The 144,179-nt window shown below is 35.2% G+C and overlaps 2 protein-coding genes and 1 non-coding gene across 6 annotated transcripts; 1 reads left to right on the top strand and 2 right to left on the bottom strand.

The window, feature by feature from the left end:
* Positions 1-22,842: 22,842 nt before the first annotated feature.
* On the bottom strand, positions 22,843-23,943 carry LOC128235788 (splicing regulatory glutamine/lysine-rich protein 1-like). Its single transcript, XM_052950583.1, has 2 exons — positions 23,904-23,943; positions 22,843-23,237 (listed from the first exon to the last, which is right to left on the bottom strand). The coding sequence occupies exons 1-2, from the start codon at positions 23,941-23,943 to the stop codon at positions 22,843-22,845; spliced, it is 435 nt and encodes a 144-aa protein (XP_052806543.1).
* Positions 23,944-35,627: 11,684 nt separating this feature from the next.
* Positions 35,628-111,407, top strand: LOC128233701 (uncharacterized). Of its 4 annotated transcripts, none has more exons than XM_052947507.1 (7): positions 35,628-35,750; positions 40,206-40,244; positions 57,590-57,883; positions 64,946-65,082; positions 68,525-68,756; positions 103,933-104,035; positions 110,367-110,504. In XM_052947507.1, exons 1-6 carry the CDS (start codon positions 35,723-35,725, stop codon positions 104,025-104,027), a joined length of 825 nt encoding a protein of 274 aa, XP_052803467.1. In that variant the 5' UTR covers positions 35,628-35,722; the 3' UTR covers positions 104,028-104,035; positions 110,367-110,504. The 4 variants fall into 4 exon arrangements, with proteins under 4 accessions (XP_052803467.1, XP_052803469.1, XP_052803466.1 ...); XM_052947509.1 differs by having other exon boundaries at positions 110,179-110,481; XM_052947506.1 differs by lacking the exons at positions 103,933-104,035; positions 110,367-110,504 and adding exons at positions 84,201-84,306; positions 84,759-92,712.
* On the bottom strand, positions 86,232-86,304 carry Trnas-uga (transfer RNA serine (anticodon UGA)). The gene has a single exon. It is a non-coding gene; the product is annotated as a tRNA-Ser (tRNA).
* Positions 111,408-144,179: the final 32,772 nt, after the last annotated feature.

A 144,179-nucleotide genomic window follows, 5' to 3' on the forward strand; every position in this document is an offset into this window, starting at 1 on the left:
GTCTTCTTTGCATTGATACCAAATTTTTTGAGAGTGCTATATAAAACAAAACAGATATTGTAGTTTTTGTACACCGGACAAGACTTTTGGATATTGTAGTTTTTGTAGACCGGACAAGACTTTTGGCCATTAGTATATAAATATCTGGGCCAAATTGACACCAGCACAAATTATTTAGGCCCAAATGGCCATAGCGCAAAAAATTAATTTTGGGCCCACTTGACCCAAAATGAATTTTGAAAAAAATGGTCCGAAAATGTTGACCCAATTAAAGGCCAACTGGTCACCTGCCAAACTTTGGCGTCTTCCATGGCGACCTACCCTAAAGCCTCGGGGTTGAAAATAAGCAATCAATTATTGCTGTGCAATCACTTATTGCAGCAGTTAAACAATACAATTTAGTTCAGCTCAGCAAATATGCAAATCAGTATCAAATATCAATTACAAGTATTCATTCTTTAGCAAATGTAAGTGAATTCCGTCACGGAAAAGCGATGTTCGGAAAGCACTTTAAAATGGTTAATGAAAAATGTGCTTAAGATTTGGATAAAAAGGTGCTGCCGAGCGCTAACCAATAGAAGTATGGCGTATTAATACAACGGGTAATGACGCGGTGTTCAACGTACAAAACCCTTTGAACAAAAGCAAGGTATCATGATAATTTACACATTCTGCTTTGAAGTCACAAAAATACATTTGTTCATATAGTCTATGGGAGCCTCGCCGGATTCGGGGTATTCGTCTTGCGACTACTTATGGCCGTTGCGCACATTGAACTTTCTGCACCGGGTCACCAGCTTCCCCGGTTTTACGTCATTCAATAGAGCGATGGTAATGGCATAACTGAAATATTTGAACAGCACAACAGAAGAGAGCAACTATTTACATCGAAAAATGATAATATAATAAGTTTCATGTATAAAGCGTACAGCTCGGCTGCCGCAGAAGGGTAGGGTGGGTTTTTTTAAATGACGATGAAATTAATTCCATAAATTTTAACACACCTTGTATTGACGATGGCTTGATTCGAAAGAAAGCTTTACCACAAAGGATTCATACTTGTAAAGCGAGAATTTTTCTTGACCAATAGAAATTTAGAAGAGCAATAAACAACTTATGCGAGTTGACCCTACGTTGACCTTCGGTTAATATTTCATTTGTTGATAACCTCGGTTACTCGACATGAGTAACTGGAAATAGTAAGCTTAGTTTATTTTTACTTATCGAATACAAAAGTCGTAAATTCTGTTTGAGAACAGAATAAGAAGGTAAAGAGGATACGAGAGAAGAAAGAGGGTAGTGTTAAATGAATTACTTCCAGTGCCTATTCTTCACTGAGCCCTGATTGGTAGTGTTGAATATCACATGTTTACAGAAAGGATACAATCCTGGGTGGGGTTTGTTATTAGTAGTAGGAAGTGACTGTCACTGGCTATAAAATCTTTATGTCATTTGAATAAAGAGGTGAATTGCATCGAACAGTGTCTTTTTTGTTCTTTTGTAAGGGCAGTGTCACCGTATTATACATTATTTGAAGTACATATTTACGACTCAACAATCAACAAGTTAATCGAAATAAATCACCAAACATACTCGTATGTAAACATTGCGTAAATGCTAATAACATCTTTATTTTAAGAATGTGGCTACACATTGTGACATCAGTATACAACTATTAAGTCAGAATAGTTACAATGTGGTATTTTATTAACATAAACATATCAATACTAGTTGAAAACATTTGCAAATTTGAATTACATGATGTAATGCTGTTAAGCTCCGCCTCTATATGCAAATTAATAACCGCCCTATTAGTAACCAAGGTGGAACTCAGAAGTATCAGAGAGGCAGTATGATTCAGACTATAGATGTACTCACATGTAATACACTTGTAGAATAAATGTAGTAAAACTTTAAGTGTCTTTATTACATACCTACATTGAAACACAACACATATGTATAAGTAAGGCTTACAAACTGTATAATTTCATTTATTCACCGACAGACACCCGATCAATTAAATCATATACTGTAACAGTACATTGTTGTTATGGACATAATATATGCCATAAATATAACTATGTGTAACAGAATAACTGCGATGCAGTATTTAAAAGATAGGTTTTTGGTTTTATATTTATTATTAAAGGTTGTAAATGTTAAGTTTAACTTGAAAAGAAATATATACCATTTTTCGGTGTTGTACATGTTTCAATTAATCCTTAAATGGGATCAAATGGTTTTGCTTGATACACTTCAGTTTATTCGGACATATTTTTAAAAAAAAACATACGTGCACTACGTGTACTTCTCGGAAAACCTTAAACACATTAAACAGTGTCAAAAGATTCAATCGCATTAGAGGAGGAGATATAGAACCAGTATATAACATGATCTTCATTTTACTGAGAAATTCAAATCTGGCCTAATTTGAAATAAATGTTGATTTAACGTAGTTTTTTGCGACGTTCGGTGTAACAGATGGTAGACATTGCTGTGTATTTTTTATGTATTTTTTTTAAAATTCCGTTAGAAATGAATTATGATTAAACTGTTTTATTAACACCTCAACTTCCTTTCCTTAAATGAACAGCCTTTCGGCAAAATTGGATATTTTTCGGTGTATTCTTCGGATAAGTTCGGTTCGCTAATCATCGCGCATTAAGTTAACAACAATCGAAAAGTGTCCATCTTGGTATTGTTTGTATTGTTACAGCTGGCCACGAAATATTATTATTCAAATGTTTAAATATGTTAATTTATGATTTGTTAAATGAATTGTTGTCATTAGCGTTTCAATATTACGTTAAAAAGTGATTTGACATATCAACTATAAAGCGATTATTTTTTTCCGCGGTATTATGACATCGTTTGATAAAATGTTTCCGGTTACAGTCTGGTTGTTATATTTTCTTAAATGATATTTTTTACAATTAGTTTGACTCAACACAACCCCCGATAGTTTACCGGTGGAAAAGTATATCACTGTACTGGTCAAAGTTAGCATATATGGAAGATTACAGGTTTAACAAACGCGCTGCACGCATACAGCAATGCAACTGAACTGTGCAAGAACTAGTTTTATTACGTAAAGTCCTTTCTATTGACAAATGACTTAAATATGTACTTACGTTTAGATGGTCACATATGTGATAGATTTGTACAAATTGTACGTGTATATCATATTTTCAAGAGCATATGGTATAATGGATTGCAGAACATTATTGGGTCTTATGTGCATGGTATTTAATAAGATGTTATTAGCATTTACGCAATGTTTACATACGAGTATGCATGGTCAAAATAAGCTACGACTGTATAGGGCTTTCAAGTCCGAATATGTAACTGAACAATATTGTAAAATAATTTTGCCTCTTGCTCATCGGTCAGCTTTTTGTAAATTTAGACTCGGTGTTGCCCCGATTCGTATTGAAACTGGTCGGTATGAAGGCCTGAATGTTGAAAGTAGAATTTGCCCTTTTTGTGGAAGTAATTCTGTAGAAAGTGAGTTGCACGTTATGTTACACTGTAATGTTTACAATGATCTAAGGGAAGGCTTATATACTAAGGCTTCAAAGAAAAAAACCATATTAAATGATATGCAAGATAGTGATAAATATAATTACTTGTTTTTCAGCACAGATCCAACTATGATAAGGACCTGTGCAAAAACGTGTTACAATATTTTACAAAGACATCGTTCTTTACTTTGTAAATAAAGTTACGCTTTTTAGCCTTTTAACTATGTTTTATTATGTTGTCATGCTTTCAAACATTTTTGCTAAAAAGTTATATTATTGTAGCTCATTTTTGTGGTTTAAAAAAACAATAAAAAAACTATTAATTATGATTTCAACTACTCGATATTATATTTATAATGATAAATTAAGCTAATCTGTTAGCTTTTAGAATACATGTACATGAATATTGTGTAGATATGAAAAACATTGCTGCAAAATGCCATGGACCATCTCTTATAATTCCGAATGGAATGGTATTGCACTGTTTCTTTAATGTTATTTTACATTGTATGTGTTTTATGGTATGTGCAGCGATGACATGTAAATAAAGATACATCCTCAAACACTATATTATTAAAACCAGCCCAACTGCGTTCATACCCTTATAGTGAAATCAATCACGCAATTAATTCCTTAAATATCATTCCGTGTGTATTTGTTTTAATACGCCACGCGTATAACAATATCAGGAAGGAGTTAATTAAAACATTTTAAATTAGAAACCCAAGTATGTACAACATTATTGAATTAAAGAAATCGCAAGACAACGTCATAGCATGAAATATATACCAAGCATTTACTCTGAGAAATTCTATGATATCTTTTTTATTAAGATAACAAAGTAATATGTGATTTCAACCCCTAAAACCGCTATTATTCCGTTATTAGAGGTATGTACATTTTTATTTTATTTTGATAGATATCATTTTTATATTTGAAAAGTTTTTCTCCTCTGTTATTTTTTCGTTTTTTTTTTAGTGTTTCTATATTTTCCTTGTTATATGCCATGTATCATTGTGATTATAGTATCTATGTTCTGATGCACATCATGTTTGGTCAAGTAACTACGACAATGTACAATTATGTATGTTGTCTGTATTATTTCAATCACGATCAATAATCATCACGTAGATATTTCAATGAATAGCGTTTAATTCATCCACACGTTACTTATATCACGTTTAAGCTCCACCTGCTTGTTACCGTTCCGATATTAAAGTTTATGTTTAGCCAAACATAAAGAATAAACTCTCAAACGTGTGTAACGTGCTGGCTGTATGTTTAATCGGTGTCGTAGAGCTTATATTGATCGCTTTTATATATGCCTATGTTAATAAAATTAGTATATGTTTAACAAGAATAAGCGAAAAGAATAATTGCTATAAAATTGCTTCATATGTATGATTAACTAAACTTAATTAATTTAATCACAGATGACATTCTCGTACGTGAGCGTTGGTGCTTAAAGTGACGATGTCAGACAACTGGACCTATATCAAATATATAAACGCTTGTTGTTTCTTCACTGGGTCACAAGCTGCCTCTATGCAAAACACACTTCATCTATTTGCACTTGTAGAGTTTAAGATTTCCTTTTTCAAATGTCAAAATTGGTTAAGGGGAACTATATGGTTAAATGTCAAATTTGTTTTGCGGTGAACTATATTTTTTAAATGTTAAATTTGGTTGAGGAAAACTGTATTGTTGAAATGTCAAGCTTGGTTGGGAAGGAACTATAAGTTCAAATGTCACATGTGGTTGGGGAAACTATATGGTTCAAATGTCGGATGTTGTTGAGAGAATTTAAGGTTCAAATGAGGTGAGGGACGGTATGGTTTAACTGCCAAATGTGGTTGTGTGTGTGGGGGGGGAACTAAATGGTTCAAATGTCAAATGTCTTTCTGAGGGGGCAATTGAATGGTTCAAATGTTAAATGTTGTTTGATGAACTTTATGTTTTAAATGTTTAATTTAGTTAGGATGGGAACTATATGGTTCAAAAGCCAGTTTAAATTTGTTGTGAACAATATGGTTCAAATGTCAAATTTGGCTTAGGAACTAAATGGTTCAAATGTCAAATTTTATTTGGGAACTATATGGTTCAAATGTCAAATTTTATTTGGAAACTATATGGTTCAAATGTCAAATTTGGTTTGGGAACTATATGGTTCAAATGTCAAATTTGGTTTGGGAACTATATGGTTCTAAGGTCAAAATTGGTTTGGGAACTATATGGTTCTTTAGGTCAAATTTGGTTTGGGAACTATATGGTTCAAAGGTCAAATTTGGTTGGGGGAATGTATGCATTAATTATAATGTGTGGTTGTGGAAACAACATGGTTCAATTTTCAAATGTGGTTAAAGGGAACTATATCGTTCAAATGTAAAATGTAGTTCGGGAGACTATACTGTTCGAATGTCAAGATAGAGCGATAAGGAACAATATTGTTCAAACGACAAATTTGTACAAGGTGATTATATGGTTCAAATGTCAAATAGTCCTGGTGAGGAACAATATTGTACTTCAAATTTGGTTGTGGAGGAATTATATCGTTCCAATGTCAAAATTGGCTCGTGAAACTATTTGCTTCAAATATCAAATGTGGTTGTAGAGAACTATATGTTTTAAATATAATTTGGTTGGACTAAATTATACGGTTCAAATGCAAATGTGGTTTAGGGGAACTATATGATTCAAATTCCAAATGAGGTTTGAGGGATCAATATGATTCAAATCTTGTCGAAAGTGGTTGGGCGACATCAGGGTTCAAATGTCAAATGTCTTTTTGGGGAGTATATGGTTAAAGTATCTTATGTGGTTTGTGGAACTATATGGTTCAAATGTAAAGATTAGTTGGTGGAGAACAATGGTGTTCAGATGACAAAGTTGTAGGGGACCAACTATACGGTTCCAAATTCAAAAGTTTTCGGAGAGTATGTGCTTCAAATAACAAACTAGACTGAGGAGAACTATATGTTTTTATTAATATGAGAGGACTATAGTGTCAAAATTCAATTGCCGTTTGAGGGAACTATGTGGTTCAAATTTAAATGCAGTTAGAGGGAACTATATGATTCAATCGCAAAAGTGGTTGAGCGACTGTTTGGTTCAAATGTCACATGTAGTTTACGGAGATTATATGGTTCAAATGTCAAATTTTGTGGTGAACACTGCTTGGTTCAAATGGAAGATATGTTTGGATGGGACTATATGGGTCAAATGTTATATGTAGATGAACAATGTGATTCAATTCACAATGCGCTTTGGGGGAACTATATATTTCAAATGTCATATGTAGATTGGGTAACTATATGGTTCCAACGTCAAATTTGGCTGGTGGTGAACAATATGGTTCAAATGTTAAATGTGGTTGGGGGGAACTTTATGGTTTAACTGGCAAATGAGTTTGTGGGACCTTGGAAAATTTGGTTGTTGGAAAACAATACGGTTCAAATGTCAGATTAAGTCGATGGGATCTATATGGTTCAAATGTCACTTGATGTTACCGAAACTTATGGTTCAAATGTCAAATGTGCTATGAGGGAACTATATATGTTAAATGGCTAATGTAGTTTTATGGTTCAAATGTAAAGTTAGGTTTATGATGGTTCAAAAGTCAAATTTGGTTGGGGACCTATATGGTTCAAAGGTTTAATTAAGGAAAGGGGACTGCATGGTTCAAATTCCTGTGGTGGTTGGGGGTCTATATGACTTATCTGTACCGATTGGATAATGGGGAACAATTTGGTTCAAATGATAAATTTGGATGGGAAAACCCATATGGTTCAAATGTCAAATATTCATATAGAGGTATAATATGGCTTAATGTCATATTTGGTTTGTAAAGAACTATATGGTTACAAAATCTTAATTAGTTCGAGGGAACGTTTTGGTTCAAATGTGACTGTGGAGAACTATTTGATTGAATTATTATTCGGTTGGACTCCATGGATCAAATGTCAAATGTGATTTAAGAAGACTATATGGTTCAAAGATAAAACGTCGTTGGACGGCTGTATGGTTGAAATGTCTGATGTTGTTTAACGCGTCTTTATGATTCAAATGTCATTTGTGGTTAGCGGAAGTATATGGTTTAAATGTCAAATGTGTTTGGAGTGGACTATAGAGATCAAATGTTAAATGTGTTTGGGGGAAATATATGGTGCAAATGAGGTCCGTGGAACAATATGTTTCAAGAGTCAAAAAAAGTTGGTAGGAAGAAATATGGCTCAAATGTCAAGTTTGGTTTGGGGCTTTATATGGTTAAAATGCCAAACATTAAAAATATGGTTGGGGAACAATACTGTTCAAATTGCAAATTTGGCCGGGAGGATCTATTTGGTTTAAATGTCAAATTTTCCTTGAGAGGAATAATTTGGTTCCAAGGTCAAAATTGGTTGGGGTGAAGAATATGGTTCAAATGACAAATGTGGTTGAGGAGAACAATATGTTTCAAATACCATTGGGTTGGAAAATATTATTCAATCGTCATATATAATTGATGGGGACTATATGGTCAAAATAATTATTCCAAATTTAGTTTGTGGTTAGCATTATGAATTTAATGCTAGATTTGGTTTCGCTGGACTGCATGGTTCAAATGTCATTTGTTGTTAGCGGAAATATATGATTCAAATGTCAAACATGCTTTGGGAAAACTATATGATTCAAAAATGGATGAACAATATGGCTCAAATGTCCAATTTGTTTAATGTCAAATTTTCTTGAGGAGAATAAATGCTTTAAATGTATGAAATGGTTGGAGAAACTGTGTCGTTCAACTTTCAAAAGTGGTTCAAGGGAACTTTATGGTTTAAATGTCAAATATGGTTTGGGGGACTAAATTATTCAAATATCAATCGTTGCTATGGAACTATATGGTTCAAATGTCACGATTTATTGAAATGGAACAAAATTGTTCAAATGCATGATTTCGTAAAGGAGAACAATATGGTCTAAATGTCAAATTTTCTTGTGATGAACTGTTTGGATCAAAATCCAAATTTAGTTGGAGAGAAACAATATGACTCCAAGTTAAAAATTGGTTCGGAGAACTATAATCTTTAATTGCCAACTGTGGTTTAGGAGAACTATATTTTTCAAATATTATTTGAGTGGAAACTATGGTTCAAATGTGAAAGTTTTATTTATTCGTGGGACTATATGGTGCAAATGTCAAATGTGGTTGCGTGAACTACATGTTTCAAATGTCAAATGTGGTTTACCTATAAGTTTATTTTTATTTGTTTAATTAGTAAGTTTCCTCAAGTTAACGCATACTTTGATAAGATTTCCCTTTTACGTTTTTTCTTTATTTAGGATTGTTGGGATAAGAGTGAGGTTTGTACACTTAAACTGGTTTAAACTCCAAGTAAATTTACATTTTACTGACCGTTCCAAGGCGGTACCTAACAATCCTTGATAAACATACATATATATATATATATATATATATATATATATATACATGTTAAGTTATTTATTATAAGCCTCGAATTTAAAACTGTATGCTTGTTTTGTGGCAATATTGTATTTGCCGATTTAAAGACCATCTGATGTCTATCCCATTTAAATATGAAGAGGCACTTCATAAGCAAATTATGCAGTGCAAAAAGGTGTAAATAAGCGATAAATCGCCTGTAAATGTCGTTGAATCGACATGTATCGTAATGGATGTCTTCAGTTCCGACTCATTGCTGTCTACATATTCGCTATTGTATCAATAAATCAGCCATTGAAGGTGCTATGAGACTTAGGAAATAATATAGTGGTTGTCGAGACTGATTTGATGACTTAAGCTTTGGTGTTGGTGATGTGAGATGCACATTACAAACTTAACAGTTCTTAGTAAGGACTGTTTATGTTTGTAATGTACATCTCACATCACATAACATAATAACATCAAAACTGAACATGACTTATTTGTAAGAACTTCTTACAAATACGTCATGTTCAGTTTTAATGTTACTATGCCCCCTTCGAAGAAGAGGGGGTATATTGCTTTGCACATGTCGGTCAGAAGGTCGGCAGGTCGGTCGGTTCGTCCATAGACCAAAGCTTGTCCGAGTTATAACTCGCAATTCCTGGATCTATTGTGTCAAACTTGACATGAAGGTTGGGTCTGACCATTAAATGTCCCCTATTGACTTTAGGGATCATCGGGTCAAAGATCAAGGTCAACGTGACCTTTATCTGGAAAAGGTTGTCAAAGTTTGTCCGAGTGATTACTCAACAATGCCTGGACATATGGTCATCAAACTTGACATGGAGGCTAGGCCTGACCAGCAGACGATCCCTTATGTTATTAGGGGTCATCGGGTCAAAGGTCAAGGTCACGGTGACATCGAATGTTAAAAGGTTATACGTTTGATAACTCGACAAAGACTGCATCCATGGCCCTCAAACTTGACTCGGAGCATGGGCTTAACAAGTAGATGACTTCTTATGATTTTAGGGGTCATCGGGTTAAAGGTCAAGGTCACAGTTACCTTTAACTGGAAAATGTTGTCAAAGCTATTCGAGCGATAACTCAACAATGCCTGGACATATGGTCATCAATCTTGACATATAGGCTAGGCATGAGCAGTAGATGACCCGTCTTGTATTAAAGGGTCATCAGGTCAAAGGTCATGGTCACAGTGACGTTGCATGCTAAAAACTTGTCCGAGTGTTAACTCGACAAGGCGTGCAACCATGGCCCTCAAACTTGACATGGAAGCTGGGCCTGACCAGTAGATGACCCCTGATGATTTTAGGTGTCATCGGGTCAAAGGTCAAGGTCAAGTAATCTTGAATGCTAATAGGTTGTCCAAGTAATAACTCGACATTGCCTGCATCAATGGCCCTCAAACTTCACTTAGGGGTTTGGGTTGACCGGTATATGACCCCTAATGATTTCAGGGGTCATCAGCTTAAAAGTCAAGGTCACAGTCACCTTGAAAGCAAAAAGTGTGATAACTCGACAATGCCTGCACTCATTGCCCTCAAACTTGACACTTCGGTTTGGGGTTGCCTGTGGATGACCCTTATGAATTGTGAGGTCGTAGAGTTAAAGGTCAAGGTCACAACTCATATTGGTCATTAAAATTTACGCCATATTTACTTATTCCTTGATGCCGAGAGGATACATGTTTATCTGCAAATATCAGTCATCATCTGAACATGATTAAAACCTGGGCCTACTTTACTCACACTTTGAATGGTCATAATCTTAAAACTGCCTCAACGGCATCCAATGACAATGACAAATTAGCTGTCATTTCCGTCCATGCATATTTCATTCCATTGTCCAAATATTCCTGACAACATGAAAATCTGAAAAATAAATGTCCATTCCCATCAGATGTGCACCAAATATCCGATTAGTGTTGTATGCCAAATATTTCACATCAATGATCGCTGGAGCTCTTTTGGAGATGCAAGATTGGTTAAAATCAAAAACAAACTGAATGTTTACAGACGACGAGGATGGACGATGGCGACGGACGAAAAGTAGTGGAAACAGCTCACTCTGAGTAAGAAAGGATAATGTGTTTTTGGCACAGCACTTCCACTTATTGTCGTAGAGATTTACCATTGTTTGAGTTTGTTTAAAAATAAATGAATACTTCTGAGTTATGTTACGGACATAAGATGACAGATGAACGCATAGACGAATGGAGGCATGGACTAAAATAGACCGTTACCTTATCTTCTCCGCCTGTTTTCCTAGTAACCGGGGATAATTTTACCAACACTGGCTTACATATATTTGATGATTTACACAAACTTTTGTTTTTTTTATTGAAAATATTTATTTTTTCCAATTGCTATATAATCGAAAAACAAAACATATCCCGAGGTAAAATTTGCCCCCTTTGGGCATATTTACCCCAGGGGCAAATGTTTGTCATATAAACGGGGTAATGATTACCCGTTGTATATGAAATTTGGAAGAGAGCTAAGCGAGCACAGGGGACGGGTGCAAACTATGTTTTAAGATTTCCTATAGCCAATATATACTATATACAACCAAACAATCGGTTGTATTGCAGACCTTATGAGACCGCCTCACTTTGACTATCTTAAAACCTACAGGATTTTACGCAATGATGGTGTCTAAATATCCCGTGGGTATCAGCCAAACACAATACACCCCGACCCTGACCCGGTGTCAAAATGACGATATGTGCATTAAACTCACTTAATAATATGTTTTTCGTTTACGAATCGAGTAAGGGTTTTGATAACTATACTTGCGTCATAATGCTTCTCATATTGCACTTTTGAGAGTAAATTCACCAAAATCTCTCAGTTTTGCAACTGGCATTAGATCGCATGTTCATTGTTCTTTATCTTATATACACGTTGTTTACAGTGTATATTTAAGGCATTGGTTCCATTGCGATGAGAAAAAAAACTACTGACGAACGGTAAAACCATAACATAAAACTTGATATATATAACTGAAAGTATGCATTTGTATCAGTATACAAATAAATCAATACAACTGATGAATGTGATTTTCCTGAAATATAATGTAAATCATGATAATATTATATCATGCATGTGTAACTAAACCCTAAGCAGAAACAAATCAGCATAAGCGACTTAAGAACATTTAATATTCGTTTGACCATGCTATAAGTTCCAAAAATGTGCCTGTGAAACTACAGAATAATTTTCCTTGGCCTATTGAAGAATTTTGCCTCGAGGAAATCCTGTTTTAGTTGTAGTACAGATACTTCCGATGGTAATAGAAAACTTGTATTTGAGAAATGGAAAAATAGCAATACCGATAATACCGATTGGTTTGATAAGAGTGAGTTTGATCTAAAGTATAAATAGACTAGGAAACCTAGAAAATAGTTTGCTTCTGTCCCCTGTCCTATCGAGCAGTAAAGTTTCATGTATAATGGCTACGAATGACCTGGTGTTTCAAAAAATGTTGTGCTTTTCCACTAGTCTGCCTAATATTGTCACATTTTTTTAAACTACTTTATTTCACCCCTTGTATAAGAACATGCGCGCACTTTCTAAATCAAAATGTACTAATCTCAGTAAAACTCATATGTATAAAGAACAATATTTTTTGAATGTTATAGAAGTTGACGTGAACACTACTTCCAGTCCTATAATCATACTCGTACACACATACTTGGTTGAATTAGTTGTGAGGACTTAGGACATTTCATTTGATTATCCGAGCTGACCGGTTATTTTTTGCTCGATTTAGGCCATTCTTACTATGAGCATTTGTTTGTTATTCTTTATGGAAATGCTCATGGTAAGAATGGCCTAAATCGATAAGTGCGCGCATGTTCTTATACAAGGGGTGAAATATTACCCATATCACTTGATTGACAGATTGTGGTTACTCGAGCAGCACTGCGGTACTTTCTTATAGCTATATAAAACCTGTGCACTCGGACAAGATAACCCGCTTTGAATTGCAGAGATGGTTCGTCAAACTTAGGATTTCTTTCAGCAATAGCTTTTTTTCATATTAAAAAGATAGATTGTTATTCCATTTTGTTTCAAGTGCGAAACAATGTGTTTTTCTTATATAACACTATTGTTATATATATATATATTGACATTGACGTAATTTCGCCCGACTAATTTAGCGTCAAACCCTTTTATCGAAACATGAGTAGAACAAAAGAAATTAAGACAAATGTGTCATGTTATAAAGAAATACAAACAGAATATAGGATTTAGTGGTCATTCAATACGGAACTTATTAATCATACACAAAAGTTTTCTTAGTATATTAAACAAAAGTTTTCTATATTAAATTAAAAAAAAAATATTTTAAACAAAAACGAGCCTTTACTAGATTATTTTCAATTTTAGTGAACGAGTTTTATTAAATTTGGTATAAAAAAAAATGTGATTTCAGACATATATCATAAAATCAGTGAAATGTGTCGGTATCAAGATAATTCTAAGTCCATTTCCTGATTAATAGGCACAAAGGTATTATGCATGTATACATTAAACTCATAGTCTTCTGACAATCGATGCACATGAAATATCAGGTTTTCTCACGCATGTCATCTATTAAATTTGAAATAATTTCACTATTCCCTTTCGAGGAACATGCCAGTGGCGTACTCAGGCATACTCCAGAACGCCCGTGTATACTTATTAATATTTTTATACGAAAATGGCAGGTGCTTAAATTCCGTTTTCAGGAATAAAAATCAAAAGCTAAGATAGTGTGTATTTGAACAACTGCGGAAGGCATCTTGAAAAATAACTCAAAAAGTGTCAGTGAAAATTTTTTGTACTGATACATGCAACGTGTAACTAGTTATTGTGTAATTGTGATATGACCGAAATTTAAGTTGAGTTCAGAATGCTCGAAAATTGTTTATTCGTTAGGCCATCCTGTTCTTAGTTTTCTAAAGCGTCAACCTTAGTTTGCAAAACAAAGCCATTAATAAACGAATTAAAAAGACAACTTTGCTGAGATTATATACAATACATCATTTCAGATGTTTTAAGGGACTGTACACCAGATTGTCACCAAAAAAAGTTTTTTCTGTAACGAACCTCAGGACAATTATTTAATAAAATATTTTACTCTTTGATATCATAATTGTAAAAAAATACCCAAATGTAAAAAAAATCGAGTGTCTGCGGGTTCGAAACGGTGTCGCCAAAATTGCAATCCAGTGTTGTATCCACTGTGCTGCGAAGCCCTTAACGGTTGGAATATTTCAGCTTTTTTACCTAATTTGGTAGTATCACGTGATAACATCGACTAGCCAATCACGCATAAGTAATGAATTCTACTAGGTAGACATACCTAGTCATCTTTTTTAATAGAAAAATACCAAAAAAAGTGCGAAAAATAAATTAATTGTAAACTATGTGGTACTTCAGTTAGTAAGTTTCAATGCATTGTACACATCGATACCAAGTTTATGTCAGTTTACGACAATTTTCATTTTTTCGCTATTTCATCATACGGAGTACAGCCCCTTAATGATCCATTTTTAAAACAAAGTAATCATCCCAATTCGACTTCTTATGACCTAACAACTATCGCACACTTTAAGTATTTGTTTTTTTGTAAAACAATAGGATGATTAAATCTCGTGCAATCAAAGAGTGATGCGAATTTTTCTTTCGAGTCAACTTGCATTAAGCAAACCATTCAAGTACATTTTTATCCCCTTCTTGGACCCTTACTGCTTTTCACAAAAACGCATTACCTGTGTTGAATGCAACTCTTTAAATGGTTGAATTATTGTTAAACTCAAAAAGAAAAATCCAGATGTTAAACCTACGGCATTAAGAATGACTGCTCGGGTCATGTGACGCTTACTTTTTCATTCAGTCATTGGCACCAATCGTCTGTTTGAAATGCGGTATTTGTAAAATATATGCAAATAATTATAATGCCATCGTGTCAAAACCGGAACGTTGCCGTCATTCATAGTCCGGCAGTGGAAGTCGAGTACCTTGCATCGGAGTGTATAGAAAATGTTTTGGGTTTTTTAAGTAGCTTTGACCCTCCAGTTAAGGAATCCGTTTGATGGCCTCACACCACCATTTGGGAAATCAAGATATTCAAGATGGCGTCCAAGATGGCCGCCAAATTCAACCCAAATCAACAATTAACTCGTAATTTTGTTTTAATGATTTAATTCCTGGGCAAAACTATACCATAATGAACTTTTATGCAAACCGACCAATTCTAAAATATTTCCTTCCATGTTTAGGACATCATGGCGTCTAAAATGGCTACCAAACTAAAATAATTTACAATTGAGTGAGGTTTTGTTGCAAATACCATATTTTTTTATACACATGCATCTCGTTTTAACATTACAATGCATTTATGCAATATAGGTATCACAAATTACATTATAAAGACACATATTAACCAAGATGGCGTCCAATATGGCCGACAAGATAAGCATAAATTAACACAGACTAAATAAAACGGCCACAACCGTTTACAAATGTATAAAAACAATGGCATTTTTCTTTATTTAAAATTACAGTGTAGTTTATGGTTTGTATTAATAGCTTTAGAAAATTTCCTACATCAGTTCTAACTTAAATAGAGAAGTAAGCTTGTTCATTCAAAGATTTATATATTCGTTTTGTTTGCTCATTGTAGCAATTTTCTTATGCTAACATGACATATGCGCATTGTTGCATCGGAAGCAAGAGTGTTGCATTGAGTATTTGACTCACATGAACATTTTATCATTTGAAGCACATCATATGAGGCCACTGAAATTTGTTTTGGTAACATTATTGGGCCCAAAGATCCTTTTTTCCCAACCATATTGAAACGGGTCCAGGTTTTCCAAAAAAACGTTTGAAAATGTGCTCGCTTGACATTGACATTAAATATCTCTGTTGTTGGGGGTAGAGAGGCAAGCTTTGCTGCGCTTTCCTAACCTTATAACTCAATACCTCCTGTAGAACCTGTGACATGTCGTCGTCAACAGGTGACATGTTGTAACATTGCGAAATGAAACGAGTTTATCCTGGTTTGACTGTCGAGAAGCTTCAAGTAAATCTGGAACTATACCTTTGTATTTGTTGACTGTGGCTGTTATATCTATCGATAATCTGTCTTTCACAGGTGATTCCATAATAACTTTGTTTGTGATATTTTATTCAAGGTAATGTTGAAGAACAAGTACAAAACATCGGTATCGTCTGAAATTACTAAAATGCCTCCATCGTTTTCCTTTGCTATACCAACAAATTGATTGGCAACAATGTTGTCAGCTTCTTAATGTGTGTTGCGCATATCATGACGCGTAATCATTACAGTTGATGTAACTTCAATTGCTGAATCTTCATCTCCAATAACAATAAGCACTCACATGTCTAGGGAATGAAATGTTGTTACCGACATGATCTCTTTCTTAGGAGGAATTTGCACTGCAGTTGACATCTGATTTACGCGCTAAGTATGTGATCCTCTGTTTTCCCGTGTTTCAGTTTCTCTGCTGTATCTGGCGAGGATAAGTAGCCGTCTATAATTATCGATGTTACTTGCTTTGTTGCAGAACGTGCTGACACCTGAACTTGCAAAGACTTTTTCAGCACTGATTTGGATTTGGCATGTCACATTCAAAACATCGCTGTTGGAACATGGGACAACTCGTCAGCAACCTTTCACATCAAAGTCACGTGAGCTCGCTTGAAGGCCGATCACTCTTGTGAAAATAAATTCTGTCTCAAAGACCTTCGTATCACTATCTCGTGTTTCAGCTTGTGTTCTGGGCCCGTATTCACTTACGTCCTGAGTCTGGGTTAGAGACTCAGGCTCAGAAAAGCGAACATTTAATTTTGTTATTAGAATGCTATTACATGAGCATATATTGTCAAAAGTGCTAAATTGTAAAATCTGTTACAAATAATCTGTTCTACAATCAGGCACACATCTTTTGTCAAAATTAGTTGTATTATAGATATTTTCAAACATTTAAGAATTCAGTTTTTTGAGCATGAGTCTTAAACTCAGACTCAAGACGTTAGTGAATGCGACACCTAATCTTGCAACTTATCTTGACCTTGAAACTCCCTGACAAACCATTTTCAAATTCCTTCATTTGTTCAAATCCATTTTCAACAGCTTGATCAACATTTACAGTTTCTGGTGCTATCTGACCTGTGTTCTACGTCTTTGGCGTCTACCCAGTGCCACTTAACTGGGTTGATGTCTAAACTTTTTACTACTGAGCTTGTTTCTGTAGTTTTTCACATAAGTACTGTAACTAAGTTAATGATTTCATCAGCGTAATTCTACGGGTCCAATGGATTTATACAGTCATTTATCGCTCTCTGCAGTGATCTATGATCGTTGCAGTCACTCAATATTCTTGCCTTCATTTCCTCTTTGGATTTATCAGTAGATGGCTTAATTTGTACACTATTTGCAAGGCTTGAGATATCTGCCTCCAACCTGCTACAAATGTGTAGACCAAGCGACCATATCTTGGGTGTGTCGGATTTCAATGTAATACCAATAATGTCTTGTTTTCCATACCAGTATCTCATTAATATTGTCTCAATGAACATATCACTCGAAATGCCGTTACAAACTCCGAGAATGTGACGCATCACATGCTCCCCTTTCCGAAATATTTCCCTACATGAACCAGGATTTGACTCAATAGATCGTTAATAGGAGCGGTAATACCAAGCGTAATGCACGTGTCCTGCTGCAAAGAAGTAGGGAATCATATATTTAATAGCTACCAAAGGAAAACCCTAGTCAGTTTATTGTATTGCTATGATGTGAAGCATCATGATCAGCACTGGTTTTATAACACAGTTATCCATAGCTTTTATGTTCTACTTCTAGATTACAGCTCTGCAAGAATTTCCATGAGGTCACCCATGTTGTCTATAAATCCACTTACAAATGTTTCTCTCAGTAGTTCTTTAGAAGTAAATTGAAATAAATAAAATGCCATTATTTTTTATTCATATATGTAAACGGTTGTGCTCGTTACATTCAGTCTGTGTTAATAAATGCTTATTTTGGCGGCCATATTGAACGCCATCTTGGTTAATATGTTATTTATATAATGTCATTTATGATACCTATATTGTATATATACATTATAATGTAAAAACGAGATACATGTGTATAATAATTGATGGTATTTGAAACAAAACTTAACTCAATTGTCAATTTTCTTTGTTTTGGTGGCCATTTTGGACGCCATGATGGCATAATTATGATATGAAATATTTTAGAATTGATTGGTTTGCATTAAAAGTACATAATGGTATAATTTTGCACAATAATTAATGCATTAATACAAAATTACTAGTCAATTGTTGATTTTCGTAAAATGTGGCGGCCATCTTGGACGCTATCTTGAATATCTCGATTTCCCCAAGGATGGCGCGCGGCCATCAAACGGATTCCTTAACTAGGGGATCTAAACTACTTAAAAAGCTAAAAACATTTTCAAGGTTCAGCCAAAATATCCTATTTGGCTGCCGGACTATCAAGAGAAATCGACAATCAAAGATAATAATAAATTTATATAAGCTTATCACCAATAGTGTGTGTTTTTTGTTCACAGAGAATGCAAACTATGCAAACGCTTACGCTTAAAAATACAGAATAGCATTGCCTAATGTAGTGGTTCATGACTCATTCAAAAAATAAGCAGACTATGTAACTAGGAAAAACATTTCAGTTGGGAAAAGTGTGATAACAATATCGTATTGTGTACAAAATATGTATATCGTTGTATTGCTTACATAGTCATTATGACATGAATGTAGACAGGAATGAGACACAATGATAAGTCAACTTTATTACTTTTACATGTATCGTGATGGATATATGGTTTCTCTTAGGCACACGTGTTGAATTGATGATGCCAAAGCGGGATAATGCATTTTAGTCTGAACATTTCGATGAAATTAGCGGGTAGTTGGTTCGTCGAGTAACGTGTTTTTTTCCTTTTAGGTTACAATTGAGTTGCATTTATTTTCAGTCAAAGTATACATTTTCTTAAAGATTAGTATTAACTCTACAAGGAAAGCCCAAAGTGTAGAGTTTGGTTGCGATTTGACAAAGTTACGGCCTCTTGAGCAGGGTCACCACAGCAAATGTGGGGAAATACAGGGGCAAATCGTCACCCTTTACAAAAATAATAGAATGAAAATTAAAAAAAAAAAGTTTTTTTGTAATGTCGCGGGGTCAATTTGGCCTGCTCTATATGTTTGTGTTAGTGCCATATGTCTACATGTATGTTTATCCAGTACACGTACTTTCCAAGTCCATCTTTCTTGTGATAATCCATTTTCCTATTCTTCCATTCCTTTCAGTCATCCTATCATTCACTAATTCATATACTAATTTCATTTTCATTTTCGCTTTCACTTTCTAGATTTATTAAAGTAGTTCGCCTCGTGCACAGCTGGTGGCGGTATTTTCCTCGTGCACAGCGCACTCATATTTTGTCGATGGAGACGTAAACATCGTTGGATAAATTTGGAAATTTTATTGTTTCATTTCTTTATAAAAGTGTATTTGGATAATTCCAGGTATGATTTATTACTATAATATACATGTTGGCATTGTGTGAATTTGTCTTTTGTGTAATTTGATGTATTGGCACTCATATTTTGTCGATGGAGGCGTAAACATCGTTAGATAAATTTGGAAATTTTATTGTTTCATTTCTTTATAAAAGTGTATTTGGATAATTCCAGTCGCCCTGAGAGACGAACCATTTTCATTCGCGACAGTAAGTTATCATAACAGTTCCCCCAACATTATTAGTAAATCTGGGATTTTTTTAAATAAAGAAATGGGGGGAGGGGCGTGGTCAAAGGGTTGTATAAAAACAACGCACCCTGCCCCTGTGCTTTGAACTGTTGGCAAGAAAATATTTAAAATATAAAAAATTGTCACACAAGTTAAAATTAAAATATATAAGAACTTTAATAACTTACCGTTTATTAGAAAAATGGTTATCTCGTTTTTTAAACGTTTCCTTGATCTTGAAGCTGAATGTTCGAACATTTGTTTTCATACCAAACATATTACAGCTGAAAACAACTGTTCGAACATAAATATAATGTTATATCATCGTTCAAATGTATTTTGAACTGTTTGGCGTTGTAATACGTAATCGGCTGAAACACAGTTTTGGTGCTGAAAGTAGTCCCACTTACTCGAAAAATTATTTTCTACATACAATATTTCTTTTGTGTAAATTTCAAAGTTTAGACTATGTTCTACGTAAATCAATTTTAGTTTTTAGTAAGCATGCATGCATCACTGTTTTATTGATGTTTTCCATCATATGGTATAACAAAAGTTACAGACACTACACTAGGTGTATAACATACAAGAAAAACAAACAAATACTTCAAAAATTTGATTATTTTCACTGTAACATCAATAACAGATTATAAACATTGAAAGTAAAAAACTTAACTGGAAGTGATAAACATCTTGACCAAAAAATTCTGAACATTAATGAAGCTGGTATCAGACAAAAGAAATATAAGCCAAGAAACTTTTCTTTAACTTTTACAAAAAAACACCAGAAGGTTAGTTAGGCATTTATCTAACACCAAGAACAATATGAACACAAACAAAATCATCAATTCTGTCCTAAAGAATCATAAATTTTTGTAACAGGTAATATTACAGTATACATAGATTTGGTCACAGACACTACTGAAATCTAACATTTCAATGCAGTGGCAGAATCATTTAAAATCATGGCAAATTTCAACACAAAACAAGTCAACATTAACACATAAACTAGAATATATGTTCAAATGAATGTTGACTAGATAGAATTAAAGCGCGAACTTATTTTAACATGAATATGTGGGAACTTCACATTAAAATTATTTCTTTTCTGATGTTTATTTGTTCTGTTCATTTTGCTTGCTCGTCTGTTACTAACTTCCGTGTCTCCCAGGCATTAACATGTTCGCAGAAGTTGCAAACTCCACTACCTTCTATACATCGTTTACATTAACAGCTTAGGTTTCTTGTGCTCAGTTCATAATCCTTGCCTACTGACTTTACAGCATGCAATTTTCTTGTACCTACAAGTGTCTGCACATCTGTTTCATCTCTTTTCCTTTTTGCTCCAGAAAAAAGGATGAATTCTCGTCTTGAAATTGTGCTTGCGTCTTCATCTGTTCTTTCCATTTTCAGTTTCTGTGTACAGAAATCATACACATTTTCTGCACAACCAATTACCTTTCTGTTGCTGACTACAGCTTTGAAGCATTCATTGTTCACGGTTGCACCGAGACCATCACACACATTCCTTCCGTGAGATGTTTCAAAAAAGTTTCGTATTACCGATGGCTTTTTTCTCAGACTTATATCTGCAAAGGCTTTTTTCCCCTTATATTGTGCCGCACATCTATCTGTCCATTCATAAATCTCTTCTATTTTAACACCTTTCATCCCAAGAACTTCTATGGCCTTGTTTTCAAAAGTGATTGCTTAGTCAGCATCATGCTTTGTGTCTTCGCTTATGCCAATAATGGCACGTTTCACCTTAAATTCTTTTTCTTCCTGCTTTTCCCTGTCGTAACACATAATGGAAAGTATCGTTACTTGATTTCGGTCGAAGAATCCTGACTGAACTTCACTTTGGAAGACACACCCATAATTTTCACTAAAGTCCATAACCATAGCAATAGAACCCTCACTGATTTTGTCAATACAAATTCCCATCTGTTGTTGTTGCCATGTGGCCCTAAATACGTGCTCCGGATAATTTTGCATATCGTTCTCTAATCTTGTCATGAATGTTTCAATGTCTGCTTCTTTAGGCACACAGGAGACGCAACGTTTCATTTTACCATCTTTTGCAATTTCCACATTCTCCCATTGATGCCATGACACTACTCCATCTTTACATTTTTCTACTACTGGCTTACGGTAATTTCGTAGACATTTCACTCCACATTGCGGACATTCTCTTCTTAAACATTGAATGCCTGGGTTGGTCTCATACTTACAAAATGTAGCACCACTCAAGCTTTTCTTGTTGAAATGTCATTCAAAGTGTCTTTATCTTTCACTTTCTTCTTCATGTTTGTTAATGCCTCTACTTTTAGAGCCACATTGCAGCATTTCTGACATAAGCATGATCTCCTGCTTGTTTCAGAAACTTTCTTACATTCACTGGTTTCAATTTTGAAAATGAAGTAAGTCCTATTTTGTGAGTAGGATTTCTTGACTTGTACTCATTGTAGTTTCTTCTAGTGTCATTGCCATAACATGTTTTTGTAGTATTTCTTTTTCGCCTTCATTTCTCACTTTCACAGTTTCACGTTTGTTTGGCACCTCTCTATTGATTCCTGCACTCAGAAATTCACAGAATCTTTTATGCATAAGTCAAGTGCATCCCTTCTTCGTTGTCTTTGTTTCTTTTCCCACCATGTTGATCTAGGTTTTCGAGCTTTAACTGATACCTTGAAATACTTATTTAATCTGTGCCTTTTATATTTCCTTAATACTGATTCACAGATAATGTTGTATGCATGTTTCTTCTAACCACTTTTTCTTGTTTTCACTTCTGAAATGCTCTCTGTCAAAGATTCTAAAACTGTATCTATCATTTCAAGTTTTTTCCTGCAGTCTGGTGTCATAACTATCTCTTTCGTACCGAGAACTTTTGATGTTGATGGAGATTCAATAAGTTTAGTAATGATTGCAGCTTTACTCCTTGGTGTTGTATGTAACACTTCCTTCTTTCACTTTGTTTAATTTTCTATACAAAGTTGTTTTAGGTAACACTTTAGGCAATACTTCAGATGACGCAGCATGTCTCTTTTCTTCATTGTCTGAATTACTTCATCCTTGTTTTGTACTATCCTTCAGCTTGATGCGCATTCTCCATGCTTTGGTTCTTTTCACAGCTTCTTTCTTTTTCTCTATCTTTCTCTTATTGATTTCAGCAATTTTGGGATCTGGTAATGAAATGGCTGCTTTTTCTTTCTTTTTCTGACGATACTTTTTCCTCACGCTTTTTCTTTGTAAGTTCTTGTTGAATGATTGGATCAGAGAGAGAGCTTGCTGCCGTTTTCGTAGTCTAGCGTCCTGTCTCCTTTCCCTATCGACTTTTTTCAGCTCATCATATTTTGCTTTGTTTTCTCTCTGCCTTTTCATCCATGCTTGTTCTTTGAGCCTAGTCTTCTCCCTTCTATCTTTCACTTTCTGCTTATCTTTGCTTGTTTGAACTGTGCTTCCTGAAAAAAGAAACAACTGTGTTTTTATTTCCGCAAGCTTATATGTGTTTGTGTATGAACATGCAAATTTAGATATTTTAAAGCATATTGCTCGTGTGTCCTCTTCAATGTATTTATAAGCAAAGAAACTGAAAATCAACTGTTTCTTTAAGTTAGGTGTCTGAGAAAGAAACATGTAGCTTCAGACTGTGTATTTGGTCAATATTTAAGCTTTTAAACTGATTTCACAAGCTCTTCAATGTCATATAGAATAGTCCGTTTAATGCATAGGCTGTGTAGTGTCTCTAACCATTTGAACATAAGAACTAGAAATCCTATATTCAAGACCTCATGAAATTGTCATAATTTTGTTGCCTGAATTTACTGATCTCATAATAGTTATTGCAATACACTCTATTTACAGTGTGTATTTAAAGAGATTATTGGAAATAGTGCCAGTTGTAAGAAATCTTGGAAATATAACACTTTTATCTACATTATTTATTTTAAAAATTAGCCTCGAATGTCCCAGTATTGTGCCTTATACAACAGTATTGTTAAAGGAAACACATTAATTTTTCATTTCATACTCATATGAGGGAAATGGGCATTCCCTAAAAATAAGGAGATATTGGTTACAGACACTACAGATTATAGTGTAGCATTGTCAGAACAATAGGAAAATACCTGAGTCATCACCAGGGCTTTTTTCATGTTTTCTCCCCATTTCCTAGGGTCGTACCATGGTAAGGAACACAAAAATCAAGTGGTAAACGTTTTAGGATAAATATACAGGTTACATTGTGTTTCAGTGAATAACTCTGAAAAACAATGCCACAAGGATGATGCAATGTTTCATTATACAAGAGTCATTGCATCATATTTTTGCACTTAACTCAGTAGTTCAATGTATGATGCAACATTGCACCATAAAAGAAGGAACTTTCTATACTGTAAAACAAAATAATAGTGACAAAAAGAACAATGATTTTTTTCTTTCATTTCTATACCTCTTTGTGTAATGTCTGTTAACTTTTTCAAAGTAGTAATTTTCAATGATGTTAATTGATAGAACTATGATTTTTGGCAAACCTGGACATTACATGACTACACATTAGCCAATGTAGGATTTATACTTTTGTATTGAGAAACAATGACAATATTGCAACATAAACTTTTAATGGTTACAGACACTACAGAATTTTAAATTTAAGTATTTTGCAAAGAACTGTTGTTCATGCCTAAACTTGTACTAGCCCAGAATCATTAATGTTTTTTTATACTTACCATAACAAATAACTGTTAGGTTAATGTCAATGAAAGTTCAATTTACTTTCATTTTCTACCGATTATTGAGTAATCACAATGGGCATATGTTTGATTTTTAGTTTTTAGCGTTTCAACAAACCATTGCTGATTGTATTTTACTCATAAAATCCATAATTTATGACCGATTTCAAAAATTAAATCAGCAAAATGTGCGGGATACATGTCTCTATAAATCCGTATCAATTGATGTACCATTACTTATTGAAATTTAGAGTATTCTTTATTCTCTTGATAAATTTTTTTCAAGTGGGACTGCATAACGCTAAAAAATAGCCAATTTTGGAGCATATTTCCAAACATATCTCAAGAACGGGTAATACTAGCCTCTTGAAATTTTCAGAAAAGTGTGATAGGCAACTTCTTGTCTGGTCAACCTTTAAATTCTGTCCCTATCTTATATATTTTTTCTGTGCCATTGATATAACATAAAAAAAGCTAATCAGCACCAATACCGTGTTTCAGCCGAATACGAACATCCCGGAAAATTCACACAACAATTGACAGATAAACTGATCAAAAATTGTCAACAACCTAGCGTGGTCCTCATCATAACCTGGAAAAAGACCTGTCTTCAGGCGAAACAGACGGGTCTCCGACAGTAATATGACTGAATATCCATGTATCATGGAACACAATCTAAAACTAAGAAAACTGTTTTATATCCAATGGTTATCCGCAATTGTTTTGCTAACACATTCGACCTTTCAAATTTTCATTCAATAAATGGCGGCATAGTACTTAAGTTGGTTATGTATTAATGGTCCGCTTAAAATAAACGTGTTTTTGTTATTTTTTGGAACATAGATGCACTAGTAAAACTTCATTGATAACTGTTCATAAAATCTTTGCAATAAAAAAACAAGCGAATAATAAACTATAAAAAAGAATATCAGAACTTTTTCTCAACAGACCGGAAATAGAAAATTGACAGCCACGTCACCAGCTTTATAGTATAATTTTGCGTGAGGGGCGTCCCGCGGGTAACGGCATATATAATACCCTTTTCAAAAAAGGGGATAATTAAGAAAACAAATTAAAATACTATAAAACTCGGAAAATAAGCATAAAAGAACGTTATTAATTTCACATCGCCACCCGTGAAAATATGTTTTTCTATGACACTCGTGAATTAAAATACGATCTTACACTGAAATAAAAAAATATCCTCTATATCTTGTTTTAATAATAAGAGATTTATTTTGGATGGTGGGATAACCACTTAACCATATGGACATCATTCAATTAAATCCTTAAAATGTTCCCGATTATTAAAGTCATCTGAATAACCTTACTATTTATAAGGGCTTTTTTCTTCTAGTAATATGTTCTAATTATTTTTTTTTCATTTCTGAAAACATATTTATTTGCATGGAATAGCTCTTGTTCATAACAGGAACACAAAATAAATCCTCCATTTTAATATTTTGATAAGTTACTCGATCTGTCCCTTATATTTTATCAACAGCAAATACCTCTTCTCTCCTGGTCGGTGTAACCTTTTTCAAAGTGGCGTTTTAATTTACTTATACGAACTTCATGACAAGTTCGTTTCCAACTGTATCAATGCTTACCTTTTCATCACATAAAATGATTGCAAATACCTTTTAATCTGCTCCTGATTGACTATTTAGTATGTATCTTAAAACAATTTGCTTTGGGTCGGGATGAATGAAAAGCTCTCATATTGCAGACTTAAGTAAATAAAACCTAACAAACCCTCAAAACTGGATATGTTTATTAAGGTGTCAGTACATTTATCATTATCTTTGTGGTCGTAAATAATTGCATTTCTAAATGTTCTTGGCATGTCATAACTTGAATACTCAACTTCAGGATAAAAAAAACACTTCCAATCTCAAGTCTACCTGATTGTAAAGAACAATTGGTATTATTAGAATTTACTTCAGAATGTATCAAGTGTGTGTGTGGGGGGGGGGGGGAATAAAACATGTCTTGGACTTTTAACACCCGCTGTTATGCTAAATGACAATTCTATTTTTCTGCTGCTCTGTGATTAATCATTTTGCGTAGGTATGGCCACTTTGATGGTTTCATGTAATGTTTTATTACATTTGAAAGTCCTTTATCATTAAATACCATTCTGGGAATACACAGTACCAGCTTAACAACATCGCGACCAGCATCAACACCACCATCCCTGTAAATACGTGTATCATCATCTGTAAGTTGTAAACTGATATGAATTTGACTTGGTGGTAGCATGTTAGATTTTAGTCTTTCATAAAATGAAAACTTGTTGAGTGGTATAATCGCATTAACATTAACGTGGATAAGTATTTTACGTGCTTCAAATGCTATATTGTGGCTGTCATCACTGTCTGCCTAATCTTTCGTTTCTTCAAAAATAATCACTCGCACCAGTTGTGTCGACGTAGCTCTCGCAAATTTCTAGCAAGCTTTTTACATTTGTTGTTCTAAATAATCTATTTCCGTCATATACAATTCTAACATTTTGTTTAACCTTTAATTCACCAAATAAATAGGCTGCATAATATAGTAATGCACTTGTATCGCCAGGGCCATATTTGGACCATCTGCTGATTAATTTACCTTAAATTTACTTAACTTAAAGTAGCCTTTATACCAATCACAATTTGAGCTTCTATCGGTCAAAGTAAAAGGATAACCACTGTTTGTCTTTCTCTATCGTGGTTGAGTATATGGCGTATCAAGTTGAACTGGTATGTGTTCATAACGATTGCAGTATTCAACACCTCGAAACATTATATGAATAATATTTATTATTTCATTTCAATAATATATTTATACAATCACACCAATTATTTGCGTTCAACTTCCTTTGCCAAGAATCAGAAGGAATTTGATTAATTCTTATGTTCTTGTCTGTTTTAGTAGGTTTGTATAATGTTTCATTTTTTCTTAGATAATTATTTCTTTATAATATTTCCTTTTGGCTTTACTTACGATGCTTGCATTGTTTGCTTTATTTGTGACCCCAGTGTTTCCACCGCCTTATTTACAACATTATCATTTTATCACCTAGCCTCTGATATTCTTATGACTGTTTCCCAGCTGTTTCTAGTGCCTTCTTATTGCAGCTGTAATGATACTACTGGGTGCAATTTTAGATCCAATATTCGCTAAAACATCAAATATTCCAGAGCCAATGAAAGAACTAGTGGGTTAACAAGTGAGTCTATTATAATACTCGTATGTTCTACTATGCGCATTTGTTTTCATTTTATCATTTAGTTTTGTTTCAATACAAACGCAAAACTTGTATCTACTTCATTTAAGTTAACCCTTTTAGATCTGTAATGTAAATTTCAATAGAAATCAGTTTGTCTAGCCTTTAAGGACGAAAATAGTCTGTTTGTTGCAACAAAACATTCATGTGTGTGTGTGTGTGTGTGTGTGCGTGTGCGTGTGCGTGTGCGAGTGTATATATATCACTGATCAAATATTCTAATAAGTCAGCCTAAAAAGATCCGGTATCAAATTTATGAATTACACCTTACCTATCATATCGTATGCACTGATGCAATATTTAATATTTGACCAAATGCACTCGAGTGTAACGCATCAGTCGAGTGCACCTTACGCACCTCGTGCAATCCATGGTTTTCGTACATGATGATCTACACTTGTTCAGTACACATTTTATGAACTGAAAAACATAGCAAAATTGCACGAATGACCATAAAAGAGCATGGTAGGGCGGTTTGAAATGCTGCAGCTGGTCAATCTCTCAGACAGATACGTTATCACATTATTTATGACGTCATTTCTTTACAACATTTATGTTGAATCATAATGTGGTGTCCATTTTATGACATGTTCAATGTTTGATCTCTATTTCGGGTAGCCTGAACCTTCAACAGACAATTTAGGACAATTCAGCTCCTCTGGACCAAATTCCAGCAAACCGGAAGTGTCACTGACCGCAGGCGGAATCCTAAATCTAGAGTTACCACACGCCACCAGGACAGATGCAGTATTTTGAGTCATTTGAAACGTCGCAAGTATTGGTTTACATGGTAGACATGTTACACCGCAGGCTGTTTGTAACCGCCTCCGCGAGGTCGGTTTCAGATCTAGACGACTAAGAAAAGGTATCGTATTACTCCAAAGGCATCGGCATGATCGGTTGGTGTGGGCGCGATGTCACCAACGATTCACGCAAGCAGATTGGTCCAATGTCCTTTTTGTTAATGAAACGAGAGTAAAGCTGCAACAAGCTGATGGTCCGGTGCGGGTCTATCGTCGCCGAGGGGAACGACACCACGCGGAGTGTGTAGTTCAACAGGAACGATTCGGTGGTGGCTCCGTATTTTTATTTTCCATGCATTTCAATGCACACCAAAACGCCATTGGTCAGGGTACATGGTTATCTAAAAACACTAAGGTTCCAAAATTACAGTCTAAGACCTGTAATCCTGCCTAACATAGCCGCCAATCGAGGTATGTTACTTGCCCAAGACAATGCGTCGTGTCATGCCGCAAGAGCAACGCAGCAATTGCTTACAAAAAACATCCGGGTAATGCAATGGCCAGCAAGGAGTCCAGACTTGAACCCCATAGAGCATGATTGAGGCGCGCTCAAATGCTCAATTAAACAAAAGTCGCAACCAGATAATCTCGGACAACTCGAGCAGGTGGCGGTGCATGCATGGACTAGGATTCTCCAGGGTACTATTCAAACATTCATTCGCCCCATGAGGTTGCGCTGTCGGGCAGTGATTGCTGCAAATGGGAGCCATACGAAATATTAGACTGTGACTTTCTAAACTAACAGTGGTATTAAATGAAATGGCACAGATCATTCACTTTTCAAATGAATTAAATAAAATGTTATGTAATTGCATAAGACGAGTCGATATTTGCTTCGTGATAAATAATAATAATAATAATCGAATAATTTTATCTTTAAACTCGTTTGACTTATTCGAAATTTTGCTCAGTGTTCACACACACACGCACGCACGCACGCACGCACACGCACACACACACACACACACATATATAATACTAAAATATGTTCAAACCAACATGCCAATACAAGTAGAATCCGGTGACCGAAATGTTTAGAGTCCGTTGTCATGTTAAACGACATAACTTAATTAATTAAGCGTCACAAATAATTTAGTAAGTCTTTAAAAAAAGATATTTAAAAAAAAACATTGCTGAGCTCATTGAAGTCAATTCAAGTCAAACAGAGTTTATTCACTCATATACCATAATGTATGGCAAATCAGGTATATGCCAAATATATACATGGGATGGTGGCAGTTACATACTGAGAATTAGAATGTGATACCCAGCATGGCTATCGAAATTAAGTTGACTTGTGAAATCAAGTACTCTATTTTCTAATAAGTAATAAAACACTCATTCATTTGCACCATATCACATATCCTCAATCACAATACCAACAAGCTTTACATTTAATTTATGCTAACAAGTACAATAAAATTAAACAGAATAGAACAAACATACACATTTTCTGTAATTAACATAATTATCAGTGTAGCTGCAAATGACTCCGTATTTACAACCGTCTAACTACATTATTAAAAAAAAATAGTTGTTACAAATACATGTATACACAAATTCCTCTGCATTTGCTTCTTGCTTGAATTCATTAATTCTTATAAAACTTATAGGTAGTGGGGTATCTATAGAAGCATGGTTTAAAAAAAAACTGATTACGCTCGGTATCTAAAAGGCTACATTCAAACAAATAGTGGAATTTGTCACCTATTTTATTATTGCAATGATTACATACTATTTCATTAAGTGGTATTCTATGCCAATTGCAAATTCCAATAGGCATCCTGTGATTTATTGGTCTAAATTTAATAAACGAAAACAATTGTTTGTTTGGCATTTTACTGAGATATCTTTCAATGCCTAATTTTGTTTTTAAATTCTATAAAAACAATACTGTTACTTGCATTTTCTATTTCGACGCCCAATCATTTAAAAATAGATCATTTAGCGTTTGCTTAATATAACATTGATTTGTTAACCACTAGGGATTTATAATCTCTTGACTTAGCCATAGGTTATTCAGATCGCAGTAGATAAGGATCGATTTTATAAAGTATATTCAAGGATATTTTTTCTTTAGAATGATATCATCTAAAGGCAATGCTGTATTATATATAACTCTTAGTATATATCAGTGACGAGAGTTTATCATGTGTTTTATCGTTTGGAAAAAGTAATCCCTCCCAAGAGGCTATGTTTTGTTCTTCTATATAAATCGATAAGGGTTTCATTCCTGTTTCTCCGTAGATCATGTAGTTTGGCGTCGAGCGTTTCAATTTGAGTGTATATGTGAGTATTTCAAATATTTAAGTTCAACCTTTTCTTATATATGATTGTTACCAAAACCCCAGATTTCTGCACCATATAGTAAAATAGGTTTTATTGTTTTATCAAAAAGTTTTATGCGTAGGTCAATTGGTTGTGATAGACGATTGGAATTTCGAATCAGACTATACATTGCTTGAGTGGCCTGAGAAGCTATATGTGTTTTTGCAGATGAACCGGTTCTACTAAAATATATCCTAAGATATTTATATTCATTTACTACATCTAGAGGGTTATTTTTGAAATTGAAATTATATAACTTATGTCGGCCTTTACCAAAAACAACTATTTTTCTGTATGTCACAATAGTTGAAGTATGTATTAAGAGCATTTTGTAACTCATTTTTTTGTTTCTGACATGTTTATTGTATCATCAGCATACAAACAAAATTTAGTATTAGAAGTGTGTGCATATTGATATTGTGAGCAGGATTTTGAATATTTACAGCGGCATATATACTCAGAAGAAAAAGTTTAGTCAGTATTTTCATTTTTGAACTAAGTCAACAATTTTAAAAATAGTTTAAGTAAATACGTCTAAACAACATGTGGTTGACCTATTTATTATCAATACATTGGTAAATCCCTAATTTGCCACTGCATACGGTAGTTTTGCTATTTTTTCGAAATTCACGTGGTGCACATGCACACGTTAATCGGCATGGTCATTTTGTCGGCAATTTTATCGAATGAATAGTGTAGTGGTCACATTGAAATAATCTGGACATAAATTATCGACAACAATCATGGGACGTCGCCCTGGCTTATCATTATATGACAGAAATATCACTTTAGGATTGCTGGAAGCCGGTATACGCGTAGCTGACGTCGCTCGTCGTTTTGGTGTTCACGAACGGACTATTTTTCGTCTGCAAGAACGATTCATTCAAACAGGCAGCGTTAAGGACAGGCCGCGGACAGGCAGACCTCGTAAAACGACGCCACGCGAAGATCGGTACATAGTAACGTCATCTCGACGTCATCTCGACGTCATCGTTTCATGGTTGCCCGGAAGATCGCAAATCAACTGAGAATTGCCACAGGAACCAGAATCTCGGTTTTCACTGCACGTAATCGTTTGAAGGTCGCACGACTTCGCGCTCGTCGCCCATACTTTGGCATTCCGCTGAGTGTGCGTCACCGTAAAGCACGTCTTAATTGGGCTCGCCAACGTCTTGGCTGGATAAGACGGCAATGGAACAGGATCGTTTTCACAGACGAATCCAAATTTAATCTGCTGGGGGCAGATGGCAGGCTGCGTGTATGGAGACGCAAAGGTGAACGGCTGGATCCTGCTAACGTCATCCAACGTGATCGATACGGTGGTGGAAGTGTTATGATATGGGGAGGGATTTCATACAGTGGGAAAACAGAACTTAAAACAATACGTGGGAATCTAAATGCTGTTCGCTATTGTGATGAAATCATTGTTCCCGTCGTTGCACCGTACAAAGCCAACCGTCATGCTGATATTCTACAGCAGGATAACGCTCGCTGCCACACTGCACGTTACACACAAAACGTTCTGGCTGGACACAACATCGACACCCTTGATTGGCCTGCAAAATCACCTGATCTTTCACCGATCGAGCATATGTGGGATTACCTTGGATGTAAAGTACGTAGCAGATATGACGTCAATAACGTTGCGGACCTTGAGCGGGCTTTACAGGAGGAATTGGCGAGAATACCACTTCACGTTATTAGAACACTAATAAACAGCATGAGACGTCGGTGTGTTGCTGTTATTGAAGCAAGGTGTGGCCACACTAGATATTGACATCGACAGAATTTTTCATTTGGACCCCTATGCTAAATATGACGTCTAAAATACTAGAATCAGCTGGTATTGTGTGTTTAAAGTGTTAACAAATGTTGGATATTAAATAAACTATGTAATAAGTCAAATGTTTTTACGTTATAGTCTTATTTCCGAAATTATTTGACAAAGTAGAAGTTTTGACTAAACTTTTTCTTCTGAGCATTTTACATGTCGGGCAAAATATTGGAGTAAATCGTTTAAAAATAGTGAAAAAAGAAGCGGAGAAAGATTTTCCCCATGGCAAACACCAATGTTATTTGGAAAAAAGTTTGAGTATTCTGAAATGTTTGATACACATGAATTTATTTTGTTATACATGTTCTAAATTAGTTTTAGACATTTCCCATTTATATTTGTATCAATTAGTTTCTGCCACATCCCAGATCTCAAGAATGTGTCAAATGCGTGTTTTACGTATATACATGCACAAAATAATTTCTTGTTTCTATTATTCAAGTTATACAGCTCAGCACATTCGGAACTCCTCGGCCATTTTCCATCTAAAACAACCTGTCAGAAATCATTACATTTTAACTACGCTGCAAGTAGTTCGCATAGTTATTTCAATTTAGCAGTTAAACTTAATGACTTTACTTTGGGGAATAGTAATTATGTTTCCAATATTTCACTTCATTTGCAATCAGTTCAAACCTAGATATAAAACATACATGTTAAAACGCTACAATTATCTAATACTATTATTCAAAAAATAACGAACTACTTCTACCGATGTACCGGCATACATCCGAGGTTGTTTTCGATGGAAAATGGCCGAGGAGTTCCAAATGTATGAAAAGACTCCGCTATGTATCAACAATAGAGCTGATAGGTGATAATTGGCCAAAAGTGCTATACTGTGCTGAAAAAGTTGCGTTTCTAGTTTTGAGAAAGTTGATTTTATTTGCAATTCTTAAAAGTTCATATATGAATTTTTTATTAAATTGGGGACGTTCTGACCATAGGAAGTTTTGACCTGGACCGATTGCTAGACTGGAACTCTCATTCTCTTCTCTCCAAAAAAGTAACGAATGGTACCAGTTTATTTTTGTCTCGGATCGTTTTGACCTGCAACTAGTGGTACCTAAAGGCCTGGTCACATCAAGCCCGCAGGGCATCTGTGCAACGCCACGACAGAAACTTTGGGCAAATCGTGGGTCATCGGAGGTCATCGCAAGACAGTCCTACGAACTTTTGAGCATCGTGGCATCAACTTGCCGTCGTGAGGCTAAATTGGATATGCACCTTTTTTGTTCTTCGATTTTTTGACGTATAAATGTCTTGAGACTGTCGTGAGTCAGTCCTACGACACCTTTGAGACTGACGTACGATAAATAGCTTATCGTTGGTACCAGAAGAATATATTTTAGTCAAACAATCTTATGATTGTCGCCCTACTGTTCTACGACCGTCGCAGGACAGTCGTGATACAGTTGTAAGATTGTCTCACGAATATTAAATTTCGTCACACGAGTTACCCTTGACTGTTCTGCGACAGACACAAGACCTGATCACGTGAAAACTGTCGCACGACTGACTAGCGACACTCCCACGACATATCATTTTTCTGTGATGTTCCCATTCCCTAGTCTAAATAATTGTACGTGGGCTGATTTTTTATGCGTTTTTATATTGAAAGTCCTTCACCTGCTAAATGGCTTGACGCCATTTTCGGCGGCCAGTTGTTCCGATGGTGTCTGGACAGTACGGACCAGACATAACGGACCATATTTTGCATTTTACCTCATGTTCGTTTTAACTTCATAACGTACCGTTTTTTGGGACACTACGGACCATGCTTGAAATTAGGATGGATCATAAATATATGAATGCAAACTGTATCGCAAACGTCTTAAAATTAGGACAACGAGAATGGTGCAGTGAAAGAATGCCATCAAAAAGGCTTTTCACATTTAATCGTCAGAGGGTGTCTTGAAATAACATTTCTTAAATGACATGCCGCCATTAATTACGGGTCATATTTACAACTAATAAACACTAATTAAATGTAACCAAAATTACCAGTTTTAAACATTAGTTGTAAAAGTTGCAACAAACAAATGTCGTTCTTTAAATAAAAAGTGGGAGGGGTATCTTACATGTGGCGGATCCGTGGTCTAGTGGTAACACATTTTACTGTGAATCCAGTGGCGAACCGAGATGGTACCGAGCTCGTATTCACGTGTACCACGTGTACTGATGAACCTCGTACAGAGGAGTCTATGGAAGTCGTCCAGGTATGTACAGCTTTCGCGTAATGTTTGATCATAATGACCATTTGTATTATCCACACTAGCACCTTCTCCAAACGTATATAGCCGAAACTAGTATATATAACTTTCGCAGCTTAGCTGTCGAACATAAATTTATATACAACGAACAATATTAATTTATAACTGAAATCATGTCTTTAAAATTTATAACATCATAGGGCGAGGCGATCAACTACAGAGGCGTCCCCAAGGCTGCCACCATCAAACATCGTTCTTGAGAGTACCCGGATGTACGCAGCCGCCAGTATCACTGATGAACAGACATCATTCAGGTTAGTTCTGGCTTTCATAACTTTAATGTCGATATTTATTTTTTTGATGTTTACAACACATTAAACACATCCAAAAAGGTAATATATAACGTGTTCGCTGAAGTTCTTTAGCTACATTCAGGTATTTTGCTGAACTATTATTTGTAGGATTGGATAAAAAAAAATATGACGTTTGTGATATCATATATTGTAGGTACAGGATTTATTTGGTAGGATTGGATAAAATGAAATATGATGTTCGTGATAACAAGACAGTATAATTGCAGGTACAGGATAGGGTATGTATATAGTATACTGGTTATAGTTCTGTGCGTCGACTAGATATAAAGGGGAAGATAACTGCGTTGGAATTAGGCAAGCTCCAGAATCTACTGGATATGGTATAAATTGACCGCCTCCAGAGACCTGCGCGTAGGAAATTGTTCATAATTTTATTTTGTGAAAAATATCTAATAGATGAATGTGATCATGGATTTTGGGAAATGTGAGTTTCTTAGTTTAAGTTGATTTATTTTGTATTTACCTGACATTATTAAATAGTGTTTGCACAAAAGCAGGGTGGGGCGGTGTTTCGGTTAAGATTTTTTAAAGGTTAAGCTTTGACTTAGTCTAGCCACAATAATGCGCGTTTAGGGAACTTTTTTAATATACAGTACTGGTGGATATTCTTGTTGATCCCTTAACGCCACAAATCAGCAGATTCGTACCAATGTTAAAATACCTTCACTTAAACTCCACAATATTTAACCCTGCATTAGTAAATAAAAAACCCCACAAAACTTACACGTAATATTATTATGAGCCAATACCTTTCTTTTATTACTGGTCTTCCCGAAATTGTAAAAAATTTGGCTGTCCACTGGACAGGCACGTTAGAAGTTTTTGCCTGTCCGAAAAAATATTTGCCTGTCCGAACAATAATGTCATTAAATAGTACACAAAAAGAGTAAAAAAATGTATATCCCGGAACAACCTGTTTTCGACCGCCTAAGGATTATTTAGATTTCAATCATAAATAAGTGATAATAAAAGATAAATGTTTGTGTTTAACATTTAAAGCAATCATCATCTTTGAAAAAAAAAAAATATCTGTTTCAATCGTCTGTTGTTTACATTTTGCATTTAAAATGGCGGCTGTCACATGTTGTATTTGACCTAAATTCAACCTATTTTCGACCTTGACTATACTTCACAACAAAAGTTTGTGCACAGCATTATTCATATTAATTTGTATAACTTGTTTTAACTGTGTAAAGTATTTTATTTTTTAAAAAACTAATAAAGTGTTTGCATATATGTCATACAGTCACTTTATACCTACTTATCACCACAAAAGGGGCAAAGGAATACATCATCCCTTCTAATGGCTTTCATATGGGTACAAAATGATAATTTCACCCATCATGAACCCTGGTATCACTGGACCAACTCTGAATGAGCCTCATATGACCTGCCTAGGCTGCAATATGTATAATTTTATGATAAATGAGAGCCCAATTATAATTCAATATAGTTACATATAGATAAATTTCATTAATTTACGAATAAGCAATATACCCTATTTTGATGCGCTTTAAATGTTGTGCACTATACTTAGAAAATGATAAGGCATAGGTTTTAGGCTCTGGTAGACATGTAAAATCTGGCAGACAAAATACAACATGATTTTAAAGAAGTATTTTACACCTGAAATCATTCTAAATGAAGGGTTTAATTTGGCGTTAATTAAAAATGACTGATTTGTGTTGTTTCAAGTTAAACAAGTTTTTTTTTAACACTAGCATTCTCATTCTTTTTCAAATGAAGTTTTCTGACAGTTCTACTGTTATGGTTAACTATTGGAGCTTATTTTGACAGGAAGTTACACAAAATAGAAGTGTTTTACCTATCTTTAGGGGGCAGTCGAAAATAGGTTGTGGTCGAAAATAGGTTGTTCCAGGATATTAACTGGTTTTCATGCTTTACTGATTTAATTCACAAAAACAACTATATAAACACTACACGGACATGTTGTTGAATAAAACTAAACACTTAATTTCACAAAAAATATTTCAACACCTCTGCCATTTAGGCGTTTTCGTTTTTTTTTCAACCAAACACCGCCATTTCGACCAAAGCTGAAGCAAACTTTCGTAGATCCTTGCCCTTTTTTTATGGAAAAACGGTATACAAAGTCAGAAATCAGCATAATGATTGAGTGCTGAAGATTTTGATTGTGCCTTGTTGAAAACCAAGAACCAATAAAAACAGTTGTAATAAAATGGTGTTATGGATGCATCATATTTACTCCTTTATCCTGCAATCAACATCATGATCCATATTGGAAATGGTTGACTTTTCGCGATGTTATGTGACGTCAAATTTCAATATGGGATCGGCTTACTACTGTTAAGGCAAATAATCAGTGAACAGTTTTAACGTTTCGCTTTTAGATACCTTTAAGCTATTTAATCTCAAAATATGTCGGTCATCCGGACCATCATTTACGAAACAGTGTGCGACATTAACTATAGCCCGATCGCCCGTGGCGACAAAAAATTGACCCGGGCAACAAAAAGATCCTTTAAGAAAGCCCGACTGGCGATGAAATCATCAGGCTTGTTGGTTAAAAAAATTGTCGGATGTCAATGTTTACCGGGACACTGCTGACTGACTTCCGGATAATCTCTCATTGTTACGGATGTTTTCTGTTGCAGTGATCAAGCAATTATATACGCTGTACTGCTTGAAAATAATTATTTTCACGGAAATCATACTTTGGACTGTCAATACATTTTTGATATAGTGATAAATTAAAGTTTGGATGTTGTTTTTCTAAAAATAAAATCAAATAAACTTGGATTATTTAGTCGTTGAAAATTATGAAATAGATGTTATTAAAATCCTGTCACTAATGCCACAAGCGGCACATGTTAACAGGACTTCCATCGTCCGCCTTCATCAACAATCCAACTGACTTGACAGAACCAGCCCCCCCCCCCCATCAAACCACCACCAGCCCCCCTGCTCTCTGGCAACACAGGACAAAACCACCACCATACTTGCATTTTATACGAAATAAAATAAGATATTGTACAGTTGACATAATTTTTTATCATTCCTTGTTTTTAACCATATAAGGTACTCAAGATGCGTTTTTCTGATATTACCGGTAGGCTATGGAAATCTGGCTTGGGCTACAGAAATCTTAAAGTCTGACCCCTACAAAATTTGCCGAACATGTCCAGCAGAACGGCACATTTCTCGAAGACTGTTTTACACTACTGAGTGTTTCATGAAATACTTCTTCAGATCGGCTTCTGTCAATGAAAGCATTGCCATTTTTAAAACTATCTAGCAGGTGCCCGTTATCTTTCCACTCAATATACTTAGCGCTGGGATCTGTCATTCTTGGCTAGGAAAAGAACAAGTGGGATATGGACGCAGAGTCGACAAAACAAAAATAGTCGACAAAACAAAAATCGTCTGAAGACTCTGAAGCGGCTGTTTTTATGGACTAGACTTAAGAGTCAGGCTAGATTAACATGCCGTCCAGGTTAATTTAAAGCTAAAAAGTAGTTCTATGAAAAAAAACACTTTTACTTTTTTGTGAAACAGCCCATGCCTTTTCTTTTGTGAAATTTTAGCGTGTTAAAGTTCAAAATTGTGAAAAATTAACAAAACATTAATATCTTAATTCTGAAATACAGTAGTGTTATACTCGTATGTACAGCCTAATTTAGTGTCGGTATTGACATTAAAAGGATAATAGACAACAATGAAACTTGGATAATTGCATATTTATTAAATGCACAGTTACAGATAACAGCATTGTAGATTCTTGATTTACAACTTCAACTTCCTATTCCTGTATGATTTGAAACTGTCAACAAAAAAGGCGGAAAATGTTGTTGGTGTACCGGCAGCGTGGGTCTTTTTTCTGATAATACTTGCCATTTCTTGACATTTTGCCGATAAATATCAATTTGTTTACAAATTTTGCTGTGTCGTTTTGCTCAATGTGCCCAAGCGCTTTATGGCCAGCGCTTTACTTAGGAGCGTGTGTCACTTGATCGGGTATCAATAAAAGCCGTCGTATGGTATTCTATATGTATGCGAATTCGCAATCGAGATCAGTAAGTATTTCGACTAAAATCTTCAAAGTTTTACACAACTTTTACGAGTTTTTACGCCGATTTAATTGAAAAACACTTTCTTCACAAGTAGCTCTTGGGATTTGTGGATTTTTCTTCATATTTTTGTGAATTTTAAGCATTTCTGGCGATTGTGAAAAGGCCGATATTCGGCGTCAAATTGTTAGTAAAAAAATCACTGCATGTGGATTCATAATTGTGCTAGGGTGGTCTGGGGGCATGCCACCTCCAAACATGGTGCAATCTGGTACATTCTGAGGTGCTTTTTAGTACTGGAAAATAGACAGTTTTAGGATCATTTAGTAAAATACGCCTACTACAACTTTGGCTGATTCTACGCACCTGGATGTTGAATTAAGATAATGGTGTCAAATTTGTGTCAAAATTACTCAACAATTTATTGAAATTATTTTTTTTACTGTACTAATATACAAAATATCTATGTGGATGTTCACTCAGCAATGCTGCATGATTTTTTTTAAGCAAAAGAATTGTAAATTTTTGTGTCATGCTAAAGGGCTGACTGATTAGCTGACAATTTAGAGATAGAGGGATGTTTCTGACAATATAGATAAAGAAGGAAATTCTGACTAGTGAAATGAAAGTCTCCTATCAATCACACATTTTTTTGCGGATTTTGCTTATCGCAGTGATTATTGCTTTACATGGATATTATCTTTTTTTTAAGCATTTATTATAGAGAACACATTAAAACAGAAACATAAACTTGGAACTTGAACATATTGAGCTGATAATATTACTATCACCTCTTAACAGAAATTATTATTATTTTTTGTTTGTTTCAGATGTCTGTATTTTCCTTTTTTTCCTGAAGAAAATACATGGTAAGTACATTTCCAATGATTCCATGACAGTGTGGTAAATTTTTCATGATTCTTGCTCAGTTTTAGCATGGGATGACAGAATTAAACAAGTTTTGTCAGGATGAGGCCAAATAAAAAATACCTCTGTTTCCGGTAAAATAGGGTCGGTTGGTCAGGATTTTTTTTTTTTTTACAGTTTCGTATTTTTGTTTCGATTTCATGCAACATTCTGTTGCATCAGATCAATTATGTTATATTTTAGCGTTTCATAATTCACAAAAAGTCAGAAAAAAAACAGCATTGTTAAATGTCTGAAATAATTTCCTTACCTTCGACTACCGTATTTTCCTGCCAATTTTGCACATGAAATCTGGTGATTTTTAGCTCGACTATTCGAAGAATAAGGAGGGCTTTACTACTTGCCCCAGCGTCAGTGTCGGCGTCCGGTTAAAGTTTTAGTGCAAGTAGGGATTTTCACTTATAATCCAATACCCTTCATTCAATTCCCTTAATTCTTCACACAGTTGTTCACGGCTATCACATATTGAGGTTAGATAACTCCATATTATCCTTTATACAAGGATTGACTATGGAACTTAGGTTTAAGTTTTAGAGCAGGTTGGGATATTTATTAATAGCTTCTATACTCTTAATTCTATTGACTTGATACTTCACATAATTCCATATTATCCTTAATACAAGTTATGGCCCCTGATTGACTTAAGAACTCAGGTTAAAGTTTTAGGGCAGGTAAAAGTTTTAGGGCAAGTTGGGATTTTCTGTAATAAGTCCAATACCCTTCATTTAATTGACTTAATACTTCCTGGGACCAATAATACAGGGACTGGAAACGAGCCGTTATGCTTGAATATGTTGTCGCGCACATGCGCATTGTGCATTTCCGCAATTGACGATTCGTGAACGTGACTGAAACATATCGTTATAATTTTGATGACTACGCTCTCTGATGACTACGCTCTCGAGAAAGCATTGAGTGTTAAAATACCATCGCATTGATCAACCGTAAGTGTTTGTGTTTATTGCTTTCATGTAGTTTTGAGTTTTTATTCGGTATTTATACCATTTTTTATTAGACAATGGGACAGCTCTTCGCATTCGGATGGGTGATATCCGAACAAAATGGCGGAATTTGCCGTTTTAGTGATAGGTTTCGTTCGTTACTCTACACATACTAAAATAAATTTCGACAATTCGTTAATGTAATGGTGTTGGCATAGCATAGCATGTAGTCGTACATTTAAAAAAAAAATGATTCTAATATTATTCGACAGTTATGTATTGAAAATGTGTTCATTTTTCGGAAAATGTGTTTTTACTGAATAAATTCTGCATCAATCTGGTGGGATTGAATTGCTTTTCAAAATGTATTTTTATATTAATTTTGGCATAATTTGGTACCTAACCTATTGATGGTTGTAATGGGGGACTTTTTAATAAAATTACAAGTAAACATGTTGTTAAATTTATGGTTTAAAGTTAGCTTTTTAGCTCGACTATTCGCAGAATAAGTGGGCTATACTGCTCGCCCCAGCGTCGGCGTCCGGTTAAAGTTTTAGGGCAAGTTGGGATTTTCACTTATAAGTCCAATACCCTACATTCAATTGACTTAATACTTCACACAGTTGTTCAGGACCATCACATAATGAGGTTATATAACTCCATATTATCCTTTATACAAATTATGGCCCCTGATAGACTTTGGAACTAATTAGGTTTAAGCTTTAGGGCAGGTTGGGATATTTATTAATAAGTTCCATACCCTTCATTCAATCCTCTTAATACTTCACACAGTTGTTCAGGACCATCACACAGTGAGGTAACATAACTCCATATTATCCTTAATACAAGTTATGGCCCCTGATTGGCTTAGGAACTTACGTTAATGTTTTAGGGCAAGTTTGGATTTAGATTAAAAAAATTCTATACCCTTCATTTAATTGACTTAATACTTTGCGCAATAAATGACGACCATCTTACAATAAGGTTACATAACTCCATTTAAACCTTAAATACCAATTATGGCCCTTGATTTACTTTTTTTTTAATTTCTTTTGATTTCTTTTGACAAGCACATTTTTATTATCTTAACCAGATTTTCACAAAGGGAAAACAAGTTATAAGAATGATTTGTGTCATTGTTTGGGCGGGCTGGTGGGAGGGCAGCGTTGATTAAAAGTCACCTTATGTATCAAATTAATTTAGCTAGGTAGGAAGACGTTGTAGAGACCTTTCATGAGATTGTGTTTGAGGCCCATAGGATCAAGGTCAAGGTTAAAGTTATTGTTAATAGAAAATGGTTGGTATTCACAGAATAACTTAAGTAAGGGTTGACATATTGCGAGCAAACTTGGTATATATAAAGAGTTTATAGAGACCTTTCATGAGATTGTGTTTTAGGTCCCTGAGAATAATGGTCACTATTTACTTTTGAATTTGATTTTATTGCTTTGACAGGCACATACTTCAATATTGTATTCACTTCTAAGTCAAAGCAGCATAGTCGAGCGCGCTGTCTTACGACAGCCCTTGTTGTATACAATACTCGTTTATAAGACGCGATCGGCTTTGAGTGAAAATCCAGCACTCAATTTCTACAAATCTTTGATAATGTTCTAGCCAAACAGTCAATTATCAACTACAATTGCTAATTTGCTTGAAGAAAATCGCTGATTTTCTTGTCAACTGTGAGCTCTCTTATGTGGAAGTAGGTTAATAATAGAAGAAGTTAACACGGGATATGGATTTATTTTACTTATTTATTTTCTTACAATCAAAGTTTCATTCATGTTTGTAGTGACTTCAAACATTTCAGTTATTGAATTCCGGATTTAAGGCCTCACGGATCGATTTTGAGATTAATGTAAATACTTTGAGTTTTTTTTAGGGGGGGGAGGGTTACAGGGAGCGAATCGAGCTCAGTTCGAACAATATGGGTACGAAAGGTGAGTTTTCCGGAAGTGTAAAGCCGGAAAATAACGAAATTATTTACGTCTTGGCAATCGAGCTATATGATTGGTTAAGATAGCATCCGGTGATTACGGAAATTACCGATGGGACTAGAAGACAGTATCTGGATGGTCGTATCCGGATATGACCGACGACAAAGACGAATAAACGGGTATTGGAAAATTAGAAAAAAACGACCACCACCAACTTCTAAAAACATCGATTCGTCGATTTTAAGGGTATATTTGCCATTTATTTTTAAGAGAAATTCCCGAAACGTTTCTTTTTAAGTTAATAGAAAGTGATCAAACTGATATTGAATTTTGCGCATGTAGCATTATTTCGGACATCCCGATTCGGATTGTGTCATAATAATCAATTTTTATTTTACAAATTTTATTTGGCCGATTGAAGTTTACGCTGAAACTGTTTCTTTATTATTCTCATAATGTTTGAAGCATTGTTCTTAATAAGAAGTGGCTGTTGACCATAATGGGAGGTTCAAATGAAAATTGGTTTGGTTCAAATTTGAAAAAAAAATGAATAAATATTTTGTAGTAGTAATACATATTACATATTAGGCAGTCATTTTATTTTCTATTTGAGACAGTTCAACAAAACTTTTTGAGGACCCAGTTTGAGTGAGATTTAAATTCTATAGTTGTAATTTGTATTTCCAGGTATGTTGATGGTTACAAAAGTCAGGGATGAACAGACACCTTAGCCAGTGCATCCAGTTGTACCTATCAATGACTGACAATTCAATCCAGAGGCCATGACACTTGGATTTATGGCTGAACATGCTCCCTGGCACCACAGTAGTGTGTCTTACTTAAGACACTTGCCAAAGATACAAAAGCTCTCAGCGAATTAAAACTTCAAAGGTGTACAGCATCATACAAGATGACTTACGGAGTGGCTAGCCATTTCAATGATGAACATGTGGAGGAGTTAATGGATCTCAGTTTTGTTTCAACTAAGACAAGTCAACAAACACAAACAATGAGAAAACTGTTGCAGCTATTTTTTGGCATAGAGAAAGAAATAGTGTTGAGACATTTGGCCTCCTTAAAAATCACAAGGGTTGATTCTGAATCAATTTTCATAGAATTTGAAAGCCTGTTTGAGAGACTTGAACTGCCGTGGTACAATCTAGTTTGTGTGCTACTGGACTCATGTAACACCATGAGGGGAAAAAATCTTGCTTAGGGACCAGAATACGTCAAAGTCCACCATGTTCATAAGGCCAAATAAAAAAATAGGTGCGTTTCAGGTAACACTGCCAAAAAAAATAGGGTAGGTAGGTCGGAATATTTTTTTATTTTATTTTATATTTTTTTTTTGATATATTGATTTCAGTAACTGTTGACCCACACTGTAACAAAAATAAAAGTCATCAATTTTCAGGTTTATCAGCAGTTTTTAAACATCTTCCGTGCTTCAAAGGAAACATGCTTTATTTGTCTGGTTAAATACTTTGACAATGATGGTTGGATTTCAACTAAGTTATGGTACACCACTCTGCTATTATTAAAGACTTTCTAGGAACGGTTTTACTTTTCTTTATGCACCCTTTTGCTTTCAATCACCCTCTGTAGTATGCTAAACTTCCTGTAACATAATTACATGGAGAGTGGGGCAGCAAATTTACCATATAAGCCATCAGCCAAGGAAACCTCATTGCTGTCCAGAGGACCTGGGGGTTCAGGTTTAAAGAACAAGTAACATGCAGGTGTATTGCCAAAATTGCACTTAAGGCTGACATATCAATCCGAAAGTCAGTATCTGACACATTTGTATCTGACAAGAAAATATAGTTCAAGAATTAAAATATACCTGCCACACAAGCACAAACTACCCGTAATTCACCTTAGAGTTCGGACACTCTAAAAATTCAGACATCCATTATTATTTTCAAAAATAATTTATTTGCGTACCTAATTTTCAGACACCCAAAGGACATCGATTATAACTTTTACAGTTACTAAGTCTCACAGACAAAGATTATAGATCTTTATCCTTACATTGTATTTGCCTGGCTTAATTACCTTACCGTATACTGCACCAGTCACTTGTAACCACCACGCCCCCCTGCACCCCCCCCCCCCAAGGTCCGGTGAATAGCTGGGACTTTGGACGTCCGGTCTAGCCAACCCCGGGTAAAATCCCCGTCCTGCGGGGACGAACTGTTGGTAAAACCCCGACCAAATGCCCCCGCACCCCAGAGACTCTATATAAGGCCCAATCTCTGCTAAATTTGGCGCTATGACAAAACCACTGCAGTCACCCGGCCCTATGGGGCCACCTGGAAATTAAAAACACGGCCCTTTTCCCCGGTATACCCCCGGACCTGGGGGGGGGCGTGGTTACAATTGACTGGTGCATAACATCACTGTGACAAGTTAATTATTAACTACTCATCCTAAACGATTGATTGCCTGTTGAAAAGGAATTGTGTTATGTTTAATTGAGGATTAAAGAAACAACAAGGGCAATCAAGGGATTAAGAAAACACAGACATGACATGTTTGTAAAACGATCCGCCAATAAACTTTGAAACTTGTACCACACTTTTAATATAGACTTTATGAAGCAATAATCGTACAGTAATACTCATTGAAACATCAATAGAACAATAAAAGTCAACACATTCAATGATACAGGTAACTATTTAATGTGATGAATTAAAGTTAGATATGCAATACTTAAGTTACAGTCGAAAACACCACCCAGACACATTAATCCTGCATAACAATATCCATGCTCTCCATGAGATCCTCGTGGGTCTACTGTGAGTTATGTGACGTCACACAGTGTGACTGTTTGATCTGAAGCCGATAAAGGTGTTTATTCATTTCAATGCATGTATAAAATGGTGTTGAATGGGATTTTAATTAACTTGATGAAGGAGTAACACTTATAGGCGTTATAACTATTGATAACTACGGATAAATTAATAAGTGGTAAAATGCAGACATGAAGAAAAAAGGCAGGTTTAACATACATGTAGATAAAATGTAAAAATGGTTATTTTCTATGAATTCGGACAGCGAAAAAAATAATTATTTTCAGGTGTCCGAACTCTATTGTGAATTACGGGGTAAACACAATCAGAAATCCAACTCTTATATTGTCAACTTTTCGTATTTATTTCGTAACAAATGCTTTTCGTACCCAAATCACATTTTTTTTCAGGGAAAAAATAGGTTAGGGTCGGCGGGAAAAAATAGGGTCGGTCGGGTAACCTGAAACAGACCTATTTTTTTATTTGGCCTCACGGCTACGCTGCCAAAGCATTTAAGTCCCGTTTGGATATTACTTGGAATAATATATATAATAATTAATAACATTATATTCTCATAAAATGTGCAGAAAATGGAATAAATACTGTTTATATGATACATAAAAATGGAATTATTAACACTTTTACAATAATCATTTGCAAGCATGATAATCGATATGTTGTTCATTATTATAAATCAAACATCCCACAGTGTAGACTGTTCATACACAGGCATTTGATCATAGCAAGTTGAGTTTTATGGGAAGTGGACAACTGAACCAAAATGTCAGGTACATGTCTAATGCCTGTACTTCAGGTAAAAAAAAGTAAATTTAACTTTGTTTAAAGACAAAGGTGTTAAACTCCACTGCTAAGATTCCTGATAATTGTTCTGATTGTGGATGTCTCGTGTTGAACATAATTATATCTACCGAACCGAAAGGTGTACTCCTTGAACACTATTCTAAGGCCAAAAAGGGTATTAGAATGATTAGTGGCCATGGCCGTGTTAGAAAGTTGGCCGCTTAATGCGCATACTTTATATAGTAAAAACGTACGGGGGGAATTTGGAGTGGCCCGATAAGGCAGGTGACCCTTTAATTTTAAAGCAGGTGACCGTTTAACCAGGTTTGACTGTAAATGTTGTGTCTGATATTGCATTGTTACAAAAGTACTATTTGTAATATTTTATAACCTTACTGTATCTTAAATTTAAAGATGAATTAAAAGAGGTAGATCTAGCTGCTCCAGGGTTGGACGAACCGGAGGACTAATATTTTGGGGAAGGGGGGGGGGGGTTGAGGCAAGGGATGAAAAAAATGAAGATCCGAACTAAAGATTTTTTTGTCTTGAAGTTTAGCTTCCTTTTTTATTTCATAACAGGTAAACTTGTAGTGACTCCGTATTCATATGGAATTCCGTATTTCCAGTCTTCTCAGGGGTCATTTTTCTAAATCATGTAAATCCGGTGAGGTTTTTTTTGGGGGGGGGTGTACCCCATACCCCATCATCAAATCGCGGTCTACTCGTAGACAAAACAAAGTTAAATTTACTGGTTTCCCAATTTCATTCTATAAATAGCGTTGTCTGAAGTGTCGTTGATATCAGCAGAACGTTTCCGAAAATAGTCGTTTCTTTTCATAAAAAAGCATTGTCATTCGGATGTTCTCCGTATTATTCGACTTATTCGATTTTGGTTAAGGTTTTGCGTGCAAGCACACATAGGTTAATATCTCAGCAACTACTTGAGGTATTGCATTGAGACGTTATACAATGGTACTCAACCATCCATCCTACTTAATTAACCAAGTTAGATAACTCTAGTTTGCAATTAATGCATGTAATAGCCCTTTATTATTTGACTTAGAAATTCTGGTTATGGTTTTGCTTGAAAGCACACAATCATAGATTAATATCTCAGCAACTACTTGAGGTATTGCATTGAGACTTGATACAATGGTACTCAACCATCCAACCTACTTAATTAACCAAGTAGGATAACTCTAGTTTGCATTTGATGCAAAATAATTGCCCTTTATTATTTGACTTAGAAATTCTGGTTAAGGTGTTGCATGTACCCACATTTAAGTCAATATCTCAGCAAATATATCATGTATTGCATTGAAACTTCAGATATGTATTCCCAACTATCAAACCTACTAAATTAATGAAGTAAGATAACAATTTTTAGCTCTACTATTTGAAGAATAAGGAGAGCTATCCTAGTCACCCGAGTGTCGGCGTAACCACTTATGTTAAAGTTTCGTACCACCTCAAATATTTTCAAAGTCCATTGACATAATTATTGCTTTGAAACTTTGCACACTTGTTCACCATCATGCCCCCAACCTGTACACAGGAAGAGGTAACTCTATCAAGCATTTGACAAAATTATGCCCCTTTTTCTACTTAGAATTTACGTTAAAGTTTGCGTTCCACCTCAAAAAATTTCAAAATCCATTGTAATCTGGCTTTGAAACTTTTCATGCTTATTCACCATCCATGCCCCCAACCTGTACACAGGAGGAGGTCAATGTAGCAAGTATTTTGACAAAATTATGCCCCTTTTTCTACTTAGAATTTACGTTAAAGTTTGCGTACCACCTTAAATATTTTCCAAGTCCATTGACATCTGGCTTTGAAACTTTTCACGCTTATTCACCATCCATGCCCCCAACCTGTACACAGGAGGAGGTCACTGTAGCAAGCATTTTGACAAAATTATGCCCCTTTTTATGCCCCCGAAGGTGGGCATATTAAAATCACACTGTCCGTCCGTCAACAATTGCTTAAAAAACATCTGCTCACCGTCAGACCAATGCAACCAGCCGCTTTTTCCGCTACGCTGAACACTCGATATCTGTTAATTAGCAGACGCTTGGCAATCAGTCCACACGGGTGCGAAACAGTGGCTCCAGCTCTTTTAGGAGCTGTGAATAAAAAAGAGCCAATGACATTTCCGAGCTAGAGCAAAAGAACAGATATCATTGTAAAACGTAAGTATATGACTCATTATTTTATCTAATATCACAATTATGAGGGCTTATATGAGAAATCGGGGAATGCAGTGCAATATAAATATGTTTAATCTTCACACGTATTTCGGTTATTTTGTAAACATTGTTTATGGAGTTATTAACCGATTCTCCCATCAAACACATTAATGTTTACAAACGAAAGTAGAACATTTTCTCCAATTTTCAGCTGAATTTCACTCAAGAAGCTTACATTTATTATAAGATAAAGCCAGTATTATCGAGTGCTTTTATTTTGTCGGGAATAAAAATGACTGCCTGATTACCGGAATAAGCATGTTTATACTCCTTTTCTGGGTTGAGCTGGAGCCAAAGCATGGAGGCTGAACCAATACGCTGTATAATAATGCCCGTTTTGTTGAGAAATATCGGCAAATTTCGAACGCTAAATTCTTTATTAATAACGATTATTGCATAAAATGTGTATTTTCGGTCCACTACCGTGGTGTGTTAAAACGCAATTACCCGGGGGTTAACGGTAAAAAACGTGCATTATTCAGTAAATTCACGTGCCGTTAATTCCTGGCTTTTTTGGTTAACATAAGCGCTATCAGGGCCCGCATCATAACAATGGAGACTGAGCGACCTGGTTTCTTACCGAAAGTGGGTCAACGATGCAAATATTGCACTAAAACATATTTCAGCATATATAGCTGTATACAACCATTAAAGAAATGAAATAAACCACAATCATATAACTTACATATTTCCATCTGAAATATCTTTTCCTGGCAAGCTGAGGTGTGTTTACTTTCTGCAGTTGTTTTGACTATTTGTTTGCTTTAAAAGCACTAAATTAAGTCTAAAACATTTAACTCCTCCCAACTTTAGTCATTAATCTGTTGATTTTATTCAGAACAAACGACTTATATGGATATGATTCCATTACTTCGTTTGCAATGAACAAAGAGTTTTCAAATATATTTTTCTCTGTTAGATGCTGAAGATGCTGAACATTTTGTCCAGAACATTTTAACAATTTTTCCCGGTTTAAATTAGTTGCCAAAACATATAAATGTTATATTCCTTGCCAAAACATATAAATGTTAATGTAGGAATATATCGGTAATTATTTGATACCCGATAGGTATTGTGTGTAAATAATCCAGGTAATCCAGTAAATTACTAAAAAAGATAACATTTTCCAATCGATTGAACACTGAAAAAAATGGCATTGAAACAAAAATGAAACTGTCAAGTTTTTTTGAAGCCCTATTCAAGCTTAATGTAAAACTCTTTTTTTGTACTGTGATGTCACACAAGTACATGTTTGATTGAGGTTATTTTGAATTGACTGTTTCTGTATTTTCGTGACATTAAACAGCTTTTCAACAAAAAAGTTACTCATGGTGTGTAATTTTATGCAATAATGGTAAATACACCTTCTTGCGGTTGTTACCACCTGCAAAGGCCCTTCAAATGGTTTACAACCCTCGCGCTACTCGTCGGGCTGTAACCCATTTTGGGGCCATTGCAGATGGTAACGACCTCAAAAAGGTGTTATTACCCTATATTAATTAATAAAAAAATGTTAATATGTTATCGTAATAATAAAGCAAACCTGTGTTGTGTTAAATTATGACAAAAAAATAAAAAAGTTGTAAAAACGGTATATCCGTGAGAGTGCAACTTTAATATTGTGTGCTAACTTATGCTGTATAGACACCTTGCAGGTCCAGGAAACAATGAATTATTGTAAGAATTCACACTAGTTTTCTCTTAATCTAAGCCAAGCTTGCATTTAATGTCGGTAAATAGGGTACCTCATTTTTTTTTATATATAGCAAATATAAATCAAATGTACAGAAAAATAAGAAAATTAACACTTACACGTATTCAATCTGATTGGTGTACTAGCAGTCAGTTGATGTAATTTAGCACATAGTTTACCAGTTTTTAGTCTATCTAATCTTTGTTAAATGACACACTTTTCTTTCATCCACTTAACCATTCATTTATTTTGGAATCTGATTGGAGTTAGAAGACTGGTCAAGAAACAGTAAACATATATTTATACAGAGGTTGTGAAAGGATTGTTTATAGCTCCATCGACATTTCTGAGATTGCAACGCCCATTATCAGATGAATTGCATTAAATAATCATAAATAATTATAAATTTAAAAAGATACAACACTCATAATACTAGTTATAAATACAAAACTGCAACTATTCCAAATATGACCAGTTGAATGCATTATTATACAGCGTATTGGCTCAGCCTTCACGCTTTGGCTCAAGTTCCCTGGCTTTGGCTCCAGCTCAACCCAGAAAAGGAGTATAAACATGCTTATTCCGGTAATCAGGCGGTCATTTTTATTCCCGACAAAATAAAAGCACTCGATAATACTGGCTTTATCTTAAATGTAAGCTTCTTGAGTGAAATTCAGCTGAAAATTGGTGAAAATGTTCTACTTTCGTTTGTAAACATTGATGTGTTTGATGGGAGAATCGGTTTTATAACTCCATAAACAATATGTTTACAAAATAACCGAAATACGTGTGAAGATTAAACATATTTATATGGCACTGCATCATTCCCCGATTTCTCAAATTTAAGCCCTCATAATTGTGATATTAGATAAAATAACGAGTCATACTTATGTTTTACGATGATATCCGTTCTTTTGCTCTTGCTCGGAAGTGTCATTGGCTCTTTATACACAGCTCCTAAAAGAGCTGGAGCCACTGTTTCGCACCTGTGGTCCAGTCACGTGTAGTGGTAGGTCGCAGAAAACACAATGAAACAAATTATGCACTTGCAGCTATCCTGATCAAGTGTTAAAATGGATCCATATTTTCACATAGCAATATGCTATCTAATCTTAAGCGAAGCTTTTCTAAAAAGCGAAGCTCAGCTTTTTGAAAAGCATACCTTTAGCTAAGCAAAAGCTGCGCTTTTCAGGAAGCTGCACTTATTTTTGGCACGGGAAACATTTCAGAATGTTCAGATACGTCAGTCAATCACTAAACTATAAATGCCATTAATCAGTAATGTTGTTTTCAACCGTAGTCAACAAGAGCCAAAATTAGTTCTTGATTGCATTCTTGTGTATTTGGAAACATGTGTTTCAACAGATGACCCATGTAAAATTGGGTCATGTGGCATCTTTACAATCGGGGTTGTCATTAATTATGCCCCCCCTTCGAAGAAGAGAGGTTTATTGCTTTGCACATGTCGGTCGGTAGGTCTGTCGGTGGGTCGGTAGGTCTGTCGGTTGGTCCGTCGGTAGACCAAAGCTTGTCCGAGTGATAACTCAACCATTCCTGGACGTATGGTCATCAAATTTGACATGGAGGTTGGACCTGACCAGTAGATGACCCCTATTGATTTTAGGGCTCATCGAGTCAAAGGTCAAGGTCATAGTGACTTTTAATGAAAAAATAATTTTAAAGCTTGTCCAAGTGATAACTCAACAATGCCTTGACCTATTGTCCTCAAACTTGATATGAAAGTTGGGCCTGACCAGTAGATGACCCCTTTTGTTTTTGGGGGTCATCAGGCCAAAGGTCAAAGACACAGTGACCTTGATTGGTTAAAGGGTGTCTGAGTGATAACTCGACAATGCCTGCACCCATGGCCCTCAATCTTGACTTGGAGGTTTGGCCTGACCAGTTGATGACCCCTATTGATTTTAGGGCTCATCGGGCCAAAGGTCAACGTCAATGACCTTTAAGGCAAACTTAACAATTCATTGACCTATGATCATCAAACTTTACATGAAGGTTGGCCCTGACTAGTAGATGACCCCCCTTTTGATTTTGGGTGTCATCGAGCAAGAGTTTATGCAAAAAAGTTAGCAAATCTTCTCCCAGTGATATCTCAACAATGCTTGGACCTATGATCATCAAACTTGACATTGAGGCTGGGCCCGACCAGTAGATGACCCCTATTGATTTTAGGCACAGTGACCTTGAACGAAAAAAGCTTGTCTGTGTGATAACTTGACAATGCCTGCAGCCATTGCTCTCAAACTTGACATTCAGGTTTTTTGTGACCAGCTGGATTTTGAGGTCATAGAGTCAAAGGTCATGCTCATAACACACTCTATCATAGACGGCATCCAATGTCAGTGACAAATCAGCTGTCATTTCGGTCTATGCATATTTCATTCAATTGTCCATATACCGTATTTTCTTGACTATAAGACGGGGAAATTTGGTCCTGATATTGAACCTTAAAGTAGCGGGCCCGTCTTATAGGCGAGTCTATAAGAATTTCATAAAGAATAGTGTCATAATCAGGAATGTACAACATAAGGTATTTAACTGACTGATTTATTGTCTGTGGATGACACCCCAATAAAAGTGACATGATCACACCCATCGGATTAAGACGACCATAGATCTGCTTTGTTTCGCTACGATGAACACTCAATATGACACATGTTATCGGTCCAAACACGTTGTTTTTCACAGGAGACATATTTTGTTACCTTTAAAATAAAAATATTTTGACAATTTTTATGCCCCCCGAAGGTGGGGATATTAAAATCGCACCGTCCGTCCGTCCGTCCGTCCGTGTGTCCGGACTCAATAACTCGTGTCCGGGCTGTAACTTTCCCTTGTATTGGCAGATTTTAAAATAACTTACCACATGTGTTCCACATACCTAGACGACGTGTCACATGCAAGACCCATGTCCCTACCTCTAAGTTCAAGGTCACACTTAGTGTTTATTCACAATGGAGTGCTGCATATAGGACATAGAGTATAGGTTGTCGTGTCCGGGCTGTAACTTTCCCTTGTATGGACAGATTTTAAAATAACTTGCCACATGTGTTCCACATACCAAGACGACGTGTTGCGTGCAAGACCCGTGTCCCTACCTCTACGGTCAAGGTCACACTTAGTGTTTATTCACAATGGAGTGCTGCATATAAGGACATAGAGTATAGGTTGTCGTGTCCGGGCTGTAACTTTCCCTTGTATGGACAGATTTTAAAATAACTTACCACATGTGTTCCACATACCTAGATGACGTGTCACATGCAAGACCCATGTCCCTACCTCTAAGTTCAAGGTCACTTTTAGTGTTTATTCACAATGGAGTGCTGCATATAGGACATAGAGTATAGGTTGTCGTTTCCGGGCTGTAACTTTCCCTTGTATGGACAGATTTTAAAATAACTTGCCACATGTGTTCCACATACCAAGACGACGTGTCTCGTGCAAGACCCATGTCCCCACCTCTAAGTTCAAGGTCACACTTAGTGTTTATTCACAATGGAATGCTGCTTATAAGAACATAACAGTGTAGGTTGTCAAGTATGGGTTGTATTTTTTTATGTTTAGAGGCAATTTAAAAAAACTTGCCATATGTATTTGACACGTAAAGGCAAGATCAACTTTTCATGTACTGACCTTGTTCATAGGTCAATGTCACATTCGGGGGCATTCGTCACAATGGAGTGCTGCATATAAGGACATAGAGTATAGGTTGTCGTGTCCGGGCTGTAACTTTCCCTTGTATGGACAGATTTTAAAATAACTTGCCACATGTGTTCCACATACCAAGACGACGTGTTGCGTGCAAGACCCGTGTCCCTACCTCTACGGTCAAGGTCACACTTAGTGTTTATTCACAATGGAGTGCTGCATATAAGGACATAGAGTATAGGTTGTCGTGTCCGGGCTGTAACTTTCCCTTGTATGGACAGATTTTAAAATAACTTGCCACATGTGTTCCACATACCAAGGCGACGTGTTGCTTGCAATGCAAGACCCGTGTCCCTACCTCTTAGGTCAAGGTCACACTTAAATGTATATTTACAATGGAGTGCTGTATATAAGGACATAGAGTATAGGTTGTCGTGTCCCGGCTGTAACTTTCTCTTGTATGGACAGATTTTAAAATAACTTGCCACATGTGTTCCACATACCAAGACGACGTGTCGCATGCAAGACCCGTGTCCCTACCTCTAAGGTCAAGGTCACACTTATTGTTTATTCACAATGGAGTGCTGCATATGAGGACATAGTGTATAGGTTGTCGTGTCCGGGCTGTAACTCTCCCTTGTATGGACAGATTTTAAAATAACTTGCCTCATGTGTTCCACATAACAAGACGCCGTGTCACATGCAAGACCCGTGTCCCTACCTCTAAGGTCAAGGTCACACTTAGGTGTTTATTCATAATGGAATGCTGTATATATAAGGACATAGAGTATAGGTTGTCGTGTCCGGGCTGTAACTTTCTCTTGTATGGACAGATTTTATAATGACTTGCCACATGTGTCCGACATACCAAGATGACATGTCACGTACAAGACCCATGTCCCTACCTCTAAGTTCAAGGTCACACTTAGTGTTTATTCACAATGGAATGCTGCTTATAAGAACATAACAGTGTAGGTTGTCAAGTATGGGTTGTATTTTTTTATGTTTAGAGGCAATTTAAAAAAACTTGCCATATGTATTTGACACGTAAAGGCAAGATCAACTTTTCATGTACTGACCTTGTTCATAGGTCAATGTCACATTCGGGGGCATTCGTCACATACTGTGACAGCTCTTGTTTTTTTTAAAAATGCAGTTATTTTTTCTATGTCGTAAAAAAAATCTTACGTTTTCCTTACTATAAGGCTTTGCATATATCATGCACATGCATGTAACTAGCAGATTTCAATACATATTTCATTAATCGTTACATTAATTTATCCGCAATCATCAATGGTTATTTATTACTCAAAATTTAAGTCCCATCAACTGCAATCCAAACAAACACTTGCGAAAATATAACTCATTAACACAATCATGTAATGGAATTTGTTCTGTTTGTCAGCTGATGATCAAACAGTACAATTTGTGACGTCACAGTGTCACAGCATGAGCTGTGTAAAGATCAAAGATGCATTGCAATGGTTTGTATTTAAATAGGTCAATCAAATACCGTATGAACCCACTTAAATCCCAAAATTACGTCTAGGCTGGTTCAAACATACCATACCATCGGAAAATGAAAATCAATAATCCTAAGCAAATGAACAAATTTAGTTGATATTTGACTGTTAAGCTTGACTTGGAGAATTTTAAGTGCTGGATTTGCTTTAAAAATATACCCCGTCTTATAAACGAGTCAACACAAAAACACCAGATTCATGGGCAAAGTTAGGGGGTCGTCTTATAAGCGGATCGCCTTATAGTCGGGAAAATACGGTAATCCTGACAACATGGCGCTCAGGGGGGGCATAATGTTTGACAGACATCTCTTGTTTAAAACATATTTGTACTTACTTTCAACTTCTAAAAAGCAGATGCACATTTTTATGACCGGATTAGCGACTGACAGTTATGTCCCATGTAATGATTTATGGCCTTTGTTAATACATGTGCTTATTATACTTTCACTTTTGCACCAGCAAAAACTGCTTATATCAATGTGCTGGTTTCTACTTTCACTTTAGTAAAGAAGGAATGATTTTTAGAAAATTGTTTGACCAACTAACCAGCCTAATTCGCTTATATCAGTGTGCTGGTTCCAGATCCCGATATCCAATGGGCATCATTGCTTATACAGCTTGAGTCTGAGAACCTCAATGCAAAATTACTTTGGTTCCCGACATCATACTATATATTTAAATTAAAAACATACGCAAGCGAGTCCAAAGAATAATGGCTGCCCAGTTAAATTCGTGGAAGGCTCTCAAAAAGCATATTATAAAACCATACACAAGTATTCATACTTCACATTGAAATGCAGCACATCTTGTTCAGTGTGTGCTTGCGTGCGTGCGTCCGTCCGTCCGGCCGGCCATCATTCTGGCCGTCACACTATTGTCCGGAGAATAACTTCAAAACTATTGATGCGATTAAAATAAAACTTGGTATATAGATAGATGGCATTGAGAAAAAGTGCAGAGCAGAAGTACCATAATCCTACAATGCATATTTATTGAATTATCTCCCCTTAACATTTTTTTTTCATAATTGGTGCTTGTCCAGGCCATAACTTCAAACAACTGATGGGATTGAAATAAAACTAAAAGTCTTGGTTTATAGATAGATGGCATTGAGAGGAAGTGCAGTGCTTAAAAACCATAATCCTATCATGTATTGAGTTATCTCTCCTTAACCATTTTTTCATAATTGGTGCTTGTCCGGGCCATTACTTCAAAACTACTGATGGGATTGAAATAAAAATTGCTATGTAGAAAGATTGTTGTTAAGCACAGGACTACACATCTTTTGAGGGTTTCAAGTCAGCAGTTCAAAGCCATTCAGAACTATAATTTAAAAAAAAAATTCTCTTACATATTTTGGCATGAGTTTGTCTGTGCCAAATCTTCAATATTTGTGGATTTCAATTGCTGCTTTTGTATTTCATTTCTTGTAAAGTACCTTTCTCAAACCTGCCCATATCTTTCCATGTTATGAATCTTTCCAACTGTGTATAATAATGCTACATCAATTTACCTTCTACCAGCACATTGTATTACAAGTTCTGCCTTTTCATAGAAAACGGGCATATGGGGTGTATGGGGAGCATCCATCGCTTCCAGCGATATTTTTGTTAAATATTATTCCTCATTTAAAAGCATCACCAAAACTAACAATATTTTGTATTAATGATTTTTTGCTTCAGGAGTGACATTCCAGGCAGTTGGTGCAGCTCTTCCAGTTGACACTCAGGAATTTTCTATTGAATGTTCTGGAGAGAGTGGTATTGGAGTAACTTTTTTTAAAGAGACTGCAAATTTGGGAACATGCGTACCCACTCCATCACCAGATTGTCTTCTTAATACTGGCTACAGTTTTTCAATAGATGGTTCAAATTATATATTTAAAATCAACACTGTTAGTGGCAGTAGCTGTGGTTCATACAAGTGCAAAGACACTGGAAATTCACAGGAGGACATTTACGAGCTGACTTACAACAGTGAGTTGTTTTTTGTTAATACAGTTGCATTGCAATCACTAGTGCAGTTTTGTTAAAAGATTTGCATGACTATAAGTATGGTTTACTTTTATTTGTGAATCAATAAAAATTCAGTATAATGAGGGTATATTTGAGTCCTCATACTGTTGGTTGGTGGTCGGGCATGCGGTGGGAAGCACAGTCTGTTGCAAAACTTCTCCTGCAGTATGAGGGATAACACCCTGATGCTTGGTACACATTCCTTAACCTTAATGTTGAGTTAGTGCCTGAACTTATTTCCATTACAGACAGCCAATATGTCTTAGAAATTAGTGATTGTGAACATTATTTTTACACTTATAGCTTAATATAAGTCTTCATGGAGAATTTTTCTCCCACAGTTTTAGAGCTGACACTGATACTTGGTACACATTTCCACCATGATGTGTAGTAGTGCCTGATGTCTTAGAGTAATGTGCCCTATAGCATGATGTATGGCTGGAAGTTTCCCCTCAGGTTTAGATATATTACTGCGATTCTTGATACATATTAATGCCATGATGTGTAGTGAAACTTAATGTATTTTTCTTGATGCAAGGCCTCCTCATCTTTGAGTTATATTCCTTTAAACTTCCTTTAAACATGATTTTTAGCTGGATGTTCCAACAAAAAATTATGGGTTATAGAATGGCAAAAACCAGGCAGGCGGTAAGGCCTAAAAAAAAAATACATTTGGTTCGGGTTACCCGACCCTACCTACGGAATAGGCGCCGACCCTACCGTTTTTATAGTCAGTTTGAAAAAAAAATGAAAAACTAAAAAAAAAAAAAAAAAAAAAAAAAATTCGTTTTTTTTAATTGCTTTTTAATATTAAGTTTAAACCTTAAATGCTTGTACAGAAGATAGCTTTAACACCATTCTTTAATGATGAAAATTATATTCTTATATAAAACCTAATAAAAAAAAAAAATAACAAAAATTAAAAAGCCTACCTACCCTACCTATTTTTTTTAAGGATGTAACCCTAACCAAACAATTATTTTTTTTAGGCCTAAGGTGGGCAGCAGTCTTTGCATTAATTTTTTCTAAGCACTAGCCCAGTAACCTGGAAATACCACTAGCCCTAATCAATTTTCACTAACCCTTTTCACTAAACAGAACACAAGTTACTTTTTAACGGATAAATGTACATATTTGTGTAGTAAAATAAAGGAAAAAAACAACAATAAACTGCAGTTTTCATATTTATCTCTATCATAGGCATACTCCATTAACAATGAAAATATGAGATCTTTAGACATTTTACAATCCAAATGACTTTCATCACTGTCGCTATCCGTATCGTCATCACAGTATGTCATAGTTTTCTGAAAAAATAAAGCATTAAGTAACATTTAACTTCTGAGACCAAAAAATAAATAAGAGCGAATTATTCTACAATGTGACAGAAAAAATCAGGAGAAACACGTTATACTGAGAAGTTGAGTTTACATATATTCTCTTTTTACCTTGATTTCACTAGTACTTGGAACATTTGCCTCTGTAACCTCATCTGGTATGAATCTGAGTCAACTACAAGGGTGATGACCTCCCTCCTGACACTGCCTGCACCCATAGCCTTCAAACTTGACTTGGAGGTCCATGCATATTTCATTCAATTGTCCAAATAGTCCAATAAACATGGCGCTCAGAGGGGGCATAATGTTTGACAAACAACTTTTGTTACTTCTGTAGTTATTGTGTATGTTTCACACTGTTTAATCGCTATCTTAAATTATTGTTATGTTTTAACTTACCATCCATACAGCAATAGCTGTTCTGGATCAAACTTCTCGATGCTGGGAAATAACAAAAGTATTATAGAAGCAACATGTTAACATTAATAGACTGGCATGCTTTTCAATGTTTCAAGCGTCTCTAAATGAGAAAAATTTCAATAAGCATTTATCGATTTGCTGTAATCCACGTTAAACCAGTCAGGCCTAAAAAAAAAATTGTTTGGTTAGGGTTACATCCTTTTCAAAAATAGGTAGGGCTAAGGTAGGCTTTTTATTATTTTTAGCTCACCTGTCACATAGTGACAAGGTGAGCTTTTGTGATCACAATTTGTCCGGCATCCGTCCGTAAACTTTTACTTTAAACGACATCTCCTCATAAACCGCTTAGCCAATTTCATCCAAACTTCACAGGAATGTTCCTTGGGTGGTCCCCTTTGAAAATTGTTCAAAGAATTGAATTCCATGCAGAACTCTGGTTGCCATGGCAACCTGAAGGAAAATATAGGCTGTCGTGTCCGCGCTGTGACTTTCTCTTATATGGACAGATATTAAAATGACTTGCCATATGTTTTCGACATACCAAGACAACGTGTCGTGTGCAAGACCCATGTCCCTACCTCTAAGGTGAAAGATACACTAAGTGTGTATTCACAATGGAATGCTGAATATGAGGACATAAAGAGTGTTGGCTGTCATTTAGTATGATTGTTTTTTTTTCTATGCTCAGAGGCAATTTAATATAACTTGCATTCATATGTATTTGACACATAAAGGCAAGATCAACTTTTTATGTACTTGTTCATAGATCAATGTCACATTGGGGGGCATTTGTCACATACTTTGACAGCTCTTGTTCAATATTCTTTGAGAAACAAGCTATATTAATAACAAAGGTTAAACTCTTTTACTCAGGTGAGCGATTTAGGGCCATCATGGCCCTCTTGTTTTTTATTAGGCTTTATATAAGAATGTCATTTTCATCATTGGAGAATGGTGTTAAAGTTATCTTCTATATAAGCAATTAAGGTTTTAAACTACATATATATTGAAAAGCAAAAATAAAAAAGATTTTATTTTTTTTTATTTTTTTTTTCAAACTGACTTTAAAAATGGTAGGGTCGGCGTCTATTCCGTAGGTAGGGTCGGGTAACCTGAACCAAATGTATTTTTTTTTTTAGGCCCCAGAGTGCAATCCTTTTAGCTATATATATCAATAAGCGTCTAGACGATTGTAAAATATATAAGGATACGGATAGGTAAACATTTTGGATACAATTATTTTTTCTTGTTTTTCTCCGAAAAAAGTACTCAACCGGTTGGGCTATTGATTTATAATTTACAGTCGACTGACCGGAAAATAACTTGACTTGGTCGAGGGTCGAGTTGGTTAAGTCGAAGACTGGGGCAGGTTTATGTCGTAAGCAAATCTGGGTTTAAAATTTTATTCCATGTCATGAATTAAAAAGATTTTATCCAATATGTTATGAAACTTGGTCAAAATACTATTCTGTATGTTGTGTATAAATACAGTTGAACACCGCTATTTCGAACACCGTTTATCCGAAATTATCGCTCTTTCGAAATTATTTTTCGGTCCCGTTTTATTCCTTCCTTGTCTGACTAAATTTTTAATCTATAATCTGAAATCCCTATCCTGAAAAAATTGCTAGTTCTAAGTTAAAATTAAGGTCCCGATTCGGTATTTCACACCTAGTTATCAACCCTTATTTCGAACTTGATCATCTCATAGTTTTTCACACCATACTGCGAACGCACTCGGGCATCGGCTTGAGGTGAGAATGCAGCACAATAAGCGCTTGTTTAAGAATAACATTGAGCACGTGTATGTTACAAACATTGATTTCAGCGATTCATTTTGTGATGTAGTGTGTATATAATTACTGGTTAACACAACCTGGATATCATTCAAAAATGTCGATCTCATCAGATTCGCTCGCCGCATTGCCCACTAGACTCGCTACCGAACAACATCATTCTTTAAGAAATAAACCGGACGATACTGAGTAAACAACTTGTAATTTCAGTGTTATTTAAATAATCATTTTATAAACTGTGTTATATTCCGAATGCATAAATGATTTTGCTGTCATTTTATTTTAAATCTTTAATGTTGTTTTAATAAAGAAGTATAATAACGAATAATTTGTCATTCATTAAACAACAATTCAACAAACATGTATACGAAAGATCAATCAGACCTAATGTATCCTATTAGTAATGTGTAACCGACATTGCAATCTTCACGACTTAACATTTTACGTCATCTAGATAGATAAAGATAAAAATCTGTCAGACTGAAAGAAAATCCTTCAGACCAAAACAAAAGGAACAAAAAAGAAGTAATAACATTGCTTTATTCATCAATAGCAGTTTATTTTTAGCTCACCTGTCACTTTGTGACATGGTGAGCTTTTGTAATCGCCTTTTGTCCGGCATCCGTCGTGCGGCGTGCGTCGTCCGTCAACAATTTACTTAAAAGACAATTCCTCCTTAACCGCTGGGCCAATATTAATAAAACTTCATAGGGATGTTCCTTGGGTGGTCTTCTATCAAAGTTGTTCAAAGAATTCAATTCCATGCAGAACTCTGGTTGCCATGGCAACCAAAAGGAAAAACTTTAAAAATCTTCTTCTCCCAAACCACAAGGCTTAGGCCGTTGATATATGGTAGGTAGGATCACCAAATGGTCCTCTACCAAGATTGTTCAAATTATGGCCCTGGGGTCAAAATTGGCCCCGCCCGGGGGGGTCATGGGTTTTCTCTATATGTTTATAGTGAAAACTTAAAAAATCTTCTCCTCTGAACTTACTTGGACTAGAGCTTAGATATTTGGCATGATTCATCGTCTAGTGGACCTTTACAAAGATTGTTCAAATTATGGCCTTGGGGTCAAAATTGGCCCCGCCCTGGGGGTCATGGGTTTTCTCTATATGTTTATAGTGAAAACTTCAAAAATCTTCTCCTCTGAACTTACGTTGCTTAGAGCTTAGATATTTGGCATGATTCATCGTCTAGTGGACCTCTACAAAGATTGTTCAAATTATGGCCTTGGGGTCAAAATTGGCCCCGCCCCGGGGGGTTAGGGTTCTCTATATGTTTATAGTTAAAACTTAAAAAATCTTCTCCTCTGAACTTACTTGGACTAGAGCTTAGATATTTGGCATGATTCATTGTCTAGTGGACCTCTACAAAGATTTTTCAAATTATGGCCTTGGGGTCAAAATTGGCCCCGCCCCCTTGGGGGGTCATGGGTTTTCTCTATATGTTTATAGTGAAAACTTCAAAAATCATCTCCTCTGAACTTTCGTTGCTTAAAGCTTAGATATTTGGCATGATTCATCGTCTAGTGGACCTCTACAAAGTTTGTTCAAATTATGGCCCTGGGGTCAAAATTGGCCACACCCCGGGGCTGATGGGTTTTCTCTATATGTGTTATAGTGAAAACTTAAAAAATCTTCTCCGAACTCACAAAGACTAGTAACGTCTTAATTTAAACTGGATAACATATTTAGTACACATACCAATTTTCAATATGGGCCACATACAACAATTAATAACAAATATACATATATAGATACACACGTAAAATCAAGTAGTGACAAGAGCTTAGATATTTGGCATGATATATCTAGTTGACTTGTACCAATATTGTTCAATCTTTGGCCCTGGGGTCAAAAAATGGCCCCACCCGGGCGGTCATGGGTTTCCTTATATATGTATATGATGAAAACTTAAAAATCTTCTTCTCCGAAACCAAAAGGCGAAGGCCTTAGATATTTGGTATGAAGCATCGTTTATCGGACCACTATTAAGATCGTTCAAACTTTAGCCCTGGGGTCAAAATTGGCCATGCCCCGTGTTCATAGGCTTAGGTTTTCAATATTTGTATATAATGGAAGAATGTGCAACATATGACAGGTGAGCGATTCAGGGCCATTTGGCCCTCTTGTTTAATAAAGGCTTTATAGTATGTCTCTTATGAAAATTATCAGTCTATCAAAATTCAAAAGTTCATCTTGATATTCGAAACATACCTCATTAATATCGGGGTTGAAGTCCTGTTTGTCACAAAGAGTGTTAAATCTCCATTTCAAGAGCCTGATGTAAGGACTTTCAATCACATGATTTACAGAATCCTGTATTATCTCAGTATCAGACAGACAGGTAAAAATTCTGAGGCGAGGTCTTTTATATCCTGCTGGAATCCCTGCTCAGAAACGCTAGAGACTTTTTCAGTGTTGGACAGGGTGACAACCTCCTGTGATGCCAATCGTTCTGGTGTAGTCTGTTCGATTATATGCAGGCACATCTAGACTCTGTCTAAAAGTGTTAAATTTATCATGGACAGGGGATGTACAAATAAACTTTTATCAACAATTATATTTTTTTCTCAAATAAATGCCTTTAACAACATGCCAAATATTATATTACAGTGTTGAATTTAGATTACACTTTGATACCTTGTTATGGATTTAGTTTTTTTGGGACAGAATAAATTATTTTTTAAATTTATAAAGGTAGAGCTATTTTTTTAAAGATAGAAGTAATAATTGCCTACCAGCAAAGTGTCCATAGCTTTCTGTGGATGGAATGTTAATATTTCTGGAGGTTTGAGTTTCACCATCATCAGTGCAGGTTATAACTTGCTTTTCTTTGTCAGTAACGAGTCATTTCCTATTTCTTTGCCATTTCACAAAATAATTCTTTCATGACATTTCGTTCCATATTCATTTTCGGTTCAGAGCATTCATCGATTGATAATTTTCTCTTTTTTTGACTAGCATACAGTATCTCAAACAAACTTATACAGTAGTAAGATATCAATGCGAGCTTGGTTCCTTTGGAAACCAGCCAGATCCGCCCATGTATGACTGGATTATTGCCCTTGAATTTGTCAGAATTAACCATGATTGAGTTTGTTAACACAATAGTCAAGAGCCTCCTAAACTTAGTTTAGCATTAGTTTAAAATTTGCTTAATTTTGGTTCCTTTCAATAACCAGTCAGATCCGCCTATGCATGGCTGAGTTATGGCCCCTTGAAATAGAAAAAAATGCAATGATTGATCTTGTGAACTTTGATCTTCACCAAATTTGGACAGTAGTTAGATATCCATTTGGCCTCTTACAAAAAAAAACAGCCAGATAATTATGCCCATGCATGACTGGGTTATCACCTTTGAATTGGCACTCTTGTTGGTGAATTTTCATATTCACAATAAATTGGAGCAGAGATCACTAAATAGAACCATATATTGCAGCTATAGAAAATGTTGTTTTTTGCAGAATTTAGTTCAGCTAATACATCAGTTGCACCACTACAACCAACAGCAGGTGAAAGTGGAGCTTTGAACATAACCACTGACTGTCTGTTTCCAGCATCAGATGAGAGTATAACTGTCAACTGGTACAAGACTTACCAGGTATACAAAAACAGAACGGTTTGGTACCACATACTTCTGTTGCAACTTACATGTCTCATTCAAAGTGTTGAAAGCATTGGGGTATTTACTGCATTACAGCATAATTGATAATGCATTTGAATGTAATACTGGTATTCCATGTACACACTTTCAACATCAGTAGTCATGGGCAATTGCATCGGTTTCATGCATTTTTATTTTAAAAAGGAAACAGTAGTCCATTTACCCACAACGAAATTTCTAATCAAACAATTCGATGATTTGAAATGCAGAAAAGTTCAATTATAAAGAAAAGTATGCGGAAAATAAAGCATTTTCATCTCTCTTTGTTCAATTTGATTTATATTTCTACATGAGACATTCTTATAAATAAAGCCATTTTAGCTCAACTGAGCACCTAGCGCTCAGACAGAGCTTTTCTCATCACCAACTGTCCAACGTCCCTACGACTGTTGATCGTCAATAATTGTTTCTAGCGACATCTCCTAAACCCCCTGGCCAATTTAGATTAAACTTCACTGGGATGATCCTTGGATGGTGCCCTTTCAAAATTGTTCAAAGAAATGAATTACATTCTGAACAAAGCAATTGAAAGGAAAAACTTCTTGACAATAACTATGAGGCCTAGAGCTTAGATATTTGGTAAAAATTTAGTGGTCCTCTACCATGTTTGTTTAAATTATTCACCTGGGGGCAAAACGAGCCAGTCAGTCAGTCCATTGGCTAACTTTGTTTCCGCTCAATAACTTGAAAAGGCTAAGACTCATACTTGGTATTCATGTTGGTTATGACGAGTAGATGACCAGTATTGATTTTAAGATCAGAAGGTCGAAGGTCAACGTGGCAGTGACTTTGAGGTGATAAAGGGTTTCTGCTCAATAACTCTAAGATGCTTGCACTCATGAATTTCATACTTGGTATGCCAGTTGGTCATTACTAGTAGATGACCTCTTTTGATTTCAAGATCAGTAGTCAAAGGTAAAGTTTGCGGTGGCCTTGCATGAAGTGGAGAACAGTTTTAGCTTAATAACTTAAGAATACTTGCACCTAGGATCTTGATACTTGGTTTGCCAGTTTGTCATGACTAGAAGATGACCCCTATTGATTTTCAGGCCAGTAGGTCGATGTCTAGGTGACCTTGAGGTAAAATAACAGTTTCCGCTGAATAACAAAGAAATGCTTGGGCCCAAGAACTTTGTACGCTATTTGCTAGTTGGTCTTTATTAGTCCGTACGTCACACTTCTTTCTAGCAAAAACTAAAGAATGCATTGGACCAAGGAACTTTATACTTGATATGCTGGTTTGTCATGACCAGAAGTTGACCTGTATGTTTGTTTGTATCCAGTCTATAAGGTCTATAAGTACAAATTTCATGACAATCATTGATTATTTCTCACCTTCGGCAACACAGTGGGGGAGACAAGCACTTTTTCAAAAAGTTTTTATACTTGAATCAATTTATAAATAGTTTATATTGGGTAAACTTTGGAAAATCATCTTGAATGATCCTGAGAGTCCATGAGTTCAGATATTATTACTGTTTGTAAAATTTTGGAAACAAAATTCATTATTGTTGTTAGATGATATTTTTATGTGTTTCCAATAGACTTATGTAGGGTAAACTTTGAAGGTGTTCTTGTTTAAGCAGCACATCAATGCAATTCAAACTCTGTGATGGCATCTTTAGCAACGGCACACTTAAGTTATGTCAGTGTGTAGGCAAATGTATCAAGTCTTGTCGGTGTGAATGTATTATCTATATTAAATCCTGTCAGTGTCAAGGCAATAGAACAAAGTCTTGTCAGTGTGAAGGCAATTGAACAAAGTTCTTTAAGGTGATCTTGGCCAGTTTTCAATTGGGTCATTATTTATATAGAATTCTTCGTTTAATTGTCTTTTCATTTTCTCTATTATTGATAAATTATATAATGTTGTGTGAGTAATAGTTGATATTTGTTGTTATTTACCAAGGAAGGCAACACAATCAAATTGAACTGTCTGTCTGTCTGTCAGTCTGCACACATGAATGTTAATTTTATTTGGTACTTATTCCTTCATTTTGTATAGTACATTAAGGTGGGAAGCGCTTGTTGGTTAGGGTTAGTTAGTGTAAGTAGGGCATTGGTGGGGTTATTTTTAGATTGGGAGGCATGGGAAAGTACCTAACAAAGATTGATATGTGAAAATGTCTGTCTGTCCATTTCAATTTCTTTCTCTTGTGTGGACAGATTGTAAAGCCACATTTGTTCGTCATACCGAGACGACGTGTCATTGCAAGAACCATGTCCCTACCTCTAAGATCAAGGTCACACCTAATTCTCATTCACAATGGAATGCTGCATATATTTAGGACATAGAGTTAGGTGGTCGTGTGTGGGATGTAACTTTCTCTTGTGGACAAATTTTAAAATAACTTTCCAAATGTGTTCGACATACCAAGACGATGTGTCACATGCAAGATACATGTATGTGTTTGGCATATGAAGATAATTTGTTGTATGGAAGATCCCTGTATGGAAGATCCCTATGAATACATAAAAGGTCAATGTTTGATTTTTATAGAATGCTGCATAAATGCACATATGATATTATTATTATATACTAACAATAAGGTGGTTGTTTGCAGGCTGTAAATTTATCATGCAAGGATGAAATTTAAAATAACCTGCCATTTGCTTTCTGCCCATAAAGGAAATGTGTTCCATGTAAGACCCACATCTGTAAGTAAGGTCATGGTCAAGCTTAAAAAGATAGATTGAATGCTACATGATATCTGCTTGTGTGTACTAGGAGGCCATGTCTGGGCTTTTTCATGTACTGACCTTGTTCATTGATCTCTCCCTTCCCTAAATTTGACACCAACTTACACCAAATGCCATGGGTTTGGTGAAAATTGGTAGGCACTTGGTGGAATATCATGAATTTCACCAACATGAAATTTCCTCTCAACTGGATGTGGCATTTGGTAAATAGTTGAACTCAGTTTTTTCATGTGGCATTTGGTAAAAATTTGGACAATAATCTGGTACAACTATCTTTGAGATTTTCTTCAAGGCCAAGGTCACTGTTACAAAAAAATAGAGAAAAAAACATATCTTGACAATTCATTTGTTGAAGTAAATGTGGAAAATAGTGAAAATTAGATCAAAGTCCCAATTTCTTCAGTTTTTCATTGTTTATTACCTAATGGCTCTTGTTCCAATACTCCACCACTGCATCCCATTTTCCCTGTGAGATTCATGGCAAAATTAGGGAAAGAATGTCACATTGGGGGGCATTGGTCATATATATTGTGACAGCTTTTGTTTTGGAAAAAATTCTATTGTTGAAAGCAATCAGATAATATATGAAGCAGTAAGCTAATTTCAGACAACAAAGAATTTAGAACAACTTGTTACAAATAAATCATAATTATAGCCATTTATTTAATCTATTTTACAGGATGGAAAAGTAGATGAAGCCCTGGACTCTAGATTTGAAATCTACAATGAGACACAAAGATCTACATGTGCAGATACATGTGGCACTGACACTGATGCCAAGATGGTCATTGGTTGTAGATACACCCCTCCTTCCAATCCTGGAACTGGGTTTCAGATTAAAGTGGAAGTTATCCATAAGGCCTACACTGACAAGTTATCCTTCACATTTGACGGCACCTATTATGATGAAGGTAGGTTGTTATTTTTATGCCCCCGAAGGTGGGCATATTAAAATCGCACCGTCTGTCCGTCCGTCCGTGTGTCCGGTTAAAAAAAACGTGTCCAGGCTGTAACTTTCCCTTGTAGGGACAGATTTTAAAATAACTTGCCACATGTGTTCCAAATACAAAGACGACGTGTCGCGTGCAAGACCCGTGTCCCTTCCTCTAAGGTCAAGGTCACACTTAGTGTTTATTCACAATGGAGTGCTGCATATAAGGACTTGGAGTATAGGTTGTCGTGTCCGGGCTGTAACTTTCCCTTGTATGGACAGATTTTAAAATAACTTGCCACATGTGTTCCACATACCAAGACGATGTGTCGCGTGCAAGACCCGTGTCCCTACCTCTAAGGTCAAGGTCAACTTTTCATGTACTGACCATGTTCATAGGTCAATGTCACATTCGGGGGCATTCGTCACATACTGTGACAGCTCTTGTTTAGTCATTATTGATATAAAACAGAAGTTTGAAATTAACCATTGTGCTTGGCAACAGTGATCTCATACAGCTCAATGGATTTTAAGTTGTAGTTTATGACCATCTATATTAACCATTTCTCGATGAATTATTGTATCATCGAATTATGCTCTTGCAAGCATGTGATTTAGTGTAGGAATAGTAAAGCAGTTACATTTGACTGTTAAATAATGAAGTAAAATGTAATTGTCAGTTGTTAAATTTCAAAACACATGGCACTTATTGGTTAGATATACAGTTTTGCCTTTGCTATTTAAAACAGTATAATTTTATTGCATTAATAAAAAGAATCTCTATGTACATGTAGTCTGTGTAAAAGGCATAATGCACACACAAACAGTCTCGAGCCTTAAAAAGTCCTCAAGCTAAATGCCTAGTGGGCAAGTTTAAAGTTACATCTTTGAAAGCTTTTTGTGTTTGAGACTTTGTTCTTACTTCAGATCCATTTTTACTTAAATAGAAAATAATCGTTTACTCACCCTATGGAATACTGTCCTTACATAATGAAATGCATGATCACTTGTGTTGTAACATAGTGTCAATATGTCAGTGCTTTCAGCTAGTCTTTGATGTTTTGGATATTTTTCATATATGTATTGGAAGTGTTGAAATGAAGGTATTGCTTGAAACTTGATTTTTTTACTGAATGTATATTGATAGTTGTGCCGCCAATATGTCTCATATGATAAATGTTGCGCAAATTGAACACTATTTCAAACTATGTTTTATAATGAATCTTGGTAAAACTATAGCTCTTTTACAGCATAATTTATGCATTTAAACAAGTAAAACAGGTATATTTGCTATCATTTATTTTTGCTATTTTAACATGACTTTGTATTTTTCACAAAGTTGAAAAAAAAATTTTGGGAAAGAACAGGCGGTGAAAATAATTCCAATAAAAATCACTGCATTTAGAAGTCGAAATTATATGACTACAATTCGCATCTGCTCCATATCTCTGAACAACTTGAAAGATTTTGAAATAACTCCCGCAAATGTTCACCAAATTGAGATGATATACAGTGCGCATGTTATAACCACAGGGGGAGATATCTGTTTTTAAAAATCAACTCATAATAATAATAGTAATAATAATAATAATCATAAGATTATATGCAGCAAACATTAATTTTTACGCCCCCTTATTGGGGAGGTGGCACATAGATGTGCACTTGTCCCTCCCTCTCTCCCTGCGTTCACCCATGATTAAGTCTGTAAATATTATAGAAAATTGTATCATTCAAAACTCCAAAACTATTTCACCTAGTTAAAACTATTAAAGTGACACTCTTATTTAAAACCAATACAATTACACATGTATAACAAACATAAATTTTGAGTGATAAACCTTTAACTATTTACTAAATAATGCATTTATTCAAAATACTAATTACTGATAACAAGATTGTAACTGTGTATTTAATAGCTGAAAACGCAAAAATATTAAATGATTGGTGAGTGCTAAAAGATTTACTGTGATCTACTATAGTTTCATATGGTAGAAATACCGTGTTTTCTGCACCTTTCTTTCAAATTAGACATCGTATCTTTCATAAGAATCATTGTTTTCCACTTTTATTCAACCTTCTTGGTATATTAAAACAATTGTTTTAATTGTGGTAAATCTTATTTGGGAGTAAGAGTACATGTATCTTTAAATTATAGGGTTTAATATGTAAGTCAAACTGCATGGAAAATTTCCAAAACATCAATGATTTTTCCAAATTTTGAGTTGGTTCCTTATCCCAAAATAGCTGGAAACCCTGCAGGAAAATACTTCATGGAAGCCAGGTTGACCATTTTAAAGTATCATAACCAGTCACATTGCATTTAGTTTGATCATGCTGGCAGGTGTAAGTTCATGACTGAGACTTTGTAACATCTGTGGTGGTTGTGTGTTGGTAGATCTGGTGGTCTTCTTAGGTCTGTTTCTGTTTAGAGCCAGGAGACCTGGACATGGACATGGAAAACAAAATCATAGACACAAGAGAAACACTACTCAACATATACATTATAGTCATTATGTAAGGAGACCAAACAGTATTCAAAATGTGGAAATGGGCCAAAAACATGCCTTTAAGATGCTTATCCTAACTCTAGCAAATGATCAGGACCAAGAAAATACAGCTGATAGAAGTAAAGGCTCTTTTATGAGAAATAGAACTGTAATAGACTAATGATGTCTTGTTCTAATAACAAATAGATACAGAAATAATTTAGAAATCGTTTGTTCCAATACTGTCTTTTAGTAAGTTGGGTACAAAATGATTTCATCATTGATGACAAAATTAGGAAGGAATAAACTTTGTAGTAGTCACTAGCGTTTTGTTTCTACATAGTATTACATGGATGCAAAATTCCAAATCATGATTATTATTTTTAGCTCGACTATTCGAAGAATAGGTGGGCTATACTACTGGCGTCGGTGTCGGCGTCCGGTTAAAGTTTTAGGGCAAGTTGGGATTTTCACTTGGTAATATTACACTGTTATTGTATTCAAGTCAAAGCGGCATAGTAGAGCGCGCTGTCTAACGACGGCTCTCAATGTTTATTATGAAATTATGTACAATTTTAGACTGTTGTATTTGTTTAAAATAACCATTTTATAAACAGCAGAGATTTGTGTCCTAAAGGTACAAAGAGCTTGATAACAGCTCTTCCATTTTTCCTTGAATTTATGTTAAAAACAACAATGTCAAAAAAAATCATTATCACAGTAAATAAAACACATTAATTTATAGGATAGCAGATAGAATACATACTTACTAAATTGTATTACACAATCACAGAAAGGCGTTTATACTCTAATTTCTGAAGAATTTATACATACAAAGAAATTAAACCATATTGTTGCAATATTAATAGATTATCTGTTTTTACAAAGAAAGTTGTAAAGGTATTATCATAGCTGAGATGTTACTTTGACAATAACTCAAAAACTCTTTAAGATTTTTAAATAAAACCTTGTATGAATGTGGCGAGGGAAAATGTACACATGTATAGCAAAGGCCATAAACTCTGACTTAAATAATTGTCAAGTTATGCCCCCTGTTTGGCTGAAAAAAGCAAAAAGTTAAGAATTTCAAGTGTCAGAGCTTTAAAACAACATAATTCTAGGCAGCATTTCCCATTTCTTTCAAAATGTTAAAAAACAGAAACAAAAATCATCATGGAAATGGTTGTTTTGACATGAAACGAAAATGGATCCTTTTTTTCATGAAACATGCTTGCTCTTGGATACACTTGTGAATATTAAGGGTGGGCGATGCAAAAGTCGATTAAACGACCAAAATTTTAAATGCTGAAAAAAATCAACTTCTATTTAGTTTTGAGGTTCAATATTTAACAAGCATGACTCATATATCTGATGCAACATGAAAAGCTGTACTTAGGAGTTGAGCATTTCTTACGAAAGAATATTTTATCAGATTTCCAATCAAAAAGCATTTACGCTTTCCGGAAATGTCTTAATACAAAATGAATACGTTTGTGAGTCAAATTTATTGGAACTGCCCAATCAACAATGTCTTTTGGCTTTGTGTTGAATGCAGCTATTTTTAAAAAGATATATGCATTTGTGTAACCCGGAAATGTCTTAATCCATTGACATCATGGAAAACACTTGTAAGCATAATTTTTTTTCTGAATAAATTTCTTATTTGAAAAGATACCATCAAGATCTCTCAAGACATTGGTGAATAAGTAGTCTGATGCTTTTAGACATAAAAACGAAGTACTAATGTTGACAGAATTGTGAATGCTTTTGATCCAAAATCTGTTAAAATCTTTTTTTGTAAAATTTGTTTAACTCCTTAAATTACTAACACAAAACATGTTGCCAAGAATAATGTTCCACTCCCAAAAAGTTTGTTTCTCAAAGCTAAATCATGTATTTTTTAAACATTTTAGTTTTTGACCTTACCCACCCACTTTTGCATCGCTGCCGGCCCTTAAGTGATAATTTATTTTAAATGATGTCAACATTAATAAATCGATTTTTGAAAGGTTAATCTTCATATCTCATCCTATTGAAATTCCCATAGCAATATATCTTGATTTGGTTGCTAAAAGTGTATTCTTATAAACTAATAATGGATAGTTACCTACAGTTTGGTGATAAATCTTTGTTGAGTACCAGACAGCATTGTAAAAATGTTTTCCTGTTCATTGTCAGGTCAACCTTATTTAACCACCACAACCACCACCTCAAGCACAACAACCACCACCACAACAACATCTACTACACCTTCTACCACCACGTCTTCTACTACAACTACTTCGCCTTCCACTACAACTACTTCGCCTTCCACTACAGCTACGGCACCTTCCACTTAACAGCTACTGCACCTTCCACACCTTCCACTACATCTACTGATGCCATTACCACTACCTTAATAGCTGAAACAACTGAAAGTGACACCAATACAGCTGCTGTTTCAAATGAAAGGACAGTCATTATTGTGGTGGCCTCAACAGTTGGTGGGGTGGTGTTGGTAGGTCTGGTGGTCTTCTTACTAGGTCTGTTTCTGTACAGAGCTAGGAGACATGGACATAAAAAACACAAGCATAATCACAAGAGAAACACCAGACGACAACCATCTGGTGGTGAATATATCTATAGTGGCCAAAACAATGGTCATAGTATGGCAATGCACCCCAGTATGGCCTCCTACATGGATATCAGGCATGGTTATCCTCACTCTATGAAAGATAATCAGGATAGGCGCATTCGGGTAGACCATCACAAACAAGCCAATGGAAAACATGAAGGAAGTCAGATGAGGAACACAAGCAATGTTAAATCAAGATACAGTGTCCATCCTAGGAATATGTTTCCTTCTCGGAACACACAGAACTTCTACCCCCATCATTACCCCAGACAGGACGAATGGCAAAGGCCTGCAAAACTTGGCAACATACACCCAGGCCATGTTAACCTTTCCCTTCAATCTGGTTCCACTTATTATCAGCCTCGAGATTATTCAGATAACTGGAATATGTACTGATGTCAATGGATTAAATGGCAGAGTTTGAGTTGACATTGACAAAGTATAGCTTTTAATAGATTCAGACATGAGCCATGATGTTGTGAAAAGCAACAAATTTTAAAATCCTATTGAAGCGAAATTATGTACTATTACTAAGTTAAAAATAATGAACATATTTTCTGCATAGCCAATAGATAATAAGCCCCTATAAGTACCCCTACTGCATAGGAGATTATTAGAGAATATTGAAAAATTGCCCCCTATGCATTTCAAACTTATTTTTCTAGTATTTATTTTGGTTTAATCAATTATAGTTCAATATAAAGTTTGTAGGTAAATGAATTTCCAATCCAGTGGTATAATTTGTATTATGTTGTCTAAATTATTTGGTTGAATATTTATAGAGAAACACAACTCCAGTGAAAAATTGAAGATGTTTCAATTGATTTCATATTATACTATATATATTTCAATTGACACCTATGCATAACAACTTTAATATTTTGTAGTATTTTTTTTGATTAAATTAATGTTAGAAATTCAAATAATGAATATAGTATTTATAGTGTATTAAATTTCGAATCTAGTGATCATAGTTTAATCTAAACAGGTTTTGACAATAAACAAATATTCAAATCACAGAAATCATGCATTGTTAAAAAATAAACACAATTTTATTGGGCAAACAACAAATGTTATTTCTGATTCATTGTTCTCATAAATAAAATTGGCATGTCCGTTGTTTTGAAATGAATTGAATAAAATAATTGTAAATGTCAAAATAAAAGGCTGGGTGTGCTACTGGCACAGTTTTAAAAACTTTGGGAACGTACTAGATATTGCCCTCAACAAGCCCAACAACTCGAATTTTTAATAGTCAGAATCGCAGAAATTAAATTTAGGGATTCCGTAATAATATTATAATTAAAATCAGTCAACACAAGCAAAGGCAATAAATCAAGGTCTGAAATGCATAGACAATTACGACAACATTCTTGTGTATTTATCGAGATCGAGAGAACACGTGTTTTAACAGCTGTCAAATTGGGTCATATCACATATAATTTTATTATTATCCGTGTATTCACAACAAAATACTCACTTTGATTAACAGATGTAAGGGGACATTTTAATTACCAGATTAACATTCCATTTTTGGAAACAGAAGTGACAAATGACATGTGTTTATTCAAGCCAGACTCTTGTTTACTACATAAATCAGCCATTTTGACACATTTCTAAACCATGACAGGTGACGGCATAAGCGCATGATCAATAGGATATATTTATATGATATTAATTATTGGTAGCTTTAAATAGCTAGTGACGTGTATGGGGATTTTCCATTAAAAAATCGAGACAAGCATGCGCTGTGAACTTTTAAGGCGTGTTTGACCGCTGTCTCTTTTAGTTGCGATTTTCCGAAAATCTTGAATAGTAACATCATCTTTTTTCATTATTTATATAATTATCGATGTTTATATTACACAAAAATGCATTTGTTGCGAAAAAATAAGCAACAGATATGTTAATAAATGACCGTAAATAAGCATGGCACATTTTGGAACAATCATGCGGGAATCGATAGAGGGACATTTTGGAACAATCATGCGGTAATCGATAGAGGGACATTTTGGAACAATCATGCGGGAATCGATAGAGGGACATTTTGGAACAATCATGCGGGAATCGATAGAGGGACATTTTGGAACAATCATGCGGGAATCGATAGAGGGACATTTTGGAACAATCATGCGGGAATCGATAGAGGGACATTTTGGAACAATCATGCGGGAATCGATAGAGGGACAATTTGGAAAAATCATGCGGTAATCGATAGAGGGACATTTTGGAACAATCATGCGGGAATCGATAGAGGGACATTTTGGAACAATCATGCGGGAATCGATAGAGGGACATTTTGGAACAATCATGCGGGAATAGATAAAGGGGCAATTTGGCACAATCATGCGGGAAAGGGATAAATAGGCCAAATATGCACAAAATAATAGAAAACAATGTGTGAAAGTGGTAAACTGAACACTTAAAATAATTTCTTTGTGCATTAAATGAATATATATACCAGAAAAGCAATACTAAATCAAGTCCAAAATGTATAATAACATGAAGAACACCCCTTTATGAATATCTTCATAACAAATAAGAGTACATTGTAAACAATAATCATTTATATAATTAGTATCAAAAGTGTCTAGTTTAAAGTGTGTTTTCATTTGCATTAAATTAATATATACCAGAAAAGCAATTATAAAAATCCTTAAATGTATAAGAAACTGAAGACAACAAAGAATAACACCCATTTATGAATATCTCCAAAACAAATCAGAGGTCACCTAAACAATAATCATTCATATAATTAGGATCAAATGTGTCTAGTTTTTGTGTGTCTGTTCATTATCTTTAAATGAGCATCTTTCAAGTGAAACTCTTATTTGAAATCAATACATATAATTGTATTTATAACACACATCAAATTGACTGATAAAACAATAACTACTTACTAAATAATGCATTTACTGAAATATTGTTTACTGATAACAAGCTTGTGACCCTGTTTATAATAGCATAAAGCATGACAAATATTAAATGATTGGTGATTGCTAAAGGATTTACTGTGGTCTTCTATAGTATCACAAGGCAGAAATACCATGTTTTATGTTCATTCTTATTAGCAAATTGAACTCAAGATCCTTCATTAGAAACGTTGTTATTGACATCTATCAACCCATTTTGAAAAATCAAAACACTAATATTAATTGTGATAAGCCTTATTTGGGAGTAAGAGTGCTTCTTTAAAAATAGTTTTTTTTTTTTCACTTATATGAAATATTAACAATTCAATTTGACAAATGAGACGATTTTTTTAAGTTAGGAAATAGAAGTAGTAATTGTACATAATACTAAACAACAACAAAATTGACAAAGCTCAATATAACATGAAATCTATATGAAAACAAAAATCCCTAAAGGCCATAATTATTTAAACTGAATTAAGGTATTAGTAACACACACCTTTAAAAGCGTTCAACGACAGCATAGTTATTATCATGGTACACTATGGGACTTTTATCCAAATTTTGAAGATTTTTTACCATGAATTAAAAAAGTTATTTAAGTTTCATTACACCCACCCCCAAACTCCAAGGGCTACAAAGAGCGACAAGTAAATATTTTGTCTTTATTTGATTTTTTTTCACATTATCAGAGATTATGAAAAAAACAACAGTTTCTGGTAAAATAAACTTCAGTTAACAGAAAACTTAAGTTTAATCGAACACATTATTGATACGCATGGAAAAAAATCATTATACCCCCACAAACGAAGTTTGAGGGGGTATATAGGAGTGAGCTTGTCAGTCGGTCGGTCGGTCGGTCGGTTGGTCAGTCGGTCGGTCTGTCAGTTTTTATGGTTTCCGGAAGATAACTCATGAAAGGCTAGACAGATTTGAAAATTTTTTGGTACACAGGTCCAACATCAGAAGATACAGGTCAAGTTCGATATTGGGGCTGGTGGGGCCAAGGTCAAGGTCATTGTTACTAAAAATAGAAAAACGGTTTCCGGACGATAACTCATGAAAGGCTAGACAGATTTGAACAATTTTTGGTTCACAGGTGTAACATCAGAAGATACAGTTTGGTACACAGGTGTAACATCAGAAGATATAGGTCAAGTTCGATATTGGGGCTGGTGGGGCCAAGGTCAAGGTCACTGTTACTAAAAATAGAAAAACGGTTTCCGGACAATAACTCATGAAAGGCTAGACAGATTTGAACAATTTTTGGTACACAGGTGTAACATCAGAAGATACAGGTCAAGTTCGATATTGGGGCTGGTGGGGCCAAAGTCAATGTCACTGTTACTCAAAATAGAAAAACGGTTTCCGGACGATAAATCATGAAAGGCTTGACAGATTTGAACAATTTTTAGTACACAGGTGTAACATCAAAAGATACAGGTCAAGTTCGATATTGGGGCTAAGGTCAAGGTCACTGTTACTAAAAATAGAAAAAAAAACGGTTTCCGGACGATAACTCATGAAAGGCTAGACAGATTTGAACAATTTTTGGTACACAGGTGTAACATCAGAAGATACAGGTCAAGTTCGATATTGGGGCTGGTGGGGCCAAGGTCAAGGTCACTGTTACTAAAAATAGAAAAACGGTTTCCGGACGATAACTCATGAAAGGCTAGTTTTTCTTGTCAGCAGTGTAACTTCTAAATTACTCAACAGATTTAAATAAAACAATACATGCATGATTAAAGAAGATGCAGTGTGCAGTAACCTTGGAGTTATGGCCTCTTTTCAAAGGAATGGTTTGCCATTCCTGTGTCCAGGCGGCATTTGGGGGTATTCGTCACTCCTGTGACAGCTCTAGTTTTGATTGATCTTGTGAGTCTTCGGAACAGAGCAGTATTTCGATGTTTGAAAATATATAGCAGTTTTATAAATTCATGAAATATTTTCTATTATGTCTAATGAACAATTTAAAAGACAATTTATGATAGTTTACCGTTCAGTTTTGAGGAAAATATACATAATGTCATGTAACCATACATTTTTATAGCTAATAAAATGCTTAAAAATCAACCCTTTTTTGTAAAAATTTATAAAGCTTTATTGGACTTATTCATAAAATATAATCATTCAAATAATTGAATTTTACTTATGATACTAACTAGAATTCAGATTAAAAAACAATGAATGTACTTTTAAATTAAAATATGTAAAGAAACAAGAACACTAAGGCCAAAAAAGAAATACCTGTGTTTCCGGTGACCCAACCGACCCTATTTTTTCCTCACCGACCCTAATCTTTTTTTTAGACATAAAAGTGAAAAAAAAAAAATTACATCGTAATTTTTTTTATATTTTTTTAAATATATCGTCATTATTTTCATTCTTCTTTATTTCTATGTACCCGGAGAATAAACTTTCATTCCTTATTATGTATTACCGAGACAGGAATACAAAATGGCGGAGGGCGGCGAACCCTGTCCGATATCTTCAAATTGGCAAACGCATGTTTACGATCCAAACACGTGGTTAATCACAAGAGACATATTTTGCAGTCTTTAAAATGAAAATATTTAGGATTATAGCTCGCGGTGTTATTTAATCATGTCCAAAATAAAACTTTCTTTTTACGATTAGGCATTGCGTATATCATGCAGGCTTCTTACGATTAAGCTTTGCTCCATCTAATGCAGGCTACTTGCCAGGTTCCAATACACATTTCACTAATAGTTACATTAATTTATCCGCAATTATCAATGGTTATTTATTTCGCCTTATTAAAAATAAGTCCCATCAACTGAAATCCAATTAAAAACCTTCGAAAGTTAATGACACATTTGTTGGAATGTGTCGGCTGCAGATCAAACGGTACTATTTGTGACGTCAGTGCACGAGCGGTGATAATATCAAAGGCGCGTGGCTATGGTTTGTATTTAATTCGGTCAGTCGGATACCGTACGATCCCATTTGATTGCCAAGATTTCGCCTAGGCTGGTAAATACGATCGAAAAAATAATAATCAATAATCGTCGTCTGGGAATCTTATAACAATGACCGAAATGTTTGAATTCACTATAAATATGAATGAAACTTTGATTGTACGAAAATAAGATAAGTAAAATAAATCCATATCTGAGTTTACTTGTTCTATTTCTAACCTACCTCCACTTGAAGGCCTAGTTTAAGGAGCTCACAGTTGACAAGAAAATCGGCGATTTTCCTCATGCAAATTAACAAATTAGTTGATAATTGACTGTTTGGGTAGAACATTATCACAGATCTGTAGAAATTGAAGTGCTGGATTTGTTTTCTAAAAACCGACTTATAAACGAGTATTGTATACAAAAAAAACACCAGATTTCATGGGCAAAATTGGCGGGAAAATATGGTAGTCGAAAGTGTTTTTCTGTGACTTTTTGTAAATTATGAAACGCTTAGATATAACATAATTGTTATGATTCAACAGAAAATTGCATGATATGGTAACTGTAAAAAAAAAAAAATCCCGACCGACCCTATTTTTTTTCGCCATGTCACCGGAAACACAGGTTGTTGTTTTTTTGGCCTAAGTAGGCGGTAATGCCCCTCCAAAAATGTCAGAGTGAAAGTTCTCAACTAATGTCTTTTTAATATTATAACATGTAAACAGTCTCTGTGGGTAATCGATGTCTTATAATTTGTTTTATTTTGTCAATGTATGGTATTCGTAATCGATGTCTATTTGTTTTATTTTGGATGTCTATTTGTTTTATTTTGTCAATGGTATTCTAACATTTAGAATTTTTCACAATAATTCTTCACTCTTCAACATTTGAAGTTTGGTCTGTTCCCATGCGTTTGTACTTGTAGTGTGTGCACAGATGATAATTACTTAATGCTGAATCAATGCTGATTTGGTTTTTATGCCCCTTCAGGTTCTTTACCCATCTAGAATGTTTAGTGCTGTAAAGGGAAAAAAATGTACTTTAAAGCCTTTCTAACTAATTAGTAAGATAATAGTACTTCCATACATATACAACATAAAATATAAACAGTTTAATTATAATATTTCTCGACATTATTTAAAAAAACAAAAACAAGCTGATACATACATGTAGATAATATAAAGAACATGTATATAATATAAAGAAAATTACTAAATTTATCAATAAAATTCATCATCATCATCATCATCATCATCATCATCATCATTATCACCACCACCACCACCACCACCACCACCACCACCACCATCACCATCATCATCATCACCACCACCACCACCACCACCACCACCACCACCACCGCCATCACTTGATTATTGAATACAGTGAGTTTATAAAACAACAAACACCAACTCAAATATGTTTTATATGAAATACTCACATCATCTCTATCAGATGTGACGGCCTTGTGGATGACATGGATGTCAAATCTGTCTCAATGATCCAACATAGTATTTAATGCAGGCTGGAATTCTTCATAACCCCGATTTGTTGACTTAGTAATATTCAGTCATTTTCCTGCCTGAAAGAAATTAGACTTCTGATTATCAACCAGCAGAAACTACAACTGTAAAATATGTATTAATTATACATTCTGCACTAATATCCGTTTTAGCCAAGAGTAAGGGTTGGTAGGCACAAATGTGTAGTTGTTGTGCATATGGTTGATTCACAACAGTATGGGGTTTTAACGAGACCTACACCAAGCAAATGAATGTCGCTAGTGTCCAAGCTGTCGTGGCTTCCAGCCCGAAACCATGTACATCTTTTCTTACAGGTTTATTTTGAAAATATGCAGTTTGTAAACAAATAATGGGTATGTTCGTGTATTATGGTATGTTAGAAAAATGTCACATACCAAAACACATCATTTTTAAACAGAATTTTAAGTCTTATATTTTTCTAAGATAATGCAATCAAATAAAAGATTACATACTCGTATCATATACATAAATAATGTTCATAAGTACATTTAAAAATATGAAACATGTACATAATGCACCAGTCAACTGTAACCACGCCCCCCAGGTCAGGGGTTATGCCGGGGATACACGGGGAAATGGGCCGTGTTTTTACCTTTCAGGTGGCCCCGAAGTGTCGGGTGAGTGCGGTTGTTTTGTCTTCGAGCAAAATATAGCGGGGAATATGCCTTGCCTAGGCTCCCTGGGGTGCGGGGGCATATGGCGGGGATTTGAACATCAGTTTGTCCCCGCAGGACGAGGATTTTACCAGGGGTTGGCTGGACCGAAAGTCAAAAGTCCCGGCTATTCCCCAGACCAGGTGGGGCCGTGGTTACAATTAACTGGTGCATAAGTAGATGTAAAGTATGTAACATGTATATTTATAGTACATGTAAAAATATTAACACGCTGTCTTAACTTTTAAGAAATAAAAATGAATTAAGAATTCCAAAGATAAATTAAAAAACAAACATTTTTGAACACATCAACGTACAAAACTACTCAAGGATACTTACATTCATAGCCCTTTGATACGAATATCCCAGTTCCATGCTGATTTTTGACATTCGTTTTTCATCACAATCAATCTGGTTGACGATAAAAATGTAGGAGCGCACCAAAAAAATATTTATTTTTTACATTTTCAAAAAAATATTAGCGGTAAATCCACAGAACGAAACATCAATTTGGTGTGACCTAATTATGCTGTTTAAGTTTGGGCTAGTTAAATTGGTTTCGGGCTAGTAAAATTTCTTATCTGGTAGCCCGAATGGGTACGTGGATTTGAATCCAAATTTCGTACACTGTTGCAGTAACTGTAAAACATCGGTGGTAAATTGCTTTACCTTTAGTGCTAAAATGTTTCCACTTATGCTTCATTTGGCAGTCATGCTATTGTACATTGTGGCCGAAACTAAAATAGTCATGACATGACCTTGATGTGTAGACATGACATGACCTTGATGTGTAGTCATGGCATCACCTTGATGTGTAGTCATGACATAACCTTGATGTGTAGTCATGACATGACCTTGATGTGTAGACATGACATGACCTTGATGTGTAGTCATGACATGACCTTGATGTGTAGTCATGACATGACCTTGATGTGTAGACATGACATGACCTTGATGTGTAGACATGACATGACCTTGATGTGTAGTCATGACATGACCTTGATGTGTAGTCATGACATAACTTTGATGTGTAGATATGACATAATCTTGATGTGTAGACATGACATAACCTTGATGTGTAGTCATGACATAACCTTGATGTGTAGTCATGACATGACCTTGATGTGTAGACATGACATGACCTTGATGTGTAGTCATGACATGACCTTGATGTGTAGTCATGACATGATCTTGATGTGAAGACATGACATGACCATCAAGTGTAGACATGACATGACCTTGATGTGTAGTCATGACATGACCTTGATGTGTTACTAGGTCATGACATAACCTTGATGTGTAGTCATGACATGACCTTGATGTGTTAATAGGTCATGACATAACCTTGATGTGTAGTCATAACATAACCTTGATGTGTAGACATGACATGACCTTGATGTGTAGACATGACATGACCTTGATGTGTAGACATGACATGACCTTGATGTGTATACATGACATGACCTTGATGTGTAGTCATGACATAACCTTGATGTGTAGTCATGACATAACCTTGATGTGTAGTCATGACATGACCTTGATGTGTAGTCATGACATGACCTTGATGTGTAGTCATGACATAACCTTGATGTGTAGTCATGACATAACCTTGATGTGTAGTCATGACATGACCTTGATGTGTAGTCATGACATGACCTTGATGTGTAGTCACTTGATGTGTAGTCATGACATGATCTTGATGTGTAGTCATGACATGACCTTGATGTGTAGTCATGACATGACCTTGATGTGTAGTCATGTCATGACCTTGATGTTTAGTCATGACCTTGATGTGTGTAGTCATGACATGACCTTGATGTGTAGTCATGACATGACCTTGATGTGTAGTCATGACATGACCTTGATGTGTAGTCATGACATGACCTTGATGTGTAGTCATGACATGACCTTGATGTGTAGTCATGACATGACCTTGATGTGTAGTCATGACATGACCTTGATGTGTGTAGTCATGACATGACCTTGATGTGTAGTCATGACATGACATTGATGTGTAGTCATGACATGACCTTGATGTGTAGTCATGACATGACCTTGATGTGTAGTCATGACATGATTGAGATGTGTAGTCATGACATGACCTTGATGTGTAGTCATGACATGACCTTGATGTGTAGTTATGACAACTATGATTACATTTATCCTTTCTGGTAACATTTCATATTAAATTATGTTAGCTTGAATAAAATGTGTAATTGAAAGGACCCCTGACAGGGATTTGTTGTGCATTTTTTTCATGTGGTCTGATGATGCTTGTGTGTTTACAGAACCCAAAAAAAAGGCCAGCAGTGCTCCACCAATAGTTGAGAGGACTACCATTGTGACTGCCCTTTTATCTGGTTATTTGGGATGGAGGCTGTGCTGAAAAACCTGGTGACAATAAACAATTTTCTAGCATGCCCTTAAAATGAACTGGGAGAACTTTCTTTTGTATTTGTATATATAAAATACTGCATTAACAGACATATTTTTTTAGATTTGGCCCTAATGCATGAAGATCCTTTGATGCTTATAAATATAGATTTTAAGGAAGGTGGTAAATTATCATGGGCTAAAATAATGATTTTTTGGGTGAACAGTTGTTAAAAAGTTGGTTGACTTAATTATGTGAATCATTGAGGCACTTAATTTACTTTCGAAGGACAAATACAACAGCATGAAGATGATATCCAAGTTAAAAAACAACAACCTGAAGATGATACTCGATTTTGAAACATGTTTTGATACAATGAAAATGATGGGGAAACAATCAGTTCAAATTGTGCATGCCAAGGTCTATATGGCATTAAAGCACAAAAATAAATGAGTTTTCCTATTCTTACCAGGGTCAACCACTACAGCTGCTGCTAGTACCAGAACTAGCACTACTACCAGAAATCTTACTACCACTACTACCACTACTACCACTACTACCACTACTACCATTACTACCATTACTACCATTACTTACCCACCCACTACTTCAAGTACCACTACTACATTTACTGCAAGTACCACTTCTACCACTACTAGTACCATTACTACCCCACCCACTACTTCAAGTACCACTATTACAACTATTGCAAGTACCACTACTTCAAGTCAAGTACTACAACATCTGCTTCTTCTACTTTAACAACGGCATCCAGAGATGAGGAACTTTCTTCAACACAACCTCCCTCCTCTACAAGTAATGACAATGAAATAAGTGAAAGGACAATCATAATTGTGGTATTCTCAACAGTTGGTGGAGTTGTATTGTGTAGTCTCCTCGCATTATTATTAGAACTGTTTCTTTACAAACAAAGGAAATTTGGAACAGCTACCCACAAGCAAGGCCACAAGAAAAAATCTTCACGACAAGCACCTAGTAGCTCATATTTCTATCGGGGACCTCAGGGTCATAAAACCTATTTTATGTATCTGAGCTATGACAGGAACAGGAATATGGCACCCAGAAACCATCATTCTACAGATAGAGATAACAACTAGACCAGTTGCCCACAGGCAAGATGGCATGACAAACCATAAATCAGCTTACAATAACTCCAATTATACTGTGTATCCTACTAGGTCCTATCCTAGTAATCCACAAGGGTGCAGGTCAGGTAGATTCATACCTAATGAGTACCACATGAATGAGCAAAGGCTAAGGCCTGCAACTTCTAGTAGAGTTCACTTGGCCACATATTACCCATCTGGAACATCTGACAATGATAATCGTTCTAAGAAATATATGTATTGAAAACAATGAAAATGGTTAAAAATCTAAATAGATAAAAAGTAAATTTCTTACTTGAGTTATGGCACCACAAATACTAATAATTTCTACTGTTTGCAGATAGAATTATGTGATAGTGTGAACTAAACTGCTATCAATGATATTGCCTGCTAAACAACAGGGTTCGAATTTAACTTTGAGGAGCACACCAAAATTTTGCGAGTCCTTTTTAGGCTACTCGCAAAATAAAAAAACAACTTGCAATTTTATTATTTGCTTTATTCCCTTATAGAATTGTCTAATTAAAATAGAAATTTATACCTAAGACATATTATGAATATTAAAAAGTATCAATCTTTAGTGACTCGACTACTAGAACTTTTTGATGGGTTATTCTTTTGGTGGGGTACAGAAAAACTCAGATCAGATGCTAGACGCTTTTTAATAACAAAGCTTTCAAATAATATGACTTTTTTCACTTTGTATATTTACCCTCGTCATCGGGTAATACCCATTCGGCAAGCACGCTACAGATTTCATTAAGTCTATAAGTATAAAAAAAAACAATACCATTGTGTCACAGGGTGAGAAAAGTGTGCAGCCAGACCGGGGCTCGAACCCGGGACCCCTCGCTATCAGGGCGAGTGCTCTACCGACTGAGCTACCGGACCGCTTACACACCTCCTCACCACATGTGTAGGTATCGGTACCGTGACATACTTCCCCGCAAACTGGAAATTCGTCCTCGAATTTGAGGAACACCAGTGCTAAGGAATGCACATAATTAACACTGAGAGCGCATTATGCTGCCAAACAGTGCTGCCACGGTCCCTCGTTGGGCGCCAAATGTCACAGGGTGAGAAAAGTGTGCAGCCAGACCGGGGCTCGAACCCGGGACCCCTCACTATCAGGGCGAGTGCTCTACCGACTGAGCTACCGGACCGCTTACACACCTCCTCACCACATGTGTAGGTATCGGTACCGTGACAATTGTAAATTTAAAATAAATAATAGCAACAGTAAATGTAGCGTGGTTGCTTTGGACCATGAAATATATATGGATCAACAAAGTCTATTCACTTTCACAATTGGGCGGAAATATATTCAAAGGTTGATGGGGTTAACATATAGTGCGCAAAAGAGCTAAATTTAGCCAATGATTGAGCTAGGTGATTACGTCAGTTGTATTCATTTTGTATTATGCATACCTCGAAGCATCCTGGAAAGATAAAACTCGGCCTTTTCCGTATTTGTTCTATTTTTGAAAACTTACTAGAGCGTGACTCCGTACTGTATTCTTTTATACTGGTAGTGTAAACGTGCCACTTATAGGCTGTTTACACTCGACTATGTAGAGGAGTTAAGTTCATGTTTATTCTACTCTCCATTTAACATTTTGTGGTCTAGAAAAAGCCACTTGCAGAATTTTGCGAGCTTGAATAAAAGTCACTCGCAATTTGCAAATGTCACTCGCATTTTGCGAGTATGCGAGTCTAAATTCGAACCATGAACAGTGAAAGTTTCAGGAACACTGAAAGACCGGTAACATGTTTTAATAAGTACCATGTCAAAACCGCTAAATTATTGAACTGCCAGACCTCTATCATATGTTATCTGAACAAAACTACAATGTGAGCATGCATTGTTTTACTGATTTTGCTTTTTTGAATTATTGCTTTTTTTGTTCATTTTTTAAACTTTATTATTGTCCATAGTTAATGTTTCTAAGATATTGACTAAAAAAAATGTAGATTTTTTTTTATATATCATATTTAGGGGAAATCCAGTGCACCGGAACCTTAATACTGGCTGCAACATACTTATTGCCCTTTTTTAGCTCACCTGAGCACGAAGTGCTCAAGGTGAGCTATTGTGATCGCCATGTGTCCATGGTAGTCATCCATCCGTCATCAACAATATGACTGTTAACACTCTAGAGGTCACAATTTGGGCACAATCTTAATGAAACTTGGTCAGAATGTTACCCTCATTACAATCCTTTACAAATTCGATATTGGGTAATCTGGGGTTAAAATCTAGGTCACCAGGTCAAATTAAAGGAAAAGCTTGTTAACACTATAGAGGTCACATTTATGACTATATCTTCAGGAAACTTGGTCAGAATGTTAATATTGATAATCTCTAGGTCAAGTTCGAATCTGGGTCATGTGCGGTCAAAAACTAGGTTACCAAGTCGAATCATAGGAAAAGCTTGTTAGCACTCTAAGAGGTCACATTTATGACCCAAAGTTCATTGAACTTACTCAGAATGTATATATTGATAAGCTCTAGGCCAGGTTCGAATCTGGGTCATGTGCGGTCAAAAACTAGGTCACAAGGTCAAATTTAAGGAAAAGCTTGTTAACACTCTAGAGGTCACATTTATGACTGTATCTTCATGAAAGTTGGTCAGAATGTTTATATTAATAATCTCTTAGTCAAGTTTGAATCCGGGTCATGTGTGGTCAAAAACTAGGTCATAAGGACAAATCATAGGAAAAGCTTGTTAACACACATTTATGACTTTACTTTCATGAAACTTAGTCAGAATGTTTGTTTTGATTAGCTCTAGGCCAAGTTCGAATCTGGGTCATGTTCAGTCAAAAACTAGGTCACCAGGTCAAATAATAGGAAAAGCATGTTAACACTCTAGAGGCCACATTTATGACCATATGTTCATTCTGAACTTGATCAGAATGTTATTCTTGATGATCTTTTGGTAGAGTATTGAAACTGGGTAATCAGAGGTCAAAAACCAGGCTACTAGGTCAAATCATAGAAAAACTTTGTAAACACTGTAGAGGTTTCATTCTCTCTTTGATCACCATGAAACTATGACATTTCAAATTCTCGTAAACTGTAATACCCTCAACTATAATATTTAACATGTACACATTCCCTCCCCCTGTCTCAATTGCCCTCGCCCTGAAAAAACTTCACTCTTGAATTGGATCAGGTAAGCGATACAGGGCCTTCAGGGCCCTCGTGTTTAAAAAAAATGGTGGGAGCATCACTCCAAAAGCCTTAAGTTTTAGGTATTGACTCCAAACTTCAGACTCATACAACTAGTATTTAATAGATTTGTGCAGTCTACAAGAACCATTATACTAGCTGCAGTTGTTTTAACCAGGTTTTCACATAGTGAAACCTGGTTATTAGAATGACGAACGTCGTTGTTTGGGCGGGCGGGCAGTCGGGCGGCGTCAAACTCACCAATAAAACTGAATAACTTTAGTAAGGGTTGACATATCTTGACCAAACTTGGTCTTTAGAAAGAGTTTATGGGTACCTTTCATGGGATTGCATTTGGGGTCCCTAGAGTCAAGGTCAAGGTCACTGTTATTAAAAATAGAAAAATGGTTGAAACTGAATAACTTTAGTTTGCGTGGACATGTTTTGACTAAACTTGGTCTATAGGAAGAGTCTATGGATACCTTTTATGGGATTGCGATTGGGGTCCCTAGGGTCAAGGTCACTGTTACTCAAAATAAAAAAATGGTTGAAACTGAATATCTTTAGTTAGGGTTAACATATCTTGACCAAACTTGGTCTATAAGACTTTTAAGAAGAGTTTATGGATACTTTCATGGGATTGCGTTTGGGGTCCCTAGGGTCAAGGTCACTGTTGCTAAAAATAGAAAAACAGACACAGGCTGAAGTTCTTCTGTCAATCATTAAAAACCTGGTTTCGTCGCATTGCGTTTCTTGTTTTTAATTATTACCCTTTGTTCAATTTCCATCCTCCAACTTAATGTGAAGGACTGGTACTTTACTTCATTTGGTTCAGGATATGGCAGTCTGTGACTGCTCTTGTTTGTAGAGCTTTATAAACTGACAGTTACTGGTATCTTACAAAATCATGTGCTGCCTGATGCAAATAACCTTGATGTAAATTATAGCTGCACATAAACTTGTAGCACACAGTCCTAAGTCTGAACTGTCTATATGCTATAACTTTTTGTCTTTTAATGATTTATAAAAGGAAGCTGAAACCCGGTGACATAATTATATTATTTCGAGAACTCTTGATTGTTTCACATATAACTTTTTTTTCTTTTTTTTTTTCAAAATAAAAAGTTAGGCGTCTGATTGTCACTCTTGTATCTGTGACCTAGAATTGGTCCCAAATCATACTCTATCATTGGAAACAATGGATCAAGCCATTTTGAACATAAATGCAATCAGATTAAAACTCTATAAAAATGATTAAACTAAATGGTAAAAAAGACCCACAAGCTGCATTTTGATGTTTTAGTGTACTTATTAAACAAAGAATACATAATCTAAAGCTTTATTTTGTGTATTAAGAGGTAATATTTTAACGATAATTTTGATTTAGCTGAATTACAAATGATTTTATGCTGTTTTTGTACACATTTTAAGCTCGACTATTCAAAGAATAATGAGGGCTTTACTACTTGCCCCAGCGTTGGTGTCGGCGTCCAGTTAAAGTTTTAGGGCAAGTTGTGATTTTCACTAATAACTTCAATACTCTTCATTCAATTCACTTAATACTTCACACAGTTGTTCAGGGACATCACCTAATGAGGTTAGATTACTCCATGTTATCCTTTGTACAAATTATGGCAACTTGGTGTATATAAAGAGTTTATGGAGACCTTTCATGGGAATGTGTTTGAGGCCCCTTAGGATCAAGGTTAAGGTCAAAGTTACTGTTAATAGAAAAATGACTGATATTAAATAAGTTAAGTAAGGGTCTACATAAATTATTGTGACCAAACTTGGTATATAGGAAGAGTTTATAGGGGCCTTTCCTTAGATTGTGTTTTGGGCCCAAGTGTTATGGTCTAGGTCGAGGTCACTGTTGCTAAGAACAGAAATATGGTTAGTACTGTATAACTCAAGTAAGGGTTGACATAGTGTAACCAGACTTGGTATATACACAAGTTTATGCATAGCTTTCATTCGATTGCCTTTTTGCCCCCTAGGGTCAAAGTCACTGTTACTAAAAATAGATAACTGTTTGGAATTGAATAATTTTAGTTATGGTTGACATTCCTGTGACCCTACTTGATACATAGGAAGAGTTTATGAAGGACTTCCATGGGATTGTGTTTGGGGCCCTCAGGATCAAGGTCACTGTTACAAAAAAAAAGCAGTTTAAACTGAATCTCTTTTGCCAATCATTAAAAGTCGGCGGCAGTGGTGGTCACGTCCCGTTTTCACTTATCTGGGGCATATCTCATAAACTATAAGTGGTATCAACTTGAAATTTCATATGTAGATATATCTCATTGAGGGCAAGTGCAGTGCAAAAGTACTGTTACTCTTGCTTCCATATTTTTAGAGTAATCGCCCTTTGTTAATTTTCATGCTTAAAGTTTTGTCTGGGGCATATCTTGTAAAATATAAGAGTTATCAACTTGAAACTTCATAGCTAGATAGATCTCATGGAGGGCAAGTGCAGTGCATAGAACTCTTGCTTCTATATGTTAAGAGTTATTGCCCTTTGTTAATTTTCAAGCTTAAAATTTGAAAGGGGCATATATAGTAAACTGTAAGAGGTATCAACCTGAAACTTAATAGGTAGATAGATCTCATTGAAGGCAAGTGCAGTGCATAAGAACTGTAACTCATGCTTACATATTTTTAGAGTTATTGCCCTTTGTTAATTTTTATTGTTAATTTTTGTCTGGAGCATATCTCAAAAACTATAAGAGTTATCAACTTGAAACATTATTGGTTGATATATCTTATTGAGGAGGAATGCAGTGCACAAAACTGTATCTCTTGCTTCCATATTAGAGTTATTGCCCTTTGTCAATTTTCATGTTTATCTTTACCTTTGCATTTTTTGTCCGCGGCAGTTCAAATGCCACTTACACTTGAAAGTTAAATGGCAACATCATTGTCTATAAATGAATAAAATGCCAATCTAACAGCTATAATGTCGACAGTAAATAATAATAATTTTTGAGAATACAGCCACATTGCATTTATTAATTCTGAGATTTTGCTTTTGATTTTCGACAATACTCGTTGTATCTTCATCACATGATAATTAAGATAACTTGATCTGTATTACCCAATTTTGGGTTGAAATTCAATTATAATACCACCACAAACGAAGTTTGAGGGGGTATATAGGAGTGAGCTTGTCGGTTGGTCGGTCTGTCGGTTTTCATGGTTTTCAGACGAAGACTCATGAAATGCTTGACAGATTTGAAAAAAATTTGGTACACAGGTGTAACATCAGAAGATACAGGTCAAGTTCGATATTGGGGCTGGTGGGGCCAAGGTCAAGGTCACTGTTACTAAAAATAGAAAAACGGATTCCGGACGATAACTCATGAAAGGCTTGACAGATTTGAAAAAAAATTTGGTACACAGGTGTAACATCAGAAGATACAGGTCAAGTTCGATATTGGGGCTGGTGGGGCCAAGGTCAAGGTCACTGTTACTAAAAATAAAAAAATGGTTTCAGGACGATAACTCATGAAAGGCTTGACAGATTTGAACATTTTTTGGTACACAGGTGTAACATCAGAAGATACAGGTCAAGTTCGATATTGGGGCTGGTGGGGCCAAGGTCAAGGTCACTGTTACTAAAAATAGAAAAATGGTTTCTGCTTCATAACTTTAATTGGGCATGGGATATTGTGATGAAACTTGCTGTATAGGCAGCCTCTGTGAAGACAATGCTTGTGATTGAAAATGGGGCCAGTGGAGTAAAGGTTTTAGTGCACTGTTAAGAAAATAGAAAAATGGTTTCCGGACAAACAATACATGCATGATAAAAGAAGATGCAGTGTGCAGTAACCTTGGAGTTATGGCCTCTTTTCAAAGGAATGGTTTGCCATTCCTGTGTTCAGGCGGCATTTGGGGGTATTCGTCACTCCTGTGACAGCTCTAGTTTTTTTATTGATTCTAGTATGATCTGCCTGAGGTTCATTCATGTGTCTAGATAACTGTTTTGGTGCACTTATGATATATTTTATGATTATTTGATTGAGATTATGATATAACCAACATTGAACTATTTACAGTTCTTTTTATGAAGTGTTCTTTTTTTAATTTTATGTTATTACAGTGGGAAAAAATAAATTGTGCGTAATATGGCTTTTACTTTGGTTTCTTCTTGTCATTTAATGAAAAAAAACCCGGATTTGTTTCTGTTTTGGAACCAATCTGGTAAACAAGTGCCCGGAGCAATTAACACAATGTTGGTTGTCATTCAGTCATTCAATTGACCAATATAAAGGCACAATAGTTTGGTTGGAATGAACTGCTGCTTATGGTGTCATATGACCTGTAAATATTTAGTAATATTTAACCTAAACTCTGGTTCACTGATCAACAACACTATGTACAGTTAAAAGGGACTGTACTCCTGACCGGGAGTAAATTCTTTTCAAATGACTGTACCAGGGTGGTGTCAGGTCAGTAAACTGGATCGCTGTGTTGATAATTAAGTTGTTTTACTTTCAGATATTAAGGCATTCTGAGATTTTCTGACATTGTTAAACTGAAGTAATTTATAGTTTTTATGCAAGATCATTAGAAGAAGTGACCCATTTAATAAATCTGATTTTTTTTTTATATTTTTGGTTTAATGTCACCAAACTTTTACTCGCCATATGACACCAAAGTAGGAGTTTATTCCAATCAAACTGCTGTGTATACGGAAAATGAATTTCATTAATCAATCAGAGCATATGGTTGTATTATCCAATAGATTTCTTTTACCAATGAATACAAACATTACATAGGATAATTGACTAGTTTCCAATGCAAGTACCTCAGGAAGTGAGGTTTTGAACCAGGTTATGTTAATCATCATATAATAGATTACTTTAACCAATGAATAAAAACATATATGACAATTGACCAGTTTCCAAAGCAATTACTGCGAGTGTTGAGATCAATTGGTGAGGTTTTCAACACAAGCTGGGTTATGTGTATTGTATGTCACTATGCAGTCAGACGGGCTCTCAGGTTGGCGGGCGGTAGTCATACTAGGGTTTTTTAGCGAATAACTTTATTTGTGTTAATCATAAGGACAAACATTGTGTATAGTAAGAACATATGGAGAGCTCGCTTGTGATTGCTTTTGGGCCTGTTCCTTCAAAGGTCAAGGTCATTGTTCCGAAAAATGGAAATTTGATTTCTGTCAATTAATTAGAGCTTCATTCATCATATGGTGTATAGTAAGAACATGTGGAGAGCTTGCTTTGGATTGCTTTTGGGTTAGTTTTGTCAAAGTCAAGGTCACCGTTACATTTTGTATTTCATATAGGATTTTGTTTCTGGTGAATAACTACAATTTCTTTCAGTATATGGACACCAAACTCGGTGTATATTAAAGGGACTGTACACCAGATTGGCACCAAAAAAGTTTTTTTCTGTAATGAATCTCAGGACAATTATTTAATAAAATGTTTTACTCGTTGACATCATAATTGTAAAAAAGATTACCAAAAAAAAAAAAAAATGTGGCGAAGACCGGCATCGAACCCGTGTCGCCAAAATTGCAGTCCAGCGTTGTTTCCACTGAGCTATAAAGGCTTACTCTAAACGGTTGATATAACTAAGCTATACACCTAACTCGGTAATATCACGTGATACCATCAACTAGCCAATCACGCATAAGGAATGAATTCTAGGTAGACATACCAAGTAATATTTTTTAATGGAAAAATACGAAAATACTGCGAAAAATAAATTAATTGTAAACTATATGGTACTTCACTTACTAAGTTTCAATGCATTGTACACATCGATACCAAGATTATGTCAGTTTTCGACAATTTTCTTCTTTTTTTCGCTATTTCATCATACGGAGTACAGTCCCTTTAAGAACATGGGATAGCTCCCTTGGGATTGCTTTTGGGTCCGTTCCGTGAAAACTCATGGTCACCATCACTAAATCAGTCTTCGTCGTAACTGGGTTGCCCGAAGCCCGGGACAAGTAAATTCAGTTTCCGACAAGTCAAAATTCCCAGGTGGTTGCCCGAACGGGCAAGTGCAATTTCCTGAAATTTAAATCCCTCAATTTCATAATTTCTTCAACAACAATTCTCAAATTCTGAATGAACTTTCTAAATATTGGCTTTTGTATCAAATTTGACGCATCATAAATTTGTAGTATGCGTCTGTTTTGACCCGGGAGAATATTTCAGTGTGAGAGTCGTTATCATCTGAAAGAAGCGTCAATGCATGATCTGAATGTTTGTTTAATCCGCAAGTGTAATTAACACCCGAAGTGACAAGTGATTATCGATCTGAAATCTGATCGGTAACCGTGTCAATTAGCAGCACTCAAACTCAATGACGTAATATTAACTCTGCCCATTATGAAAATTAACGGACACCTTCCGCTTTTTCTCTGTAAAGGTGGTTTTGAAAAACAACAATGCTAAGATATATTTCTTTCATTTATTTTAAGCTGTTTTATTATATCTCAGGTTAATTTAAAAAAAATATTCTTATAAGTTTTTAAAGTGTGACAGAAAAATAATCATTTTCGTACCACATGGTGTAAAAAGTGCAGGAAACAGGTGCACGCTAGCTTCCTGTCAATTTTAATGAAAGTGAAAGGTCACCAGGTCAAGTGTAAGGAAAAGCTTGTTAACACTATAGAGGTCATATTTATAAATGTATCTTCATAAAGTTGGTCAGAATGTTTATATTAATAATCTCTAAGTCAGGTTTGAATCTGGGTCATGTATGGTCAAAAACTAGGTCATTAGGTCAAATCATAGGAAAAGCTTGTTAGCACTCTAGAGGTAACATTTATGACTGTATGTTCATGAAACTTAGTCAGAATGTTAATATTGATTAGGTTTAGGCCAAGTTCGAATCTGGTGCGGTCAAAAACTAGGTCACCAGGTCAAATAATAAGAAAAGCATGTTAACACTCTCGAGGCCACATTTATGACCATATGTTCATGGAACTTGATCAGAATGTTATTCTTGATGATCTTTAGGTAGTCCTAAATTTGTTATTCCCGCCTTGAAAAGGCGAGGGGATATAGTAATGGTAGGCGCGATTCCGTGCGTCTGTGTGTCCGTGCATCTGTCCGTCTCACATTCATTTCTTTGCATCTCCTCTTACATTTCTCATGCGATTTCTACCAAACTTTCACAGATTGATGATCATAAAGTGAAGCAGCGCATATTGTCCGGCTTTCCCGATTCGACCTTTTTTGAAAGAGTTTTGGCCCTTTGCTTATTTTACATTTAGAATTGGTTTCTTCGCAACTCCTCTCACGTTTTTCATTCGATTCTATTCTATTTTTAGCCAAATCTACATGAGCAAAGTCTATTTTTAGCCAAGTTTACATGTAAAGTCACAATTGCTTGTAAATGTTTGTTCACATTATGCCCCTGGGGTCATAACTTGCCACACCCAGAGTTCACAGGTTTGGTATACTTAAATTGGAAAATGTTAAAAACCTTTTTGTCTGAAACAGCTATGCAGATCCTTGCTATTTTGAACAAGGCTTTGTTTATTGGTCCACTACCATGGTTGTTCAAATTATGCCCCTTGGTCAAAACTGGCTCTGCCTCGGGGGCCACAAGTTTCCTAGAGACTTATTTATTTATTTTCAAAATCTTCTTGTTTCAAACCACAAGGCCCATAACTTTGATATTTGTTGTGGAGCATCATATGATGACCGTCTAGCAAAACATTTGAAATTATGCTCCTTGGGCAAAAGCTGGCCCCACCTTTTTTGACTTAATTTTTAATTTTTAAAGCTGCAGCAATGAAATTTTGACCATGTGCACAGTTTTGCAAATGAGCATCAATGTTGTCCTCGAATGTCCTTGACTTTGACCTTCTGACCAACTTTTTTATTTAAAAGCTACAGACATGAAATTTTGACCATGAGTACAGTTTTGAAAGCAAATATTTTTTACCCTTAGATTACCTTTACTTGGCACATATTAAAATAGTTCATGCAACTTATCTGCTTACAACACTTTCTGTCCTCAGATGTTGAACATGCAGCATTTTTTAGCTTACCCAAACACAAAAAGTGAACTATATTTTTGTTGCCTATTAATTACTCATACGTACATGCTCTGGATTGAAAATGACCACAAGAGCCATGCCAGTAGAGCATAGGCCCTCTTTGGCCTCTTGTTTTATAATTTCGGTCCCAAAGCGAGTAAGTCAGTACAATTTGTAGAAATTACAATACGCAATCTTTCTATGGTCATTCACATATTCAAAATTACTCCCAATAAAATTGTCCTGGTTACCTTCAGACCAACATGACCAGCTGTTTTTTACGCTACGCTGAACACTTGATATCTGTTAATTATTAGCAGACGCCTGCAATCAGTCCTGCCCTTGTTCTATAGGACATCAACAGTGACGCGCTTAATTAACTAGAGTCTCAAAGCTGAGTGTGCTGCGTCATTTTAATAAAATATATTGGGGATATTTTGAAAGGACGCTTTTCTGGTGACCTGTATCACATCGAGTTCGGTGTGTAAACACGGATACATGTTTACTCACCGAACGAGACGTGATGCAGGTCACCAGAAAATTATTTTATCGTAATATTCCATTTATTACATACCTGCCTATTTAATTATTCCTTTTTTGGTTTCAATTTGATATAATTTTACCGCCATCTGTCAAATGCGCGTATGAATTTGAATGTGTTAACGTAGTTTTGTGTAATGAAGTCAAGGGAGGCTACTACAGCGAAACGAAGTCAGAGATTAAAGAATTCACTCTATTGGGCAAAATAAGAACAAAATATTTTATGTTTTAGTAAAATTAACAAATGGCTAATAGATACAATTATCGTCATTTCCTGTAAACGTAACGCTGCCATTTTTAACAAAGTAAATATTCGTGGGATTTTTTGACGATCATAATATGCAGAATTGAGGGAAGTTTGTGAGATCAATCACTATTATTATTTCTATCGATGATGTGAATTCCATGGGTGAAAGTTTTCCGTATTAATACGAAATTTCGTATTTTCGGTCTTCTCAGGGGTCATTTTTCTAAAGCGTGTAAATCCGGTGAGTTTTTCGGGGGGGGGGGGGATATCTCAGCAACTACTTGATTTATTGCATTGAGACTTTATACAATGGTACTCAACCATGCAATCTACTTTAATAACAAAGTAAGATAACTCTTGTTTGCATTAAATTCAAATAATGGCCCTTTTTTATTTGACATAGAAATTCTGATTAAAGTTTTGCATGTAACCACTTTTAAGTCAATACCTCAGCGCATCATGTATTACATTGAAACTTTATACACAGGCATATATAATATTTCTGGCAGCTTTTGTCAACATACATAAGGCCCCTGACAGAAACATCCCTCAATACTTCAATTCTTGCTCATTAATCAAGAATTCATTTAACTGTAACTCATTCAATAAAAGTTAAAAAATGAAAAACAGAATAGGATTAAAGATATATATTGAACTGTGTTTTTTTTTTTTAACAAGTTACCAATCTGACCATTTCACAACGTTCGAATCGACTTTTGACAGCCATTGCCACCTCCATTTGTTTTTCGCAGGCTGTTCAAGCTCTTTAGTATTATACCCTGGGGTTACAAACTTTATTGTTTAATTTTGACAGCAGTTTTTCAATTTATTTCTTTGTTTATTTTTGCCATTTCTTTGTTTATTTTTGCCTACAATTTGCGGTATGTCTTAAAAGTCGCAAAGGATACTGACCGTAAATATTCGGCAAAAACCGGCTTTTTCCGCCATCCAAGCTTTTGTTGGCGCAGAAACTGCTGAGGTTATTCGGAGATCATCTGAATGACGATGCTTTTTAACAAAAAGAAACAACTATTTTCGGAAACGTTCGGCTGATATCGCCGTTAGTAACGGTTTAAGCCATAAAACATTAATTTTCGAACAGAAATATGAAAACCTGAGATCAGATCTTTTGTCAGCAATCTTTTATCATTGGTTTGCAGATATTTTCGCAAAAATTTGCTCTTTCCTAGACAAAAAATAAAAAAGTTGTAAAAACGGTATTTCTGTGAGAGTGCAGCTTTAAGAATTGATACTCTGGCCAGAATACAAGTTATCTATTTTTATGGTTTCTACATCATTGATCTTAACAAAGAGCATGTTGACAAGAAATGGGTTAGAACAGACATGAAAATGTGTAGTTCTTCAGAGTTTGCATTCTTAAGACCATCTGCCCATAATGGGCTTATGTAAGATTCAATATCCACCCCAAAACTTAAAGATGATAACTTCCTGTTAGTCAGTGCTGTTAACAAGCAATCCCAGCATTCAGCCATTGACAAACTAGACACAGGTGCTAGTTCTTTGTCATTTTATTCGAGATCAAATAATTGACTACAATATTGTATTTGTGTTAAAACTGTATTTGTGTTAGGCTAAAAAAATATTAGTGATATTTTGATGCTTTTTTTAACTGCAGAATCTGTAGCCTGGTAGTTAATAATACCCCCGACAAATGAAGTTTGAAGAGGGTATATTGGAGTCACCCTGTGGTCTGTAGGTCAGTCGGTCCGTCGGTTTGTCCATCCGTCCGTTGCAATTTACCTTGTCCGGAGCATAGCTTAAAAACTTCTGGATGGAATTAGATTAAACTTCATACAATGATAGAGCATTATGAGAGGAAGTGCAGTGTACAATAACCATAACTCTATTCTTGCATATTACTGAGTTATTGCCCTTTGTTACTTTTTTTTGTCCGGAGTATAACTTGAAAAGTACTGGTTGGAATTCATTGAAACTTCATACAATAGTAAAGCACAATGAGAGGAAGTGCAGTGTTCAAGAACCATAACTCTACTTTAGCTTATTACTGAGTTATTGCCCTTTATTTGTTTTTTTCCATACAAAACTTGCAGTCTACAAGATGGAATTTATTAAAACTTCATACAATGGTAAAGCACAATGAGAGAAAGTGTAGTGCACAAGAACCATAACTCTATTTCAGCTTATTACAGAGTTACTGCCCTTTGTTACTTTTTTCTTGTCCGGATCATAGCTTGAAAACTATTGGATGGAAATTAATAAAACTTCATACAGTGCTAGATCATACTGAGAGGGAGTGCAGTGTACAGGAACCGCAATTCTATTTCAGCTAATTACAGAGTTATTGCCCTTTGTTACTTTTTTCTTGTCCGGAGCATAACTTGATAGGTATTGGATGGAATTTAATAAAACTTCATACAGTGATAGATCATAATGAGAGGGAGTGCAGTGTACAGGAACAGCAATTATATTTCAGCCAATTACAGAGTTACTGCCCTTTAATAACATTTCCAAGGTGTATCTACAGTGTATAAAAAATTTCAACATTTTGGCGGGAAAATTAACATACACAATTCTGCAGTCATCTGCACTTACACTCCCTGATTTGATTTATTAGCAGCTCTTCTGAATATACACTTGTTTTTACAAGTCAAAGGTAATATTCATTCTGTTTCTCAATCAAAAACGCTGACATTTGACAAGACTCTTAACCATGTCATGATGATGTATTTTATGCGTATTTTCCGAAAATCTAAAACTAGTAACAAATATCAAGTTTTTGTCTACATTGTTTCCATCATTGTTTTTGACTGAAAATTAAAGGAATTAGAAATTCTACCACTTTTGAACCCAATCTACCGCTGTTGAGACCTAAATCTACCTCTCTGTCATTGCCAAAGGTTCACATGTCTGCTTGTTAAAGCTGCCCTCTCACAGATTGAACGTTTTTTTTTGTCTTGGAACGAGCCAATTTTTGCGAAAATCCATGGAAACTAGTAATATAAGACTGCTGACAAAAATTTGTTCGCAGATTTTCATATGTTCAATAATTAATGTTTTATGCACTTTTCTTAAACCGTAATAGTACCCATAAAACATTGATTTTCGAACGGAAATATGCAAATTTGCGATCTGATCTTTTGTCAGCAATCTTTTATCATTGGTTCGCAGATATTTACGCAAAAATTTGCTCTTTCCAAGACAAAAAAAGTTGTAAACCGGTAAATCTGTGAGAGTGCAGCTTTATACTCTACAGGTTACATTTTCAATCCAAATATCCTGGAAATTTGTCAGAAAGGTTGTTTTGATAATTTTTATGTCAAGTTCGAATATGGGTCATCTGGGGTCAAAACTAGGTCACAGAGTCCAAATATGGAAAAACCTTGTTAACTCTCTAGAGGTTACATTTTTCAGCCCAAATATTCTGGAAATTTGTTTGAAAGGTTGTTTCATTCATTTCTAGCTCAAATTTGAATATGGGTCATTTGGGGTCAAAAAGTAGGTCACAGGGCCCTAGTATTGAAAAGCCTTGTAAACTATTTAGAGGCTACATTTATAGCCCAAATATCCTGGAAATTTGTCAGAAAGGTTATTTTATTAATTTTTAGGTCAAGTTCAAATATGGGTCATTTAGGGTCAAAAACTAGCTAACAGATCTCAGTTCTGCTAATAGTAGACTTCTAAAAAGTTTTCTTCAAATCCTGACCCTTGTGTCAAATTTATCCCTGCTGAACAGTTTAGACCATTTTACAGGTTAGCCATCTAGGGCCATCATGGCTGTTTTTTTTTTATTCCTGTGCAATTTTGACAACCAAAAATTTCAAATAATACTAACGTACACTATACTATACTGGTATGAAAGGAAATGACCCTTTCTTGGGGGAAAATGGTGTGTGTTTGGAAAGGACCTGCACAATTATACTAGTGAAAAAATTTAGATAAAAAATGTTCCACATTTTAAAACTGATTACAATTATTGCAATAGTCGAAATTAACACAAGCCTGCAAGCCCTGCACTGGTAAAATGCTATCCGGCCTTGCTTAAATTCTGAATCTTATGTAGCAGGTCTTGTTCAAAAACTTGATGCCAATTAAGCAATAGTTGAATAATTCAGGCTTGTATTGCATTTGACTTTCAGTCAGTATGTGGATGTAATAATATTTTATTATTAGACGCAATTACAAGAACAATTTTAGTAGAATGAAAATTTGTCTATCACTGATACTCATTTGAAATCCTGTGTAATAATGAAATGAAAAAACAAACTTGACATTAAATTATCTAATGCTGTTTAATGGTTGTAACCATATGAGTAAAACAGCCCAGCAGGTATTCAAACAAAACAAGATGTATGTTAATGCATTAGGTATCAAAAAAGCAGCTGAATGGATTTTATTGAATATAAATGTAGCAACCTTATATTGTATCATCGGAATGAACACGGATATATCCAAACTCGGACGGATTCATCACAGGACAAAATAGCAATACTTTATTGGGGCAGACAATATTTTTCACAGTTTTTCATTCATCTCTGGCATTGAATTTTTTGCTACCACAAACACAAAATATTTATATTGGTACCTTGCAGTATCAACTGTGTTGACAACTATCCAACTTAAATATTCATGTAAGATGACCCTATCTTGCATATATTGCTAACTATGGCCCTTTATTATTTGACTTAGAAATTCTGGTTTAGGTTTTGCATGTAACCAGAATTTAGTTAGTAACAGTTCCTAAGTCAATCAGGGGCCATTATTTTGTATTAAGAATAATCTGGAGTTATGAAACGTCATTGTGTGATATGGTCCTGAAGAACAATATGAAGTATGAAGTGAATTAAATAAAGGGTATTGGAGTCAATATAAGTGAAAATGTTAACATGCCATAATACTTAAACTGGATGCAGACAGCGACCGCAGGTCGAGTACTGAAGCCATCTTATTCTTTAAATTATAAGTCAAGCTAATCATTATCTGCTTATTTTTAACTCCATGTTATTATCCCCCGCCTATGAAATAGGGAGGGGGATATTGAAATGGCGTTGTCGGTCCGTCCGTCCGTCCTTCCTTCCGTCCGTCACCTGCGTTTTCTCAGTAACTAGCCGGTAGAATTTCATGAAACTTAAAATAAGTATGAACCACTATACTGGAATGATGCCCGTGCAAAAAAAAAATTGATTGGTCAATTGTCCTTGGAGTTATTGCCCTTGATTTTTTGAAAAATGCACATTCACAACCATTTCTCAGTCACTAGCTGGCAGAATTTCATGAAACTTAAAATAAATATGAATTACTATACTGGGATGATGCCTGTTCATATTTTTTTGGATTGGTCAATTGTACTTGGAGTTATTGCCCTTGATTTTTTGAAAAACTCATTTACAGCCATTTCTCAGTAACTAGTTGGTAGAAATTCTTGAAACTTGAAATAAATATGAACCAACATACTGCGATGATGCCTGTTTATTTATATTTTGGATTGTGTAATTTCTATATGAGTTATTTGCCCTTGATTTATTAAAAGATCCATGTTTGCAGCCTTTTCTATGCAACTAGCTGGTAGAATTTCATGACACTTGGAATAAATAAGAACCAACATACTGTGATGATGCCTGTCTATTTTTCTTTTGGATTGGTCAATTTTCCTTAGAGTTATTGCCCTTGATTTATTAAAAAATCATTGTTTGCAGCCGTTTCTCAGTAACTAGCTGCTAGAATTTAATGAAACTTGAATGTTATATGAACCAACATCCTGCAATGAACTTCTTCGGTGAATTTCTACGGCTACATTTTTATCTCAACTATTGAGTACTTTTTTGCAAAGATTGATGTTTCCGAGTAAGCAGTTTCGGAAAAGACAGTTTCATTTAATCATCCCTCTGAATTATTTTGTTAAAAAAATTTATCATAAAGTAGTCCCGGTCGATATTTTATAATTTGGCTCGGAAAGGGATAAACCAATGTGCTTATCTTATTCTTTCTGAGATTTTTTTTAACCTTCAAGCACAAACAAGCCATCAAGCACAAACAAGCCATTTGTTGGCGGGGGATATCTTTTCACTGAAAATGCTTGTTCTGTTTTGCAGTTGCACGGAAAAGCATTATTTCTGTGTCAAAGGCTCTTTCAACGGGCTTGACATGTTGCCATTTTGGTGACTAGTTTTTACAAAATTATGCCCTAAATAGCTCTATTTGGCATTGCTTTTCTACATTGCGCCTGAAGTTAAAAAAACTACAGTTCAAAGGCAGGATAGGGCTATCATGTAGTTGTCATTACTCCATTGTTGAATTTAAACCATGTTTAAAAGATAGCTGTGTCAAGAATTGAGCCATTATAAATACACATTTGATTGACTTTTAATTTAAAGGATGGTGAACCCTGTAATGACTGTATAGTCATGTTTTCAATCATCATATTACATATTTCCTTTCTGGTCACATTTCATATATTAATGTTAACTTGAATAAAATGTGTTATTGAAAGGTCCACTGAAAGGAATTTGTTGTGCAAGTTTGTTTTTCTGTGGTCTGATGATGCTTGTGTGTTTACAGTTCAAGGAATGTTCAGCACTGCTCCAGCAATGATTGAGGGGACTACCTTTGTGACTGCACTTTTATCTGGTTATTTGGGATGGAGGCTGTGCTGAAAAACCTGGTGACAATAAACAATTTTTTAGCATGCCCTTTAAATGAACTGGGAGAACTTATCTATTTGTATATATATATATAATATAAATATTTAATATACTGGATAAACTGACATATTTTCTCAAATTTGGTCTGATTTTGCCCTATCCCCTGCGAAAATGATGGCCAATAACCATGGACTACCATGGACTACCATGGTAGTTCATGGTCATATGACCATGGACTACCATGGACTACCATGTTACGTCAAATGGCCGCCCCACGGTTTATGACCATGGTCTACCATGGTGTGCTACCATGGTCTACCATGGTGTGCTACCATGGTCTACCATGGTGTGCTACCATGGTCTACCATGGTATCAAACCATGGTAGACCATGGTAGACCATGGTATTATACCATGGTAGACCATGGTGTGATACCGTGGGGCGGCCATTTGACGTAACATGGTAGTCCATGGTAGTCCATGGTCATATGACCATGAACTACCATGGTAGTCCATGGTTATTGGCCATCATTTTCGCAGGGGTGCACACTTAAAGAGTAGTAAAAGTACAGTTCTTGAACAGTTCAAGAACAATTCATGCACATTTCTTAAATAGTAGTAAAAGTTCAGTTCTTGAACAGTTCAAGAACAATTCATGCACATTTCTTAAAATGTTCTTATCATTTTCTAGTGGTTCTTGTACACGTTAAGAATAGATCAAGTACGGATCTAGAAATGTTCTTGCATGGATTAAAATCTTGAAATCTACCCAGTACATTCCTGACTAGATGTGATAACAATTGTTAAACGATAACGTTTTAGGAACAAATCTTGAACAATTGTTACATTATAACTTTCTTGTTTAAAATGTCAACCACTATTATGAAAGAAATAGTCAACAAGAAAATTGAAAACACTTTCTTATAAGCTCCAGTTTTAGGTAACCAATTTCAATTCTTCATGAAAAGTAGATTACTTTTCTTAACTGCTTCTGTTTTACCACAATGAACATTTTTTTCATTTATGATTATGTATTAAAGTTACAAGTATTGCTCACATTTTACTGCGCTTATGCTGTATGAACGCAGTAGGGTAAGAAAGCAAATGACCCAAGATGCTCTAACATGCTAAATATGAAATTTGCTCACATGCCCTACTGCGCTCTTACAGCATAGACGCAAGTAAAACTGTTATCTCTCCTTAATTATATCATTATATTTTTCAAACATGTACTTTTAACCAATGTGCATAAAAACATGGATAAAAAATTCAAACTAACACAGTTGATAAAGTTATTGTATTTAAGAAACAAAAAGTATGCACCTGTACATTAATGGTTCTTAAAGGTAATTCTGGAGTTTAAATGCATAGTTATTAATGACTTAATTTTTTGCATCAGCGCGCCAAACTCAGTTTTGTATTTACTGATAAAAGTTAGTCATACAGTTGTTATTTTGATTCTAGAACGACAGCGTATTAATTGATTCGCATTTATCATTTTCCATGTATCGAGCTTCTTTAGTCCAGCATCCAGCAAATTACTTATCCATGTCAGTGACGTCAAGCGTTTGATGAGAATAACATGAACTATTCATGAATGACAATTTGGACAAATCATGTTCATGAACTCCCACTAAGTTCATGAACTCCTGCTTAGTAAATGAACTTGACAGTTCATGAACATTATTTTTTCAAAATGTCATTCATGAACTAAATTCATGAATAGTTAATGTCACTCGACACAGGGTGATAATTTCATCATTACTACACATCCATTTATAACAGTTTTAATTTCTTATGACGCATATAAACACAATTAGTAAGAAACCATTGAATTGCTCATTTCAGTCCTTGACATTTACATCTAGTCTCTGTACCCAGGTCCCTTTTCCTTATACACTTGATGATGAAACGCATCTGCGAAAAGATTTTTTGCAGTCATTCTTTGCATGATTAGTTTTGTTGAAGTGGTCTTTTCTTAACTCTGGAAGCCTTTCGTTGTCTGAGACTTTGACATCCATCTTCCAACCTGAAAAATATTTCTTTTATTTATTTGTACTGCCAACATTTTCAAATAACTAACGGCCAGTTGGTTATCAAATCAGTGCGAATTAAGATTTCAATGTTGCAGGTATATAAATTAATGATAGCTTATTTAATTCTTTCGAACCAAAGAGCTCAAATTTATTGAGTCTGATTTTTTTTAAAGATTCTCATTAGTGTTTGTCTGTTACATATAAAATCCACTCCACACATCCAACCATATTGTTTTCAAAACCAGAATGAAAATCTTACCATTTGCTTTAAAAAATAGTCTACTCACTGATGGATTTGACAATTTACGGCTTTGAATGTTTTTCTCCTTCACTGGTTGATTCTTTTGAGGACTGATGATTTATTTGTTAGCTCCTTTGGGTTGGCTAAAATAGACGAAACAACATTTCAGACACTTAACCATAATTTGCTTGCATAGTGGTTATTTAAAAGGTCAAGGGTTGGCAGCGATGCAAAAGTCCATTGAAGGACCAAAATTTAAAAATGTTAAAAAAATCAATTTCTTCTTAGTTTTGAGGTTCAATATTTAACAAGCATGATTCATACCCATTTATCCATTGCAACATGAGGAGCTGTAATTAGGATTTGAGCATATTTTATGATATAAGATTTTATCAGATTTCAAATCAAAGCTACATTGTCTTTAAACAAAAAGAGTATATTTGTGACTGAGTCGAAGTTATTGAAACTGTCCAATCAACAATGTCTTTGTTTTGATTGCAGCTATATTTAAAAAGATATTAACATATTTGTAACCCGGAAATGATCTCTCATCCACTACTTTTCATTATTAACCTGAAGAACTTTTTTTTTTTATTTGACAAGATATAATAACGAACTCACAACATTGTTAAATAGGTAGTCTGGAGCATTTTGACATGAAAACAAAGTGATAATGTCAACAGACTTTTTAGAATAAATGTGAAAGTTTTTTTATAAAAAATATTAATATTCTATTGTAAAATTTGTTAACTCCCTACTAACATGTCGCCAAAAATATATGTTTCACTCCCCTAAAAGATCGTTCCTCAAAACAATAAAAACTTTTTTAAAGGTTTTAGTTTTTGACCTTCCCCACCCACTTTTACATCGCTGCCGGCCCATTACAATTGATCCTTTTTCTCGACAAAAATAGCTTACCAACGTTAAGAAACAAATTTAAAAGCTGCTTTAATATATATATATATATATATATATATATATATATATATATATATATATATATATATATATATATATATATATATATATAAATTAAGTATTAGCTGAACGCTAGTCAAAAACAAGCATTTAACTGTGTTTCTACACAAACGTATTTCGTATGTTTGTCGCGAAAATGTATTACAACAAAACATATTTGCTCATTACTTCAAAATGTTGCTATGTTATTTTAAACAATAATATTAGCGTAAAAGATCGTTATAAACGTTACTGAATTATACTCCTTACATCGCTTGAACTTACCTTAAATAAACGAAACAAGACATCAGTTTATTTGGCGCATTATTTCGACAAAAATGGCGGGCGTTCGAAACTATCTCCGCCAGTGAAGAGCGTTTCGTCTTAAATGCGTAACCGTTAGAATATAGTTATATCGCTACGTTAGAATATGGCTATAGTATTTTGTAAATATTATATTTAACCGGTTTAACAACTAATTAACCAGTGTTGACCACAGGTGCTCGTCACATTGCCTGGATACAGTAATTTTATATAAAATAATTTTTTTTTTTTTTTTTTTTTTGACAAGATAGTGAATATATGTCATTTTAAAAAAATATTCCACATTTTTCATGAAAAAAAGTTACTAATAACTTGACAAAATCTTGACAAAAAATAAATAAAAAAATCTATTAAAAAAAAATATATATAAAAAATATAAATTACTGTATCCAGGCAATGTGACCAGCAATCCATGGCACCTTACATGATACATATGATATATGTGGTGCTTTAATTCAAATAAATTTAATTTTAATGTTCATGTTATTTTGATATGGAATTTTCTTTACGTTTGTTATGCCCCCTTTTGAAAAAAGTGGGGTATATTGTTTTGCACATGTCGGTCGGTCGGTCGGTCGGTCTGTCTGTCTGTCGGTCGGTCGGAATACCAAATGGTTTCCGATCAATAACTTGAGAACGCTTTGACCGAGGGACCTCATACTTGGTATGTGTATTGGTCATCACCAGCAGATGAACCCTATTGATTTTGAGGTCAGTGGGTCAAAGGTCAAGGTCAGTGTGACCTTTACATGAAAAACGGTTTCCGATCAATAACTTGAGAACGCTTTGACCCAGGAACCTCATACTTGGTAGGTGTATTGGTCATGACCAGCAGATGAACCCTATTGATTTTGAGGTCAGTGGGTCAAAGGTCAAGGTCAGTGTGACCTTAACATGAAAAACGGTTTCCGATCAATAACTTGAGAACGCTTTGACCCAGGGACCTCATACTAGGTAGGCTTATTGGTCATGACCAGCAGATGAACCCTATTGATTTTGAGGTCAGTGGGTCAAAGGTCAAGGTCAGTGTGACTGTAAGCTGAAAAAAGGTTTTCTGATTGTCCATATTTTATTTAAGTGTCCAAATCCTACTAACAATTTGGCTCCCAAGGGGGCATAAATGTTTCACTAACATCTCTTGTTATTTTTTTATTTATAATCTTTGGGTTATAACTGGGCCAAATGTGTTACACTAAATGCACCAGCCACTTGTAACCACAGCTACCTCAACTTCCTGCCTGTTGCTGATGCAACTACTTGTTTTTGTACAAGTTTCCTTTTAAAGACATATGCAGAACATTTTAAGAACTTGCCATGTTCATAAGCTGTTCCTATGATGTGCCAAATTGTTTAAAAAGAACATTTCAAGAACATATTAAGAACATAAAAGTTCATAAACTATTCTTTAAATGTGCCAACTTGTCTTTATGAACAGTTCAAGAACATTTTAAGTGCAAACACTATTCATGAACTGTTCTTATATTGTACTAGACTTTAATATAGAACAGTATTAGAACAACAATAGTCTTTAAAAAATTCAAGAACTGTTCTTAAAAAGTATTCTTGAACTGTTCAAGTACAACTGTTCTTAAAAGTGATCAGTTACTGTTCTAGTACAGTTTTGCATAGTTCTTGAACAGTAATTAAACACAAGAACATCATTTCACAGAGGTAATGGAGCATAGATGCTCGGTAATGAGCAAATGCTCTATTTCCCACAATGTTTTCAAAGGTTTTCAAATTTGGCATTCTTCCTTTCCAATAGATATTCTTCCTTTCCATCAGATGCTTTCGTTGTGGATGAGTCTAAAATTAGCAGAACAGCTGGTAAAGGGTTAATACTGAAACACAACTTCTGTTGTTGACAAGTTGTGTGTTTACTAAATATCAGTAAAGAATAAGACCACATTTATTAAGTTGCTATTTCTGTTATTTACCAAAATCAACAAATCATTTTTAGACTTATCCAAAGTAAAGAATCAGATAAAAAAGGATGATGGTAGACTATGGTAAACTGTCACAGTGGCTGACCATGGTCAACCTTGGTGTACCATGGTAGACCATGGTTGAAATGGTGACTCTCGGAGTAAAACTTTTATACCATGGTCTACTGTGGGTTTTTTCATGGTACTTGATGGTTGACCTTCAAAAACCATGGTATACCATGGTGATCTTTTTTTGTACCATGGTAGACCATGGTCGACCATGGTCAAACCATGGTATACCATGGTGATCTTTTTTTGTACTATGGTCGACCACGGTCGACCGTGGTCGACCGTGGTCCAGGCAATGAGTTTCCCACGGTACTTGATGGTTAACCATGATAAAACATGGTTGACCGTCAAAAACTGTCAAAAACCGTGGGGACCATGGTCGACCATGGTCATTATTTCGCCGGGGATTGCATGAAGAACATTTGATGCATATAGATTTTCAGGAAAGTGGTAAATTGAACAAAATGTTTTATTTACATTTTTTTTGTTTCTTAAAATTTTCAGGGAAACAGTATTTTCATTGGCTAAAATAATATTTTTTTGTGTGAACAGTTGTTAAATAGTTGGATGACTTAATTATGTGAATCATTAAAGCACTTAATTACTTTCTAAGGACAAAAATAACAAGATGAAGATGATATTCAAGGACAAAAACAACAACCTGAAGATGATACTCAATTTAAAAACATTTTTTGATACGTTGATTATGAAAGTGATGGGGAAAGAATCAGTTCAAATTGTGCTTATCAAGGTCTATAGCATTAAAGCACAAAAATAAATGAGTTTTCCTATTCTTACCAGGGTCAACCACTACAGCTGCTGCTAGTACCAGAACTAGCACTACTACCACAACTCCTACTACCACTACTACAATATACTTTTCATTTACTGTCAGAATGTAACCATTCAACAGAAGTTTGCAGTTTTTTAAATTGCAATTTTTTTTTTTCAAATCTTACGATCAGCAATTTGAAGGAATAATGAGGTGTTATCTTGAAAGACTAAACATTTGAAACACTCCTCTACTAAATGCGGCAATGTAGTTGTTTTATTTTAAAATTGATTACATTTATATTAATTATACTTTAATTGAATGAAGTTAAATGTGTCAGCTTTATGGATCTTTTTAGGACAAGAGAATTTAGATCTTAAAACCAAAGATAAAGAAAAGTTAATATATATGAACATGTGTCACCGTGTGACTTTCTCTTCCAAATTCTGTTAGAAAATTTATTGTTCTTTTTTTTGGTTACATCTTATTTTTCTATGATATTTACTTTCATAATTTCCTAAAGAGACTTTTGTCAGTCATTCTAATTGCAATTGAGTGTTTTGACATTTCTGATAAGATTTTACTGTTTCCTCTTCTTAATTATTATCAGTTAATTATCTCAGATCATAATCATAAACCTTACTCTTGGAGACTTTGACACTTCTCAATTATCTCAGACTTAATCTAATTGTAAATTTTATTTTTGACAATAATTATTTTTGAGTGACACTTTCTAAAATCTTCGATCATTATCTTTTTATCACTTAATTCTGATTGGTAACTTCTACTCTTTAAGTAAGTATATAAGTATGTACATTTTTCATTTAGAAGAGAGAAATATATACATTAGAGATACATATAGACTAGGAACTTTGTACTTCTTCTTTTACTAAGGAAATATCTTTGAACTACTTTTTTTGTGACTATATAATTAATTCACTTACTTTCATAACTTAATATATCACATGGACTATTGAATGTTTCTTGTTAAATAAGTCTTTGGATTTATCTTTGTTAACTATTCAACTTAAATGTGGAATTAATAAAGAACCAACTTTTAAACATCTTAATTGGACTTGAGTTGTTAATCAAAGTGAACCATTAAACGTGATCTGAACTTAAACGGTAACTCGCAGTTGTGCCAGCTAATTCCCCAAATTAATGGTTAACTGCACGCGCCCCTTAGACAGTGTGGCTCGGGCTCGGTGACCACCCCTACTATACCGGAGTGTATATACTGGCCCGATCCCGACGCTGCACGACTTAACTGGGGTGCGCAAAAAAGACTTTCATGTAACCTCATCTCCTCATGAGCACAAATTAAGAATAATTTTGACAAAAATTTCTTGACACAAGGAGATGGCTGATTTACAATTGCTTGCAAGTTTTACATGTCTATGTGCTTTATATAATTAACCACTTCTGTAACTGCCAAATTGAACATAGAAAGGTCATACAAATTTGAATACCATAGTAGAGATAAAATTAATGTGCAATATCTTGTTTATTGATGCTGCCCACAAAATAATGATGTTACAATTTATTATTATATTTATGCTGCACCAATTTACTGTAAAATTTATACTAATAACCTTAAACGTAAGGAAAGTATAAATGTTGTAGCAGTATGCATATTCGTGACAATTATTTTTATATGTTTTTGTGTTTCTTTGCATTCTGTATTTTGACTTGCCATTGACAATTCCATAAAATATCTTCAAACTTGTATCATACAAGTGCTTTACAATTGATCTACAAACTTAAGACAAGTGGATAATCTATTCTTCGATTTTCTAAGGGTTAATTTTTAATTTTTGAGTCAACGCTCAAAATTCTAAAATATGCTAAAGATATTGAAACTTTATTGCGCAAAAAGTTTGTTTTATCGCATACCCTTATGATATCGGATATTGGAATCAAAATAAAGTGAAATGAGTTAAACTGTATAATTACTTCATAATCTTATATACATGTATATGTTCTTTAAAGCTATTTTGTATGTGGATCCACACTGTACATATCATTGTTTATAGCAACTTGTATTGTCATTATTTTTCATTTGTATTGTATTGTTACATGGGTGAAAATTCGTCATATAATATTCATGTTATGTTAAACTTCAATTATAGAATTAGAAAAATCAAAAAAAAAATTCTACTTATGTTAAAGTTATAACTGTTTTATTAAGTTCGGGACGAACTTTTTGTGAGCAAGGAGGAATTTGTCACCGTGTGACTTTCTCTTTCAAATTCTGTTAGAAAATTTATTGTTCTTTTTTTTGGTTACATATTTACTTTCATAATTTCCTAAAGAGACTTTTGTCAGTCATTCTATTTGCAATTGAGTGTTTTGACATTTCTGATAAGATTTTACTGCTTCCTCTTCTTAATTATTATCAGTTAATTATCTCAGATCATAATCATAAACCTTACTTGTTGAGACTTTGACACTTCTCAAGTATCTCAGACTTAATCTAATTGTAATTTTTTTTTTGACAATAATTATTTTTGTGTGACACTTTCTAAAATCTTTGATCATTATCTTTTTATCACTTAATTCTGATTGGTAACTTCTACTCTTTAAGTTAGTATATAAGTATGTACATTTTTCATTTAGAAGAGAGAAATATATACATTAGAGACACATATAAACTAGGAACTTTGTACTTCTTCTTTTACTAAGGAAATATCTTTGAACTACTTCTTTTGTGACTATATAATTAATTCACTTACTTTCATAACTTAATATATCACATGGACTATTGAATGTTTCTTGTCACCGTGTGACTTTCTCTTCCAAATTCTGTTAGAAAATTTATTGTTCTTTTTTTTGGTTACATCTTATTTTTCTATGATATTTACTTTCATAATTTCCTAAAGAGACTTTTGTCAGTCATTCTAATTGCAATTGAGTGTTTTGACATTTCTGATAAGATTTTACTGCTTCCTCTTCTTAATTATTATCAGTTAATTATCTCAGATCATAATCATAAACCTTACTCTTGGAGACTTTGACACTTCTCAATTATCTCAGACTTAATCTAATTGTAAATTTTATTTTTGACAATAATTATTTTTGAGTGAAACTTTCTAAAATCTTCGATCATTATCTTTTTATCACTTAATTCTGATTGGTAACTTCTACTCTTTAAGTTAGTATATAAGTATGTACATTTTTCATTTAGAAGAGAGAAATATATACATTAAAGACACATATAAACTAGGAACTTTGTACTTCTTCTTTTACTAAGGAAATATCTTTGAACTACTTTTTTGTGGCTATATAATTAATTCACTTACTTTCATAACTTAATATATCACATGGACTATTGAATGTTTCTTGTTAAATAAGTCTTTGGATTTATCTTTGTTAACTATTCAACTTAAATGTGGAATAAATAAAGAACCAACTTTTAAACATCTTAATTGGACTCGAGTTGTTAATCAAAGTGAACCATTAAACTTGATCTGAACTTAAATGGTAACTCGCAGTTGTGCCAGCTAATTCCCCAAATTAATGGCCAACTGCACGTGCCCCTTAGACAGTGTGGCTCGGGCTCGGTGACCACCCCTACTATACCGGAGTGTATATACTGGCCTGTTTATCGAGGCTGCACGACTTAACTGGGGTGCGCGGTGCCACATGTATGCCCTATATATACTTTTTACTTTGAGTGTATTTGTGGGGTATTGTATGCATGACCCTATTTTCCTTAGGATTGCTTCTAAACATCATGTATCTTCTTCCAAATGCCTGTCCCATGCAGTGATTGAAGTTAATTATAATTAAGGAGGTTACAAATGACTGTCTTGTTTGTGTTACCATGTTGAATTCCAGTCTCCAAAAAAAAGTTTGAGGGGGTATATAGGAGTGAGCTTGTCGGTCGGTCGGTCGGTCGGTCGGTTGGTGGGTCTGTCGGTTTTCGTGGTTTTCATGATATTGGGGCTGGTGGGGCCAAGGTCAAGGTCACTGTTACTAAAAATAGAAAAATGGTCTCTGCTTCATAACTTTAACTGGGCATGAGATATTGTGATGAAACTTGCTGTATAGGCAGCCTCTGTGAAGACAATGCTTGTGATTGAAAATGGGGCCAGTGGAGTAAAGGGTTTTGTGCACTGTTACGAAAATAGAAAAACGGTTTCTGGACAAACAATACATGCATGATAAAAGAAGATGCAGTGTGCAGTAACCTTGGAGTTATGGCCTCTTTTCAAAGGAATGGTTTGCCATTCCTGTGTCCATGCGGCATTTGGGGGTATTCGTCACTCCTGTGACAGCTCTAGTTTGTAATGATCATAAATATTAATGCATACGCAAATCAATAAAGGAACGAGTTTTATTTTTATTTATTTGTCAGGAAAAATATAAGTTAATACAAGTAAAGATACCAGGCAAACAATTTTATCACTTTCACTACAACTTTGAGTATAAAGTGAAGGACTTAGGACTAGCTAGTGGTAATGATGGTTCTAACTTAAAAAAGTTTGATAGTCTACATACTGTGATATAACTTCTGGTGATCATCTGATACACATATATTAACAAAAGTACTAATAGAATATACATGATGTAAAAAAAGCAATAAGATAAGTGTCTCATCTAATTGACAAACATAAAACAGTTATGGTTTACATTTACAGGAAAGCCTTAAATTGGAATTATATTTTATCATGGACCTATGGTTTATAGGTCCGTGATTTTATTGAGATAAATATATTACAACATTTACTACCTTCAATTTTGATAAAGCTGGCATAAAAATAGATTAAGGTTAACAATTAAAACCTAGCAAATTAAAGAATATGTTCGCTTTGGTATTATGCCTGATTTTTATCCTTGAAAAACAGTCTTTAAATGTACAATATCTATTGTCATTGTGCAATTCAATGCATATTTATCGTAATCAGAGACAAAAGAATGTGCCTAAGCATAATAGGATAGGTAATTGATAAATCTTGCCAGCACATCAATGACTGCAATTTAAATTCTGTTTAAGATACTCTTTAAGTTAAACTTATTCACAAAGCTAGATCAGTTATCTGTGCCAGAGCATTTTGTAAATAAAACGATAATCTAAGATTCTTAATATAAATCCTTGGCAAAAAAGTCATGCTGCATGGTATATAACTGAAAAAATATGTATAAGGTATTTTAAGTCTGAAACTTTCAGGTTTTATATAATACAATTAAAATATTTTAGCCAGTCACTATGCTACCAAATTCAAAATGATGTATTGTTATTTATTATGCCCCCCTTCGAAGAAGAGGGGTATATTGCTTTGCACAGGCATGTCGGTATGTCGGTCGGTCGGTCGGTCGGTCCGTCGGTAGACCAAAGCTTGTCCGAGTGATAAGTCAACAATTCCTGGATGTATGGTCATCAAACTTTACATGAAGGTTGGGCCTGACCAGTAGATGACCCCTATTGATTTAAGGGCTCATCAGGTCAAAGGTCAAGGTCACAGTGACCTTTAATGGTATATAATTTTAAAGCTTGTCCGAGTGATAACTCAACAATGCCTAGACCTATGGTCATCAAACTTGATATGGAAGTTGGGCCTGACCAGGAGATGACCCTTATTGTTTTTGGGGGTCATCGGGCCAAAGGTCAAGGTCACAGTGACCTTGAATGGTAAAAGGTTGTCCGTGTGATTACTTGACAATGCCTGCACCCATGGCCCTCATAATTGACATGGAGGTTGGGCCTGACCAGTAGATGACCCCTTTTTTGGGGGGGGGGTCATCGGGCCAAAGATCAAGGTCACAGTGATCTTGAATGTTAAAAGGTTGTCCATGTGATAACTAGACAATGCCTGCTCCTATGGCCCTCATACTTGACATGGAGGTTGGGCCTGACCAGTAAATGATCTCTATTGTTTTTGGGTGTCATCGGGCCAAAGGTCAAGGTCACAGTGATCTTGAATGGTAAAAGGTTGTGGGTGTGATAACTTGACAATGCCTGCACCCATGGCCCTCATACTTGACATGGACATTGGGCCTGACAAGTAGAAGACACCTATTGTTTTGGGGGGGGGGGTCATCGGGCCAAAGGTCAAGGTCACAGTGACCTTGAATGGTAAAATGTTGTCCGAGTGATAACATGACAATGCCTGCACCCATGGCCCTCATACTTGACATGGACGTTGGACCTGACCAGTAGATTGCCCCTATAGGCTTTAGGGTCATTGGACCAAAGGTCAAGGTCACAGTGACCTTGAATGATAAAAGGTTGTCAGAATGACAAGTCAACAATGCCTGCACCCATGGCCCTCAAACTTGACTTGGAAGTTGAGTCTGACCAGTAGAAGACCCCTATTGATTTTAGGAGTCAAAGGTCAAGGTCACAGTGACCTTGAAAGCAAACTCGCCAATTTCTTGACCTATGATCATCAAACTTGATTTGAAGGTTGGGCCTGACCAGTAGATGGCCCTTATTGATTTTGGGGGTCATCGGGCAAAGGTCAAGGTCACAGTAACATTTAACGCACAAAAGTTAACAAATCTTCTCCCTGTGATATCTCAACAATGCCTGAACCTATGATCATCAAACTTGACATGGAAGTTGGGCCTGACGTGAAGATGACCCTTATTGATTTTAGGAGTCATCGAGTCAAAGGTCAAGTTTACAGTGACCTTGAATGCGAAAATGTTTCGAGTGATAACTTGACAATGCCTGCACCCATGGCTCTCAAACTTGATTTGATGTTGCGTCTGATCTGTAGATGGCCTCTAATGATTTTAGGGGTCATGTGGTAAAAGGTCAAGGTCACAGTGACCTTGAACGAAAAAAATCTTGTCTGTGTGATAACTTGTCAATGCCTGCATCCATGGCCCTCAAACTTGACATTTAGATTTTTTGTGACCAGCTGATGACTCCTATGGATTTTGAGGTCAAAGGTCATGGTATCTTAAAACTGCCTCAACGGCATCCAATGTCAGTGACAAACCAGCTGTCATTTGGGTCCATGCATATTTCATTCAATTGTCCATATAATCCTGACAACATGGCGCTCAGGGGGGCATAATGTTTGACAAACATCTCTTGTTTATTCCTGTTATACACAAAGAGGTAAGACATGAAAAGTCACAAAACAACTGTCATTTTGTTAATGTCCAAACAAAGTTCAATTTAAAGTACACATTAATCGACCAAATGACAACAGTAAGGCCACTGAAATGATTTGACAACAACAATTAAACGCAATATTAAAAATAATGTTGTAACATGCTTTGCATTCATGAAGTCAACTTCCTCAATGTTGCATGTAGTTAGTTTTTTAGGCTGTAGGCCGCTAGGACTGCAGACTTTTATAACCGTATCACGCATCGGCAGATCGACATAACATTTTTAACTTTTAGCGAATTAATGCGCGCACGGGAGTATTGCTGCGTGGGTCAACGACCTAATTTACATTAACATTTACATCGCAAATACCTAGTAAGCAATCTGCTCTAATTGCTATGGACTGCATTCTGCATATTGATCAGCTTGCTAAAAGTAGCGCCGTAATGAGTCTTCAGTCTATGTTATGCGGTTAATATAGTTTGGAAACGCTGCGTTTTTCGTCATATAACGCACTTGATATATATTTTGATATCTGCGAGTTACAGAACGCAATATAGAAAAGCCGAATCTGCAAATAGTTGCAAAATTACTGCTTACTGAATCCAATAAATACATGTATTTTATACCTGTGTTTAGATTTGGCTTCGGCCGGGGACCAAAACATATCTACATGTACAATGTAGTTAAGAATAGAATGTGGGTCATCGCATTCAGACAGGTTTATTCACCGGAAATATCCTCTGAGAAGTCGTTAAAAGACGGAAAAATATGGATCGTAATATGATGCTACAAATGCTAATTAGGCGTAAGATATCAAACCATAATGTTTTAAATGAAATTATGATAATTCATTTTATCCTACAATCAGTTTTTTTTCAAGTATAATTTCTTCGTTTTACATTGCCTAAATCTGCTATTACTTGACGTTTTTATTGAGATTGTTAGTTTTTAATTGTGTTTTTAAAATGTGTGTCGCATAAAACCATTCTCTTGTGTAAGTACATACTAACAACCTTTTAAACATTTACAAAATGAATATTATACACTTTAAGAATTCAAATCAAACCGCGTAAAGCGTTGACAGGCCATCGACCTGCTACAATTTTTGTCAAAGTCATGTAATGCCGAATGAAATGGAAAGTATGTGAATATTTCTAAATTTGTCTCAGTAATTTCAGTCCAATATCTTGAGCGTGTAGCAAATGTATAATTGTATATGCATATGCATATTTAAAAACAAAAAACTGATATAAATCTGTTCATTTTGTCCACGAGTGACATATGTTGAGGGCATTATTAAGATACATGTACATAAAGCATATAGAGAGAAATAGTATGTGGGTGATTCGATCCAGAGGTATTAGGCGTTGTAGAAAGAAGCCTTAAATATAAACCTAATTAATATGTCCAATGCATTTTGTTGGGATGCATTTTGTAAAGCCTGCATACCCTGTTAGTGAATTAAATACGCCTCAAGTCAAGTTTGAAGTGTAGAGTAGATTTGACTAAAAATTCCTTAATGCTTTAGCCGTGGCAGTGCATTGTTTATGAAACAAAAGCTCAAGATAAGGTTTTATATGATTTTGAGTATAACTCCATATCTTATAAGTAACTATTTGGCGTATCCCACATTTCAAGTAACTTCTACTTCATGATCTTATTGAGAATCAACATTAAACATAAACGTTTTTGCGAAGGAAATTATGAGCGAGCATATACTATCTTTAGATGTTTATGTTGATACATATGTTTTACAATTACATGACTTTACTCACAAAATATTGCAGGCCGAAAGCCATTCAACGCTTTAAGCGCTTTGATTTTGTATATTGAGACACATAGTGTAACGAAATTATTATTGTTAACATATGTTATTGTCAGTTGAATTTTTATGCTCTTTCAGTTGTTGAAAACATGTTAATACAAATGCTTATCAATAGAAATGGTTTCTATGATATATCAATTGATATTCAGTCAGTCGTTTAAATCTTGATTAAAATGACAAAGAGCTAGTGCCTGTGTCCTGTCTGACAATGGTTGATTGTTGGGATTGTGTGTGAGCTGCACTGACTGACAGGGATTTGTCTTTTTCAAGTGCTATGGTGGATCTTGTACCATAGATTAGGCACAGCCTCACATCATTTTGTTTTTGAACCAATCAATAAGAACTGAACAATTAGGGCTAAATTGAATAGTTTCATTATGTCGCTTGCTTGACACTGGTCAAACATTGCACCAATTATACATAGTCATTAAAATGACTGACGTTGTATATCAAAATTTGCATTTTTTTAATATTAATTTTAGATTATCAAATATGTGTCAAATAAAATGCAATCTCCAAAAAAACTCACAACCATGATCAATCTTGGATTTGGCTTTGCTGCATATATATGGGAAAAATGTATTTTTTTTTTACTTTTGATGTCAGTCCCTTACCCATATCAAGTATGTTTTTGATGCTGTAAATGCTTGTTGAATAGTATTTCACCTATATATTAAGGTAGGTATAAGTTTACATTTTCCAAAAGTGTAAAGTAATGCTTTTGACTTTGAAATATCTTGATTTAAATGTGTTGTCACATGACGTTTTTGCCGAGTATATGTAATTTTAAGACACATGTAAAAGGTCAAGGAATGAAAAGTTGACAATTTAAGTACCATAGTGAGAGGTTATTATAATGTGATATTTATGACAATAAAAATGGGACAAAAGCTTAATTAGGCCTAAAAAAGTGTTTGGTCAGGGTAACATCTTTTTTCAAAAACAGGTCGGGTACGTAGGCTTTTCCCTCTTTTTTGTTTTTATTAGGTGTATATAAGAATGTCATTTTCATCATAGCGGAAAGGTGTTAAAGTTGCCTTCTGTATACACATTTAAGGTTTTGAACTACATATTGAAAAGCAATTAAAAATAAAAAATAAATACATTTTTTTGTTCAAACTGACTAAAAACAAAAGGGTCAGCGCCTATTCCGTAGGTAGGGTCGGGTTACCCGAACCAAATATATTTTTTTAGGCCTTATGTAACTTCCTTATTGATTGTACTACACTGACAGTTTATTTATTCATGTTTGCAAAACCTCTCCTAAATACATCTCAAGTACAAAACATAAAATGTAGAGTCATTATGTAGAACGTATATGTATGGTGGCGTGATTGAGTGAAATTCCCCGATGATTGTGGGGAATTCTCCTGTTTGTTCCGTAACAGCCGGTTATTGATTCTAAGCTACTGATGTAATACCTGCAATATTTCCCTACAGATATGTCTGGTAAGGTTGCTATTGACTGTATGGAGAGCATATTGAAAAAACATATTATTCGTAATAAACATAAAACGTAATATTATTATTGTTGTCATCTGGTTGTGAGTTTGGTATCCAAGTGTCATCAAGTATTTATTTCCTATATACAGACATCAGTGTATTTGATATCATGATGATGTATATCAAGAGCATAATAATCATAACCAAGAAATTTGAGGACAAACTGATACATTTCAAGACAAAGTATAGTAAATCTTTTTACATTGTACAACAATGGTTTAAGTGTGAGATTACTGTTTGTTTATTTTAGTATATTAAATCTATTTACATTGTACAACAATGGTTTAAGTATTTGTTTATTTATTTGTTTGCTGCTTTTGTCCAGAAAACATGTGCTTATGAAGTGCCATAGTTTCAAATTTTGTAACATAATTATATCATGTATGTATATAAGTTGACAGTTGACAGTTTAAGTTTGTTATTGGTGTTAATGTTTATTATTTGCTATATACATGTTTTGAATGTTTTAATGGCCTTACATGTTTTATAGCCCTTTAAACCAAACACAAAATAATGTTATACTTATTTTGTCATAACTCACTGTGCTTAAGTTAAAAATGTTTTACAACACGTGAAGTGCAATACTGTACATCACTCATAGAGTAATTCATAGTTATCTTCATATTCAATAAGATTCATTGATTGACAAAGGCAAATGGAATAGTATCAGGTTGTCACAACCAAAGATATCCCAGTGCCATGGTATTTACCCAGTGTCTTGACGACATGAAAATAAACAATGTTAACCAATTTGAATGGAAATATATTTGAAGTGTGGCCTTGAAATTAATGAGGTATTTTTAAACATGACAGTTGAAACCAATTGCATGGCAATGAACATTGATAATAATGATTGTAAGACATTTTAAATGATATATAGTAATCAATGATAATATGATTCGGAAGTTTCATCCAACATTTAGTCACTTGACAGAAGTGTAACACCCTATCTTGATAGTGCAGTCATATCTGATATAAACATGCATGTTTTATAACTAAAGTATATTCATGATGCATGGGTTGAGCAGTATGCCTTATTGTTATGTAACTAAAAATACATTTGTTAATGCACTGCATGCACTGAAAGAGAAAGAACGAGATATTTCCCTGTTATTTCATTCAGGAAGTAATTTGATATGCGTACAGTCTGTTGTAAACAATGCATTCATTGTGCAGCATAAGGCAAAAAAAAAAATACCTGTGTTTCCGGTAACCCAACCGACCCTATTTTTTCCTCGCCGACCCAAATCTTTTTTTAGACATAAAAGTAAAAAAAACTTTTTTTTAAATTCTTTCGTAAAACATATATTTCTTCAAATATATCGATATTATTTTCGTTGTTTGTTTTTCAATGTCCCCGGTAAATGTACTTTCATTCCTGATTATGTATTACCGAGACGGAAAAACAAAATGGCGGAGGGCGGCGAACCCTGTCCGATATCTTAAAATTGGCAAACGCATGTTTACTGTCAAAACACGTGGTTGATCACCGGAGATATATTTTGCTGTCTTTTTAATGAACATATTTTGAATTATAGTTCGCGGTGTTATTTATCCATATCCATGTCCAAATTAAAAGTTTCTTTTTACGATAAGGCTTTGCGTATATCATGCAAGCTTCTTACGATTAGACTTTGCAAATTCATGCAGGCTAACTGCCAGGTTCCAATACACATTTCCTTAATCGTTATATTAATTTATCCGCAATTATTTATGGTTATTTATTTCACCTTATTTAAGTCCCATCAACTGAAATCCAAACAAAAACCTGTGAAAGTTAACACATTTATTGGAATGTGTCGGCTGCAGATCAAACCGTACAATTTGTGACGTCAGAGCACAAGCGTTGATAAGATCAGAAGCGCGTGGCTATGGTTTGTTTCTAATTCGGTCAGTTAGATACCGTATGATCCCATTTGATTGCCAGGATTTCGCCGAGGCTGGTACGAAAATACCATACGATCGAAAAAAATGATAATCAATAATCGTCGTCTGGGAATCATAAAACAATGACCGAAATGTTTAAATTTACTATAAATATGAATGAAACTTTGATTGTAGTAATGTACAAAAATAAGATAAATCCATTACCGCGTTTACTTTGTTGTTTTAATAACCTACCTCCACTTGGAGGCCTAGTTTAAGGAGCTCAAGTTGACAAGAAAATCGACGATTTTCCTCAAGCAAATTAAAAAAAATAGTTGATAATTGACTGTTTAGCGAAAACATTATCAAAGATTTGTTAAAATTGAAGTGCTGGATTTTTCCTAAAAACCGATCACGACATATAAACGAGTATTGTATACGAATAAAGCACAAGATTTCATGGGCAAAATTGGCGGGAAAAAAGTAGTCGAAGGTAAGGAAATGATTTCAGACATTAAACAATGCTGTTTTATCAGACTTTTTGTAAAATAGGAAACGTGTAGATATAACATAATTGATATGATGCAACAGAAATTTGCATGATATGGAAAGTGTAAAAAAATAAATAAAAAAAATCCCGACCTACAGCCCTTTTTTTTCGCCATGTTACCGGAAACACAGGTTGTTTTTTTTCCTAAGTTAAGTTGTGCTCTATTGAAATTCAATAGCTTGTAGAAATGGGGGGGGGGGGGGGCTGTTATGGGGGTTTCCCCTGAAACGAAGAGCGTATGAAAATGCTCCTTCAATCTGCATACCTTCGATATCTAATTTCATGCCAGGTTTATATACAGCAAGTTTACTGCATCTTTAGGTTAAAATTAATAGCAATGTTTGAACACTGTATCAGTGATTTATAGTGGTGATCGTTACAGTACTTGCTTTGCACATAATAAACTCTTTATCAAAAGATATGATAAAGCATTTTGCCATCTTGCTATTCTTGTGACCCTAACATGAAATATGTATTTTATTAATATGAATGTATCTTTTTAACTGTGTCTGTCAAATGTATTATGCATGTCCATTGCATCTTGTCCTGTAAATAGAGCTTTTGTTTAAGCTGTTTGAAAAAGCTTTTATAAATCAAAACATGACAGCCTTTTATGTTATAAATGAAGAATTGTGTTAAGTGCTACCGTGTTTGTTTTTATTGTGTCATAGTTACGTGAATCTGTGTCATTACGTAATGTGTGTGTTTATATTGCCTTGAGAAAGTACGTGCTCAAAGACATAAACACATGAAGCCATAACACGATCAAGTGTGCATAAAATTCTGGCCTTTAACGTTTGCACATTGCATAAGTAGCTCTAGATCAAGGTGTTGGATATTGCTTGAATGTTTTTGAGTTATTAGTTTGATTATTTGTAGTGCAATTAGTATTTAAATAATTGTTTTATGCAAAATGTTGGATATATTTGCATTAAATGCTTTTGTTATTTTATGTTCCTTTAGGGCCAAATATAGTAATCGAACTGTCCCCACGGTTTACGATCAATGACTTGCATATACGTAGGCCCAGAGATAACAAACTCGGTAGGCAGGTTGGTAATGTCCAGCAGGCGGATATTATTAATTAAGAAGTCACTGTGTATCTGTTTCTGGTCAATTATATGATAAATGCTTGGGATTAGGGAACTTCCACTTCGTAGACCTGTCTGGTCATGACCATTAGTTGAACCGTATTTATTTTGAGGTCAGTAAATCAAAGGTCAAGATTGAAAATCTGTTTCCGACCAATAACCAAAGAATGCCGGGACCTAGGGTCATCAAACTGGGTAGACAGGCGAGTTACGTAATAATGCCCCGAGAACTTATGCTTATTGATTGCCATAATTTTGTACAACAAATTGTGTAACAAATTATATCATTTATGTATATAAGCTAAAAGTTGACAGGTTAAGTTTGTTATTGGTGTTAAAGTTTGTTATTGACTATACATCTTCTGAATGTTTTAAATGCTTGCATGTTGTTGTTTTTCAACGGAAACCAAACGCAGTTTATAGAAGGCATACTAATTTTGTCACTGTGCTTCAGTTAAAAATGGTTTACAACATGTAAAGTATATTACTGTACATCAATCATAATGTTGAATATTTTGTGAGCATAATCTTTATGTCATAAGAAAAACGATATGATACGTCAATGAAAATGTTTATATGAATTATTGAATGGCATTTGCAGGCAAATAGAATGATATCAGATTGTCAAAACCTAAGGTATCCCAGTCCCATAAATGTTTACGCAGTGTCTTGACGATAAGGTTTAATAATTTTAATGAAAAATATACGTTTTAAGTGGGGGCCTTGAAATGAATGAGATACATTTATACACAACAGTTTAATCAAATGACATTGAAATACACATTGATTTCATAAAAAAATGATCGTGAGACATCTCAAATGATATAAAGTAAACAATGATCATATGATTCGGAAGTTTCATCCAACAATTGGTCAAAATTCAAGTGTATTACTCGTTGATAACCAGTAAACAGTGCAGCATTCATGTACTTGACAGAAGTGTAACGCCCTATCTTAATAGTGCAGTGATATCATCTATTTAAAAAGGTGAAGTAATATCCGACATAAACATACATGCTTTATTATTAACACAGTACCTTTATGCTGTAATGCATTGCTTAAAGGGGTAACAGGACTATATAAACCTCCAGGTGGCGCTGGGGCAAGCTTTTGTATAATTTTATGCATGTTTCACATCAGGGACACTTTTTCCAAATTTATGCAATGCTTACAAAAAGTTGAGACATGAAACTTTGCAGGCATGTAGAATGAAGATTAAACAAATAAAAAATCCTTAATTTGTTTTTGAAACATTACTAGAAACATGACTTTGAGAAAAAAATCCAACTCTCAGATTGAAAATTTGAATTTGCCGGGGGAGTGGCTAATTGGTGTTCTGGGGGTTATGAACTCTCTGTTGTAAACATTACCACGTGCTGGTGTTTACATCCCTAGCAGCTTGCTTGTAGCAGACGACATGCCTCACTATCAAATACTGTAGTAATAAAAGTTAACAAACCTTGATAAGTTTTTAGTCCACCTGCATATCCCAAAATTATTGATATATATCATCAGCTTCAAATGCTACATTTTAGTCTAATTGTTTTCTATGATATTAACACTTTTTCCTTTTGAAGCGTTACGTAATTAATATGTCTGGTGAATCATTCCCAGGTTTAAATATGTAACATTGTTTTCATATTTGTCGTTTAAAAAAAATAATATGAACCTCATTGCTTGAATGTTAGTTGCTCCTTCGCTTTCTATCAAAAGCTCTGTCATCATTACAAATGTTTATATCCCAGCAAGGTAAAGTGAATATCTCCTATTGTTCTTCAGTCATGTAAACTATATATAATTTATATCTTTGTCCTAATTATTTTGTTCCATATTTTGAGTCTTCTTATTCTGCCCAAAGTTATTATTTTAAAGGAAGGCAGTACCTAGTTCCATGTCTTGCAAATGTTCATGTATAACTGTGTTTGAGTTCCCTCCTTTTTTACTCAAAATGTGCATTTGACTTCCAGTTATCAATACACAAACCAGATTCCAGCCAGTGACATTTAATTACCAATTAAAGGTGTCAACACTATCTGAATTGTTTCCTTGCTAAACTCGTTTACAATAAGGTTAATTTGTACTAGGGTTGTGGATGCATTCAATAAAGCATTATTATTGTTTGTTGACAAGATAATTAGTTTTGGATTCCAGACTGAGAATAAACCTTGCTATTTTGGACTGGAATGAGAATGTTGATTCTAAACATTTGAGAGGGATGTCCCATACAGAAAAAAAGATTTAGTCGAAATAACAAAATGCCAGTCAGGGACAAGAAAACAATCATTTCAAAGAAAACATCTGTTAAAGATGGCTTGGTCATCTTTATTTCATATAGAAGATCGTAGTGTGGGGAAATACATCGTCTGCTCATATCAGCCCTGTTTGTTTACATTTCTCTTGTGTGTGCTAAAGATAGAACACTGAGCTTAACAGACAGGTACATAACTGAGGGAAATTACAATAAGCCACTCCCCATTTACTCGCTACCGAGGTATTCCCCTTTGTTTTGTAAATTATAAGGTTTAACAATCTGTAGTAAACAGTGCATTCATTGTGCAGCATAATCTATTTGTAGGAATGTTGGGGGGGGGGGGGGGGTCCCCTGATACGGAACGCCTATGAAAAATGCTCATTCAATCTGAATACTTTATATCCCATTCTATGCCAGCGTTAACTGCATATTTATAATGTAATATTAAAATGCAATGTTTGAAAACCTTTTCGTGGGTTATAGAGGTGACTGTGTTGGTACTTGTTATGCATGTAATAATCTCTTTATCAACACGCATGATAAAGCATATGGTTCTATCTAGCTGTTCCTTTGACCCTAACATCACATGTGTATGTTTATTAATGTTTGTTTTGTCTCTGTCAAATGTATAGATAATACATGTGTTTCCAAATGTATAATACATGTGGTTGTCCATTACATGCTGTTCTGTAATTAGAGCATTTGTTCAAGTGTTTAGTATCTGTTTTAAAAAAGCTTTTACAAATCAAAACATGACAGCCTTTTATGTTAAGAAATGTGTTGAGTGCTACCATGTTTGTTTTCATTGTGCCAAAGTCGCGTGAATGTGTGTCATAACGTAATGTGTTTTTTATTGCATTGAGAGAGTACGTGCTATGAGACATAAAGACATTGATTTTAAGATCAAAATATTAAAGTCGGCACATTAAATTAGTATGTATATATCAAGGTGTTGGTTATTGCTTGCATATGTAGTTGGCTTGATTGTTTGCAGTGCAATAAGTATTTTAATAATTGTTATATGCATTATGTTGGTTATATTTGCATGAAATGTTTTTGAATTCTGTGTAATTGGTATGAATGATTCTTGAATAAAAGTTTTTTTTTTATCTTGAGTCGTGTTTTTTACGTCACTGAAGGGCCGACTATAGTAGTTGAATCGTTCCCACGGTTTCCGATCAATAACTTACATACACCTTGGCCTAGGGTCACAAACTTGGTTTGCAGGTTTGTCATGAACAGAAAATGAACTCCATTGATATAGAGGTCAATGTGTATGAAGTTAATGCTGGGATCTAGGGGCCTAACACTTGGAAGACGTGTCTAGTCACGACAATTAGATGAACCTCATTCATTTTGAGAGGTCAGTAAGTCAAAGGTCAAGGATGTGGTGACTTCAAGCTGAATTCCGTTTCTGATCAATGACTAAAGAGGCAGGGTCATCAAACTTGGTAAGACAGGTGGGACACGACCAGTATATGAACCTTATTGATTTTAAAGTCAGTTGTCCGAAGTATTAAGGTCAATTCCTGATGAACACTTGGATCTAGTAGCCTCGTACTTGGTATGCAGATTAAACACTTCCAGCGGATAATCACTATTGTTTATTGAAACCAGGATATCAATAATGAAAACATGATAGAGCCATTAACCTTCGTCGTTCACTTAAAATTATCAAATGCTAGTTATTTGGTTTCTTCAGTCTCGTTAACATTAAAATTCTACCACCAAAAGCGGCAATATTATAATATTACCGTCCGTTCGTCCGGTTCAATGTCTAGTGTCCGGGAGGTTCTCTTGTATTGACTGATTTCAAAATAACTTGACTAGTGTGTTCGACATTCCAAGACAGCGTGTAACGTGCAAGACTCTTGTCCCAACCTCAAAGGTCAAGGTCACACTTAGTGTTTGTTTTCTATGGAATTCTGCATATAAGGACATATGGTATAGGTGGTCGTGTCAGCGCTATAACGTTCTTGTATGAACAGATTTTAAAAAAACCTGGCCTAATATGTTCGACATATCATGATGAGGTTTTGCGTGTACGACACGTGTACCGACCCCTACAGACTACGTCACACGAAGTGTTTGTTTACTATGGGATGCTGCTTATACGGACATAGAGTATAAGTGGTCGTGTCAAGGTTGTAACTTTCTCTTGCTTGGACTTGTTTTAGAATATCTTGCCACAAATGTTCGACATACCAAGATAACGTGTCGCGTTCAAGACCCCTATCCTGACTTTTAAGGTCCGTACGTCCGTACGTCTGGCTCGAATCCATTCTTCACCCACACAGTTCATTGCTAAATGAACTTTGAGTCGCACTCGAGTATTACTTCAGGGGCATTTACCACTCATAGTGAAAGCAAATATTTCAGAACATTCTTAGCTCACTTGAGCACGAAACGGTCAAAATGAGCTATTTTGATTGGTCTATGTCTAGCGTCCGGTGTCAACAATTGCATGACGCAACATCTCCTAAAATGCGTGAACAATTATTTTGAAACTTCACAGGGATGTTACTTGGGTGGTACCCTTTCAAAACGTTCAATTAAACAATCAGCAGAACCCTGTTTGCCATGGCAACTTAAAAGAAAAAAAAGAAAAACCTTGACAATACCCATACGGACTAGAGCTTAGGTATATTTTGTGTAATATTGTATATTGGTCCTATATCAAGATTATTCAAATTTAACCACTGGGATCAAAAGTTTGTCTCTGGGGGTCACCTGTCTTACATAACGATAAATACGAAAATGTTTGGAAAATATTTTTGTCCAAAACAGCTCGGCCCAGACCCTTTATGTTTGGTATATAGCAACATATAGGGTTCCTGTACCAATATTTTTCAAATCGGGGGCACAAATTTTCTAAAGACTGATAAAGGAAAATCTTTGAAAATCACTTGTCTGAAACCGCTAGCCACTGACCCTTGATGTTTGTATGTAGCATCGTTCTTTTACTCATGTGAGCGAATTTGGGCCAAAATGGCCCTTTTGTTTCTTTACTAAGTTATTATCAACAACTTGAATCCTTGCAATCAATTTATGAGTTACCGCAACAACTGCAAGGGGAGTTGAACATATGCTAGGTACTAAAGGCTTTCTGTTCATATAGCCCTAAATACTAATGGCTGGCCTTTCGGGGGCATTAGTCACGTTCCTGTGGCCTTGTATAAAAGCACAAGGATCATAGGCAAACAGACACCATTGGGAGACACGAAACCACACAAGATAACCAACATAGTTTACAAGACCATTATTTTACATAAATAGAGTAGGTACCTTCCTAAAACCACCAGAAAAGAGGAGTGTGGGTTAAAAGAAGTTTTCGTGCTCGTAATTGTTATATCTTTGATGGTTGAACAACTATAGCAGTGTTGCCTTCTTGAACATTACTGTTATGTGTCATTTTAATCATAACCACGTTATATTGAAGCTTTGATATTTTATCTTTTAAATCGGGGTTTAACCTACTGTGCTGTTCTTGTCCCTAAGGTTAGAATTTGTCAGTTAGCAGAGGTTCACCATGTACAGAAATTACCTAAAAGAAATTTCAATTACTTAACGGCTAAATACAGACAACGCCTGAAAACGAATGAACCCAGCCTATACAGAACTGCTAGTAATACAATAATAATAGTACATTGTAGTAAATGTCAAGTACAATTAAGACAGTATATTGAACAGGAATTATGTAATTTAGCGCTCGGATCGGGGTCGTCTCAAAGAGTTTTGAAAAAGTTCAAGAGAACCGTTTCTGTATTAACCGATGATTCACAGAAACATAATACACATAAAACGCATCAATACAGATGTCTTGGAGCATAAACATCATTTACAAGAGACCTGTATGTCGGAGGGTTTAATTATGGTTCCTTGGAAAAGAATGTTTTGAGATAGTCCATGTTGTCAAACTAAAGACTAACATTCTAAAATCGCCACGAAGACTATTTTAAGCTGTGTTTTATTTTTAGAAGAAATCACACTTAAATGAATCATAGCACTGGTATTTGGACGCCAAACTAAAACGAAATTTATCGAGTTTTTTTTATTAAATAAGGGCCTTAGCGAAAGTGCCTTGACTTTTAACATATTTTTCTCCACTTATAAATAGTTATGATGAAGGCTGGCATTGAATATTAAAAATTGCATATACCAGTATGTAAAGCTATAAATAGACATGAACTTATCCTCTAACTTATATCGTGGAGAAAGCTGTTTGATCTTTAAAATGATGTAGTTCAATTTTCCCGCCCTCATAGGTTATGTTCCACCAAAACAAACCATTAGAAGCAAATATCCCGACATATGCAAAACGCAACTTTATTGTTCTATGTGCGGTAAGGACATGCACTGCGCTTACCTTTTAAGGATTGAATGTTTTGGTATTGTGGTTCATCGGTGTATAAAAACATTTGGTCAGTGCATTGTGCGCTGACATTATTTATTTGCAAATTTACTCTTTTATAATTCAACTATAACGCTGAAAATAACACTTCAAATATAACTGAAAGTAGCATTTATTTGGCTTTTTGAACAGCGGCGGCTTCAATGATTACCCTTGTTTTGTAGACGTCACAAGCATTTTACAGCGATAAAACCTCATTTGACCATTCACAAAAGTTGTTATCATCAGACGGTTTTCGAAGATGTTGCGTTTGTCGAAATAAATATACAGTTAAAATATCGAACGAAGAAAAGTAAGAGTGTATATATTAATTTACGAAACCAAACATCCCGAAATGTATAATAATTGGTAAAACACAGTTTTACGGTGTAATCATTTTGCTTCCTGAGCTGTATTCCAAACAATCTTTGTTATGAACAAGAAAACAAACCACGTAAAAAAACGTGCTCCTGTTGATTCTGTTTTTATAAATAGTAAATGAAACTCTTCCTGATGCAATGTGCCTGTTATATATTTACAATATAGACAAACTGAAAGTCTACTTGAAAACAATGCATGCTTTATAATTATATCAGGAAATATATCATCTAAGAATTGATTGAAGTTACATCCTTGTATTTGTATGTTTCGAGTGCTTTAAGGAAGCTCTCACTAACAGGACGTATATCAAGGACTTTCATTCGGGAAGGACATATTTCAAACCACATAATTTTTCACGTAAGCAGAACTTATCTAAAATTTTAAAATAGGGGTTAGTTCAAACGTGTTGATGGAAATAAAAATGATAGTTTTGTCAAACACGTCCACACTTATACGATTTGTTACAAAATTATTTAACGCAGTAAAATAGGTTTTCATTGGCGTTTATAATACACAAAGTCATTTCCGTTTTAATCAATAAACAAGAGAATTGATCTCAGCTATTTGGTCATGGTCCCCTGTTACGAGGTTTTCTTCCTGGTATATGCTTGATAATGTACACACTCGCAGCGTGATTTATGAACGGGACAAAACTCGAACTACGTCGATCTGAAAATATGTTTGTATTCATGTCCCATAGAAAAGTGAGCCTATGCTTTCAAGACAGTTACCATTTCCCCCGATGTCCGTACGCCCTCTTATGATTCCTCTTGTAACTGCTAGAAGGATTAAGAATTTCCATGGCAAAATATTCACCACACGGACGTGGCATTAAGAGTACATATATCGGCCCGGTAACTTCAAGGTCAATGTCACACGTCATGACTTCAAGGGTCAATGGCCGTTTTTGAGTGCGCACTAGAACTTATTTACCGATCAAATGATGCAGAATAATTTGTTGCAAATGTTCAAACATCGTTCAAACATAAAAAGCACATGTTTCCTCGATCTTCAAGATCAAGGCCACTATAAGTCTTATGGCCGCTGATCATTTCCGCACATGAACACCTCAACAAATTGAAGAATAATAACTCGTCATAATTGTTCACAACACCATGAAGACACATGATCAAGCCTTGTAGTTCTCCTAGAGATAACCCTTTTTAGCTGTCCGTTCAACAACTTCGAGCTATAGTGTTCATAAAACGTATAACAAAAAAGGTAAATCTACACGAATAAAAAGAACCAAAAAAGTAATATTGAAATAAGGTATAGTGAGAACTTATCACATTATTTGAATAGTATAGCTGTATTTCCCCTTCTTGTGGCTGTGGTTTCCCGCCAAAACAGTCCGCTTAAAAAGCTCCGCCATTGTGACCGGAAACTCAGCCATTTTGACCGGAGAATGAAGCGGCATCATTTTCGCACCGATAGTTTACATTTTTGAGAAATGTTTCACAGACTTTCAGGAAACGGTGCCGATGAAGTAAACTGCCATTTGTAATGATTCCGGTTCAATTTTTCATCGTATGGAACGGTCTGTGACACTTGGAAGTAAAACTCGCAGACTTCAAGGAATCTGTGCTGATGATATTAAGTCGTTTTGAAGATCTGCACATAATTTAAAATTGTCTACGATCGACTCGTTAGGAACACTTAAAGACTTGAAGTAATCGGTGCAAATGCTATTATATGTATTTATGATGGTCCCGGTGCAGTTTTCAACGCTAAGAATGATCTGAGACAATCCTTGGAGGAACTACAGGCTTTCAGGAACTGGTGCCAATGGTTCTAGAGAGGTGCTATGTCCTTAAAATCAGAGGAGGGACATTGAGAAGATAACGAACAAATATTGTTCAATCTATATTTTTCCATATTTTTCCAAAATATAGCACAGGGTGAACTGTGTTACCAGCGAAGCAGAAGCTGCAAACACTATTGTGAACTGTTCAAATAACGCCGCCCAGTTACGCCGATTTTGGGCACAATTTTAATCACCTCAATTTCGTTTTTCGCCCAACATTTGACCTATTGCACGGGCTGCGTCGTTTTACGTCCCCTCCAACGCCTCCTTCTCCTCCTCTCTGTCTGGATGATAATGGACGGGTAATCCAGTGGTTCGTATCACTAAAGAATCGTATCAAACAAGAACTAAAATATTTAAAACTATGATCATAGAGTTTCATTATATAAACATCATTGCATGAACACTGGGAATAAACAAAGCAAGCCATTATTATAATTAACATTACAGTACAATATTTGCTGATGTTTTATTCAAAATGCCAAACATCAGTAAATTATTGGAATAAAATGACTTAATACGCTGAATCATTCTAAATTAATCGAAACAGCTCCAAATATTTATGTTTTAAAAATATCACGAATCTGCACATGTTCACTATTGACTTCAAAGGACAGAGAGCTTAGTTATGTATAGACGCAAGATAAAACTTGATATTTTTAAAGGAATTCATCATCAAAGAAGAGCAGTCGCAGGCTGCCATTTCCCCCATCGAATTAAGGACAGTAAAGGATACCAATGGACATTTAACAAAGCGCAATAACTCAAAACGTACTGCAGTTAGAGTTATGGTTCCTTTGGACTGCACTTCTGCCCACTAAAATATACCTGTATATGAAGTATGAAGTAAGTAACACAAACAGATCAAATTATGCTAAGGACAGTATTAACAGCGAGCAATAACTAAAATAATCCTGCAGCAAGAGTTGTTTTCTGTGCACTGCACTCCTCTTCAATGAGATCTATTTGCATATGAAGTTTGAAGTCAATACCTCAAAACTTGTCCGGACAAAATATGAAAATACAAGAAGGGCAATTACTAAAAACATTACTACACTCAAAGTTATAGTTATAGTTTCTGTGCACTGGACTTCTCCGAAATAAGGTATGTCTGAATATGAAGTGCAAAGTCAATACCGCAAAGACTTATGCCATGGAGTTATGGTTCCTGGTTAATATTATTTGGTATTTGGATTTAAGGCAGTCTACACTCTTTTTAAAGAGCAACATATCTGGTGCAATAAGGAAGAGAGAAAAAATACGAAGGAATATAAATAACAGAGATTTGTTGAAATTCCGTTGGCAATTTTACCAAAACAAATTAATGCTTTTCGACAGTATGAGTATGGTTTGTGTCAGAATGTTGCAGACCATCCAATATACATATCTTGTGGCTCCATGGTGATCTTTTGTTTCTAAAAAAAAGAAGTTATTTAATAAAATAGCGATCCATAAGGACTTAAATTTATTTAATTGTTTCAAAAATGCAAATATGTTTCTTGAAATAAATGTCATCACCACAATGGCAAAATACAGTATAGAATTTATAATCAGTGTCAAACATTTGGTAACATGAAACCATTCCTAATATTGTTAAACTTTTGCGTTAAATTATTTAAAACACAACTTAAACAAGATACACATATGTTATACCAAAAGAAACACAAAGAACCCATATTCAATAAAAATACACAAATCCATAATAATGGATGCTGGTTTTTAAAACCAAAATACAAGTGAAAGAAAAAAGAAGCATATAAACTATTATAAAGATGTCCTGGACCCTGTTTCGAAAATATATCTTTGCCGCTGCTTAAGAGTGCTCAGGTTAACCTGTAAAGTTACAAGCAGAATCTATGTGATAAATACCCATACGATATTTCAATAGAAACGCAAATTGCGCCAAAAGCGAAGTTACGCCAGGAAATGTACGATCTTAAGCCTTGCGATCTTTATTGAAATGGGACCCTGGCCATCAAGAACATAACGGTTACGGCACAAAGCATTTATCAAAATTACACGAAAATCATCAACTAGACTTCGTTCATTTGTGATAAATTTCAATTTTGCAATTGAAGCCCGTGTCTATATTTTGTTGCGATACGGTTTCACAGACTAGATAAAGAACGATGTTCGTGCCATGTCATGATTTTTTTCCGCAGATGAACGTTTGATTTTCATTTGATTTGGCATTTCAATTTCCAGTGTATTGGAGCATTGCCCTTTATAATACCCATAAGTGTTGTTATTATGATTCATTATGTGTTGTCATTGGATCCTCTGCATGCTTAAAGTGATAAATTATCACGCGCCTGATGTATACTTCACCGGCGATTTAAGGACTGTGGTGACTTCCAGCGTACTTCAAGATACCAATTTACATTTTCCTTAAGGTTTCTGCTTTACTCGTACGTCGTTTAAGAAAGTGGCTTTATATCTTCAACTACAGCAAGCATGCTAATGGCCTGAAGCCTCGGTTTTGTCAGCTCTCCCGAGGTCCTGATTCCCGGTTGTCTAAATTGGACTTATCTACAAGCTTGGTACCAGTATTGGATGATACCACACTCTCCCCCGTCCTATTATTAAGGTTGAGGATACGTGACGCTGGCAGACTTGTTTGACCCCGGTTGGACCATGTGACTTCAAAGCTTATGACCTACTTTGAAGCTTCAGACAGTTGAACCCCAGAGAGAACCTCTGCGATACTGTTGGCATGACTAGGACCCTTTAAAGCAGAACTGGACGGACTATTTTGAGGCTTCACACGATACCTTAAAGTGTCTAATTTTAGAGAAAACCTCTGTACTAGTTACTGAGCTTCACTACTCATCAGCCCACTACCAACCGCAGCATCTTTTCTTTGAGAAAAATTTGCCAGTTTGAAAATATAATTACATTATAAGCACTAAATTGTATTAGTTGAACCCCATAGAGATCCTCTGCGATACAGGATGACATGACTATGGCCCTTTAAAGGAGAACTGGGCGGACTAACTTTAGGTTTCTCACTATACCACAAAGAAAACATGTCTAATTACAGAGAGAACCTCTGTATAAGTTACTAATGAGCAGCACTACTCATCAGCCCACTACCAACCACAGCATCTGTGTCTTGGAGAACAATTTGCCAGTTTGAAAGTAGAATTACATTATAAGCACTAGATTGTATTAGTACTTCAAAAGACAGAACATCCCTCTCAGTTTGAATATGTTAAACTTAGTTTAAAAAACACTCCTACCTTAGTATAAGACAGAACATCTCACAGAGTTGGGAGCTTTATTTTAGTTTACAATACTAAACATCTCTTGAAAATACACTCTTAACTCATGGTGGGACAGAACATCTCACCAAGTATGATCTTGGAAATACCAGTATTATGACAAATGAGTCTCGTTATCTTACTTAAAAAGTTAAAATATAAAAATGTGAACATTGTGACATACATCACAATAGCTCATTTTGACAAAAGGTAAGTTGCTATATGACCGAAAATGTATTATTAAAGTACAAAATAGAATTTTCCTCCAATACTTATGATGTTACAACCACCCCTATAGACCCCATGTAAGAATCTTTCTCTCAAAATACAGTCGATCAGTGTTTCGGTTGTGGATTTGGAGGACAACCCTCAGGGGTAGTCTGAGGACCTCACCAACGCTTTGCGCAGTAACCCCAAGGGAGACGAGAGGTGACCTCTCGTGCCACGTGAGAGACCAACGACTGAAATATGGAGAGTCCGTCTCCAGCAAGAGACGGCCAGCTTCCATACCTTCATTTGCTCAGTCTTGGCATTCTTAGAGGCACACACAACTACCATATTGGTATCACAAAGGAGATGACAGTGACTAGCAATGGACACCAGCAGCGAGGGAAGCACCCATTCTCTCTCTATTTGTGAGACAGAACATCTCACAAATTTAAGAGACTTGTTGTGCTCCAGCATAGAAAGAAGATGGGTAACCATCTAACAGTGCAGCAATGCTGTGACTGCATTGCCAGACAATACAATCTGCTGGTAGGACAACTGATATCGCTACACAGATGTTTAACTTGGAACTACTTTACGGCTTTGGACACTGCTACATTAAAGCTAATCTTACACTACCAGAAAACATTATTCTGGCTTGGTTTCTACTAACCTTCAGAACTCTTGTTAAGAGCATAATCCTCCTATGGCTATGGATAATTGTCTATCGCCCCGCCATGTTTTTCATTTCCTCTGGGTTTCCCGGGCTTTATGTTTTCCCGAACAGTCCTGACCATTGTCATTTGCAAATTTATACACCGGGCTTTAAACGACACAATGTTGTCCACTTACTGAGTCTCTGCGCAATACTAGCACCTTCCACCGGGTTACTTTGCTGCCCAACCGTGGCAACCTTTGCACTATCTATATAAGTGTAACCTTAGTCATCTATGCGAACCATAAGCCCAGCTTTTTTATCCAGCATACTCTGGCAAACCCACCTGATAGTATGGGAATTCATAAACTTTTCAGGCAAGAGCCAAGGGTCATAACTCAAGTTCTGCCAGCTCAGTAATACCAAAATGTCCCTCCCAAATTGGAGTACGAAATTGGCTTTCAAAACGTAGTAATCAGCTGCTTTGCACCAGCAGAGAGCACACAAACATTCTTCATCTGTCCTACCAGAACATTTAGCATAACGAGTAGATTTTACACTAAACACACTCCACTTAATCTGTCCAACCAGAACACTCAGCATAACGAGTAGACTTTAAACAAATTGCACCCCAATTCCCCTCCCATACAAAAATTATGGATTCTGAAAGGGATTTTATTAATGTTTGCTGCCTATTATCACGTAACCGAGTCAGAACATCAGTGACATGAGGGTCGCTGCAACTATGGACAGATTTTGGTGAAAATTCTGCCGAAGACATTAACTTCAGGCTTTGTTTAACCATTCTGTGGTTTGTTATTGACAGGCTTGTAACAATCGGCCTTAAATCCGATTTACCTGACAACACACAGTACTCCTTACTGGGGATTTAGACTCATTTGTAAACTTTGTAAACAAATAGCAAAAGTCCAAAACATTGACGAATTGCAATCATATCTTGGTCAAGTAATTCATTAAAGAAATACTCGTAGACATATTATATTGTCTAGAGCTTTATAAGACATATATTATCTTGAGCTTTATTGCATTGAATCTTGGAAAACAAGCTTACATGAAATGTGACCAAGGCAAAACAGCTGAGTCACAAAGCTTCCGAGTGGTCTAAAATTACAAATGTTCTTTTCGACATCCGCTGCCACCTTTGTGGAGATTTTCAGCTTACTTTAAGAAACCAATTTACAAAGGTTTCGTCTCAGCTTTCCCGATGCCCTAGTTCCCGGTTATGTTGTCATTAGATCCTAATCGTGCTTATAGTGATGAATTTAATATTTTTGCACATTTTTCAATTTTAAATGGGTTAAAGACTTAAGCACGCTGCGCGTCGGAAATATTCTCCATCAGCGATACAAGGACTCAATTAAACAGACATACAACCAAAAGGATTGCAGTCTCTATATAAAAATGAGCTTATTTTGCAAAAAGTGGGAAAACTGTAAAGAACGGTAACCCCGCTAGAGAGTTTTTGGGTACCGCTTATAACCGCATAGTAGACATAACGTTTTTTTGTTAACGGTGCTCGAGGTTATTTTTCGTTGGGTTAAATAAAATAGAAAAAACTGGCGGCAAATTCGGACACAATTAGTATCGGTCCAGATAAGTAACCTGTTTATGAACAAACCGTGTAGGAATAGGTGCATTGTTTCATGTTGCATTAGTTTCATTGGGTTATTTTAATTTCTGTATACTATTTTATAATTGATATAAGAGCGTTTAGTTGAAGATGGATGACTTTCAATCTTTTGAAATACATGTATCTAATTACACTATATCTTCACAAATGATCAAATGTATCCATCTATTGTAAGACATATGCATTAAAGGACTTTGAAAACATTTTATTTCCGCTGGTGTCGAACCCTGACATCTAAGTTCCTGGTCAGCAAAGTTCGAAAAAGGCTGACCAGCAGTAGGGTTTCGAATAAGGCTGACCAGGTTGGTCAGCGATAAGAAATACATGTTTCTAAATGCACTATGTCCTTAAGTTTCTCAAATTATCAAATGTATCCATCTATTGTAAGATATATGCATCCAACAGACTTAAAAATCATTTTATTTCCAAAATTAAACATCATCTAAGTTCCTGGTCAACAAAGTTCGAAAAAGGCTGACCATCAGGAATTACGGACACTACGGACCATGGACATTACGGACCAGACATTACAGACCAGATTTAGGGACATTACGGACCAGATTTAGGGACATTACGGACCAGATTTAGGAGGCTTCTTCCGCTTCCGGTCTGATAAGGTGGACAAAAATGAAAGCTGATTAACATTATTATTAATCAAGTGTAATCTTGGATTATAATATGAAATATATTAAATTACCTTTGCAGAAATGTGTTTTGTGGACTTATCTTACATTTGGGCTGCTTAGTTTTGTTACTGTATGTGAAATGGCGGATGATCAGGATTCTGCAAAAACGTGCAAGGATTGCACTCAAGCTTTGGGAAACAAACTTAAGGGCTTACAGTGTAGTTTCTGTGAAAATTATTACTGTCAAAAGTGCACCAAATTGAAAACAACCTTGTTTAATGACATTTCAAAGGAGCAAAGTGTCTTGTTCTCCTGTGTACATTGCAGGATTGCAATGCCGGCCATGAGGAAAATGATGGCGAAAATTATCTCGTTTGAACAGAGGATTGAAAAATTAGAAGAGTCAATGGTTTCTTGTGACAAGGATATGGTCAGAAATGTGATTCTTGAGGAAAAAGAGGAAGAGCTGGAGAGAGATAGAAGGAGGTTGAATGTTGTTATTTATTCCTTACCGGAAAGCACAAATCCTAGCATTGAACAACGAAAAGAAGAGGATATCAGGGAAGTAGACTTTATTATTAACAATACATTAAACTTGAATGTGACTGTTGACAATGTATTTAGGTTGGGTAAACTCGCGCCAAATAATGCACGGCCTAGACCGGTACGCTTTACAGTTAAGGACTTTCCAGCTAAGAGGAATGTCTTGAACGCTGCAAGTAAATTGAAAAATCATGAAAAATACTCTCGTATTTATCTGACAAATGATCTCACCCCTGTTCAGAGGAAGGCTGCTTTCGAGCTGCGCGAGGAAAAGAGGCGTAGAGAGAGAGGAGGCGAAGTTGGCTTAGCCATTCGTAAGGGAAGAATAGTTAAACTACCACCTTACAAGGCTGGTGTAGGAGACCACGACTATATTCTAGCTAGAGATAAGGCTGGTGTAGGAGATCACGACTATATTCCAGCTAGAGATAGGAACTCTCCACCCAGTAGGAGGGGTTCTTTTCACCAGTGACACTCAGTCAAACTCTTCTACATGTATATATGTTAACAGTTCAAGTTTTGACAGTTCGCTATTATCAGATAGTTCATTTTCTTTAAATTCTATAGACACTGAAGAAAGTTTGAACACTAGGTCTACCAATATTTTTTCTGAAAGTTATTTATCAGAAGAAAAATCCTCGGTCGCAGAAAGCTTGAACACTAGTTCTACAAGTATTTATTCTGAAAGTTCATTGTCAGAAGAGAAATCCTCATGTAATTTGAAAATTTATTATACAAATGCAGATAATTTGTTAAACAAAATTGACGAGCTTGAAATATTAGTTTCAATAAAAATGATTGACGTTATCATTGTAACTGAAGTATTCCCAAAAAATATAAAAGCTATGAACATTGACTCTAGAGAGTATTCTTTGAAGGGTTATCAGTGTTTTAGTGCTAAAGTTCAAGAAAACAGCCGTGGGGTAGTTATTTATGTTAAAGAGACTATAGTTGCAGATTATTGTGACATTTTGTGTGAAGCTGACTTTTCGGAGTCTGTTTGGTGTGAATTGAGACTTGCAAATGCTAAAAAACTTTTAATAGGGGGAATATACAAATCTCCTTCAAGTAATTTGGTAAATCAGAGGAATTTGAATTTTCTTTTATCACAAGCATGTAGTTTAACTTTTGACCATCTGGTGATTCTGGGTGACTTTAATTTCCCGGAAATAGACTGGTCCACATGGACAGTACACAGAAATGAAACACATCCTGCTTTCTCTTTTGTCGAATGCCTCAGGGATAACTTTCTTAATCAACATGTACAGGGTGTTACAAGGTATAGACAGGGTCAAGACCCTAGTTGTTTAGACTTATTACTAACTGATAACCAGACTGAAGTTGAAAACTTAACTTTGAGTAGCAAACTCGGCGCAAGTGATCACATATCAATAATCTGTGAAATTCCATGTGTAGTAAACAAGGACAGGAAACCAGTAAATAAAGTAAACTTCTATAAGGGTGATTATGTTAAAATTAAAAACTACCTAAGTAGGGTAAACTGGAAGGAGATGGCGGATATGAATGTTGAAGATTCTTGGTCCTTTCTATTGCGGCATATGGATTTCTGTGTTGAGAATTTTATTCCAGAGTGTAATACTAAGAGGGGATGTAAAAAACCAAAATGGATGGACTATTACTGTGTGAGAAAGGTCAAGAAAAAGTATCATGCATGGAAGCGTTACACCTACAGCCGTAGTTATAGGGACTCAGGGTTCGAATTTAGACTCGCAAAATGCGAGCGACATTTGCAAATTGCGAGTGACTTTTATTCAAGCTTGCAAAATTCTGCGAGTGGCTTTTTCTAGACCACAAAATGTTAAAAAGACAGTAGAATAAATATGAACTTAATTCCGCTGCGTAGTCGAGTGTAAACACCATATAAGTGGCATGTTTACACTACCAGTATAAAAAAGATAGTACGGAGTCACGCTCTAGTAAGTTTTCAAAAATAGAACATATACGGAAAAGGCCGAGTTTTATCTCGAATCTTTCTGAGGCGTGCATAATACAAAGTGAATACAAATGACGTAATCATCGCGCACTATATGTAAACCCCATCAACCTTTGATATATTTCCGCCGAACTGCCAAACTTCGTCGATCGATATATTTCATGGTCCAGAACATCCTCGCTAATTTAATTTTACTGTTTCTTTCATTTATTAAAATTTATAATGTTATTGCTTTTAATACTTATAGATTTAATGAAATCTGAACCGTGCTTGTCGAATGGATATTACCCGATGGTGAGGGTAAATATACAAAGTGAACAATGTCAAATTATTGGACAGCTTTGTAATCAAAAAGCGTCTAGCATCTGATGAGTCTTTCCGTACTCCCCAAAAAGAAAAAGCCATAAACAAGTTCTAGTAGTTGAGTTACTCAAGATTGATACGTTTTAATATTCATAATTTGTCTTAGGTGTAAATTTCTACTTAAATTAGACAATATTACAAGGGAATAAAGCAAATAATCAAATTGCAAGTTGATTTTTCATTTTGCGAGTTGCCTCAAAAAGCACTCGCAAAATTTTGCGAGTGCTCCTCAAAGTTAAATTCGAACCCTGCGGACTATCAATCATACTGTAAAATAAGAAATAGTACAACTAAAGCTATTCGGTTCTCTAAAAGGAAATACCAAAAAGGTGTAGCAGAAAGTTCAAAAACAAGTCAAAAATCGTTTTGGAGTTTTGTAAAAGGGGAGACAAATACCAGGAGTGGGATTGGTGATCTAAGAGATAAGAACGGTAACATTGCTACTGAAATTAAAGACAAAGCTAACATTTTAAATGATTTCTTTGCATCAGTATTCACGAGGGAAGATAACTCAGAAATTCCTAATTTTGAGGATAAGTTGGAAAAAGAAAATTTCATCTCGGATATTATTGTATCACCCCAGTTGGTGTTAAAACATTTAAAAGCTCTAAATGCTTCTAAAGCGTGTGGTCCAGATAACTGCCATCCTTTCTTTTTAAAGCAATGTGCTGAAGAAATATACATAGCGTTGAGCGAAATATTTCAGAAGTCGGTTACCACCGGGATCCTACCATGTGATTGGAAACTAGCAAATGTAACATGCATTTTTAAAAAAGGAGACAAAACAGACCCAGGAAATTACCGCCCCGTGTCATTGACTTCTGTGATTTGTAAACTGCTTGAGAAAATAATTCGGGCTGTTATAGTTGAACATTTGTCACGTCATAAACTTCTGTCAGACTGTCAGTATGGCTTTCGTAAGAACAGAAACACTATTATCCAACTACTGTCAGTATTGGAGGATTGGACTGAAGCAGTTGACAATAATATTCAAGTTGATACAATATACCTTGACTTTAGAAAAGCTTTTGATAGTGTACCTCACCGTAGACTTCTCAAGAAAGTAAATGCATATGGTATTTCTGGACAAATTTTGAACTGGCTTGAGAACTTTTTAAATGGACGCAAACAAAGAGTAATTGTTGATGGTCAAAAATCTGAGTGGAATCCAGTTTTGTCAGGAATTCCCCAGGGCTCCATACTTGGGCCGATTCTTTTCATAATTTTCGTGAACGATATACCGGATGTAGTTGGATGCCTCTGTAAAATGTTTGCAGATGACTGTAAAATCTATAAAAATATTCTTTCCGCAACTGATCAACAACAGCTTCAGGAAGATATTGACCGTTTATGTCAGTGGAGTAAGGACTGGTTACTGAAATTTAATATTAAGAAATGTAAAATTGTGTCATTTGGTAATGAAAAATTTTACAATGACTATAACATGATAGATGAGAATGGAAATGTTCACAAACTTGCAAGGGATTTTTCTGAAAAAGACCTGGGTGTGCTCTTCACAAATAATTTGAATTTTGAAACCCACATTAATAATACAGTCAACAAAGTAAACAAAATCATTGGGCTTATTAGAAGGAAATTCACCTTCATGGACAAATCCTTGTTCTTAACATTGTACAAGTCTCTTGTTCGTTCCCACTTGGACTATGGAAATTTAATATACTTCCCATACACGAAGAAGTGTAAGCAAGTTCTGGAGAATGCGCAACGTAGAGCCACAAGACTAATACCTGAATTTCGTGGACTTTCCTATCAAGAACGATTGAAAGAACTGAATCTCCCAACATTGGACTACCGTAGAAAAAGATTTGACATGATACAAGTTTTCAAAATTATTC

Source organism: Mya arenaria, chromosome 5, assembly GCF_026914265.1.
Source record: "Mya arenaria isolate MELC-2E11 chromosome 5, ASM2691426v1".
Taxonomy (NCBI): Eukaryota; Metazoa; Mollusca; class Bivalvia; order Myida; family Myidae; genus Mya; species Mya arenaria.

Coding starts and splice junctions, on each gene's coding strand:
- LOC128235788 (XM_052950583.1), bottom strand. CDS start 23,943: ATGGGGAGAAAACATGAAAAAAGCCCTGGTGATGACTCAG. Junction 23,238..23,903: donor AAGCCCTGGTGATGACTCAG/GTATTTTCCTAT, acceptor TTCTTTTTTCAG/GAAGCACAGTTCAAACAAGC.
- LOC128233701 (XM_052947505.1), top strand. CDS start 35,723: ATGAATGTGATCATGGATTTTGGGAAAT. Junction 35,751..40,205: donor GATCATGGATTTTGGGAAAT/GTGAGTTTCTTA, acceptor TGTTTGTTTCAG/ATGTCTGTATTTTCCTTTTT. Junction 40,245..57,589: donor TTTCCTGAAGAAAATACATG/GTAAGTACATTT, acceptor TTTTTGCTTCAG/GAGTGACATTCCAGGCAGTT.